This window comes from Coptis chinensis, chromosome 6 (assembly GCF_015680905.1).
Source record: "Coptis chinensis isolate HL-2020 chromosome 6, ASM1568090v1, whole genome shotgun sequence".
Taxonomy (NCBI): domain Eukaryota; kingdom Viridiplantae; phylum Streptophyta; class Magnoliopsida; order Ranunculales; family Ranunculaceae; genus Coptis; species Coptis chinensis.
In genome coordinates, this window is record NC_141461.1 from 48953961 (window position 1) to 49082674 (window position 128714).

The 128714-nt window shown below is 37.7% G+C and overlaps 3 protein-coding genes and 1 long non-coding RNA gene across 6 annotated transcripts; 3 read left to right on the forward strand and 1 right to left on the reverse strand.

The window, feature by feature from the left end:
• Positions 1–11311: 11311 nt before the first annotated feature.
• On the forward strand, positions 11312–30140 carry LOC147493372 (oligomeric golgi complex subunit-like protein). The gene is made up of 12 exons (XM_086569166.1): positions 11312–11824; positions 11898–12065; positions 14311–14647; positions 14780–14941; positions 15155–15254; positions 15365–15577; positions 15672–15780; positions 16450–16650; positions 28394–28498; positions 29279–29404; positions 29507–29641; positions 29734–30140. Exons 1-12 carry the CDS (start codon positions 11366–11368, stop codon positions 29845–29847), a joined length of 2229 nt encoding a protein of 742 aa, XP_086425292.1. The 5' UTR covers positions 11312–11365; the 3' UTR covers positions 29848–30140.
• A 203-nt stretch (positions 30141–30343) lies between these two features.
• On the reverse strand, positions 30344–116466 carry LOC147493373 (alanine--tRNA ligase-like). Its single transcript, XM_086567842.1, is given in 8 exon segments — positions 30344–30551; positions 30554–31103; positions 33118–33427; positions 33503–34226; positions 34271–34525; positions 42059–42419; positions 42422–42648; positions 116319–116466. Coding segments are annotated over 8 exon segments (2715 nt in total). The 3' UTR covers positions 30344–30411.
• LOC147493374 (uncharacterized) lies at positions 48415–51457 on the forward strand. The gene is made up of 6 exons (XM_086565286.1): positions 48415–48875; positions 49798–49876; positions 49989–50700; positions 50816–50905; positions 51014–51112; positions 51213–51457. Exons 1-6 carry the CDS (start codon positions 48415–48417, stop codon positions 51314–51316), a joined length of 1545 nt encoding a protein of 514 aa, XP_086421412.1. The 3' UTR covers positions 51317–51457.
• LOC147493375 (uncharacterized) lies at positions 102387–111229 on the forward strand. Of its 3 annotated transcripts, XR_015200102.1 has the most exons (6): positions 102411–102506; positions 102603–102646; positions 103178–103327; positions 103453–103570; positions 109136–109197; positions 110547–111229. It is a non-coding gene; the product is annotated as an uncharacterized LOC147493375 (long non-coding RNA). The 3 variants fall into 3 exon arrangements; XR_015200101.1 differs by lacking the exon at positions 102603–102646 and having other exon boundaries at positions 102387–102506; XR_015200103.1 differs by lacking the exons at positions 102411–102506; positions 102603–102646 and adding an exon at positions 102954–103082.
• Positions 116467–128714: the final 12248 nt, after the last annotated feature.

Below are 128714 nucleotides of genomic sequence, written 5' to 3' on the forward strand. Positions count from 1 at the left end.
TTGAAGTTAACCCCTTATAGTGGCAAATAGATAATTGTATACAGCTGTACTAACGTTGATGTATGATTCAGGGTCATGATGGTGATCTCGTATCGACTAAAGCACTCAGCCAAATGTTTAGATTGAAAGTATATCTTAAAGCTCAAATATACAGTAATAGCAAAAGATAGTATAACAGTATAAGTAACCTTTGCTACGAGTATACGCACTCATTGTTTGGCTTCCTGACGCCATGAACCAACATGAGATGAACTTCGGATTATGACAATCGCTTCAGGATATCTGTTGAATTTTCCCACACCTTAAACAGAGAATAAATAAGGGTTATACTGACATACTCCCTAGGAATTCCCTCCTAAATTGACAGTCAGAAGTAGTCAACTAACAGTGGCCGTCACTTGACTAGTCAAGGATCGTGAATTGTCCAAAATACCTTTTTTCTGTGAAAAGACCAAACTACCCCTACTTATTGGACACTGTTGTGACACGTGTCCTCATCTCCTGTTTCAATCTAACGGTTGAAATTAGACACATTGTTGGAGTCAAATAGAGAGTTTTCTCAAATAGCAAACCTAGCCGCTGAGTAACTTTGTCTTCCTCCTCCAGTTATGACGAGTTAAATCGAGTAACTGTTAAATAAATGACTTCAATTCAATTCTATTCAGTGTATTTTTTTATTCATCCCAAAACATGGGTTTATATACAAGTTAATTTCTTGTCTACCAAGACACACTATTCTAAATACATAATATTCTAAATATATCCTAAATATATTGTTTCCTATTTAGAATATATATACAACTTTCTACACTCTCCTTCAAGTTGATGCATAGATGTCAATCATGCCCAACTTGTCAACTGAGCTGTCGAACACTTTTTTAGATACACCTTTAGTAAGAACATCAGCTAATTGCTCCTCTGAGGTTACGAAAGGAAAGTGAATAACCTTCTTGTCAAGAATTTCTTTAATAAAATGACGATCAACCTCCACATGCTTTGTTCGATCATACTGAACTGGATTATGTGCAATTTGAATGGCGGCTTGATTACCATAATGTAAATCTATAAGCTTTTGAAGCTTGAAGCCCAATTCCTTCAAGACATTACGGATCCACAACAATTCACATACTCCATGTGCCATACCTCGAAATTCAACTTCTGCACTCGATCTGACCACAACTTTCTGCTTCTTACTACGCCAAGTTACAAGATTTCCACCGACAAAAGTAAAATATCGTGATGTAGAACGTCTATCAGTTTTATCACCAGCCCAATCTGCATCTGTGTGTCCAACAATGTCCAATACATCATTCTTTCCAAACAGTAAACCTTTGCTAGGTGCCTTCTTCATATACTTCAAGATACGTAAGACTGCATCCATTTGTTCTTCACTCGGACAATGCATAAACTGACTAACCACACTCACAGCATAAGCAATATTAGGTCTAGTATGAGAGAGATAAATTAACCTTCCTACAAGGCACTGATACCTTCTTTTATCAATAGGAACTTGGTCAGGATGAATGGCGAGTCCATGATTCATCTCAATGGGTGTCTCCATCGGTTTGCAATCCAACATCCCTATTTCAGCAAGCAAATCAAGGACATACTTCCCCTGTGAGAGTGAAATCCCCTTTTTAGACCTTGCAACTTTAATACACATAAAATACTTCAGTTGTCCTAGATCCTTCATTTCAAATTCTTTCGACAAATACTTCTACAATTCATTTATTTCCTTCGGATCATCCTCTGTAACGATCATGTCATCAACATACACAATTAGAGCTGTAATCTTACCATCCTTGTGTTTGATAAACAAGATATGGTCAGAATTGTTCTGTTTGTACTCAAAAGCTCTCATGGATTTTGTAAATCTTCCAAACCAAGCTCTTGGAGAGTGTTTCAGGCTATACAAAGACTTCTTCAGTTTACACACCTTCCCAACATATTTGGGATGGTTCTTCACACCTGGAGGCATATCCATGTATACTTATTCCTCCAAATTCCCATTTAGGAATACATTCTTCACATCAAGCTGGTGCAAGGGCCAATCTTTATTTGTTGCAAGCGAAATTAAAATTCGGACCGTATTGATCTTCGCCACAGGTGCTAAAGTCTCCTCATAATAATTCCATAACGTTGTGTGTATCCCTTGACAACCAATCTTGCCTTATATCTATCAATAGTTCCATCTGTATTAAGTTTCACGGTAAACACCCAACGACATCCAATAGTTTTCACTCCAACAGGCATAAACACCCAATGACATCCAACAATCTTCATTCCAACAGGCATATCAACTACCTCCCATATTACATTCTTTTGAAGGACTTCCAATTCTTCATTAATTGGTTTCTTCCATTTTGGATCTTTCAAAGCATCATGCACGTTACTAGGAATAGATACAGTAGATAATTGATTTATAATAAGTGCATGTGATTCAGAAAGCCTATGGTTAGACATAAAGTTAGTTATAGGATATTTAGCATTGGCTTTAATGTCTGGTTCATATTGTTTCTTAGGAACTCCCTTACTAGCTCTTTGTGATTTTCTAGGTTCAAGACTTTCTAACCCAACAGATCATAGGAACTCCCTTACTAGCTCTTTGTGATTAAAGGTTATAGGTGGTACTTGAGGCGGATCATTCTGACCGAGATCTTCAGTTGTTGATGTAGAAGGAAATGTCGTGTGCTACAATTTCAGATACATCTTGATCATGTGCTTCTGTCTGATCGCTGGGAACCAAATGGTTGATTGTCTGCTTATGATTATTCTCTCCTGCTACAGGATCAATTTCTGCTGCAGGAAGATCAAATCGTTATTCCAAGTGTTCCAATTCTTCAAAGACATCAAAGTTGTCAATAGACCAAGGATTCCCTTCACCGCCACTCTCCCCTGAAGGGAAGACTGGGAAACTCCCCTAAGTAATACGGGTCTGATTCATGGAATGAGACATCAAGAGATATATGCATTTTGTCAGTAATTGGATCATAACACCTATACCCTTTTTGAAACTCTGCATAACCCACAAAAATACACGTCTTCGCACGAGGATCAAGTTTACTTCATTCTGGTTTTGGGATATGGACATAAGCTGTACATCTAAACACCTGAGGCTCCAAGTTAGGCATAGATGGGATGGACAAAAGTGTATGGAGTTTCTGATAAGGATTCTGGAACGCAATTACCCGTGAGGGAGTACGGTTGATAACATATGCTGCTGATTTCACTGCTTCACCCCAATAGGATCGAGGTACATTCATGCCAAACAAGGAAGCACGAACAACTTCCAACAACTGCCTGTTCTTCCATTCTGCTAAACCATTTTGTTGGGGGGTACCAGAATTGGAGGTTTGATGACGAATTCCAATTGATCAACAAAATTCAGACATGAAGCCATTTACAAATTCTCCACCATTATCAGATTGAAAGATCCTGATAGATTGTTGATACTGCGACGCCACCATTTTGTAAAAATCAATAAACATCCCATATACATCACTTTTGTTTTTCAATAATGACACCCAAGTCATGCGAGTGCAATCATCAATAAAAGTTACATAATATCGAGTTCTATAAAATGAAGAAACTTTTGCAGGACCCCAAACATCAGAGTGAATTTTCATAAAAGGAACAGGACATCTATTAATACTTGGTGAATATGAAATACGGTGGCTCTTGGCCAGTTCACAAATGTCACAATGAAACTCAGAATCACTAACAACTGAAAATAAATGAGGTTGCAATTTCTTAAGATAACTAAAAGATAGATACCTAAACGACGATGCCATAACCACACAACTTCTTTTGTATTCTCGCCCTATTTACCTGATTAGCTTGCCCTAGAATTTTTTTCTGTTTCTCTCCAGTTTCTGTCAAATCCAGATAGTACAGTTTCCCCCTTCTAACACCATAACCAAGGACCCGTCGAGTCAGAATGTCCTGAAAAATACAAAAAGATGGATAGAACGTCACAATACATGCAAGTGTTAGAATAATTTGACAAACAAACAATAGGTTATAAACAAGAGATGGAACAACTAAAATAGATTCAAGAGTGAAGGTATCATATAACACAATAAAACCTTCTTCGTAGAACTTTCTCCGCTAACCGGAGTTGGAGTACCATCAGCAGTAGAAATAGCGTTTTAAGGTGAATCTCTAAGACTTTCCACAAGGCTAGGGTCATTTGTCATATGGTCAGATGCACCTGAATCATTATCCATGTACTATTCGAAATATAACCTTACCATTCATACCTGATTGCGCTACATTAGCCGAAGCATTGTCTGGATGTCTATTCATAGCATTAGCAATGGTGGCCTTGCTTATATTCTTTCGTGGCCTCCTTGCAAAGTCCCACCAATCAGGATAGTCAATCACTACATAACATCTCTCCTTGCTATGACCCAATTCTCCACAAACACTGCACCTTTTATATGCGTAAGAATTTGATTTACCTTTAGGGTGGCGTGAAGGACCAGAAAAATCGGGAGGAGTAATTGTCTTGCTATGAACAGCAGAGCGCCCCATAACCTGTTTCTCAGATTGTACCTTACGAATGTAAGCATAGCTTTGCTCCAAGGAAAATTTAGGTTCCTTGCGAAGGATCTCTCCACGCACCTGATCATACTCCGAATCTAGTCCACGCAAAAATATATGAACACGCAATCTGGACATTGTGGACATTTCATGGACTACATCGATATCTATAACATTATTATTCTAGGAGGTCACCCTTTGATCAATCTCCTGGAATATGGTCACAAATTCGTTGTAATAGGTAGGAATAGGTCTCCCATTCTGCTTCGCTTCAAAACATTTCGTATTCAATTCAAAGATTCAAGTTTCATCAGTGTCATCATAGAAAGTCTTCTCCACAGCCTCCCAAATGTCTTTTGCAGTAGAAAGACGAATATATTGGTTCATAAGAGAAGTCTCCATGGAATCAATAAGCCAACTTTTCACCTTTTCATTATCTGTTGCCCAAACTTCATATTCTGGAGAATTCATATGTGGCTCAACCTTTGCGCCAGTCAAATAACCAATCTTTCCCCTTGCTCCAATACGCATCCGCATGAGAGGAGCCTATATGGTATAGTTGGACTCATCATCTAATGAAATAGTTTTTGGAAACGCCGAGTTGTCTTGTGGGGTGTAGTGGTGATGAATGACTTGTGAGGATGATTGATTTTCTGGCACAATTGAATTTTCGGTAGCTATTGCAAAAATTTGTTGTAGAAAAAAAAATTGGTATGAGATTTAGGTTTGGGAAAAAGTTTGATATTTTGGTTTGAGATTCAAGGATTCAAGGATTCAAGGATGGTTTGATTTCAATGGTTGTAGTACACAGCAGATTCAAGATTCAATAAGAAAAAACAAGTTCAAATGATCGAACATGCTCTGATACCATGTTAAATAAAAGACTTCAATTCAATTCTATTCAGTGTATTTTTTTATTCATCCCAAAACATGGGTTTATATACTAGTTTCTTGTCTACCAAGACACACTATTCTAAATACATAATATTCGTCTTCCTCCTCTAGTTATGATAAGTTAACCCAAATCAACTTTCCAAATTTCAAAAACGTTTTATGTCAATGATGATATATTATATGTATCATCTTGACATACACGATATTATAATGAATTGTATGTAGCATCCTAACCAGAAATTCCAGTAACAATGGTGCAAACCAAGACATAATGGTGTTCAACAGGATGATACTTTTTGTGTATCATCCTGACATACTTCCACTATGCCATTTTAACCCATTTCTCAACAGAGAAAGTGAACTGAAAGCATATAAAAGTGAACTGAAAACATATAAGGGTAAAGCTAAGTGCACTAAAAGCGCGTAGCACTAAAAAGTTTACATGCTTCAGATTGTCACGTTCCATATATATACTAAAAGCTTACAGACAAATATGAACTGACACATATAAACGTTCAACTTGCACAAATAACATTCAAAATAACTTGTCTTATATCTGAAAACCCAAAATAGCATAACCAAAATAACTTGCATCAGAAATTCAAAATAACACAACAAAGCACTAACAAAAACCATATTATCACTTTCCAAGGTCCTTAACAGCTTTGAACTTATGTCGTGGTCCTGCAGTAGCTAGAGGTGGTGCTTTAACCCTTGTTTTAGTGAAAGTAATACCTCCAACTTTAGCCATACTTTCTCCAAAGCCTCCAATAGCTTGAGTGTTTCTTTTTGGTGGTGGTGGTGGCTTAAATGTCAAGTTAGCTGCTGCTGCGATCAATCCCATCGATGTCTTGTTATTTTCCTTTTTTTGTTTTTCCAAGAAATCACGAAATGTGTGTCGATGATGGGGGACCTGTTGTAAACAAGAAATTGATATAAGTGCAGTATGTATGTGTGCTTAACTAGGGTACCATGTAAAATATGTATACAAGAATACCTTGAATTAATGTTTTTGATTTGGGTTCTTGCTTCCCAAAAGTTACAGTTGATGGTTTTGTAAGTTGTACAGTGGGTTCTTTGGCCTTTAAATACTTAGTTTGAGAAACTGAAGTTGATACTTCACTTGATGCAACAACTTTGCCTCTAGTCATGGGCTTTTTACCAGTTGATGTCAAAGCCACAACTTTAGTTGCTTGTGAAGGTGCTGCAACTTGAGTTGCTAATTAATAAGGGTGCTGCCACTTGAGTTGCTGATGCTAATGAGGGTGCTGCTTGGCAGTCATTTTTCTTACCTGTACTGTATATACAAGTATCAATTTTCAACTAGTTAAACACTTAGACTCTTTGAGTGTGCTTAACTAATTAAGCAAATCATTTGTTTTACCTTTTGCCCTTACCATTTTTCTTTGCAGGTAGACCTTCGCAAGTCTTTGCATTGTGTCTCTCAACTTTGCATTTACTACATTTTCTCTTCTTCTTGTTCGGTTTCAAACACTCTTCTTCTATTCCAAACTCTTCAAATTCCAAACTATCCTCAAATTCCAAACTATCTTTATTTCTAGTAAGTGGCAAGAGAGTCTGGGTAATTACTTTGCATTACCTGATCACATATCATTATATCATATGAATTTGTGTGTGTGTAATAACTAATATGTGTGTGTGTGACATATACATGAACATAAACTAAGTTGAAGTATATACCTTATCACATAGCATAGAAACCAAGTTGTAACTTTCACAATAATCACCATGAATTTGTGTTAAACATTTGATCCTTGCATGCCAAGCAGTCCAGTAGTAGCTTATGGAAACATGGTGTGTGTGTGTCTTACTTGATATATTATATTATGTGGGGTTGTTGACTTGTATTGCACCTTCATATGGTCTTCCATTACTATTGACACCCAATTGGCATCTGCCTTACTATTTTTATGATCTGTATCAACTAGCTGAACATGTGTGCACATTGAATAGTGTATTCAACTTCATTGTGAACCCATCATCATTGCGCCTCCAATAAGCTAACCATGGATATCCTATGCATTTACATACAACTCTAATCCTATAAGACTCATCTTTAATTAAAAATGCTTCAAATCTGTTCCGTATGCAATAAGTCTTAATGTCATGTTGTAGAACAGTAATGGTTGGTCACTCCATGCATACCAAGCTTCAACTCAACTACTTCAGTCCTTGACATCTCCATATCTGGTTATACACATTAGAACTTTCAGCTTCAAAGTGGTAATATGTTTCACTTGATGGTATCTCAAACTCCCTCTCATCTTCAGATAAGTGCGTGATGTGGTAACCCTATTCAGGGTCAAGACCATCAATAGTTGCCTCTTGCCTTTCCCACTTGAATTGTAGGGTCTGTTGGTACAACCAATGGAACTCTCCCTCTCTCAAGATCATCATCCAACTCATCCTCAAAACCAGTCGCCTTAAGTCTAGCCAATTCTGCCCAGAAGTTTTCCTCATCTTCATCAATGATAACACTTTTTCCCTTGTCTTCAGAAGTCAACTTCTTACCTTTCTGATGCTTTCTTTTAATTTGTTTTGGTTTGGACGACACCTTCGTAGGTTCTTTTTAGCTTTCTTCACATTTCTTTTTATCTCCAAAAGTGTGATATCATCTCCCTCTTAAGCTTGGGATGGTTGAGAAAGTGCATTTGGTACCGATGTAGAAATTCTAGGAGTCATAACTGAAAAGTCATCAACAACACCGAGATCTAAGTCAACATATATACGACAACAACCATCTTTGCTAGGAACCAACAAACTCCACATCTGTAACAGTTCACCATCAGTATTTACATACACCAATTTACCATTTGTAATGTAGGACAATTGCAAGCCAACATCCACTTCTACTAATTTAAGTATGTCTTTTGTGAAATTCATCATGTTCAACTCATCACCATCAACCTCACGCATCATAAGTGAATCCCACTCAGATTCGTAATGAGAATGACACACTTATTTTGTATCAGGTGGTGGTTTAAAGTTTCCCCCAATATAAATAATCAAATCTTTTTTGTCAAATAACACCATCCTGCACAAACATGGATAAATTACTTGAGATGTAGGAACATATATGAAGTCATCGTTCCTATATAAGCTTAAAAACCCTTACTGCTTCAACTAATTTTAAAAATCCAATTTTTTAAAGAACGAGACAAATTATGTATAAATCCCTCTCATTATTTTATAACAAATTAAAAAAGTAGTGACATTGATAGAGATTGAAGGTACCTTTAAATTGAAGATTAAATATAGTGATGATGTCCACGATATGAAGGATCCACACAACAACTTCCAACACCACCAGATCTACACTTTAGACGCTCAAAACAACAATCAAAAGTGAAGATTACTTAGAAAGGTCTCATTTTTATCTTAGTGCATAACATTGGCAACACAACACCATACTTAGTTGATTCTTCCCGCTTAAAACCACCAAATACTCATACAAGAGCAAGCTTTGATTGGACGTAAACTGCATGTCGAATTTCGACCGTTAGATTGAAGTAGGAGATGAGGACTCGTGTCATAACAGTGTCCAATAAGTAGGGGTAGTATGGTCTTTTCACATAAAAAGGGTATTTAGGATAATTCACGATCATTGACTAGTCAAATGATGACCACTGTTAGTTGACTACTTCTGACTGTCAATTTGGGGGGGGGGGGGGGGTGTGGGGTGAGGGGTGGGGGGATTCCTAATTTGAGTTATAATGGGGGTAATCCTAATTGCACCTACTGGTGGGGGGTACCCAATAAATAAATGTGCTATGCGGATAACAAAAATCTCAAGAAAGATGCTATAATATATTATGATTTATGAAATCGCTTCCACACGTACTCGAGGTTAGCATTACCCACAGAATGACCCTTCTAGTATGTTAGAAATGGATGGCCAAGCTCACGGAAACATCCAACTACAATTGACACTTAAACCAATTTCACAAAACAACTAAAACTGGGAATCTTACTCACTGAACATCGAAATCTTGAAAAAAATACATAAAACCTGAACTGTACATACCAATTAATGATGAAGTCACCATTGTATACCAAGAAGAAGAAATATGCCAACAAGCTAGTACTCCATCAGAGTATAATACACATTATGTCCCCCTTTCAATTAAGCCTTCACTAGACCAAAAACAACATTAGGTTAAGCCCTAGGTTAAGTGGAAGGGGAACGACTTTCTAACCACTTAGCTACTAGCGCATGTTGTTATTTGTTGAGATGCTTAGTATATATTTTATAATAGTTATCAACTAATTTTCCACAATTTCAAACCATATAGTATAGCTTTAATGTTTTTGAATAGACCATCAAAGTTAGCCTAAAAAAATGATTTCAATTCTCAATGAACTTGAACTGATGTGACGAGTAACATTAACCATAGTACAAAATATCATGATATGGGTGTTTATCGATACTCAATTTCTTGATATGTATTGTGAATATATCCCTCTCTTTGGGGATATTTTATATTGTTTGATATGCAAATACCGTGGATATATCAACAAATATCATAGATATTGTGGATATTTCTTGATATATAACGATGTATTATTTATATATATTTGAAATATATTAGTAAATATTAAATAAAATTGTTATCAAAACAAAATATCGTCAAATATCTCCAAATATGGCAATATATCATAAAATATTATAAATATCATCAAAATATCATCGATATTTGTAGTTGTATATATTTCTAAACTTATTGCAATATTTATATATATTTTGTTGAAATCTTGATATTTATCGTGATATTTTGTACTATGACATTAACCATTCTCAAAATTTCGTGAGTCGAAAGAAGACTCTTCTAAGGGTGGGTGCAATGGCTCCCCATTCCCTCAAAAGTGGAGAAGTGACGGTGGTTTTTGCCCCTTATCTCCATAATACACTCCATATATAGATAGTAATATTGAGGAATAGAGAGTGCATTCTACGCGAGTTGAAATGACATGGTTTGTAAAAACCCAAACGGCGCCATTTGAAGTGGCGTGGAATATATATATATATATATATATATATATATATATATATATATATATATATATTTTAATCTCCATATATATATATATATATATTTAGATAAACTAAACCTCCCTATATATATATATATATGGGGTGGGTTCCGTTCTACAACACTTTTTATACAAGTTCCCACGGACCCTTCAAAATGTTTTAAGAGCTAATTTTTTGTAGATAAGATGTTCTCACCATGGATATAATCTCCACAAAAAATTGGGTCCTTTGAACATTTCTAAGTTTGCCAAAAAAAAAATTACAAAATCGATAATGATAAAAATTATAGGTTGAGAACAAATTCATTTATGAGTTTTCAAATGAGTTGAATTTTTGTGGAGATGATCTCCATGGTGTGGAGATCATATCTACAAGGAATCAAGGCTTAATTCATATTTTCAAAAGATATTGTATAAAACGTTGTATATATATATATATATTAATTCCGCGCCGGTCGAAGTAGCGTAAAATAGTCCGAACCATTGGACACCAAAATTGACTCCCCATCTTCAAAACACTATTTTTTTGTGGAATGGAGCACCATTAGACTCAGCCTAATTAGTTAGAATGAAAGATAGAAACATGACCTGACAGTCTGACACGGCATGAATCCAATGCCGGTGAGGCGGTGAGAAGCTTTTTCATTACATTTTCAAATATGACCATACCAAAAGAAGTGTTCGCACAAGCCCAGCCCAGGTTTGCTGAATAAAGCCCGGCCCAAATCCCTGAGTGTAAAGTACACATCTTTTGGGCCATATTATAGTCCATGGGCTATAGGCCCATTAACAGCTTCCTACATATACATAACTCGTCGTCTTCCGAAAAAAACATTTCACAAGATCTCAAACTTGAAGAAAAACAGAAAAACCAAAAATGGTGACAGCGGAATTAATTTCCCAACGATCAAATACAATAGACATATTCGGAGACCCAATAGACACACACCCATTATGGTTCAAACCCGAATCATTCCTCTCCCAAAATTTCGATTCCGAAACATACATTCAAGACTTACGTTCTTTCGTCCCATTCGATAATCTCAGATCTGAACTCAATTCCCATTTAATATCACTTAAATCTGAACTTATTGAATTGATTAATCGTGACTACGCTGATTTTGTTAACTTGAGTACTAAATTAGTTGACGTGGATGGCTCTGTTTTGAGAATGAGAGCTCCTTTGTTGGAATTGAGGGAGAAGATTATGGAGTTTAGGAATAGTTTGGAGGAGTCACTTAAAGGGTTGAAGAATCGATTGAGGGAAAGGAACGAGGCGGCAAATGCTAGGGAAGTTCTTGAGACACTTCTTGATACTTTCCATGTTGTTTCCAAGGTATGAATTTTTGTTTTTTTATGAAGATGTCCCTTTGTTTTATTTAATGAATTTTAGTTGTGTGTGTTTTTAGGTGGAGAAGCTTATTAAGGAATTACCTAGTGTGCCTAGTGATTGGTCTGTTGAAAAGAATGGTAATGGATTGGAGATGGGGAATAATTTGCGGGAGACACAGAGTATGTTGTTGGAGAGAATTGCTAGTGAGATGAATCGGTTGAAGTTCTACATTGCTAATGCACAGGTCGGTATTGCTTTTAGGTTTGTTGTTAGTTATTTAGTTTTTGTTATTGGTAGTTGTTAAATATGAATGTAGGAAAGATTATAATATGGGGATGGTCTATAGTGTAGTTTCTGTACTTTTGTAATTGGTAAACTCGTTAAGTGATTTCAAATTTAGTGGATAATACGTCAATCAGTATGTTCATGAAATTAGCGTAAAACGAGAGAGAGAGAGAGAGAGAGAGAGAGAGATACAATCTCACTTGAGAATAACTCAATTTGAACTAATTTCAACAAGACAAGTAACACAAGTAGTCGTATAGATATGAGATATCAACTTCAGAGTTGAGAAGCAAAGATTCTATTATTATCTGAAGGAAAGGTGACTACTAGACCTTTTTTTTTTTCAAAAAATTGTTGTTATTTGAATATAGCAAACAGAACTTACTTTCTTGTCCAAGTCTTGAAGCTGCAAGCAATTGTCTTTGGGGTTGTCTCTGGAGGTATCTATAGATTTTATTCTTGACATTCACTGCCCTGACATTGCATTCATTATTGAGGTTTGTAAGTAAGTTTCTGGGTTTTGTGTGCACACCTTGAAAAGCAAGACCATATCTGTTAAGATATCCGTAGAATGTGGAGGTTGAATTACTTATTTCCTTGGGATGCTCTGCTTTATAGCAAGCTAGTTGATTGGGAACTTTCTGTGGTCATGTTGGATCCCACTTTCTTGAGTTGCATGTTTGGAGGACAAGGCTTCAATCCAAGGACAAATTTTCTTTGGGTTGTTGGTTCGCAGCCTCGGAGGAACATGGAAAACTGTGTTTTGAGGATGAATTACACTTTCCTTACAGACTGCTTGCTTGTTGACTTCACCTAATATTCTTTGGCGGCATCTAAAAGCGGTGGAAGTCACCTTTGTTTGTCCTTCACAAAGACAGAGAGAGGAAAAGCGAGAGGGGAAGAAAGTAATGGAAGAGTCTGAAAACAAGGAAAGCCTTTAGAGGTAACAATTTTCTTCAACTCCAAGCATTTTATACGTTTGTGGGTTCATCATGGACAGTTCTTAAGAGGAACTTTGTTTTAGGAGTTCTTCTTTGATTCTGAGCTGTTATTGGGTTGTGAAATGGTAGAGTAGCTTTGGTTGAAGGTGTTTTCGGAACTAACAACATAGATCTGGTATTGGTGGATGGGCTCTTAAATGTAATTGAAAGGTGTTTGATGGCTGTATTTGTTTATTGAGTGATCGATTGATAATTTGATGTTGTAGATGTTTGTATTGGTCAGTCTTTTTGTCTTTTTGTCTTGCTTCTTGATTGGTTAACTTCCTCCTCTCAACACAAGAGCTTCTACCTCAATTGGTTGTGTACTCCTCTCCTCATGGGAAGTTGCAAGTTCGAATCCCACCAAGTGTTGGTTGAGATTTCTTTCTTGTGTAATTATGTGATGGGCCTTTGGGCCAGATGAGTCTTCAGGCTAGTGACAAGGGTGCTGCTATGATCGGTGGATCAAGGATTGAAAACAAGTCTTTGGACAAAGTGGAGGCGGTTGGGTCTACTCAAAATGGCGAATCGGCGAGAGCCTTCGGGCTAGGTTCTCTTTGGGGTTGATGAGCCTTCGGGCAATGTAAGCCTTCGGGCTAGTGTCCTTCCGGGTTGATGAGCCTTCGGGCAATGTAAGCCTTCAGGCTAGGGTCCTTCGATGCAACCGGCGTGGGTCTGCCTTAACCCTCTAAATATTTATAAAAAAAAAAAAAAAAAAAAAAAAAAAATCCTCCTCTCACCTTGTAGTGCTTGCCTATAAAAAATTATAAATACTTCTTATTGAGACTAGTAAAAAATTAGAAAAATAAAAGTAATATGAGAAAATTAATAAGAATGAATAAAAAAATTAATGAGAAGATGAAAGGCAGAAGTAGTATAGCACAAGTTCTGGAATATCAAAACCGAATTGTGCACTATATGATTTTGAAAGAACCCTTAATAAGAAAGAAAAACATGTGAAGATGAAAGGCAGAAGTATAGGACAAGTTCTGGAATATCAAAACCGAATTGTCCACTATTTGATTTTGGAAGAACATCGTGAAAGGCTTTTTTAATTTAAAAAAGAAGACTAATGGATTTTTTGATAGAAGTGACCACGTTAATCGGTAATCTAGTTCCATGTTAAACATTTTTTTATGTTATTCAATAAAGGACTCAATGACTTCAATCAATTGTTTTGACTTATGCTCTTTATGCTTACTCTTTTGTGTGATGGCGGTACAGAACCTTCCTTTTATTGAGAACATGGAGAAAAGGATTCAGAGTGCCAGTCTATTGTTGGACGCTAGCTTGGGACATTGTTTTATTGATGGTCTGGAACATCGAGATGACAATGCGATTTACAATTGCTTGCGGGCATATGCTGCTATAGACAACACCAGCGGTGCGGAAGAAATTTTCCGAACTACTGTGGTCTCCCCATTGATTGAGAAAATAATTCCCCACAGCTCTTCACAGGTCGTTTCTGGGGCATTGGAAGATGAGCTTGAGGGGGATTATCAACGAATAATGGATTGTGTCAGGAGGGACTGTAGATTTTTATTGGAGATTTCTTCCTCAGGTATAGGCATATAAGTACCTTCTTTTCAGAGATTGGTTTCAGGCACAGTTAGGCTTGGTTTTGCCTTTCACTTCGCGGTTACTCGTTCCTTGAATTTTTTACATGTTTGTGACATTTGGAAACAATTTTCAGAAAATTCAGGTCTGCATGTATTTGACTTCCTCGCAAATTCGATACTTAAAGAGGTTCTTTTGGCTGTCCAAAAAGGAAAGCCAGGGGCATTCTCTCCAGGAAGACCTACAAAGTTTCTCAAAAATTACAAATCCAGCATAGCTTTCTTGGGTTACCTTGAAGGTAATGACCACCCCTGTGGTTTATATGTATATTTATCAGTTTATCACTTGAAAGTGACCTGGACCTGTTAAAACTTAAAACACTCCTGTTTTTGGATCTCAAGTCAAACTACTTCTCTTATGCATCTTCAAGTATTTTATGTAATTACTGAGCCAAAAAAAAAAAGTATTTTATGTAATTCATCTTAATTGTAACTTCCAATCGTCATGCAAGGCTACTGTTCATCCAGATCTGCGGTTTCTAAATTTCGGATGGGAGCGGTGTACCTTGAGTTCATGAAACAATGGAATCTTGGGGTTTATTTCTCATTGAGGTATTCAACTGAACTCTTGGATTGTCTCTGCTTTAATAGAAATATAGAATAGGAGTTTTTGAGTTTGGAAGTTTATGATTTGGGCTATAGATATCAGTTCAATACATCAGGTTTCAGGAAATAGCTGGAACTTTGGATTCTGCGCTTATGGAGAATGCTCTTAACCGAAATCATAACCCGGCTAATAATGGAATTTCTCTCGAGTTAACTCTGAGGCAAAGTAATACACTTTTGGAGAGCTTAAGATCTTGCTGGAGAGAAGATGTTCTAGTTTTTTCTTGCTCGGACAAGTTCCTTCGTTTATCTTTGCAGCTTCTTTCGAGGTCAGGCTGCCTCAGACCTCAATCATTTGCTGTATACTTTAAACCATTCGACTGACTTCTAAACTTTGTATTTGTTGTCTGTGTGCATCGTTAGGTATTCAACTTGGCTGTCTTCTGGACTACGTGCTCGCAGAATGGATCACACAGGAACCAACCCCGGTACTCAGTGGGCTATTTCTGCAGTCCCAGAAGATTTTATATATGTATGCACTGTTTCCTCATTCCCGTTTCCCCACTACAAATTGTATCGGTTGTTCAATATATATATGCTATGCACACTGTTTCCCGTGTCTTTTTTTAAAAAAGAACAAAAACAAAAAAATAAAGATAAAAGAGGTGAAACTGTGAAAGTTGTTTTTTTCAGTTCTCCTGTCATACCTATTTTAAGTAATTTTTTTTTTAAATTTCATGTCTATGCATCAAGAGATATTGATCTCCCGTTGTTGGAATCTATGCATATGAAAGTTTGAACTCCCTATGCTGGTTTCTGTTGGCTGATAATCTGTTTCTTTTATCGTTTATCATAATAAAGTTATGTTACAAATTGTCTGTGGAATAGCAACTGTTGAACCCTTCTTATCAATTTTATGTCCTTTATATTATTCAATTTGGGTTTGTTACTTTATTTGAGTTCATATTCTCGGCTTCATTGGTAACTCAGTGTCAGAGGGATTTAGTTTCCATGTCGCAATCAAACCCCCGCTAAAGTTGTCACTTGTTGAAGAACATACTAGAAAAATTGTGAGCATATTACTTCTTCTGCTTGTCAGAGGAATTTGTTATTGTTGTTTGGTACAGTAGTTAACTTGCGTTTGCAGCTATTAGACACATGATTTTGATCCATGACCTGTCAATGTTATCTATTTCATCAGGTTCTGCATGATATTTATTGTTTGGTTACTGAGCTTCATGGTCCCTACCTCGAAAGTGTACTTCAACTTCTTTCTTCATGCCCCAGTGAAGCTCTCGATCTAGTAAAGCAGAGCATTTTGCAGGGTGGAAAGTGTTTGAAAGATGTAGTACCTCAATTAATGAAGACAATGACAGAATCTCTTGTTGAGAAATCTGTTGAGGTAAGCTGCCTCTTTTGTTGAAGGATAATGCATTTGTTGTTTTTGAAAGTATGGTGTGTGCATGCATGGAGAGGATTTGTAAATGGAATAGAATATTTTAAACTTCTCTATTTCCTCCTTCGTTCAATTCTTACGTATGAACAAGGAAAAAATATAAAGAATAAGAGGCATGCGATAGATACATGCCTTCCACTAGCAACACGCAACTTCTCGCGTTGAGATTGTAAAATGTCCTTTGTTGTGAGAATCCCAATGGAAAATATGTGTGCTTTTTTTTAGTAAGACACATGTATGCAACTCAAAGTGAGGGTGCGGTCGGTTAAGATATAAAGAAAGGGGGGATTGCCTAGTGTGTTCATTGGGCATTTCTTCTTGCCTTTCAGTATTGATAGAATATAACAATGGAAAATAAACATACTCACCATCTTTAGTGCTCTTAATGTTTTTCTTTTATTCTCTTTATGCTTTTCCTTGGGGCTTTAGGGGATTTTGATGGTGTGAGTGTAAAGGTAATCATGCTCTTTGGTCTTGGGGTCTTTACCTTCTTGCTGAAGTTCCAACTGTTGATGTATTATATTAATATTAACTCTTACTGATGTAAAAGAAGAATGAATAATCGTTTCTAATGTATCTTTGTTGCGGAAGCAAGAACAATAAATACACAATGTATAAAAATACCCAAAACTAGGGTTTAATGAATAAAAATGAATTCTCTTAATTCAATAATAATAATCAAGTCTGAAAATCTTAAGGTTTACATCTGCTTATATAGAGAACTAGTTAACAAATTCTAATCATAATAGAACTTGGGAAACTAAAATAGAAGCTAGTCTAATTTTAATTAACTAAGGATTTAAAATAGAAATAGAAAAAAGATAAACTCTAGCTGTAGCATTATGCATGTGCACAATGCATGTGCTGTGCACATGATAATCTATTGCGTCCTCGCATCAATCCCCCCAGCTTGAGAAGAGCTCGTCCTTGAGATTAAGTCCTTGTACTTCTGGTAGAAAGTAGGATCCATGAGTTGAAATCAAACATCGAAATCCATGAATTTTTCGAGAATGGGCCGGTCACACCACTTCACCAAATAACGATCATAAGTACCCTGGCGAGTCGTAGTAGTAGAAATATCAATGACAGTTTCAATCCGATCTGTAGCAGTAGCAGAAACAACACTATGATCTACATGTAGGGGAATAGGTGGAATACTATCGCCAACAAAAGGAGTGAGATCCGCTACATTATGAGTGCGAGCCATACGCATCTCAGGAGGGAGGTCCAATTCATAAGCATTTTCTCCATGACGGGCGACAATGGGAAATGGGCCAAATCGTCGCATCATTAACTTGTGAGATGAAGGCCGACGTTCTTTTCTCAAATAAACCATCACCAAATCACCAACCTCGAAAGTCATCAAGCGTTTGTGTTTGTCTGCATTAGTCTTGTACATGGCATAAGATTTCTCTAAACGCTTCTTGACATCCTCATGAATAAGGTGAAACCGGGAAGCAAATTTCTCTGCAGATGCACAAACAGGAACAGTTGAAGGAATAAGAGCAAGATCAAGAACAGTAAGAGGAGTCATGCCAGTTACAATCATGAAAGGAGAAAGGCCTGTAGAACGGTTGACAGAGTTATTATAAGGAAACTGCTTGTGCTAGAACAAACTCCCAAGATTTGGGATTATCATCAATCAAACACTTCAATAGGTCACCCAAACTATGATTTACAACCTCGGTCGCCCATCGATCGTGGGTGGAAAGTCAGAGAAAATTGGAGCTTACTCTTAAAAAGCTTCCATAATGTTTTCCAAAAATAGCTAGTAAACTTGACATCTCTGTCAGAAGTGATAGTTCGAGGTAAACCATGCAAACGAACTATCTCATAGAAGTATAAATGAGCAACCTGTGCAGCATCTGCAGTACGAGTGCAGGGAATGAAATGAGCCATCTTGGAGAAACGATCCACAACCACAAAAATAGAGTCCTTTCCGTGTGTAAAACGTGGTAAACCCAACACAAAATTCATGGAGACATCAACCCAAGATTTGTCGGGAATAGGAAGTGGAGTATACAAACCAGCATTAGTGTGCTTACCTTTTATTTGTCGGCATACATAACATCATTTCAATAAACCGGTTAATATCTCTACGCATAGTAGGCCAAAAGTACTTCTCCCTGATAGAGGCAATGGTCTTTATGATCCCAAAGTGACCACTCAACCCCCCAGCATGCATTTCAATCATAATCTGATCACGGAGGGAAGAAACGGGAATACAAAGCTGTGAACCCCGAAATATGAAACCATCATGGAGAAAAAATTCACCAGATACACCATGATGTACTAAACAGTCGGCATGAATAGGACTAAAATAGGCATATTGAGCATATAAGTCGCGTAACTCATCAAAACCAAACAAAAGGTACGGAGAGTAACCAAAAGATGCGAACGACGACTCAAAGCATCAGCAACTCGATTATCTTTTCCAGCCTAAAACTGTAAGTGGAAAGTATATTTCTGCAAGAAAGAGTTCTACTTGATTTGTCAAGTATTGACATCCTTCTGAGTATTAAGATAACGAAGAGCTTCATGGTCAGACTTTATGAGGAATTCATGATGAATAAGATAATGATACCAATGTCGTACAGCTTGGACAACTGCATAGTACTCCAAGTCATATGTAGAATAATTCAATTTAGCACCAGTAAATTTCTCACTATAGAAAGCAACCGGCTTGCCATTTTGGCTCAAAACAGCATCAATGCCGTACTTACAAGCATCACATGTTACCTCAAAGAGTTTAATGAAATTTGGCAAAACTAAAACAGGAGCAGAAGTCATCTTCTTCTTAATCAAGTCAAATGCTGCATTAGCTTCAAGAGTCCATTTGAAAGCTTTCTCATACGTCAAAACAGTTAAAGGAGCCATAATACTACTGAAATTATGAATGAACCTTCTATAGAAAGAAGCTAAACCATGAAAACTACTGAACACGAAGTCATCGTAGAGGAACAGGGCCACTCAATAATAGCCAGGACTTTGGAATCATCAACACGAATACCATCGGCAGAAACCACGAAACCCAAAAATACTACAGGGTCAACCATGAAAGAACATTTCTTAAGTTGTAAATAAAGCTTCTCAGTACGCAAAACACCCAAAAGAATTTCAATATGCTTGATATGTTCAGACTCAGAAAAACTGTAAATCAAAATATCATCTAAGTAGACAACACAAAATTTATTCAGATAAGGCTTTAAAACCTGAGTCATAAGACGCATGAAGGTAGAAGGAGCATTAGAAAGACCAAAGGGCATGACCAACCACTCATATAAACCGTCTTTTGTTTTAAAGGCAGTTTTCCATTCATCTCCAAGGCAGATATGAATGTGATGAAATCCAGATCGCAAATCAAGCTTGGAAAACACCTTAGCACCATGCAATGAATCAAGTATATCCTCAAGGCGTGGAATGGGAAAACGATATTTCACAGTGATTTTGTTAATAGCCCTGCTATCAACACACATCCTCCAACTCCCATCTTTCTTAGGAGTAAGTAAAGCTGGCACAACAACAAGGGGACATACTCTCTCTGACAAATCCTTTAGCTAATAACTCAGTAATTTGCCTCTGTAACTCGGCGTGTTCAGAAGGAGCCATGCGATAATGTGGTAAGTAGCATGTTGGATATCTCGTAAAAGGGGCAATCCTCCATTAGCAGGCTCAGTACAAACATCAGAATATGAATCTAGCATTGGTTGTAACACAGCTGGTATAGTAGTAGGGTTTGCAAGAAATGACGTAGTAAGAGCAAGAAGCATACCGCGAATGGCGTCCGCCCGCTAGAAAACACAGTTGAAATTTGGTGGTGGGTGGGTGAGAAGGAAGGCGAAATGGAGTCAGTGGTGCCAAAACAATTTTTTCGCCACCAGAAGTGAAAGTATAAGTGTTCTCACGCCCATTATGAGTAACAAAGAGATCATACTGCCAGGGATGACCAAGTAACAAGTGGCATGCGTCCATGGGTGCAACAGAACACCAAACATCATCCTTATATTTAGGACCAATGGAGAACAAAACTAGACAATGGCGAGTAACCTTGACTGTGGCACCATCCTGTAACCAAGAAATAGTGTAAGGTTTAGGATGTGGCTCATCCTTGAGTTCGGCTTGTCCACCATATCTTTAGAAACAATATTATCACTTTGGAACATTTGTCAATGATAACATTACACAACATGCCATTCGAAGTCACGGTGAAGTCACGGAAGAAGATATTATGACGAAGCCATGACGTAGGATCATACTTAATAACTGGAGTAACTAAAGAACGGCGAACAATCAATTGGGGACAACCGGAATCTGCATAAGTTAAAAAGCCATCAATCTCAGTGACGTCTTCTTCCTGATGGGTGAGATTTTCTTTATCCTGTGTTAAACCCACGCGTTTGCGTTTAGGACAGTCACTACGAACATGTCCAATTTCCTTACACTCATAGCATGTGATTGGACCCATTTTGGTAAGAGGAGGTTTGGATGACGAAGGAACATGGGTAGAAGTGGCACTAGCAGTAGCTGAAGGGGATGAGCGTAGCAGATCTTCAGCTTTGAGAGCATATTTAATAATATCGGACATATCATAAACATCTTTGAAAGCTAATGCCTCACCGAAGTGGTTTTCGTGAACCCATTCAAATAGCGCCCAATTTTTGATCGATGGATTCGGACAAATCAGCCCGTGTGCACAACAAAAAGAAACTCCTCAAGATATACCCGACCACACTTTGAAGCCGTTGTTTCAAGTTTTGGAGGTCAGTCGGCCAAATTCATGACTATCGGGATGACATGTCTCATGGGCGGAGGTAACATAAGGCACAAAGGGAGAGAGAGCATAGGATCCAAATCCGCGAAAACATTAAAGGGGCGTGGACTCGAGAGAGACATAGTGGCAAGGAGGGTTGATTGACTCAAGAAGATGCAAGATAGTGAAACCGGGTCGGTGTGTACAATATCGGTCCGCGATAAGTAATGCGAGAGGTGGACAGTTAGAGAAAAAGAGAGCGATTACGAGAGAAAAGAAGGAGATGAGAATAAGAGGGGTGGTTACGAGAGAGAGAGAGGAAAAGAGAGATGGGAAGAGAGAGAGGAGAGAAGGAAGAGAGAACTACTGGCAAGATTAACTTGATCCCGGGAGAGAGTAAGTGAGTGAAAGCCCCAAAGCGGGTTCAAACCCGAAATGGTTCATTAAGAGAGAGAGTCTCATCTTCGAGAAGAGACAGAGGAGATTGGAGGTGTGAGGTTAAAAGGTACGAACAGGGTTCACACAATGGCGCCGTTTGTGGGGAACGATTATGATCTTTCCTTCACATTCTGAGATGAACGAAAAAAGAGACCAGCTACAAAGAGAGCTATTTTTCCTATTCCGCTCAAGATCCCATTCCTCAAACTTCTGCAGAACACGTAAAACAGACCTTTTTATCTTTTGTTCTTCCTCTCCTCGACTCACTCACTAAAACAGAGAGACGAGTGTGACAGCTCACTCCTAATGACTGCAAAACTTCTTCTTCTTCTTAACTCAGTTATGTTTAATTTCACTGTGTTTTGTTTGATATGTTTGGAAACAAAAATGAGATTTTTTCTGTTTGTGGAGTGAATCGAAATATTAGGAAGATGGGAATTTGTTTGACTTTTGGTGGGAATGTTTACTTACGGCCCGGCGGACTATGTTACGGAGGAGTTAAGGGTGGATAGTGAAAATTTGTTGGAGGAGTTGATTATTCCTTGAGGGGAGGCTCACAAGCGAGAACCGGTGAGAAAGCAAACACAAAGTTTGATAGGAGGTTCGGATCCTAAAAGAAAGCCATTTCATAGCCGATACCTTTGTGAAACCATGGTCTTGAGTGGTTATCGATGAGTCCCAAATTTGTATTGATGAACCGGCATTCATGATCAAAGGCTTCGGATTGTAGCAGCTCACGAAAGTGATTTTGCAAAGCGAGCAAGTTCTCTAGAAATGGGTGCGTAATATATTTGGTACCATACGCATCTTGTAGTCATCTGGAACAAAATGGCAAATACTTGCCATGCACATTGAGACACGAGGAAGATGGTACCCGAATTCAGATATTGAGAAGGCACACCTACCTACTTTGTTAGCTATCTCCATGTCCATCACACTTTGGTGCGTGGATGTCCGATTTAAGATCCTTCCGGTTGGTGTTGAATCGAGAAAGACATTGGAGCTCGAAAGCACTTATTTTTGTGAAGCATTCTTGTGAAGAACTTTTGTGATGTCGAATGCCAACTACTCGCAATTAGTGTTGCATGCATGAGTACACGAGTGAGCTGCCTACTAAAGAAAGTAGTATGTACACGGGAAAAGGTAACTCATCCCCATTTTGGGCTCGGACTACGGTGAAAGTGGAGAAGCCCATGCCATCCAATAATTTGCATATTTGTAACAATTGGAAGAGTGATTGTGCTAAGATAATGAAAGGGACCAAGAGTCCACCTCGCGACCGCCGTCCGGGAGAGATTATGTTTGGAGTCTTGTTTACTATTTAGAAGTTCTATATTAGTGGTGGTGAATCAGCGTATCGGCTTATTTGATCGATATTGGTGTTTGCGAAATTCTACTTGTATTTTCAACTTTCTTCAAACTTTCCAAAGATGTGCAACTCTTCCATTTTGCATCACCGCGAATGAGGTCACCGCAGGAAGAAGCTCCACTTGATGTGTAACGTAAATGATGGTCTTGTTTCTGAGAATTCCCAGCAGGCATTCCTCAAATAGTTGGGTGCCTGTATGAGCATCAACCGCACTGAAAGGGTCATCAAGGAGATAAATATCAGCGTCCTGGTACACTGCGCGCGTGATTTCTGCTTATCTTTCCAAGAACAAGGGAAACCTTAAGAGAAGCTTTTACATGGTCATTCCTGACCGTATCTTTCGGCCAGTTTTTTCATTCTTGCACATCTGGCAACGATTGTAGGAAGTAAAGCAGCAATTTCAGCTTCTTACTCAATTATCCACCAGTGTCGAGCACTTAGGTGGTGTTAAGATAGTTCATACATCGAGTCAGATACATGGACGAATGTACATACCTGAGGCGAACTGGATTATGATAGCATTCTGCCTTGCTGTTGTTATATGGAACAGATAGAGGTCAACTTGATTACCATGATAGTGTTGATAGTGTCTACCCTACTTTCGAAATAAGCTTTACTCCCGGCAAGAATTGATTGCCGAAAGTATGCATTGTTTCGAGGCAAAGGAACAAGGAGATCCGAGTTTGAGACTAAGATCGTGATTGGAGCGTCCGAATCTGAATAGTAAGATAATTACGAGGAGATATGCGAGACACACCGCGCTGCGGTAATGCTTGGTTTATTTTACCGTCATGTTCATAATAGATAGGCAGTAGTGACTCGGCCGTCGACTAGAGTTACAGGGGGGCAAAGCAAGCCTTGTCCCCGTCTTGGAAGTAGAGATGTATATCGGGACAAATTGGGGTTGTCCCCAAACCTCGTGGTACTCATGAACCTAGTCGCTCTAGGGAGTGTCGCGGACCATGAATGAGAAACGTGGTTGTACACACTTGAGGTAAGGCAGATTGTACACCGTTTGGAACATATGATCGCCGTTATCTTTGCATGCAAATCATTATCTTTGAATTAATGTTCCTCGTTAAAACTCACGTATTATTTGTGCAATACTTTCGAACATGAAAGTTCGAGTTTCTGAGAGAAAGAAAAAGACTTGCGATGCACCGTGGAACCGAAAGCGGAGTTTGATGATATTGGGAGATGGATCCATCTCACCTCATTTACTACCTTATTTGCCTACACTATATTGTCGTCAAAAAGTTTACTGTCTCCATTAAATGTGTATTGCATGATATAACATTGAGTAAGACCAGAGTCGAGCCCCGTACTAGCTATACGGGGAATCTTGGAGTCTTTGTTTAGTTTTTCAATTAAAAGAGAGGAAGCTTGCTTTTACATATTGCTAAGTGAGCCGAGGAATGATAGTTTGGGTTGAATGTTATATCAATGAAATAGAGAGCATACTTCTTCCAGTTGTTTCATGAGTATTGGGATATGAACGAAAATAACTTGGGGGCAAATTGAGTTGCCCCATCAGGCTTCCTGATTGACCAAAAAAGTGGGGGGATGAGCCCCCTTCGGACTAGATGTCCGAATCAAACTTGGGGCAAACCGAGGCGCCTCCATCAGGCTTCACTGGTGACCAAAGGTGGGGGGGGATGAGCCCTTCGTGGACCGATGTCCGAATCAAGCTTTGGGGCAAAATGAGCGCCTATAAGCCGAGGCGAGGGGGATGAAACCTTCGTGGATCGCAGGTGTCGAATCAAGCTTTGGGCAAAATGATGACGCCTATAAGCCGAGAGCGGGGGATGAGCCTTTCGTGGGTGTAGTGTCCAAATCAAGCTTGGGGCAAAAAATGCCTACGCCTATAAGAGCCGGGGGATGAGCCCCGTGGACCCGTGGATCCTTAGGGCAAAATGAGCCTGTCCGAATCAAGCTTCGGGGCAAAATGATCAAGCTTGGGCAAAAAGCCTATAAGCCGAGGGAGGGGATGAGCCCGCCGTGGGGATGAGCTTGGGGCAAAATGAGCCGCCTATAAGCCCGAGCCGGGGGATGAGCCCCGTGGTCCCGGATGTCCGAATCAAGCTTGGGGCAAAATGAGCGATAAGCCAAAGAGGGGGGGAAGCGAACATGTCCGTGGAGAATGGGATCGAATCAAGCTTGGGGCAAAATGAGACCCTTGAGACCGGATATATTGTTGAGCTCTACAAAAGAGAAATGGGGGATGAGGCCCTTTGAGGATGTGATATCGAGTTCCATGAATCAACCTTCGTGGACAAAAAATGAAGGGATCCGACCCCTTAAGATATTCTAATGAGTTCTATGTAACGAGAACCGATTGATTGAGACACTTTGCGAGAGATGATGATTGATTGTGAAGGTGAGGGCCAAGGGAAAAAGGCGAACTAGAGTAAGGAATCGCGAATCAATTAAGTGAGGATATCTGGGACCCGGGGCGTGGTTGAGGGAGGGGCATCTCAGATCGGCCAAATTCATGACTATGGATCCGGATGTAACATGGACGGAGGTAACATAAGGCACAAGGGAGAGAGCATAGGATCCAGTCCGCGAAACATTAAAGGGACGTGGACTCCAGAAAGACATAGTGGCAAGGAGGGGTTCAGTGACTCAAGAAGATGCAAGATAGTGAAACCGGGGTCAGGTGTACAATATCCAGTCCGCGATAAGTAATGCGAGAGGTGGACAGTTAGAGAAAAGGAGAGCGGTTACGAGAGAAAAGAAGGAGATGAGAATAAGAGGGGCGGTTACGAGAGAGAGAGGAAAAGAGAGATGGGAAGAGAGAGAGGAGAGAAGGAGGAGAGAACTACGGCGGCACAGCTTGATCCCCCGGAGAGTCGGGGGTACGTAGGCAGCCCTAAACGGGTTCAGCTGAAAGGTTCACAAGAGAGAGAGTCTCATCTTCGAGAAGAGACAGAGGAGATTGGAGGTGTGAGGTTAAAAGGTACGAACAGGGTTCACACAGAGGCGCATGAATAAATCCCTTTCATAGTCATGAGGAATAAATTCTTTTTTCAACTCTCGGCGCATCTTATCCCATGTAGTAATCTTATTGTAACACAATTTAGCATGAGTCAATTGAAGTTCATCCCACCAAACAAGTGCATAGCCCATTAATTTAGTCGCAACTAATTTAACACACTTAGGATCCTCAAAATTTTTATAATAAAAAACTTTTTCAATCTTATTTAACCAGTCGACAAAAGCATCAGGCTGTAATTTTCCATTAAATTCAGGCACGTCTAATTTAATATCACCCATCTGATTCTTATCTAAAATGCGCAATAAACGATTAGTATCAAAATTACCTGGGAGGTGCTGAAAATTTCGATTTCTCCGATTTCTCCTATTGCGACGAGGTGGTGATGGACTAGATGAGAAGTCTGAAGGATCAGGTGGATCAAAATCAGGAGCAATGTGGTGGGGCTGTCGTCGATTTCGTTGTGGAGAACTTGGTGGTGAAGCTCGTTGACCACGGGCTATGGTAGCACCCTGGTGGCGTCTCAAATTCTGGTGGGCGTGACCATGAGGATTGGGCCTAAAAGCACGTTGTGCTCGGCCTTGGGCCTGGTCTGGATAAGCCCACAGTTGGAAATTAGGTGCAAAATTAGAACCTGGTCCAGTGCTAGTAGCATATTGGGCTTGGTCAGTAGAAGCCCAATTTGGGGTTTCAATCTCACGAACAGACATAGAAGGAAGAGGTCTTTTTCCCCGACGAACTGGCTGTGGAAGACGATCTACCTTTGGAGGAAAAGCTTGATCTGTGAGGTAAGCTTGCTGATTTTCTTGGCGACCTCCTTGATTGCGCTGATGGTGGTGGTTGCCAACTTAATTTGGAGGAACCAAATTCGGAACTTGGCGGTGGTGAGTTCTTAGATTTTCTCCTTCTCCTTCAAAATCAAGATTTTTGTTGTTGTAAGTGTTGTGATTTCTCTTTTTAACTCCGTGGGTGTGGTAGGGAGTTTGAATTCCATGAATTGGAGATGGTGGGTTTGATATGCTGCGATTGTGGGGGTCTACAGCAGACACCCATTAAACAATACGATGTTCCGTATCGCTAGAAACTGGGGGTGAATGTGGTCTAGAAGGTGCGTGGCTACGTTGGCGAGGTGTTGGAGGGTCGCGTACATCGACATCGGAACTGGAACTATGCAAACTGTGATCACTAGGGGCATCGTCTTCATCCCTTGGCACGAGTTGTTCTTCAACAGTTGCACGCCGATAATTCGATAACGAAGTGCGAGTTGCGACAACATCTCCTTAATCTCTCGCAATTCCATCTTGCTACCTTGTAGTGCTTCTTCTACATGATGTAGTCGTGTATTTACTGCTGGTGGTCGTTCGCGTCCTCTTTGTTGAGTGTTCATGATGAGCAAACCAGGAAAAACCTGAAAATTTGATACCAATTTGATGTATCTTTGTCGCGGAAGCAAAAGAGCAATAGATACACAATGTATAAAAATACCCAAAACTAGGATTTAATGAATAAAAACGAATTCTCTTAATTCAATAATAATAATCAAGTTTGAAAATCTTAAATTTTACATCTGCTTATATAGAGAACTAGTTAACAAATCCTAATCATAATAGAACTTGGGAAACTAAAATAGAAGCTAGTCTAATTCTAATTAACTAAGGATTTAAAATAGAAATAGAATAAAAGATAAACTTTAGCTGTAGCATTATGCATGTGCTGTGCACATGATAATCTATTGCGTCCTCGCATCAGTTTCTGTACTAAAAAATTAGATTAGATTTGCAATGATCTCCTAACTGTTTTGAACATCTACACCAAAATTAAGTCCAATACAAAATTTCTACCCCCATTAAACATTGTTAACAAATTAAATAATTGTAGATCGTCATTTTTACCGACTACTTTTTGTGTGGTTAGAAATCTTGGAATAATCCAACTTTTGTGGAGATGATATATGTAGTGAGGAGATCATGTCTAGCAAAAGTCTAAATTGTAAGTGCATCAACGATCATGAATTTTGTTTACGTGTATTCCTGTGTCCCCGGAACTCCTTTATAAGAAAAGATTATATTTGTATCTGTATGCGGTATTTGTTTCAGCAATAGCACCCTACTTCATCTTTGATCATTGTTGATTGTAGGACTTACGGCAATTGAAGGGAATAGGTACAACCTATAGGATGACTAACAGACCTATTCCTGTAAGGCATTCACCTTATGTATCTGGGATTCTGCGTCCCGTCCAGGTATGCATCCATTCTACACTAAGTTAGGTATAATGTTATGATTTCAGTCTAATATCGACCTTTTTAAAGATCCCTTGTCAAGTCTCTTGGTTTCCAGCTTTAGATATAAAATGATCCTTTTTGTTTGAATTACTTAAACCCCCTCTTGGAATTGTATCTTACAAGTTACAATATAGGGGCGGCAGCAATTTACCTTTGGCTCTGTTTTAAAGTTGGAACTGCTCTGTCTACTTGTCTTCCTCGAGACCCCTCCTTCAATTGTAACTAGTCTCAACAACCAACTTTGTGTTCCTATCCTTTTCATTTTTGCCGTTCTGTCAGAAAGATAGTAGCGTTCCGTCTGTTAAGATTTAGTGGCCGAGAACTGTTGGTTTCAGGTTTTGGAGTTTTGGAATTTGATATCCACCTTACAGACGAAAAAATTATGTATGTTCCAAGTAAGTGGTAATAATTTAAACAATCCAAGGGCTGTAGCTTGGAGATGACAACCTGGGATGGGTGAAAGAGTGTGTTTTGGCAAAATCAAACAATTGGCATGACAGGAGTCATGTGATATCACAAGTAACGATCTATTGAATTCATGTCATTGCATGTATGCCATTGTGCTACACAGCTACGGTCTTCAATCATTCGACATCTGATAAATTTAACAATGGTCCTTACCATAACAATCAGTTAAAAATCTGTGTGGTTTCTGATTTTCATGTGCTGCCCTTGATTAAAACCTTTAATCGTTTGCCAATAACTTTTGACAAACACTGGCATTGCCTCACTGCACAGGCTTTTCTTGAAGGAGAGCGAGCTACCACTTATTTGACTAGAGAAGCTAGAAATGAACTGCTCTTAAGTGTGGCAGAAGAGATTACCAATCGTTACTATGAACAGGCGTTTGACCTTGTTAATAACGTGAGTATGCAACTGCTAAAGCATACAAATTCAACAAGTCTTGTAATCTTTCTTATAATATATGTTGTCTTGTAATGAGAATTGTTTAATATTCTTGATCAGTCTAGGAAAACAGAGTTTTCACTCCAGAAACTACGGCAGACTGCCCAAAGACAAAGAGGCGCGAATCCTGATGTTTATGACAATAATGTTTCAGACGCCGATAAGATTTCTATGCAGTTATTCCTTGATATTCAGGTATACGTGTTTGTGTACTCAATAAATTTACTCCTGGCATATGCATAGAGAAGCTCATATGGTTTTTGCTACCTCTTGAACAATTTCGGCAGGAATTTCAGCGCAACCTTGCTGCTCTTGGTGTTACAGCTGCTAATATTCCAACATATCGTTCATTTTGGAAGTTGGTTGCCCCTCCGGACAGGCAGAATGAGATTAACTTATAGTGTTTGATTATCAACCAAACCACTGAACAGATGCGGCATCATTTACCAGTCATGGATTTCTTCATTTTACCATTGATATTAGCCTTAGTGTGATTTCTGTATAATTTGATAAATTTTGTTTACACTTATTATCAAGATCAACTGACGATTTGAAAAGGTAATATCGAAGTCATTAACTGTACAACTAAATGTGACCCGTCAATTTTTCAATATAGGTGGATAAACTCATTCCTAGAAAACTATGAACATTTAGAAACATTAATGTTTCTATTATACGATTGTAAATTTGGTTAGTTTTCTTTGTACCAGCAAGAGAGATGCAGAAGGATTTATATATAGATATAAGTGAGCAATAAAGAAAAGTGAACAATTCGTTACCCTGATGAAAGTGATTTTATTTTAGCAGAAAACTGAAAGGCAGATTGTCATTATTCGATCTGATACATCTTGATGAGTTTGGTTGAGTACACAACTTTGGTTCACTGCTCCATTTCTACATCGAGACAACTTTGGTCGAGTACACAATTTGAATGCATCTGCAGCAGATCAAATCTAACAGACTTGTCAGCTCTCAAGTCTCAACATCAGCGAGGCCATTTCTGTAGCCACATCAATGGCTTCTTTTAAATGTGATGCAGCTGTTCCCTGGCCTTGAGCAAAACCATTCTTTCCTTCACCACATCTCCCTTTGATCATTCTCAGATCAACCACTCTGACACCTCTAAGCCCTTCTTCTGATCATTCTCTGGAACACCGGCATATACCACGGCCTTGTTAGTTGCTTTATCTGCACTGAATACCATAATTGGCATTTTCTTCTGTTCCACGACTTTCAGGACAGCTTCACGAACTGCTGTAGCGTCCAAACCAACATCAACAAGAGAGATGCAGAAGGATTTGTTATCTATAATAGCAATCTCTGCAATCTCTGTTGTGGCCTTGATAGCTTTCTTAATATTTTCTTTAGCTATCTCCTTTTGTTCTTTATTAACTTGATCCTGAAGTTCGGAGATCCGGGTTCGCAAATCAGTTTTCATCGATGTTGGTATAGCTGCTCGTTCTATACGAATTCTCAGGGAAGCTACTTTCTCCTCCAAAACACTCCCTTCTTCCTTGGACGCATCACTTATTTCCTGATCAAGTGAGCAGGCCAACTCCATGGCCTTCAATACGTGATCAGTTGTAACAGCAGTTATCCTTCGAGTGCCCTTAACAGTTCCTTCCTCAGATAGAAGAGCAAACGCTTTAGCTTCTCGTGTATATATATATATATATATATTATAGCTCTATCCTCTTCAATTGAGAAAGCGTTCTAGAGTGTCCACGTGTTATGACTAATTAAGAAAAAATAGGAGATAAAATAGAAAACAAATATTTTGTTATGAATCCATGGGCCTATATGGATGCCCACCATTGAGCCCATATGGAACACCTCCTTATATGTATTTATCCTGGTAATCCTTTGTCTTGGTGTTTATCCTGGTAATAATCCTTTATCTCGGTGTAATCCTTTATCTTGGTGTTTATCCTGGTAATCTTTTATCTTGGAAAAGAGGTTACCTAGTTGTATATAAAGGTAACCTCCTCCCATTCGCACTTACCTCAATGAATAAGAATTCTCTCTATCTCATTCTCTCAATGATTCAATACATGTTAAGTTAGTGTGGTGTTCTCTCTAAGTCGGTTTAGTTCTAACACGTTATCAGCACGATAGTCTCTAGCTTTGGATTAAAGTTACTTGAAAGATGTCAAACCTTACTAAACTCGATTTTCAAGCTCTTTCAATTAGAGGTGACAATTATTTATCATGGCAGTTGGATGCCAAGATCCATTTACAATCTAAACTTTGAAGAGATCATACGACAAGAGAGTCCGGATTTGATCTTTCAAAACTAGTGATCTGGTTCTCCGTGAGATCCTAGAGCCCAACAGCAAACTTGGACCTAACTGGGAAGGACCATACATCATCGATAAGGTTGGTCGAACTGGTTTTTACTACCTACGCACTGTTGAAGGTGACGTTCTTGTCAAACCATGGAACGGACAGCACCTTCACAAGTACTATCAGTAAACTGTTATTTCATGCTTTGTTATGCATACCATTAATAAAGTTCTTCACTTTGCAATCGAATATATCCCTTGCACGTTCTTTAATTTCCTCAATGGACTAAGCCTTTAGGGAATTATTTGCTCACTATCTGTTTAAGAATATTGTATGCCAATTTGCTTTGGAACCAGTGATACCGAGTAAGGGAAAGTCGAACTGTCAGTTCCTTTCCCAGCCCCATGCAGCTGGAATTGTATGTCAGTTCTTTTAAAATTGTAAATATCCTCAATGGGTTAAGCCTTTAGGGAATAAAACCACACTAACTGTTCAGTAAACTGTATGCCAGTTTGACTTGGAACAAGAGATAATGTTATTGAGAGCCTGAACTGTATGCCAGTTTCGGGCGCTCTCAAAACATCAAACGCAGGGGTTGCTAGGAAGATCTGGGTGGGATCTAGGTTCTAGCACACCATCATTGGCCTGGAACTACATTGGCATGATGGTGCTGAGGAAGACTCCTCCACTGCTATTCAGGCGATACCTTTTTTATTTTTTAAAAATAAATTGGACCTATTGTTAAAAAACACAGTGTTGTGCTTTTTTGCACCGAGTTGCTTTCACAAAGGCATATGCCTCTATGCGATCTAACTCTTAGTTACAGTTAAGTTGAAATGGCTCCCATGACATCCTGATCAGATTCTGGTTATGCCTCATCTTAATCTGTTTAGCCTACTAGGGTCACCTATTGTTGTTCCAAATAAACTTTGGGGTAGAGTATGCACAGTAATATATGTAATATAACATAAAATACTTCGAAATCATACATAAAATAAAAAAGCTACAGAGCTCAGTAAAGTAAATTGTATGTGAGCCCATGGCTCGATATTACAGGCCCATAGAATAATTGTTTTTGTGAATCATCAACTGAAAATCTTATAAAGTAGTGGTGAGTCAAACTTTGGTTCACCATCAGTGCTTGATGTTGCACCAGCGTCAGGAACTCATGCTTCACTCTTAGGAACAGACTATGTGGTTGGATTAACTGGAACGGTTAAAGGCTGAACATAACACTCACTTGGAACTGGCAGAAAAAGAAGTTGAATGGGAGGCATGTCATCATCGGTGTCTTCTTTAGAGGATGAGGAAGCATCAGGCATAAGTTCTTCTTGGATAGCTGAGATGCTGGTGTCTAGATTAGGAAACAAGATGAAAGGGTTGATCACTCGCCCCTGAGCATCCAATTGAGAGACATATCCAATAGCTTCAATAGCCTCATCAAACTTAACTTGCTTGGCAGCCTCGAACGACTCTTGAGAAACATCAAGTACTTTCAGAGCAAAGCGAACGACATTTTCAGCTGACTTCTTCCTCACCTCCTTCACCACTTGAGAATAGAACTCAGAGGTCTCTGCCAAGAGGTCACTAGTCTTCTTATCAGAGCAAAGACGTTTTTCTTTTAGAGCCCTCTCATAGCTTGACATGACTTCATTTGCATGGCCAATGGCTTGCCTAAGTCTCCTCATCTCAGTGTTCCTACGGTTGAGTTCCCCTTAGACTTGATCATGTTGTGCTTGCAGGGTAGTGAAGTGGGTGTGCAGTTCCAAGAACATCACTTTCCAAACGGCAGCATCAGTAGCTCTTTTTTGGGCTTTCTCCAGAGAGCTCCGAAGGTTGGAGATAGTATCTCTCATGTTCCTGAAGCCAGTATCAGATTTCTTCTCTTTCACCAAAAGCTGGTCAACCTGGATCTGCAGCTCAGCAGCTCTCTTCTCAGCAGTTTCTTTTGCCCAGGTCAGCTCACCAGTAGCCATGGCATCAGTGGATGCATCGTCGACGGCCGCAAAGATGGGTCTTTCATAGCCAAGAAATTGTTCACTAACTGGAGAAGAACATAGGATGTGTAAGTACCATAATGAGAGAAACCAAACATTGAACAGAGAAAAAAGTCTTACCTTGGCAAGGTGAACAACAAAGCGACAATAGGACAGGTCCAAGGTCCCAGCTATATTGGCTTCAGCCTTATCAACTGGAAGTCGCGCAGCTTCCAAAACTCCCAGCGCGATATCAACATCTTTAACAGAGTGCTTGTTGGTAACATGCAGTTTATTAGTTTGTCCCCAACGCCTCATCTCCACAATCATCTCCCTCTCAGCGGAATCTGGAGATCTTGGCGAATAGGAAATGTTTTCACTCACCCTCCTCCTATCACTGGATTGAGGAGGAGGGAAAGCAACAGTTACAATAGTGGTTTCGGCAATACCCTTCTCCTTGCGATTATCAAGGAGGTGAGAGTCAATGGTCAGATGGACATTATCACCAGTTTGTTCAGAACCTATAGAAGGAACTGGAACTGGTGGAGTACAACTACATTCTTACAAGACTTAACAGGTGGGGGAATAGTAGCAGGAATCTTAAAAGGTGTTTCTTCATTCACAATAAGAGGACAAAATCTCATTTTCTTACCGGATGGGGCAACAACAGAAGTAGAATTAGCTCTCTTCTGCTTATGACAATTGGACGCACGCACTTCCCTTTTAAAATTACTAGCAGCCAACAGTTCATGAGGCAGTTCAGGGCCTCTCCCACCAGTGATCACAAAATCATCACTGACAACAAGCTCTGGTGGGCAATCTTTGCGATTTCACGAGGTGACCCACGAACTCTTCTCCTTGCGGTTTCCTCCTCTTACGGTAACTAAGGAGGAATCATCCCGAATCGGAGGAGGAAGAAGTCCAAAGATCCCGATCCACGGGGGGAAGTATTGCGCCTGAATTCACATTATTTATCCCAAAAGGGGAAAAGCCAGGGACAAGTTGCAGCAGTTCTTCAGTAGACATGTTGAAGTATTCAAAAATACGGGTGAGATCAGGAACTATCACCCAAGGCATCTTTTGGTCCTTAAGGATTTTCTTGATAAACACCACCGTAGCAGCGTCAGTTACAGTTAATTGGTTCTAGGGAGAAGAGTCATCTAAGGAATAATAACAAAGAATTTCAGGCAAAAGACTCTTATATCAAGTTATAAAGTACCTAAGTAAGAAAACTTATTAGTTGGAGCATGAGTGTGTTTTCTGGGAACAAGAATTCCCACAGGCTCACCATCATCATCAGAAGGACGAACGTCCCACGCATCACCCAGCACATGGAGATGGTGGTCAGCCTAGCCTTCGTCACTCTGTTTTCCCTAAAAAAAGACGATTGGAGAGTTCTTGTATCTTGTCATGAGGTAGTAGAAGGATTGGTCTCAAATACGCCATACCTCATAAAAGTAACTGAACACCCAACGGTTGAGAGCAAATCCATGTCTCTTAGCGAGAAGGGCAGAGTACATCACAGTTTCTGTAAAACAGGGGTGCTGCCTGACCAAGAGCAAGATTAAAGTGAATCAGACATTCTCGTAGCAATGGGTGGAAGGGAAGAGTGAGTCTGGCCCTAAGTTGACCAATGGTGATGGGTGCCACCTCCTTGTAGGCCAACTCATCAGGCAACCTCCCCCACTCCAAGCTAACATCTTCAGGGATGTGAAATTTTGCACGAATCAGTTCCAGGGAGGAAAGATCTTTGAAGTTTACAAGTGACCAGTTGGGATTCATGGTCAAGAAAGATGAAAAGTTTCAAGCTTTGGTTAAACCCTAACGAGATATCAAAAGGTTCAGTATGCAGAAAAAAGTAGCAGAAGAGGTAATGCAAGTTCTTTCACCAGATCTCTTATATACAGATAAGATGGACAGTTAGGATGAACCCAAGCGGTGCATCTTTTCGGAATTGAACTGCTATCATTACCTTTTTTGGGAAACGACGTGTCTGTTCGAGCCATCTTTTCAACACCATAATTAGTTGGGTACGTTAGCAACAACAGTTTTAGAAAAAGGATTCTTGTGCCAAAAGCAGCGTCGCTTCAAGCGCCCACGTGCTAGGTGGCACGAGAGGGGGCATCTGTAGGGGGATTTCTCGTCATTGAATAGATGACACGTGTATGGAAAATAACCTAAGACTATAGATGTTCAGAATGAGACGAGGACCATCGAATTAGTTCTATGAGTACGTAATCTCGTGCGTAGCACGAGTGTTTAGTGAACATGTGCCAGGCACATGGCTGACCGCCTTCCAGCATAACAGTTACCCAGTCGTTAGGAACTGATGTAGTTAGTTCCTGAACAGAAGGGAAATGAAGATGGCGATCTTTGATGATAATGAAGGAATCGTGAAGACATATCTTAGGAGTTTATTTTTAGATATAATCTTCCCATACACGATAGGACATTATGATAAGCAAGGAAACTTACCTAGGACTTCCATAAAGAGAATTTCTAATAGGAAGATAGAGTCCAAAGATGGAAGGGAACTTACAAGCGGTGAAGACAGCTCTAACCCTAGGACTCTCAAAGCTCTTCCTATATAAGCCATAGGGATTTCGTTCTTAGGAACTACGCAAGATAGGGTTTGATTCTCCATAAAAAACAAGGAGATATGTAGGCAGCTGTCAGACGGTTCAACCCTGAACTCACAATCATCTCATCCCATCTCCATTCATTCAAAGGTTCCAATATCACAAGGCACAGAGAAAGATCAGGGAAAACTCTAAAAATCCCCTACAACATGGTTGTGCGAAAGTTGGATTTGGATAAGGATCCATTTCGACTAAAGGAAGAACATGAGGAAGTTCTTGGTCTTGAAAATACCCTACTTGAGTGATATTGAAGCATTTATGTATCTAGCATAATACGTGCAGAAGATCAAACATTGCATTTTCTATTAGTTTCTTATCAAGATATAATTGTGCACATACACTTAGACACTGGAATGATGTCAAACACATATTGAGATATTTTTATGGAATAACTGGTATAAAACTATTTTATTCTTATGGTTCCACTAATGACTATGATCTAGTTGGTTATGTAGTCTTTAGTTATCCATCTAACCCTTAGAAGGGTCACTCTCAAACAGGTTAAATTTTTATTAATAAATATGCAGCTATGTCTTGGCAATCGACAAAGCAAGATCCAACAATAGCTTCTTTAAATCGTGAAGATTTCACTACCAAGCCATGTAAAGACTTGTTTTTATCAGGGGGTAATAGAACATGGGGAGCATCCTGAAGAATGTATCCCAAGACATATGCACTGCACTATTTTTCCTTATCTAGGTTCTATCCCACTGGGTTTCCTTAGTAAAGGTTTTGATGAGGCAGTATAAAGCAAGTCACAATAATTCTGAGTAATGTTGTACTCTTTTTCCTTCGCTTTGGTTTTTTCCCTCTGGGTTTTCCTTAGCAAGGTTTTAATGAGGCAACTGTCATTGGATAGTTATAGAGCATCCAGAAGAATGTTACAAAAGATGCATCCACCAAAATTTCCACAAGAGTGGTGGACATCCAAGGGGGAGTGTTATGAAATCCGTGGGCCTATATGGATGCCCACCATTGAGCCCATATAGGGCACCTCCTTATATGTATTTATCCTGGTAATTCTTTGTATTGGAGTTTATCTTGGTAATGCTTTATCTTGGTGTTTATCCTGGTAATCCTTTATTTTGGTGTAATCCTTTATCTTGGTGTAATCCTTTATCTTGGTGTTTATCCTGGTAATCTTTTATCTTGGAAAGGAGGTTACCTAGTTGTATATAAAGGTAACCTCCTCCCAGACTTACCTCAATGAATAAGAATTCTCTCTATCTCATTCTCTCAATGATTCAACACATGTTAAGTTAGTGTAGTGTTCTCTCTAAGTCGGTTTAATTCTAACATATTTATCTTTATCATATATATTATAGTTATACCCTCATAGTTGTAGCTTTCTTGAGAAAGCCACAACTTTCCACTCTTTCTGTCATGAGTGATCCACATCCCAAGTATCTACTTTGCTTGACCCAAATCTTTCATCTTAAAGGACTTACTCAAGTCTTTCTTCAGTTTGGATATTTTGTTGATGTTCGGGCCAACTATCAACATATCATCCACATACAACATGAGCACTATGAAATCCCAGTCTGGAAATTTATGAAGAAACACACAATGATCGGAAGCAGACTTCTTGTATCCTTGCTTCGCCATAAAGAAATCAAACTTTATGTATCACTGTCTCGGTGCTTGCTTCAACCCATACAAGCTCTTTATCAGCTTGCATACTAGGTGCTCTTTGCCTTTGACCTCAAACCCCTCTGGCTGGTCTATATAGACATCTTCTTCAAGGTCTCCACGAAGAAAAGCTGTCTTAACATCTAGCTGCTCAACCTTTAGGTTCATACTTATGGTCATACCCAATACCACCCTGATAGAAGTCATCATAACTACAAGAGAGAAAATTTCATCAAAGTTAATACCTTTCTTTTGACCGAATCCCTTCACAATAAGGCGAGCTTTGTGACTTGGGTGTGGATTATTCTCCTCATGCTTGACTTTGTAGATTCACTTATTCTTGAGAATTTTTCTTCCTTTCAGTTTCTCAACTAACTCATAAGTGTGATTCTTATGCAAAGAATTCATCTCATCATGCATGGTCTTCAACCACTTCTCTTTGTCTGTACCTTCAAGAGCCTCTTGATAGTACATAGGTTCTCCACCATCAGATAGTAAAATATATGAATATGGTGGATACTTGGTTGAAGCTTATCTCTCTTTGTCAGACCTCCTTACCCCATCTGCTTGTGGCTCAGGAAGATGCACTTCTGCTTGCTCAGGTGGTGGTTCATGTACTTAATCTGCATCTTCAATATCAATAGGTTCTATCCCATCATGAGCAATAGGATCATCATCATGAGTTTCAATCCTATGGTTCTCTGCATTCTCAATGCCTTCTGCACGTTCCACAGTAGAAACTTCTGGTTCTAAATCAACAAGATCATTAATGAAAGCTTGTAGCTTCTCACCCTCCTTGAAATCTGCTATGGTTTGGTCTTCCAAGAATACAACATCTCGACTTCAGATTACCTTCTTGTTAATCAGATCATAGAGTTTGTAGCCAAACTTCTCATCCCCATAACCCAGAAAAATGCATTGCTTTGCTTTGTCATCAAGCTTGGATCTCTTATCCTTCGGAATATGCACAAATGCCCTGCACCCAAATACCCTCAAGTATCCATAATCAACATCTCAGCCTGACCATACTCTCTCTGGATAATCACTATTTAGAGGCTTCGACGGCGATAGGTTGATCACATGTACGGCTGTGCGCATTGCTTTTACCCAGTAGCTTCTATGTAGCTTAGAGTGAGACAGCATGCATCTCATCCTCTCTACAATGGTATGATTCATCCTCTCGGTTATACTATTTTGCTGCAGAGTTTTGGGAATGGTCTGCTCATGACGAATTCCATGACTTTGGCAATACTCTTCAAACATCCCAATGTACTCACCCCCATTATCTGAGCGAATACACTTCAAAAGCTTCCCTGTTTCTCTTTCCACCATGCTATGAAATTTCTCAAACATGCCAAGTACTTCAACCTTGGTCTTCAAACTATATGCCCATACCTTTCTTGATGCATCATCAATGAAGGTCACGAAGTATAAAGCTCCCCCGTGGGACTTTATTTTTATAGGACCACATAAGCTAGTATGAACTAGCTCAAGAACATTGCCCTTTCTGTGAGACGGGAATATTTGGAAAGCACCTTGTGTTGCTTTCCTACGAAACAATGAGTACATCTATTTAAATGTGTACCTTTGATGTCTGGCAAGGCCTTTTGCTTGGCAAGAACTTCCATCTCTTTTTCGCCTATATAACACAATCTCTTGTGCCACAGTTCGGAGGAAGCTTTTTCTTCTGCCGCATTTATTTCTGCTTTACACAAACTAGCATGTGTCTTGTAAAGAGAGCAAGTTTTCTTCCCTTTGGCTGCTACAATGGAACCTCTGCTCAGTTTTCATACCCCGTTACCAAACAAGTTTAGAAAACCATCATCATCTAACTTCCCAATGGAAATTAGGCTTAGCCGAATGTCAGGGACATGTCTTACATCCTTGAGTGTCAAGGTGTATCCGACATTGGTTTCTATATGAACATCTGCAATGCCTGCAATCTTCGAGACTCCACGGTTGCCCATTTTCACTACACCATATTCACCACAGCTGTAGGTAGTAAATAATCCCTTGTGCGGTGTGACGTGATAGGATGCACCTGTATCAATCACCCACTCTGTATCCTGGCATGAGGTACTAAGACATCACTCACCACAATCTGACACAATTCCCACTAGACCATCATCGACTAGTGCAATAGTATCTCTGCCTAAGTTTCCGTTCCTCTTTACCATGTCTTCATGTACACAATTATTCTTCTCATCCCTCTTCAGTGTTTTGCACTCATACTTGAAGTGACCCTTGGTGGCACAGTAGTAACATTGCTTCTCTGCCTTAGGAGTTCTAGCTTCACCCCTAGATTTGCTTCTGTCATCACCTCTAGAATGAGATGGCTTTCTGCTCCTTTCTCTCCCCTATTTCTCTATGACAAGGATCTCTGAGTGAGAGGAGCTGCTTCTTGAACTCCTAGTCTCCTCATTCAACAAAGACGTGGTAGCCACCTCCATGGAAATGATTCCATCCTTAGCTGATTCGTGTTGAGAAATTGCTAACGTCTCCCAACTTTCAGGTAGAGAGTTTAATAGAAACAAAGCCTCCTTGGTTCTGTCTCAACATGCTTAAAGCGATAGAGAGGAAAAGAGATAGATTCACTTTTATATCCTTCTCTCATGCTTACAGAGAAGTGAACCGAGCTGCGGACTATCTAGCTTCTCTTCATGACGCATCTAGTTTTGTTGTACATTTTGTTCCCCCTTTAGATCATAGATTACAATGTATTGTAAATGATGACGCAAGTGGACAAATCTATGTACGAAACAGTTAAATCAATGCAGGTGAGGGTCTGCCTAACCCTAGCTTAATTTGGGGAAAAAAAAAGCCTCAACTTTGTCTCCCATATTAATCTTCATCAAATGCAACTGATTGATGGTATTCTGCACTTCATTAAGATGCTCAGACATTAAAGAACCTTCTTGGTACATCGTGTTGGCAAACTTCTTAACGCGCATCACTTTGTTTCCGCCTGACTTCCTCTCATAGAGGTCTTCAAATTTCTTCCACAAGCCAAAAGCTGTAGTCTCTTAGGATACATGGTGAAAGACACTATCATCAATCTACTGTCGAATGTACCCAATTGCTTTTCTGTCAAGCTTGCTCCACTCAGCCGCAGTAATCGATTCCGGTTTTTCTCTTCCATTCTCAATAGGTTGTGCAAAGTCCTTGCAATAAAGCAAGTCTTCCATCTTAGCTTTCCAAATGGTGTAGTTATTTCTATTCAAACTAGTCATGCGAGTGTTCACGGAATGGTCCATCTCTACAAGTTATTTTCAACTCAAACCTCCTCTGAGGAATTTGTTCAAACACCTTCTGGGCTAGGTTTAGATAACACCCTAGGTTAATCTAACCTGGCTCTAATACCACTTATTGGGGTTAATACCAATACCAATCGAATTTCACTACACAGATAACTTGTACTAGGACCAACAACAATCACCAGACAACAATCTAAATATCAACTACAACCTAGCTAACATGCCCAACTCTCTTAACAACTATTAACAACAGATAATAATGTAAAGAGAAGAACAAGCATACCACAACACAAAGATATACCGTGATTCGGCCAATGGTGCTTACTTCCACAAGAGCTAATCCTTTTATAAAGTGAGAAGGAAGATTACAGTCGCTCCTTTTAGTCTCTCACCTTACTAGATCACTCCTCTCTCTTTACAGGCTTGTCTCTCTGTAAATGTTATCTCTCAATCTTGATTGCTTTCAAGATTGGGTTTTCTCTCTCTTGTATTGCCTTGGTTCGTGTTAGGTTTTCCAAAACCTTGTTTTAGGTTTATATACCAAAAAACATAATCCGAGGTTACTGTAGCGAATTAGAAACAACACACATAGGCATGGTCACGAGTGTGCCCTTGTCAAGGCAAAATCGAGCGCGCGCGCACCCTATGATTTTTCCTCGAACAAAAAATCCAGTAACATGAGGGCGGGCGCGCTTTGTGCTTAGGCCAATTTGAGCGCATGTGCGCTCAGCCTTTTCCACGCAAACATTACTGATTTTCCTTCTCTTCCTCATGTGAGGGATAACTCCAACATCACTTGTGCGCGCTCTGCCTTTTCCACGCAAACACTACTGATTTTCCTTCTCTTCCTCATGTGAAGGATAACTCCAACATCACTTTCCTTATTGAACTGAACAAATACAAGATTCCATATTTCAATGCACATGGGATCATTGTTGTTGACCAACGAAGAAGCATCCCGACCACCAATTCTATCAAAGTGTATTTCTGTGCATGGTCCACATGGACAAGTATAACCCATCTCCCAGAAATTATCCTTACAACCAAAAGGCAGTACACGTTCGGGTGGCAAAAAATGTAGCCATATACCCTTGGCCTCATCATCAGCGGCAAGGCTTGATGTCTTGTCACCACCAAAATAGGAGGCATAAATCTTATCTGCAAGTAGTTTATATACCTGTGTGAGAAGCTCCGATCCAATGCCCATGCAATTGCCTCCTTTTTAAAGTAATCACCAAAGGACCAGTTTCCAAGCATCTCAAAGAAGGTATGATGATAAGTATCTTTCCCCACATCATCTAAATCATTGTGTTTCCCACCAGCCCGAATGCACTTTTGGGTATTGCACGCACAGGTTAGTTTACTCAAGGCAGTGTTGGGATCAGTAGTGCCTACAAAGATTGGCTTGAACTGGTTCATACCTGTAAGAAACCACAATTTTTATTCTAAACGTTAAGCCACATGCAACAAGTATTAGAAATAAATGGCACGGTGGTAAGCCATAGATGAACAATAAAAAATACTCGAACGCTAAGTGAAAACCAATACAAGCACAAGGATATGATATCACATTTGACATCAAAACTTGCATATAAATAGCATTATATATATCAACCAAGCTAAAATTTATTAGAAAGATAAAACTTTTGCATGATATATGATAAATTAGAGAGAGAGATTTGAGAATATTTACTTGATTGATTTCTAATGAGATTGCAATGGTTTATATAGAGATTACAAGTTCCTAAAATAGGAACAAACACAAATGGTGCGAGTTTGTACAAACACAAACGGTGGATTTCTAAACAGGATGCGAGGCGCGGGCGAGCTCTAATTGTACTTGAATAGAGCGCGTGCGCACTCTGCACTCTGACATGCAGAACAACTTCTAATACTCCCCTTCAAGTTGGAGGGTGAATGTCAAAAACTCCCAACTTGCAAATTAATCTCAAAAAGGTATCCTTGCTGAGAGGTTTAGTGAAGGCATCAGCCACCTGGTCTAAGGATGGAATGAATGTATGAGATAGTAACTTCGCCTGTATCTTGTCGCGTAAAAAATGACAGTCCAATTCGATGTGCTTCATTCGTTCATGAAAAATTGGATTTTGAGAGAGATGGAGAGCAGCCTGATTGTCGTAGAACATGTTCATTGGAGAAGGATGAGAGATGCTTAAGTCATGTAGAAGATACTTCAACCATTGAAATTCACACGCAAGGGTAGCCATGGAATGATATTTAGTTTCAGCAGAAGAACGTGATACAGTGCTTTGTTTCTTTGTTTTCCAGGATATAGGGCTAGAACCAAGAAAAGTGCAATAACCACTAGTAGAATAATGAGTGACAGAGCAGCCAGCCCTATCAGAGTCACATAAACCAGAGATGTGTAAAGAACTATTAGTGGATAAGAGAATCCCTTTGTTGATCGAACCTTTAAGGTAGCAGAGTATACGATGAGCAGCATCTAGATGTGGAGTCCGTGGGGATTGCATGAAACGGCTGAGATAATTAACATAATAAGTGATATCTGGACTTGTAACTGTGAGATATAAGAGATGCCCAATCAAGTGACGATAGACAGTAGGATCTTGAAGTAATGTGCCATTATCGGTATGGAGGTTGATGTTTTGTTCCATAGGGAACTCAGAAATACGACCACCAATGGTACCACAATCAGACAGAATGTCCAAAAGACATTTTGCTGTGTAAGAAATAATCCTTCTTTGGAACGAGCCACCTCAATACCCAAGAAATATTTTAGACGTCCCAAGTCCTTGATATAGAATTTTGCTTCTAAAAAATGCTTCAAGTTCTGAATGAGAGATGGATTGTTGCCTGTGATCAGAATGTCGTCCACATAAACAAGAACAAATATAGAATTAGAACCACAAATATTAGTGAATAGAGAATAATTAGACTTAGACTGAGTGAAGCCGTCAGTGATAAGAGTGGTAAATAGTTTGGCAAACCATTTCCGAGAAGCCTGCTTGAGTCCATATAAAGACTTATTGAGGCGACAAATCCTGTGCTCCTCCTGTTTGGCGAATCTAGGAGGTAAGGTCATATAGACAGTTTCATCCAAATTGCCTTGGAGAAAGGCATTGTGGACATCTAGCTGATGAAGGGACCAATGTTTGATAGCAGTAATGGAGAGAAGTAATCGAACAGTGACTAATTTAGCAACGGGTGCAAAAGTGTCATGATAGTCTTGGCATTCAATTTGATTGTAACCCTTGGCAACAAGATGAGCTTTGTAACGTTCAATAGAACCATCTGAATGATATTTAATCTTGAAAACCCATTTACAACCAATAGGCTTATGATGAGAAGATAACGGAACAAGAGTCCATGTATTATTATGCTCCAAAGCTGCAATTTCAGCAGCCATAGTAGCTCTCCATTATGGAATTTTGATAGCTTGAGAAAAAGATGTAGGAACAACTGAAGAAGACACTTTAGACAAAAAAGCTTTATGACAAGTAGAAAAATTAGTGTCAGAAACATAGAAAGCCATTTGATATGGAGTGGAAGACCGTGTTATCTTAGAGTCTGATTGTATGAGGTTGACCAAACGAGGGACTGTAGGTGCCTTGGTGAGAGTAAGACAGTGATAATCTTTGATGAGAAGTGGTGGGGGGTTTTACACTCTAGTAGATCGAGGTGAGGTAGGAGGGTTGGGGTGTAATGGCTGAGGGAGTTCCAAAATTGCTGGTGTCGGAGCTGTCGGAGTTGGAAGATTGTTAGGAGGGAGGGCACGTGCGCGCTCTGTCTACTGGAGTTACAAGAGGGAGGGCGTGGGCGCACTCTATCTACTGGAATTACAGGAGAGGATTGAATGTTGAAAGTTTCATTGTCTAGAATGGGTAAAGGATAAACTGGTAGATGTGATGGTGGGGAAGAGAAATGTTGATAGGGGAATACATTCTCATGGAAAATCATGTCACGGGAAGTTTAAATTTTCTTGGAAGATAAATCATAAATGCGATATCCTTTATGAGCATAAGGACAACCAATGAAGATGCTAGGTTTCCCGCGGTGATCAAACTTATTTTTAATGGAAGTGTTGTGAGCAAAACATAAACAACCAAAAACACAAAGATGGGCAAGAGTGGGAGGTGTTGTAAACAAAATCTCATAAGGTGATTTGCCATTTAGCAAGGTGCTAGGAATTTTGTTAATGAGATAGCCTGCGGTGAGAATGCATTCACCCCAGAAGGATAATGGGAGATGAGCTTGAAAACGTAATGTTTGTGCAACCTTGAGTAAGTGACGATGTTTTCTTTCAACAATAACGTTTTGTTGGGGAGTAGCAACGCAACTACGTTAGTGGATAACCCCATGTTTGGAAAAAAATTGTTGCATGTTATGGGATATAAATTCGGATCCATTGTTGGATCGAAGGACTTGGATTTCATGAAAATGGTCATCAATGTTGTTGTGACTAGATATGAGCGAATGTATTATAGAATGAAATTGAGTATGAACCATGGCAAAAAAGGGTTGTAAATGGATGGCAGTTTCAGATTTGACAGTCATAAGATAAATCCATGTAGCACGACTAAAATCATCGACAATAGTTAAGAAAAAATGAGCATTGGAATAGGATGGTAAATGAAAAGGACCCCAAATGTCACAATGAATCATTTGGAAAAGTCTAATAGTTTTTATTGAACTATGAGAAAAAGATAAACGTGTTTGCTTAGCTTGCGGACATACATTGCAAGTAGCATTATTGGAACTAGAAATGAAAGGAAACTGCTTAGCTAAAATCTGCAAAGGCGTGGAAGAGAGATGTCCTAAGTGATAAAGCCATAAATTATTGGTGGTGGAGTTGTGGGATGAGAAAACGGAAGCTAGTTAGAGATGATAGAGTCCCCTATTAAGCCATCCCAATCCAATCTTCTTCTTCGATAACTGGTCCTGCACTACTAGAAAAAAAACACATAGATAGCTTTTGTTTAATAACTTATGTAAAAAAGCGCTATAAAAAAAAATTAAGATTGCATGTGTAAGTGTTACGCTATCATTTTTATTGAATGGTTCCCGGTTCAATTGCGTTTCTTTCCTACAAACGCAATCCTTTTTTTACACGTGGGAAGGCCGGGACGTTAAGTTGGAACATGATAAAATGATAAAATTGAATATAACTCTAGTTACGAATAAACGATGAAATTCAACCGCAAGTAAAACTATAATTTATATGAAGACAGTTCTTTATCAAAGATTTATACTCTCGAATCTATCAAAATAGAGTGGAGTAAAAGATTCGTTCTACTCCTAGTTCTTTAGCATTCAAAGTTTTCTATAATTGCGAATCTATCCAAAGTCTAATGAGAGTAATGATGGGATTATACTACGATGTGAATTCTAAGAACAAGATACTAACTATAATGATTCAACTACGAAATGCTACGAAATACTAAGGTTTGAATATAGAATAAGAATTAGGGGGGAATTGAATCCACCTTGAATCCAACTTAATAAACTAGCATAGATTGTTGTAATCCAATTCTTATGTTCTTACGATAAGAATTGGTTGTTCTAATCCCTACTTATACATGGCATCTCTACTAATTCATAACTAGCATGTGAGGAAGTCCAACCCATTCTCATGGCAAATCAATGACCTTCTAGAGTGGAATAGATTCTTACAACGATTCTACACTACACAATCAAGTTTTCATCAATGCTTCATCAAACCCCTCTAATGGAGGTTTAGCCTTGATTCATCAAACTATCATTTCCATATGAAATTGAATAAGACATAATATAAAGATTCTAACTTTATTAAATTCAACTAAACAATAATTGAAATCTAAATTAACAACTAAGAAATCATTAATAAACAAGAATTGAAATTAGATCTAAACAATTTTAAATAACAAAATCAAAATTATCAAAAACTAACTATTTTATTTATCTAATGAATGATAAATAATAATTCCAATAACTAATCTAAAACAAGGAATGAAACTAATTAATGGAATGAAAACTAATTAATTAACTAATTCAAAACTCAAAACTAGATCTAAAATATTCTCTAATGACTATCTTCTATCCTAAGCTAATTGATACTTAAGAGCTAAGTCTTGTGTGTGGAAATGGAGGAGACCAGATCCACATTTTCGTGCATGGGCTGAGGGTCCATGTTTTGGGGCGGAAAATCGAGCCCAAAGCTTAATTTCTTCAGTCCACAGGGCTATTTTCAGCTGGCTTTGACTTTGATAGGCTTTTCATCCACTTTTGCTTCTCTGATTGGGTCAAGGTTTAGACCATTGAAAAACTCTTTCCGAGCCATTCGTTTTGACTTAAGGTACGCCCAATTCCGAGGCCTGAGTCCAAAGATACGGTCTTCGAAAGTTCTACTGACTTTTGTGTGCTGTTTCTGCCCGCGTTGACTCTGACTTTTCAACTTCTGACCAGGATTTACAAAGGCTTTTTCTCCTTAAATCTTGGCCTTTAATCACAGAACTTCTTAGCAACCAACCCTTGGTCCTTTATATCGCCAAAGTGGCACATTTCTGTACATAATTGACTTCAATGCCTGAAATACATAAAAGCACGTAATTAGCATTAACTCTTATTTATTACTCGCATAATTGGTCTAAAAGTATTATTGTTAATGGGTTAAAACTACAGTTTTGGGCTCTTATCAGAACACGTATACACAACCAACAAAGATATATATAATGAGCATGTCTTCAGTGCGCGTGATGTATGGCTACGCACAATTCCTGACCACATATTTTCCAACCCGTAACCGGTAGCCGAAGTGCCCACCTAAGGGTAGCGTTGGCATTTCACATATTTTCATTCATCCCCAATTTATCGTATTTTCTATTCTTCTCAATTAGATTGCGCGCCCAAATCTTCTCACCCCTTTCACCTCTTCTTAAATTCATGGTCAATCATTTACTTCTTTCACTCTCTAAAGTTTACAAAGAAGGAAGTAGAGCAAAAAAGAGTGACAAAGAACCAACAACACTACACGGCTTGAATACGTTCAACATTGAGGTTAGTTTTATCATCCAACTGAAGTCGATTTAATCTTTCCTCTTCTCTTTAAGGTACATTAGAATTTTTCATATTTAGGTCGCTTTGTACTAAAAAAAGTTTTCTTTATTTAGGTAGGCTTCCTATGAATTTAATCGAATAAGGCTCGATGATGACGAAGAGTTTCTTAGAAGTCTATGTTTCAAAGTTTTAGGTATGATGAAAGTGATTCTCCGGATGTGGAATCAACTGTTTCCCTGATGGAGAATGAAAATATTGACAGTAGTGATAGCGATGCTGAAGAGTCTGATACATATAGGGCTTATATAGAAGACAAAGCAACATTTTTATCTATGCAGTTCAAGACCTCGGACGAGGCCTACACTATTTATAATGAGTATGCCAAATCAGTTGGCTTCAGTGTTTGTAAGGATGTTTATAGAATTCATCCAAATGGAGTTGCTATTAAGCGGAGATTTGTGTGTTCATCCCAAGGTCAACGACATGCAGATAAACTCCAATCGATGACACCCAAAAGAACACCCAGACAGGCCACTAGGTTCAATTGTAAAGCCTGCATTGTTGTTGTTTTTGATTCTAAAGCAAAGTTTTGGACTGTGAAAGAGTTTATTGGGGAACACACACATCCAATTGTACGGTATCCGAGTTCAATGTTTCTTCGGTCACATAGAAATGTGAGTCGAGAAGCGTTGGAATTTGCTACGTGCCTAAATGATGTCGGGTTGTTAAGAAATGCCAAGTGATGGGTCACTATGCACATATAGTTTGGAGGTTTCCTTAATGTTGGTTTTACTTAAAAAGACTTGTATAACAAAATGGGAAAAGAGAGGAGAAGTTGTCGTATTGATGGCGACGCCAACACACCGCTTGCCAACTTAGAGGACAAGGTGAAGTTAGATCCTTTATTTCATTACAACTATGAGTTAAAATGCGAGTGGGCAGTTGGTTGGGCTGGGCTTTTGGGCGGATTCCACCTCCCACTGGATTATCAGAGCTTTGGTGATGTGTTGTTGTTTGATTCAACGCATGTGAGCAATCGATTACCCGGATCTGATGTCGTTCAGTTTTGGTTTTGGAATCAACAACCACCTACGCACTATAGTTTTTGGTTTTGCTCGATCATAAGTGAGTGAGTGCTAATTTACACTTATAAGTGGGTATTGAAATCATTTATTGACGCGAATGTGTGGTGAACACCCTAAATCAGTCATTACCGATGGTGACGCAAATGATTCAGAAGCTTTGAAATCTATTCTTCCAGATTCGAACACCTACCGCGGCTTTTGGCACGATTGAAAAATTGCATCACCAATGTCAAAATCCCTGGATTTGCAACAGAGTTCAACTCTATTATGTTTATGAAATGTTCTCGGGAGAGTTCAAGAAAGGTGGAGACGACTAGTAGAAAAATACGAAGTTAGTCATAACACATGGGTGATGAAGGTACGTAAGAAACGGGCGAAAGGGCAGAATCAGATCTTCATGGTGAGTTCTTTGGCGGTTGTAGAAGCAACCAACGTTATGAAGTCTATTAACTCGTTATAAGACATCATGTTAAGCCGGGATGCACTGTTTGAGCTATTTGGGAAAATGGAATTGGCAGTTGCAAATATCCGTCACCGAGAGCACGAAGAAGAGGTAAGGACCGCAACGAAGCCTTTCATTGGTAGCCACTTGATTGAATATGCAAAAGCGGCGTAATCCATCAATACTCGAAGCTGCTTTTCTTGCTTTTATGAAGCGATTACAGGAGGAATCGATGTACACCGTAGAAGATAAACGGATGTGGGTGACAATATTCGCGGTATACACCATCACCGCCATCCAAACAGTAAAAAAGACGAGTGTGGAATACAACCTTTTAGAGCAGGATGCTAGATGTTCATGTGGGCTATTTCAATCGTTTGGATTTCCATGTAGACATATCATTTCAGTTTACAAACACGAGGACCTTCGTGAAATACCCCAGAGCTGTTTTTTAAGGAGATGGACACGAGTTGCTAAATCTGTCATTCCAAATAACGATCCAAGTTTTTCTTCGCAGGCTGCTTCCATTATTCGTCACAGTGAGCTTATAGGGAAATGCAAGAAGATATGTTTGTGGGCCTCTCAAACAGCCAAAAACAGTGAAGTTTTTAAATCCATGTTATCATCTTTTTCTAGAGCTTTTGAAGGCAGTGCACAAGTTCCCTTTGAAATGCCTTATATTCCACCAGAAAGTGGTACAATGGATGGCATTCCGTCTTCTAAAGGCACCGCCGAGGTAGAGATGCCTTTCACCCCACCTAAAACCGCCCATCGTCCATTTGTTAATGATCCACCACACGTAAAATCGAAGGGTAGGCCGCATAAACGTAGTAGATTGAAAGGTCAGAATGAGACAAGAAAAAAGAAGTGTGGCCACTGTGGTATCGTCGGGCACACAAGGCCCACATGTCCACTTTTGCATCCAAACGATGGGGGTAAGTTTCTTATACCGTTGCCATATTTCACTTGTCTGTTAACATTAAATAGTTACAAAAGTTTGTTGATTCTGATTTGTATTCGTCAATATCTTTCTTGTGGTGCACTTTTTAGGTCCAAGTGCTAAGCGCAACTATGTCGAGCGTGCTGCAGGAGTTGCCGATGTGAGTGAGGATGATGACGGGTTAAATAGAGATACTGGATGTAAGTGATAATTTTGCGCGTTATCTTCTTTTTATAAACGCAAGAAAATGTTTCTTGTTTGTTATTTTCATGGGGTTCAAAGTAATGTTGCTTGTTTGGTGGGCGTAGTGGAAGTTGGTAATGAAGCAGGAGGATCTCGAAAGACCAAGCAATGTAGCAAGTGTCGATCTACGGAGCACACAAAGTGTAGGTGTCCTGATTTGGAAGGTATGACACAATTTTTACCGACGTAATTTTTCTAGTAGGGAGTAAACTAAACTTAGATTGTACCATTAGAGTGACTATTTTTCTCCTGTTGAACTTATAGCGTTTCCCGTGGATGAGGTTGGGAGGAAGGTTTCGGAGAAATTCAATGTTGGAAAGTTTTATAGTGACGACGGGAGAGTCTTTTTCCGTATTACGGATGGTTGACGTTAGGAAAGAGGAGTACAATGCTGCTAAGCTTTAGAGCAGTTGTTGCTAATCTTCTAACAAGATTTTTGTAAGCATTTTTGTAATATCGCACAATGGTGAAGATTTCAAGATTGGCTTCTAAATTATTTTGTAGCGGTATCTATGGTGTTATTTTTTTATTTTCTTTGGTTTAATCAATGAAATAGAGCAATATTCTATAATGCTATATTGACAAGCATTGTTTGTATATTCTGTTGTTTCTTATTGTTGGGATGTTGGGGTTGTCCCTCACCATGAGACAAGACCATCAGCAGACATATGTCAGTTCATAAATGGATCTGTTCGTTCTTACAGCGCCGAACAGAGGAATATGCCATAAACAGTAACATAACATTCTGGTATGACAAATATAGTGTCATATCTATCTGTGATTGTAGTATACTACCAAACGTATATATATTATAAATAGTGACATAACATTCGAGTATGACATATATAGTGTCATATCTATCAGTGAGTATCTAAAATTATATGACATAACTCCTAGGAGGTCGGAAGATCTAAAATTATTGTGAATATACTTGCTGGTTCCTCCTCGTAATGATGAGGACTTGCTGGATTAGTACTAATTACAGAATGAGATTAAGAAACCAATTCTTGATTGTAATGCGCGGGGAGAAAGGGACTATGAACATCTCATTATTCATAGCTACCTAACTATGAACAATTCTACTTTCGGTATGTTTTCAGATAATCAGACGCATTATGAACAATCAATGTTCATAGTCATGAGCTATGAATATTCTTTGTTCATACCACAATTCGACTATGAACAATGATTGTTCATAGTTCGTAGCTATGAACAAATGATTGTTCATAGTTCGGTAGCTATGAACACTCAATGCTATGAACAATGAGTGTTGAGCTATGAACAATGAGTGTTCATACCACAATTGACTATGAACAATGATTGTTCATAGTCGTGAGCTATGAACATTCTTTGTTCATACCACAATTGACTATGAACATACGTAAGGTTGGAGCTTTGCAGAGGAATATGTCATATGTTAACATAACATTCTAGTATGACAAATATAGTGTTATATCTATCTCGTGATTCTTATGTTATACTACCAAACTAATATATTATAAAAACTGACATAACATTCGAAAGTATGACATATGACATATATAGTGTCACATAACATTTGAGTATGACATATAGTATCATATATATCGTTGATCGTAGAACTTATGACATACTAAATCAGATAAAACTCATACTAGCATATATTATAAAAAAAAAGTAACATAATATTCGAAAGTATGACATATATCTAATTGTGATTGCTACGCTTTATGAGACCCAACGATAAAACTCTTATTGACATAGCTTATAAAAGGTGACATAACATTTGAGTATGACATATAGTCATATATATCGATTGATTGTAGCTTTATGACATACTACTACCAAACGATAAAACTCTTATTGACATACTATCCTCTTAAACAATTGTTTTATTGTACCATCCATAAAGTATGATATACTTTTTGTTTATAGAACATGATATACCATAAAGTATGATATACTACATCCTATATGACATTTTTTATAACATATATCCATGCTTTTACAATGCAATACCGGTAGTAGGTCACGACTGTGACTCTATGAAATATTAACTTATGAGTAATACTCGCCACACCCCGATTGTCTCTACACACGGCAAATTTATTCCAAAAAACTGGGTGTCTCTCTCTCTCTCCACACCCCATTTTTGTTAATATGACCATTATAACCTTAAATAACTCTTAACTCTCTCCACACCCCATTTTTGTTAATATGACCATTATAACCTTAAATAACTCTCTCCACACCCCATTGTAATTCAAACGAGCTCTTCACCGCATTTTACTACTCCACCTAACACTCCTACCACTCATGCTCTCAAAATTTCTCCCCCCTCCTGTTGTTCTCTTTAGGTTAGTCTTGAGTCACCCACAAAATTGTTGTTATTCCCACCAAATTTTCACTTTAAGAATGGACTCATGTGCTGGAAGCAACGTTCAAGATAAATTCTCCCGCCAAAATCAAAATGATAACTTTGATTAGTGTTAAAAGTGACATGGAGTCAGCTTTAACACTACCGCAATCAAATTATTATTCGATGATGAACTTTACAACAATGTTGAAATTAGCTATCCCGATATGACCGAATCATTTACAACAATTGAGGTAATAATGTAATTTGAAAGCTTGTATTTTTTATTTATTTTATCAATAACTTAGCAAAAAACAATTTTTGTCAATAGTATCTAAGATCAAGGGTTTACGCAGGTCTTCAAGATCGCCACTCGTTGATCCGATGGTGTTCGACAGTTGGTATGATCGTTGGAGTTGTGGTAGTGATATCAAGGTCTGATAATTTGGGACTTGGGGCTAAGACCTAGAGTTTTCTTGAGTTGCGAAAAGGAGTGGAAAATTTAGACCATCCGTAAAGTGAAAAAAAATATTGAACAAAAACCAAAGAATATAGGCAATCCAGTTCAAGAAATGTGGTCATCCATTTGTGTTGAAAGGGGAATTACTTAAATGAAGGTGGATGGATACCGAAAGTGTTATGTGTGGAACTCATAATCATACTATTGGGGAGCATCTTATTGGTCGCGGCATTCGGCCGGAAGGTTAAAAGTCAAGAAAAATTGATTGTTCAGATTTGTCTTTGAGTGGTGTTAAACCGCGTGGAAATTTTACCCTCTTGAAACAGAGAGATGACAATAATTTGTCAAACAAAAGCACTTTATACAATTATCGTCACAAGAATCAGTTGGTTCGGTTGAGTGGAAGAAACCAAATGCAAGAATTTCTAAGAAATTTAGAAGAATTTGGGTACACAGAGTTTCATAGGGATAATCCAAAGAATGTGAATGTAGAGATTTGTTGTTTGCACATCCCCAATCAATTCATTTGGCAAAGTGTTTTCCCGAGGTCATTGTCATGGATTGCACGTACAAGACGAATGTCTTCAAGATGCCATTGTTTGAAGTTGTTGGGTTCACATCCACGATGAAGACATTCTGTATTGCTTTTGGGTATTTGGAGATTGAGAAAGAAGGTTCTTACCTATGGGTTTTGAAGAGGTTGATGATATTCGACTACAAAGCTACTTCTCGTAAAGATAATTACGACCGATTGTGAGTTGGCACTTATGAATGCGATAGCTATAGTGTTTCTGAAGTCGCACACTTCTTTGTGTCGAAGTTCACATCGAGGAACATCGAGACAAAGGCCAAAAAAAAACATTTGAGAAATTTGTTGAGTATGAACAATTTATGTTTATGTTCAAACAGTGATAACAAACTCGTGATTGAAGTTGAGTACTTGGAACACCTACGTTGTTTTAAACTTGAGCACGGAGATCATTATGGTGTTGTGGAATACATAGAAGACCGCTGGCTTTCAAAGTACAAAGAAAGGTTTGTCTCGGCTTGATAGATCTCCATATGCATTTTGGTACTTTCGAAAGCAAGAACGAATTGAAAGTATGCATTCCTCTTTGAAGAGGCATTTGGCGCTCTAGCAATAATGGTAACTTTCATTTAAACTTTAATTTGATTAATAATCTCCTCGACAAACCAAGTGACGTAAATTGAAAGTTCTTTTAATAGAGCTTGAATCTCTCGGGATCATCGTTACAAACAAAACACATATGTGCAACTTAGAGGGTACATTTCTAGAGATGCATTGGATTTGATAGCAAAAGAGCTAATAAGGTCCGTTAGAGTTGGGACAGATGAAATTCGTTGTCGTTGGTTTACAAGAGTATGTATGGGCTTCCTTGTGCGCATGAGTTATGTGAAATTGTTCTAATTGGTAGGGAAGCATCCCCTTATCTTTGATACACCCTAGGTGGAGACAACTTTTAGTAGCACTGATTGATCTTCCTAATGGGTCCTTTGATATTCAGCCCGAGCTTGCAACAGATTTAGAAGAAGTTTCACGCGCCTCGATGATGAACAAAAGGTTTTGATGCTGAAAAAGTGTGTAGAACTAGGTGATCCAAAGGCAACTTTCAGAGAGCCTCGGTCAACACCAATGTGAGGAGGGGTAGGCCACCGGAATAAAAATTGGTGTGAAGACTTGTAAAGATAAAAGGGACACAAAGAGAGAGCCTTCAGCTTTCGAGTATGCACAAACAGTTGAGGAACAAATTGAACTCAAGAAAGCAAGAATAGTAAAGCCAAGAAGTTGGTACCATGCAAAAGAAAACCAAGAAGAACTCATATTCAAGTGTTTGTAGATTTACTTGAAATTGGGTCTAAATGGGATGATGGGCTATTTGACTTAAATCCATTGATACGGAGACTTCATTGTGGATTGGCAAGATGTTGAACCGAATGGACATTGTGGATTTAGATTTAGCCGATTGCACGATGCTTAGGGTCTAATGGAGGTGATGCATGGATTTATGTGAGGGCTCTTATGTTGACAGAGTTGATTTCCCATGAGGCAGATTATACTTCAATGATGGGTGGAGAAGAACGAAAAAAGAAGTTTATCAAGACAAATCTACGATGTACAGTTCCATATAATGATGAACCCCAAAGAATGGTTTGAACTTCCTTCAATGGGATTTTTAGCCGCTAATACTTTTTTTCAGTGTGTCCTTGTCGCCATTGGAGAGAAAGAATGTATGTCATACTTTCCTTTGTGGATCGCTTCCCCGATCCAACTCGTGGTCCGTGATAGCGCAATAGGCCACATCGAGGAGGCACACATTTTGTGAAACTCGCGGCTTGAAGATGATAGTCCTATTCCGCCACTTGCTCCGTGGTGGGAGTCATTTGCATGGACGTAAGCTTGGGATCGGGCAACTATAATGGAACCAAGGATCGCGGAAGTGGTATAAAAGGGTTCCAAAAATGTTATGGATTTAGACCTTTCAGAACTATCCTTGTATCGATGTGTTTTTTTGGCTTTAATATCTATTTTGTGTATGTGTATATACCGCCATAAATTGCGTAATGTATTAGAATATGTCGAAATGGTATTAACTAGTTTTTTTGTTATGCTCTGTAAATAGCATTAAAATGCAAGAATATGGTAAGTGCTTTGTCGGTTTAAGGTAGGAACCAAAGGCGATCGAGCTTCAGTGAGTGAGCTTTATCACTTGTGTTGTGACAAAAGAACACCACCTGCCTTTACAAAGACAAAGTGAACGAGGGACTGATGGGTTCTAGAACAAGCTATCTTAATCGTGAATAAGAATTCGTGGATTGGCTTAACTAGCAAGGATATTCCCCGCCATACAAGAAATGCAAAGAGATTTTTTTTTTCTCTTGTAAACATAAGTCGAGTATGTTTATGATGCTCGCAGTTGTACTCTGAATCCTCGCTTTTATAGCTAATTTTGGCACTTGTTTGAACTTGCATTAATTTAGTGAATTGGCAATGGAACGAAAGCAACCCGTGAGTCCAATACACATCTTAATCTCTCGACAAATGTTTCTTAATCACGCTTTTGCACAAACTTTTGTTTTTCAAACATTCTCTTATATTTTTTATAAAGTTTGGGATATCATATGTAGCAATGACTTCATGGAGATTACAATTATCATTAAACCCTAACTATCAATGTTCTAAACCGCCTATTTTAAACATGCCTCCACTAAACACGGAGGAGGATCAAGCACCCAAACCCTAAAAAGAAAAAAAAACGGTGCCACCAATCCCATTGTTGACAACTCCTCCACTAGAAATTTCATTGCCAACCATCGAGGCTTAGAGTAGGTTCATCTCTTTCATTTTGATTTAGTTATGACATTTTTCATGCTTGTCGAAAGTGAGCGGAGTTTAACGATCTTGCGCGTATGGGGTATGGACAAAACCAAGTTGGTTGGTTTTCGCCTCGCCCTCAACTTCTCTCTCATTTTTCTTTTGCCCCCCAATACCCTTTCTCCTTCACCCAACTCTCTCTCCCTCCCCAGAAATTCGCCACTCCCCACCGCCATGCAAGATACTAGTTGAATGTTCTTAGAATTTGTTGTTCTCTGCCAAAATTTTATAACCGGTCAAAATATATTTTATAATTTTATCTTATCTTCACTCTCTTATCTTATCTTCAATGCTACTCTATTGTCCTCCATACTACATAGTGGACTTTAAGTGTTCATACTCCTAGTGGCTCAAACAGGGGGTATCTCAAATTGACCCATGAACATTCAGTGTTCATATAATTCTAGTGGACTATGAACACCGAATGTTCATACTTTTGTTGGACTATGAACATTCAGTGTTCATACCATTGAATTATGAACAGTGAATGTTCATACTTTTGTTGGACTATGAACAATGAATGTTCATACTCTTTGTCGGACTATGAACAACTAATGTTCATACTCTTTGTTGGATGCCTTTTATACATTGTCGTGATATAAAACTTTTTGTTGTTATATAGTGTTGTGCATAGCTTATTCAAGGTCGCCCATATAATGTCGTGATATAAGCTCTCATGAGTAGTATATGACACTATAATAACCGCCATACTTATATGTTATGTCACTTCTTACAAAATCGACGGGTCGGTATGTCACTTACTTTAAGTGACATACTTTCGCAAGGTAAAACTCCAATCGTTGACATCTCACTACATATGTCGATGCTTCCACAATGCCATTTCTAGTTGCATATATTTGGCATAAAGTATGATATACTTTCTGTTTATAAAACTATCCTTAATTCTTATGTACCGGTAGTAGACCACGACTCAGACTCTATGAAATTTTGCATAACATACTATACTATGTATGTTAATTAAAAGCATATTTACAATTATTTTTACATAATACATTCGCATCGCTATTGGTATGTACTTTGTTATGTATGACGGTATGCTATGATATTTTCCATGACATACTATATACTATGTATGTTATTTATAATCACATACATCGTTATTTTTACATAGTACCTTCGTAGAAGGTGTTACTTATGACATACTTTCTTGGCTATGGACTATTCGATGACATACTATCATCAACATAATGATATAGACAATTATTTGTTTATACTAATTTTAGTGAAGCCGCTTTTAATGACATACTTTACTACGCATGAGCTAGGATTTTGGTGAACACGGTTTACCCGCCGGTAAAGTTGCACCTGTTTTTAGTGGGGAAGAAGTGGGTTAGCATTACAAATAAGGATTGCTGGAACCATCATTATGGTTTGACTAGAAAGATGCCTAAAGAAGGTGATGCAACCGCCGCGGCTTAAATATTTTATGCGTAAGAGTGCCGAGAATCCCCAGCTTTTACTACGCTTATTGATCTAGATCAAAATGGGACTGCAAAGAACTTTTTCTCGGGTTGATGGGAGGTCTCGAAAAGAAAAGATGAGTATTTCGGGATGTTGTCTCTTTTGATACCACATAACGCATTTAATGCATACTCTATGCCTTTTGCCCCTTTTATCGAGTCAATCAAAGATGCAGTCGATTCAGTTATTTGGTTGCGCTACCGTTACTTGATGAGACGTAAGATACATTCATATGGTTGTTTAAGGCCCGGCTTGCAGCCATGGGTGGTCAGGCGCCAACCGCAATCATCACTTTACCGTGATAGAGCCGATGATCGCAGCCATTGCAAAAGTGTTCCCCGATACTCGCCATCGCTATCTATCTTTTGGCATATTATGCAGAAATTTCAAGAGAAGCTATCCTTTACTAAAATTGAGACACCGGTAAACTCCGACTGAATAACACTATTTCTCTCCTCGATTTTTTTTTTTTGCTAAAGGGTAATTGTATGTATTAGATAGCAAAGAAAAAAAGATACATTTTGTGAGGGCCCCGGTAGACCACTCCAACATACATTTCCTAAATTTTTAAGAAATAAATCTGAAATAAGTAGAGTGTTGATTCTCTAACCTATAAACAAAATTGGGTCTATTCTCCCACCATTGCTTCCGCCTTTGCTGTGGTCTCTCCTCGTTAAGATTGCTGGTTTTGAAAGAAGATGGTGTACAATAATAGAGAAGAATGAGTTGTCCGCAAATCCTTGGTTGACGTAAATGTATAATATGCGGAGAAATGGGTTCCTTTGTTATCTCGCTGACACATTTTTTGCCGGGTATGCATAATGACGGGAGGAGTGAATCGATGAATTCTCGCTACACCAATTCGTAAATTCGAAAGCACTATGCTGATGGAGTTTGTACATGGTAATGAGAGATCTTTGGCTTTGATTGCTAGGAATGAAAGAGATGCCGACACCGCGACCGAAAGCATAGTTCACTTAATTGTGGCTAAAGATGCTTTCCTCCTTATGCATGCCGCTAAGGTCTATAATGATTAATGCATTCAATATATTTAAGGAGCAATTAGAGAAGGCAAAGATGGAGTACAAAATTGATGGGGACGAGATTGTCAACAATGGAACCGAAGCTACATGGTGAAATTCAGAGACCCGCAGAAGAAGTCCGCTTTGGAAAGTGAGTTTCAATAGAGGAACCTTAGAGGGAGACCGTGGAATGTAAGTATTTTCAGTTTATGGGGTTACTTTGTGGTCACATGTTAAAGATTTTTCAAGCTATTTAAATCGAAGAGATTCCAAGGCATTTTCTTTTGAAGCGTGGATGCAAAAAAGGCAAACACGATAGAGCGGAGTTTCATAATCGATTAGTGGTCGGCCATGAAAACCATGAACTTTTGAGAGTGGCTCATTGTATCAAGGTTGCTTCTCAAGGGGCTTACGACGCGGGAGTAGTGTTGAGGCTTATTCATATTTTATAGAAAAGATGGATGAAATGGCTAAGCATGTCTCAACGTTGAATATAGCTTCGAAACTAAGGAGACTAAGATAATGAAGTTGAAGAGTCTTTCTTTGATACCCTCACAAAGGTTATGATTGTGATATTAATGTTTAATTTGATATAGGTTTAGTGTTTAATGTTATTTGATTTATTATAATGTTTAATTTGATATAAAATATATATATATATATATATATATAAAATATATATATATATATATATATTTTGATATATTTTCCAAATCTTTATTTCAGATATTGATTTTGAATCCCAACATTTCTCAAACAAAAGGGAGGAAGAAGAAAGCAGAGAGATGGAAATCCCCCCAAGAGAAATAGCCCTAAACAATCCAGAAGAATGTGTAGAAACCGTGGGAAAATAAGACTCGAGAAATTGTCCAAGAGAAAAATAAGACGAATTTGTGAAATGTAAGTATTTTGGTTGCTAGGTTGCTTGGTTTGTAGGTTAATACATAATCTATGATATGTTAGAAGGGTGCACATGCTTTGTGCATTTTGGTATTTTTTTGACCCTCTACTTGATATATGAAAGTGATTATGCTGTGGTTGTTCATACCTATTTGGGGTATGAACAATCACTGTTCAAACCCCAATATGAGCTATGAACACTCATTGTTCATATCTTAACATGACCTATGAACACTCATTGTTCATGTGAACAACCATTGATGATGCATTAGCCAATGCATATGTCATTGAACTTGGCATATGTGATGCAAGAAGAAAGTTGCCAATGCATATGTCAATGAATGCATATGTCAATGAACCGAAAAGCGGGCAACAAAGTCGGAAAGACATGGACGCCGCCATATTTGATCGTAAACGCCAAAATAAGCATAACCCATCGCTTTTTGTGGGCACCACCCTCTCGGCCTTAAATCCATCGCTTAGGCATTCAAAATCACGCTTTTGCCGCTTTTAGGAAAGTTTTGTTTTTGCTATATCTTTGATAGGAGAGTCCGCTTTTTATTTGGCCACTGTGTTAGTTATATTTTGATTAGTAGTTTCTTAATATGTGGTTATCCCAAAACTTTCCATTTTTGAAAATTTTCAAGTTTTGTGGTAATCGTGGTATTTCGCCTATATAAAGGCCGGTAGTCCAGATTAGAGTTTTCAGTTTTGGTTTTGAGTTAATCATATTAAGAGTTACCACAATTGGACTATGAACAGTGATATTAAGAGTTAATCATATTATGAGCTATGAACATTCTTTGTTCATATCACAATTGACTATGAAAAAGTGATTGATCATAGTTCGAGTGTGACGAAAGTATTACTCTTATTTATAAGCCCATATAAACTACAAACAATTAAGATCTAACAATTAATTATCCTCTTAATTATTATCGCCCATTAATTATTTTACATAATACATTCGCATTGGTATGTAGGTATGTAGATACTATGTATGTTCTTTATAATCACATATAACGCTATGAAACATAGTACCTTCGAAGGTGTTACTTATGACATACTTTCTTGATGACTATTCGATGACATACTATCATGTATGTCAAACAAAATGATATATATACATTTGCATTGTCTATACTAATTTTTAGTGAATTTTAATCACATACTTTACTACGATAATGCTTTGTGAGTTTTGAGATTTTATGCCCCTTGGAGCCTTGGAGGAATGAATGTTGCACGCCAATGAATGGTAACGAAGTTAGGAAAATTTTCTAGTAGGGTGGAGTCCAATACAATAGCTAACACAATAGCATTTTGATAGTGATGGATAAATATGATGATCTATTTTGGATGATACTTAGGCACCTAGCTTTTTCGGATAAGTGTGTAACTTCTAACTTATAAATAACTATAAATAATTCCAAAATATAGTATTTGGTTGAATATGGATTTTGTTAGTTGGTTCAAATTTTCGCTTCATATGATTCTTAGGAAATTCAAGAAAAAAGAGGAAACCAAAAAGAGAAGCAATGAAATCTCATGTAATGGCATCTAAGAGAGAGAGAGAGAGAGAGAGAGAGAAAATGAGATGAGAGAGAGAGAGAGAGAGAGAGAGTTAGATATGACATTTTCAGAGAGAGAGTTTTCCATTTTGTGAGAGTTAGAGAAAACTTTTAGATGGTTTCTTTGAGAGGTCTTTTGAGAGAGAACATAACAACAAGAAGTACCAAATCCAAAATAAATTTAACTTCATTAAGTCATGAGTATCTCCCAATAATTACATAGTCATAAAACCAAAGCACCTAATGAGTAATCAAATCCTCATGAAATTATCCTTAACAAAATTGACATTTTCAAAGAACATGGACAAAATGGATCATCACTTTGTTTGTCCCCACATTCTAAAATCTAAAGTATTTTGTTTATTTTACGGACCCCAATTTTTGTGTTGGGCAGATTCACAAAAAACTATTATTATTAGTGTGCCATTGGTCTCAAAAAATCAAAAAAAAAACAATTATTACAAGTATGCCATTGGTCCCAAAAAGTTGAATTCAAAAACCCCAAACTTAAACGACCCGCTAGGTCGCTTTGGGATTCAAGACAAACGACTTGCCCAAGTCGCTTGGGACTTAGTACAAACGACTTGGCCAAGTCGCTTTGAGATTTAGTTGCCGTCAAGTCGCTTGACTAAGTCCCAAACGGTGTGGCCAAGTCGCTTTTGAGACTTAGTCCAAAACGACGAGTCGTTTGACTAAGTCCCAAACGATTGGCTACTTACACTTGGGCTTTGGGACTTAGTCCAAAGAATCCGCCACACCGGGGTCAAGAACCCAAAAATAGAAACTTTAAATTTTTCAAAGTTCAAATCCCAAACGACATGGCCATACCGTCTCGGATCGAGTCCAAAACGATGTGGCCATGTTGTTTGGGATTTGGACTTAGAAAAAAAAAATGGCCACACCGTTTGGGACTTAGAAAAATCCCCAACGATATGGCCACACCGCTTGGACTAAGTCTCTGACGATATGGCCACACCATTTGGACTTAGTCCAAAACGATGTGGCCATGTCATTTGGGATTTGAACTTTGAAAAAAATATAAAGTTCTGTTTTTGGGCTCTTTAACCGGTGTGGTCGGTCGCTTGGACTAAGTCCCAAACGGTGTGGTCAAGTCGCTTTGGGACTTAGTCCAAACCCACTCTAGCCGGTCGTTTAAGTTTGGGGGTTTCAATTCAATTTTTGGGGACCAATGGCATACTTGTAATAATTGTTTTTTTTAGATTTTTGAAACCAATGGCACACTTGTAATAATTGTTTTTTGTGGGGAGTCTGCCCAACACAAATTGGGGTCCCAAGTCATCTAAATGGGACTCATAAACAACCAAAGCAACTAATGATCCTAACAAAATATACATTTTCAGCACCATATACAATGGATAATCACATTAGCATCCAAGATCCACATTCTAAATTTATAGGCAAAAACTAACTAAAGCAACCAATGACCCCCTAAAAAGATATGCGCTTCAAAGAACAAACACAAAATGGATCACCACTTTAGTTCCCACATTCCAAATCATTTTTGGCTAGATGATATAGCAACCATTCCCTACGCTCTCCAAAATTTTAACACCATGAACACCCTTGCTTTTTGTCATCATCAAGGAGCTCTAAAGCTTTAATGAAAGTAATGCTATCTAGGTCGCACATTTTCTAATTCAAGAATGATCTTTGCTTCTTCTCAGATGTTCAACACTAGAACCAAGAATTTGTTTCTTCATATTACTTAATTTTCAGAAATCGCAACAGTTTCCATGCCATGAATTGCCTCTTCCATACCCCTCCAGTGATTTTTTCAGAGTTTCCTAGCATTGATTGATTGATTGCTTGATCGCTATTGATCGATTCCTCTTAGCATTAGTTGATGGACTTGAACATTGTTCATCACCTTTTGCCTTCGCTCTAAATAAAAGACATATTTATTTTAATCGATCGCTTGATAACCTTAATACCCGACAAGAGTACGACATAGAAAAATGACGCCAACAATACATGTGTTTACCAAGTTACCAACTAAGTCTGTGTATAGTTCATTTATCCTATTCATAATCCATAAACCAAAATGACAACTGAAAAGGACTGACCATTTTGATCCTTACCATGGCCCAAAGCAGCCTAATTCTTCATCTACTAAGTTGATCATCACTGATTTGGGGAGGAGTCACAGTTGGTCCTCGCTTCAGCTCGGGGTCTCTTGTCATTCTATCCGATATATTGATTCAAGAAGAATCTGCTACTCGCATCTAGACTGCCTAGAACGACGATGATACGCATGATACGCTGATTTCTTTCTTGAAAGTTCGCACCATTTCCACTTCGATTTGTCCGAGCCATATTAAACCCGAAATAAAAAGTTTTTATAACTCTCTCGAGGTACCAATCAACCACCCTACCTCTACTAAAGATCGGTAAGAATCGCTACGCTTGAAGAGTTTAGTAGTGAGTAGGTGTAATCGGTCGGGATTAATTGATGATTTTTCATAACACTACATTTCTTTACAAATAATTATTAAATATATTTAACTTTGAAATACCAACATAATGAAGCCAATTAAGAACCCAATCAATCAATAAACAATTAAAACACTCAATCAACTAAAATAAATATGATTAAAGTGTAGAACTTTACGTAATCGAGGGTTGGTCGAATCAGCAAAATGTTGAGTTCAATGTTTAACATTGAAATAGTGAACACAATTACTGGCTTAATCGGGCCTAATCGGCCCGAAAGTACTTGGGGAGTTTTTTGAGCCCGACAGATCGGGATTAAATTGTTAGTCGGTCGGCTAAGCAAATGAAGTAGAAGAGTACTCACCGACACTGGGAGTACTCAACGATTTAATAGCCCGCACTAAAGCTCTATAAAGATGTACAAATGCTCCAAAATAAAATGATTTCCAAAATGATATATTACTTAAGTTTGGTGACGGGTGGAGATCGAGAGAGAGAGGAGGAAATTTCAGTGATTTCAGGGAAGGAAATTTTTGCTAAATTATCACGGTCGAGGGCTGGTGGGGAAATCTGCGCTGGTTAATGGAAGAAAATTTACCCGAATTTTTGATTCTTGATTTAATCCCGTGAGTTCGAAGATCTAAAATTATTGTGAATATACCGCCGGTTCCTCCTCGTAGGATGAGGACTTGCCCGATTAGTACCAATGGCAAAGACGATGAAGCCTCACCTCCACTACTTAACCCTAACATCTTCATCACTCAAAGTTCTCTCAATCCACTCGATCAACATAAACTTCCCCACTCAAACTATCACCGGTCATTGACATTGCAAAATAAAAAAGAAGAAGAAAGATCAAATTTTTATTAAAAGCACGACTGATAGCAAAGGATGGAAAAATTTCTTTTCTTTCTAGCTACCGCCTTTCCTTTGATTGAAGAATGAAGGGACTAAAACCTTTCACAAAACGAAAAGGCAAAAACCCTTACCCGCACAAACCTCAAAACCGACAAAACCTTTCGTGATTCCCATGACAAAGAATGATAACTCGCCCACAAACCCGTCCAACACACGGTTCCAAAAACTTTATTTTGGCTTTATTTTAGGCTAAATCCATCGCGGCGCGAGATGTATCGCGGCGCCTCACATCCGGGCCACTCACACAACAAGGGTGAGCGGTATTGCATCAATGGCATCGTGATCTATGGTCTCTAAGATGTATCGCGGCGCAGGATGAGGGGCTTTGATCAAGATTTCGCGGATGCAATACACACACAACCCCCGTGGATGAGTGGCCCAGATGTGAGGGCATGCACTCATACATCTCGCAAGATAGTAGATTTAGCCCTAAAATAAAGGGAGCTTGTGTAAGTACTCCGCTCTACACCCAAGACACGGTCCACACATCAGTCGGTTCCACCCGCCAGACTAAGTCATCGTGTCGTTGTCCCCTAAACACCAAACCCGCATAATTGATTAGGCTATTTCATTATGACGCTATTTGATTAGGACTGCTACAAACAAACAAATTGATTATGTTCTCATTTAATTGCAGATAACCGCATTACATTGGCGATAACGGCTACATTGTTTATTTAAAGAACAAGCATAAGAAACCGTAATCGATAATAAACTAGAAAGATTGATGTCCGACATGAATGGGAGAATGGAGTGATTGCCGATGGTTGGGATTCTTTTGACAAATAACAACTTCTCTTCACTCAAATCGCATCTAAGGATACCGCCGCTGCATTCAAAACCGCAATATTTTTTTGTGGGAAGGTCAACTAAAAAATGGGTGACGGTAATGTAGTGAATAGTGAATACAATTTGTCCAACTAATACGCCCTCGGTTCACTCCACAAACCTGTTGTCGTGAATCATGTAAAACCCTAAATTCTAATTTCTCAAGAGCATTGTTCTCCTCACCCTTAACCCGAACATAATAGCAATAGTACCATTAAACTAAAACAGTTTGTAACGACTTTGGTGGGGATTTAGTCCGGTAGCCCAATCCTCGGCCCAAGATTCGAGGGCAATGTTAAATACCAATATGCCTTCCTCATAAAGAGACCAGTGAAGATATATTTTGCAGCCACCGCTGGTCGCTCCCCGACGATGCTCATCATAAAATGCCAAGTCCAAGTCGCTCAACCTTTCCATTCCAAACTTTTGGGAATCAAACAATTCAACATACTTGATGCAGATAGCTTCGCTTTTATCTGCTCGGGTAGGCCTTACAGAGTTGAATTTGGGATCCGACAAATTAAAACATAATGGTTCCATTGAATTCACCAACATTCCATGGATTTTATAAAGAATCTAACCCTAGGAGTATGATTTGATACTCATGACATACTTTCTTGATATGACTATTCATATGACATACTATCATGTATGTCAAACATATTGATATAGACAATTATTTTATATACTAATTTTTAGTGAAGCCGCTTTTAATGGCATACTTTACTACGATAATGCTTTGTGAGTTTTGAGTGTTAATGAAGTGAGCTAGGATTTTGCAGCTTCCATGGAGCCTTGAGGAATGAATGTTGCACACACACATAATGAATGGTACGAAGTTAGAAAAATTTTCTAGTAGGGTGGAGTCCAATAGCTACACAATAGCATTTTGATAGTGATGGACAAATATGATGATCTATTTTAGATGATACTTAGGCACCAAGCTTTTGATAAGTGTGTAACTTCGAACATAAATAATTCCAAAATATAGTATTTGGTTGAATATGGATTTTGTTAGTTGGTTCAAATTTTCGCTTCATATGATTCTTAGGAAATTCAAGAAAATAGTGGAACTAAAAAAGAGAAGCAATGAAATCCCAAGTAATGGCATCTAATCTCGAGTCCAAGTAAACAATTAGTAGTTAATCTTACTTATCGATTTTGTTTACAATCATTATCTCACTGCTTTTATTGCTCTACCTATCACTAGTCTGCAACGCTTTGCAACATATTAATTCTTGAACATGAACTAAGTAAAATACTTTACTCCGTGTAACTAATTGAAGTCATAACCATGGAAATTCTCGCTTCTGAAGAGTCTTGAGCTAGACCTAATGCCCTAGTAGGTCTACGGTTTAGCTTAATCAACATTTAGAAGAACATATGAAATGTGCATGTTTAGAATCAATAGTAAGAGCTCACCAACACCGATGCAAAGACAATAGTGTTAAGGTATTACAAATCTAAAGGCTACATTCTATTGACTTGTTCAATAACCCTAGAAACCTAATACAAATATATACATACCCCAAATATATGCCCCCGCAGCTTGATTACAATACCCTTACAGAATGACCTAAATATCCTTATTATCGAACAAAGGTAATGCAAGGAAAGATGCAAGCAATAAGCATTTCAAGTTTTTTCCGATTCCATAGAGATGGAGGTAATCAAGACAATGCTATGATGCAAAGAACACTCGGCAAGCAATTAAATTACGCTGAGAGCTGTAAATGGGAAAGGCTTAGTCAAATGCAAAGTGTTAAGAGATCCGACCTCTTATTTTCTTATAGTTAACTAAAAGTGCAAGAAATTGAGCACCACAAAGAAGCTCCAACAGCTTGTTTAAGAAGTGTGAATGCAGTAAATGTAATGTTTTTGTTCTTTTTGTTATGAAAAGGTTAGGGTTCAGTGGCTTACCCAAACCCTGATTCAATGAGTTGTATCCCAAGACAGTCTTTTTCCACAATACATCAGAGGGCTTTCATTCAGTGGAGAGTAGAGTACAAAATTGCATCCCTGTGCATACTCAAATACATTACAAATTGAAAAAGAGATGAACGATATGGAAGATAATCGATGAATATATGGAAAACCAATAATATTCTCATTTTTTTCTTTCTCCTTCACCCATCTCTCCCTCCCCCCAAGATCACCCAATTCTCTCTCTCTCTCTCTCAGGCCACTCCCCCACCGCCAATCGTGATTTATAAGCAATATTGAGTATTTGATAGTTTAGTACGCATGACAATAGAGCATTAAAGCTTATTGTTTTTAATACCCATTTTCTACCAATGTAGAATCACTTGCCTTTAGTTAGAGCTATACCAAGCAAAAGCCCTGACCTAGCATTGTTCCCAAAACACTATCCTCCAATATCATCAATTTACCTTTTAAGTCCTGTTTGAAACCCTAACTACTCTAGTAAGTTAGCCACATATCCCAAAATGATGGGTATGAGATACTAGGAACTGCCCAAGGATAAAAAAAAAAGAAAAGAAAAAAGGTAACTTAAGTTAAAGAGAATGTACATCAAAATCAAGAAATTTAGATACAATTCAAACAAATGGGGATATTATATCCAACCATAATTGGGTCAACCATCCCGTGTCCGTCTCCCAATTGTCTGCCTCCCACATTCTTTTCTTTTCTCTCAAAAGAGACAACTCACTAACAAGACAAGTAAACAAACCTAATCTCACCTTCACAAACTTGAGACGTGGCTATATGCAATGCAACACATCCCCGCACCTAGTATAAAATGTTTGGTGCGAGAGTGGTATTGTATCCCCGACATGGATATAACACCATGACATAACCCGATGTGTACCAACCGTCAACATATGGGGATTGGGTCACCAGTAGCAATGAAATCACATAACATGGAACAATCTATTTATTTTCCATGACTCTTAAGCCTAAGCAATTTATGCATCATTTATATAGAAAAAGTTATCGTGGTCCCCTTTGGGGCATACCGGTTGTGGAACGCACTGCGGGTGACTCGATGACGCGAAGTCCTCCCAACAAGCCAAGTTGCCACCCACAAGGCCACAACACAAAAGATAACACAAGTGCGAAAAGCTTTGTAACAAAACTAAACACCATCGCTTCATCGGTGGTGCCATTTACACAAGTTAATATATATAACAAACTTAAAGAAACTACAAATTGTCCAAAATACATGATGAACAACAACAAAATTATACACTCCACTGTAATATTTAATGTAGTCCTACTCTAATTACGAGAAGTATGGTCGGACATAGAATGAACACCTAAGTGTAAACACACTAAGCAAAACATAGATGACCAAGTGAAGTAGTCCTAGTCCAGATCGGACTCGGTCCCCGCATATATATACATTTTTTTTAATTATTGGCTAAATATTGTAGATATTTTTAGTACCCTACGCTGGTTGCATATTTATTTTGCTATGTATACTTTGGACAAATTTATCTAGTTTTTTTGAATTTAAACCTTTGTACCATATATGTAGAATGTATATGACATGATTTGGTCGATGGTGAATTTTAACTAACTTAAATACCGACACATTTTAATATAGCTATACATTTTCTTTACCATGGGTTGCAAGTGAATAAGTATTTGGTTCTACTATCTTGAGGCCTCGTTTCTTGTGGAGTGAATAGGTCCGCTCCAGCACAATGCTCCAAAGTGGGACGCTTTGAGGACGCATTTAAAACCAACCAAACTCCCTTTGTCCCGCAGAACCCCCAAAGCCTAGATCGCTCGTCTCGCTTCACTTGAAAATACGCCCAATTTACTCAAGAAACAAGACTTTTTTTCGCTTCTATTATTTTTAGAGTTTTATGAAATTGAAACACCCCCATAATTTCAAACTAAATAAAATCATTGTGAAGTAAACACCCTTGAACCAACTAAAATTATAAACAAAGATGAAGATACTAATTTCAAACAAATAAGATAAAAATAAAGTATCTTCAAACCAAGCAAAACCGAACAAGATCGATATATTAAATTCACATCAATAACTAACAAAATATAAAACATCCTCGTAAAACATACCTTTGAAGCAAGAAAATCAAAGGTAATCAATGCAAGCAAAATCTAAGCAAATGTAAAACTAAAACCATAAATTAAGAGAGAGATGAAAACAATTTGTTAACAATTAATGGAGAGATGAGTGGAGTATTCTACTTTACCCTAGCTAGTTTAGAATATCGCACAAACAAGCAGTTAGAAAAGAGTGTGTACTAGCCAAGTGAGGCAAAGTGAGGGAGAGAGAGGAGAAGGGAGGTTTTGTTTCATATATGAGCCGCATTGAATATTATGGGATATTGAGGTTTCCAAAAGGATTCAAAATAATGATAGAGCGGGATTTTTGGTTTCCAAATTTCGCCAAATTTTCGGGTTGCTTTGGTTTCCTCTTTTCAAAAATTTTGAAATTTGCATTGACCAGTATGACCCTATGAAATTTGAGTATCAGAAGTCAGAACCGATGGAAATTTGACTAAATTTCGTCAACCTTACCCGATTTGGGTCAAAGTCAGAACTGGTTTTTTGACCGGATCAGGTTAGACCACTAGTTCAAATAAAACCAGAGCAGTTCTTTGTTAGAGAAAAATCGCGCGCCATTAGTTTTGGTACAGCCCGCACACAGCACATCGTAGATTTAGCGATATGATTATATAACCTGTAATTATAATGGCTCAATTATAATTGAGGCAACTAAAGGAAGTATTTGGTTGAATCAACACGGCCAGGTTAATTGAAAACTCCAAAGTTAAACACGTTTTTTAACATTTGAACAACCGAAGTTGACCGGGTTCACCAGCTCATAACTTGAATCGGGCAGCTCAAACTTCAAACCATAGTACAAAATATCATGATATGAGTGTTTATCGATACTCAATTTCTTGATATGTATCGTGGATATATCCCCATCTTTGGGGACATTTTACATTGTTTGATGGGAGGGGTTCAAGGTACATATCTTATCTTAACACTTAAACAAACTCAAAATTGTTAGGGCATTTATAAGTTTTGGATTAGGCTAATTTTTGTGGATATGATTTTCTAACTATTTTAAACATTGTCACAAATATTTAAAAAAATATATATATTACAAACTTGCTAAATACAATATCAACAATGGTGAAAATGAACGGTCTACAATTAGCCAAATTTTGTAAATTGTTAACTACATTAAACAAGTTTTGAATTTTTGGATTTTTTTATTATTTGTGAGAATGTTTAGAATAGTTAGGAGATCATATCAACAAAAAATTAGCCTAATTCAAAACTTATAAATGCCCTAACGATTTTGAGTTTGTTTACGTGTTAAGCTAAAATATGTCCCTAGAACCCTCCCTTGTTTGATATGCAAATATCGTAGATATATCTAAAGCAATCTACTATCTATATACTAAAGCAGAGACCTATTGTATTTTCTATCCTACAATCCCACGTACATGGGATCTCTTTGGAAGGTTTGAGTATATTTCCAATTCTTATATTTAGAGAGTTTGAGTGTATTTCCAATTCTTATCTATTTGATTAAATAAAAAAAAATACTAGATAATATGTGATTTGTAGAAGGTAATTTCCTATTACGAATCAAACACTTTTAGTGTTCCAATTCTTATATATTTGATCAAATAAAAAAAATACTATAAATTAGGTGATTTGTAGAAACTAATTCCCTATTACAAATCATACAATTTTAATGTCTATGATAAAGCACTGACATATTTTGAATATATCCTTAACATGGCCTCAAAACATAGTTATTATACAAAAAATAACATCACAAAATAACAGCAAAACAATAATGACAAATATTTTAAAATATGTATTCTAAATGAAACTAACGCCAAAAAACAATTAATGGGGAATCAAAAACTGATGCAAATGTATCGAACTAACCTCAAATAATATTTAACAATAAATTGAAATCGATGCAAATGCAAGCATTAAACTAATCTTAAAAAGTAATTAATATAAAATCGAATATGGATACAACTACATTAAACTAACCTCAAAGAATAATTAATATGAAATCAAAACTTGATGGAAATACATCAAACTAACATGAAAAAAAATAATTGTTGGAAAATCTAAAATTGATGCAAATGCATTGAGCTAATCGCTAACCCTCAAGATTAAATTAACGGAAATCGAAACTGGTTGCAACCGCATTGAACTAACCTCAAAGAAAAATTAATTATAAATTGGAAACATATAATGCAAATGTGTGGAACTAATCTTATAAAATAAGAGTTAGTCTTCGCTAGCTAACATGCCAGTATGGTATGCATGCAAAGATGGGCCTTTGATCAAGATTTTTGATGAAATACACCCACCCTCCGGTGGTGTGATCGAGTGGCCCAGATGTATCACAAGACGATACAGACCATAGATTTAGCCATAAAATAATTAACGGAAATCAGAAACCGGATGCAAATCAGACCAACTAATCTAAAAAAATACACTGGATGCAAAACCTCAAGAAGTAATTAATGGGAAATCGGAAACTGGTTGCAAATTAATTGAACTAACCTCAAACAATAACTAACCTCAAATAATAATTTACATTTATTGAATTTGATTAATACAATAGTTATCCGATGCAAATGCATGGAACTCGACCTCAAGAACAATTAACATGAAATTGAAAATTGATGCAAATGTATTAAACTAACAAAAAAAAAGAATAATTAACGAGAAATCATAAATTTGATGCAACCGCATTGAACCGCTCTCAAAAAATAAATAACGGAATTGAAATTGATGCAACCGCATTGAACTAACATCAAAATATAAATAACGGAAAATCAGAAAACTGGATGCAAATACATTGAACTAACCTCAAAACATAGTTGGGTTATATGTTGTGGGAATATCTCGATAAGTATAGTTTTGCATTTAAAATGGTGTTTATCTTATCTCTTCCCGATGATGATTGGGATATCCTTGCTATTCAAGTAGCTTCAATATATATGAATGAACTCACTTTATTAGGTAATCTCACAAAACTTCAATCAAACTTCTATTATTAAACAACAAAATGAAGTTGAGGGTTTTATCAAAGGTGAGTTTTTTTTTTTTTAATGGAGAGTGAGATTTTCACGCTATAAGAAATTTGGTTGAGTAATCAATATAATATTAATATATAATAGTTATGCATATTTGCAAATATTTTTTAGAATAATTAATATAACAACAACCCGCTTGTAGATAATATTTGAAGATTCCACATAGCGAGCCATGCATAATTTAAAGAATAATTAACGGAAAATCGGGAACTGGATAATCTTCGATGATCCCACATAGTAAATTAAGCATAATTTAATTTTTATGTCATGTTTGCAAGGGCATGCACTACAAATGGATTAGTAGAAGTTGGTATTACACACCACATTGATAATTATAAGAAAATCGAAACTCGATTCAAATACATAACTAAGCTCAAAGAGTAATTAACGGAAATCGAAACTTTATGCAAATGCAATAAACTAAACTCAAAAAATAATTAACTAGAAATCGAAACGGATGCAATTGCATTAAACTAACGCCGAGAATAACTAACGGAAATCATAAATTGATGCAAATCCTTGAAAAATATTTAACGGAAATCGAAACGGTATGCAAATACATCAAACAAACTTCAAATAATAATTAATGGAAACCGAAATTGATACAAATGTATTAAACTTAACTCAAAAAATAATTAATAGAAAATTAAAACCGAATGCAACTGCATTGAACTAACCTCATAGAATAATTAGTGGGGAATCAGAAACTAAATGCAAATGCATTTAAATAACCTCAAAGAATAGTTAACGGGAAATCAAAAACCGGATATAATTGTATCGAACTAACCTCAAATCATAAATAATCAGAAACTAGATGCAGATCTATTGAACTAACCTTAAAAAGTTGAGCATGTCTTTAGTGATGCAGTCGTATGGGCCTTTGATCAAGATTTTTTGATTGCAATACACAACCCGCTACTGTATGAGTGGCTCTGATGTGATGGCACACCATACATCACGCCAAACCATAGATTTCCTAAAAAAAGTTATTAACGGAAATCGAAAACTGATCCAAATGCAATGAACTAATCTCAAAGACTAATTAACGAAACATTGAAAAATGGATGAAACTGCATTGAACTAACCTAAATGAATAATTAACGGAAATTATAAATTTGATGTAACTACATTGAACTAACCTCAAAAAATAATTAACGGGAAATCGGAAACTTGATGCAAATGCATTAAAGTAACCTCAAAGAACAATTAACATTAAATCGAAATTGATGCAACCGCATTGAACTAGCCTCAAAGAATAATTAACGAAAATAAAAAACCGGATGCAATCAGATTTAAACTAAAAATCAGAGATTAACTAACGGAAATCAAAAATTGATGCAAATGCATTGAAATAACCTCAAAAAATAGTTAACTAGAAATCGAAGTCGGATGTAACCGTGATCGCGATGACCTCAAAACATAAATGTCCACCTTTTTAGCCTTCTCACGGAGTAATTAAGAACCCAAAATGAAAGTGAGTTTATGTAAAGCCCGTGATTTAAAATGGCTAAATCTATTGTGCGCTGAGATGTATGGTGCCTACATCCGGGGGCTCACAATACACAGGTGAGGGTGTATTGCATCAAAGAAGTACCGATCCAAATAAAATAAAAAGAGAGGGGAGATAAAGCTTGTTTATAAATAACATACATAGTATAGTATGTCATGGAAAATATCATAGATACCACATACATAACAAAGTACATACCCAACGCAAAGATTTAATGTATTATGTAAAATAATTGTAAATATGTTTTAATTAACATACATAGTATAGTATGTTATGCAAAATTTCATAGAGTACAGAGTACGGGTCTACTACCTAAGCACATAAGAATTAAGGATAGTTTTATAAAATGTAAAGTATATCATACTTTATACCCTCAAATATATGCAACTAGAAATGGCATTGTGGAAGCATGCGACATATGTAGTGAGATGTCAACGATTGGAGTTTTTACCTTGCGAAAGTATGTCACTTAAAAAGTAAGTGACATACCGACCCGTCGATTTTGTAAGAAGTGAGATAACATATAAGTATGGCGGTTATAGTGTCATATCTACTCGCAGAGCTTATATCTGACATTATATGGGCGATCAATAAGCTTATGCACAACACTATATAACAAAGAAAAGTTTATATACCACGAATGTATAAGTTGTCCAACAAGAGTATGAACATTCATTTGTTCATAGTCCGACAAGAGTATGAACATTCATTGTTCATAGTCCAACAAGAGTATGAACATTCACTTTGCTCATAATTCAATGGTATGAACACCAATGTTCATAGTCCAACAAAATATGAACATTAGGTGTTCATAGTCCACTAGGAGTATATGAACACCGAATGAATGTTCATGGGTCAATTTGAGATACCCCCGCTTTGAGCCACTAGGAGTATGAACACTTAAAGTCTACTATGTAGTATGGAGGACAATAGAGTAGCATTGAAGATAAGATAAGAGAGTGAAGATAAGATAAAGGGTATAAAATATATTTTGACCCGGTTATAAAATTTTGAGCGGATAACAACAAATTCTAAGAACATTCAACTAGTATCTTTTGCATGGCAGTGGGGAGCGGAGCTGCTGGGAGAGAGAGAGGTGAAGGAGAAAAGGTATTGGGGCTTAAGAAAAATGAGAGAGAAGTTGAGGACAGAGGGGCGAAACCAACCAACTTGGTTTTGTCCAAGATACCCCCCCCTAAGATCGTTTCGGCTCCGCCTCTTTCGACAAGCATGAAAAATGTCATAACTAAATCAAAATGAAAGAGAGATGAACCTACTCTAAGCCTCGATGGTTGGCAATGAAATTTCTAGTGGAGGAGTTGTCAACAATGGGAATTGGTGGCACTTCGTTACATTTTCTTTTTGGGTTTGGGTGCTTGATCCTCCTCGTGGTTCGTGGAGGCATGTTTAAAATGATGGTTTAGAACATTGATAGTTAGGGTTTAATGATAATTGTAATCTCCATGAAGTCATTGCTACATATGATATCCCAAACTTTTAAATGTTATAAGAGAATGTTTGAAAACAAAAGTTTGTGCAAAACGTGATTAAGAAACATTTGTCGAGATTAAGATGTGTATTGGACTCACGGGTTGCTTTCGTTCCATTGCCAATTCACTAAATTAATGCAAGTTCAAACAAGTGCCAAAATTAGCTATAAAAACAGGATTGATTCAGAGTAATCTGCAGAGCATCATAAACATACTCGACTTATGTTTACAAGAGAAAAAAATCTCTTTGCATTTATTGTATGGCAGAATATCCTTGCTAGTTCGCCATCCGAATTCTTATTACGAATTAAGATAGCTTGTTCTAGAACCCATCCCTCGCTCCTTTGATAAACGGTGTTCTTTTGTCACAACACAAGTGATAAAGCTCACCTACGAGCTTTCGATCGCCTTTGGTTCCTACCTTAAACCGACAAAGCACTTACCATATTCTTGCATTTTAATGCTATTTCAGAGCACTTAAAAAAACTAGTTAATACCATTTTTGACATATTCTAATACATTACGCAATTTATGACGGTATATACACATACACAAAATAGATATTAAAGCCAAAAAACCTCACATTACAAGGATAGTTACGAAAGGTCTAAATCCATAACATTTTTGGAACCCTTTTATACCACTTCATGATCCTTGGTTCCATTATAGTTGCCCAATCCCAAACTTACGTCCATGCAAATGACTCCCACCTGGAGCAAGTGGCGGAATAGGACTATCATCTTCAAGCACCGCGAGTTTCACAAAATGTGTGCCTCCTCCAATGTGGCCTATCACGCTTATCCGGACACGAAGTTGGATCGGGAGAAGCGATCCACAAAGGAAAGTATGACATACATTCTTTCTCTCCAATGGCGACAAGGACACAATGAAAAGTATTAGCGGCTAAAAATCCCATTGAAGGAAGTTCAAACCATTCTTTGGGGTTCATCATTATATGGAACTGTACATCATAGATTTGTCTTGATCGCTTCTTTTTCGTTCTTCTCCACCCATCATTCAAGTATAATCTGCCTCATGGGAAATCAACTCTGTCAACATAAGAGCCTCACAAGTAATCCATGCATCACCTCCATCGGACTTCAAGCATCGTGCAATCGCGTTAAATCCATAATGTCCATTGGTTCAACATCTTGCCAATCCACAATGAAGTCTCGTATCAATGGATTTAAGTCACGTAGCCCATCATCCCATTTAGACCCAATTTTAGGTAAATCTACAAACACTTGAATATGAGTTCTTCTTGGTTTTCTTTTGCATGGTACCAACTTCTTGGCTTTACTATTCTTGCTTTCTTGAGTTACAATTTGTTCCTGTTGTTTTGTGCATACCGAAAAGCTGAAGGCTCTCTCTTTGTGTCCCTTTTATCTTTACAAGTCTTCACACCAATTTTTATTCCAGGTGGCCTACCCCTCACATTGGTGTTGACCCGAGGCTCTCGCCTGAAAGTTGCCTTTGGATCACCTAGTTCTACACACTTTTTCAGCATCAAAACCTTTTGTTCATCCCGAGCGATGAAACTTCTTCTGAATCTGCAAGCTCGGGCTGAATATCAAAGGACCCATTAGGAAGATCAATCGTGAGTGCTACTAAAATTTATCTCCACCTAGGGTGTATCAAAGATAAGGGATGCTTCCCTACCAATTAGAACAATTTCACATAACTCATGCGCCACAAGGAAGCCCATACATACTCTTGTAAACTTCTGGCGACAAGCGAATTTCATCTGTCCCAACTCTAGCGGGACCTTATTAGCTCTTTTGCTATCAAATCCAATGCATCTCTAGAAATGTACCCTCTAAGTTGCACATATGTGTTTTGTTTGTAACGATGATCCCAGAGATTCAAGCTCCTATTAAAAGAACTTTCAATTTCTGTCACTTGGTTTGTTAGGAGATTATTAATCAAATTAAAGTTTCAGCCGAAGTTACCATTATTGCTAGAACGCAAATGCCTCTTCAAAGAGGAATGCATACTTTCAATTCGTTCTTGCTCAAGTACCAAAATGCATATGGAGATCTATCCAAGCCGAGACAAACCTTTCTTTGTACTCGAAAGCCAGCGGTCTTCTATGTATTCCACAACACCATAATGATCTCCATTACTCAAGTTTAAAACAACGTAGGTGTTCCAAGTACTCAACCAAAGATCAGTGTTATCAATCTGTTTTGAACATAAACATAAATTGTTCATACTCAACAAATTTCTCAAATGTTTTTGGCCTTTGTCTCGATGTTCCTCGATGTGAACTCGACACAAAGTGTGCGACTTCGAGGAAACACTATAGATATCGCATTCATAAGTGTCAACTCACAATCGATCGTAATTATCTTTCTGAAGTAGCTTTGTAGTCCAGGAATATCACGCAACCTCTTCAAAACCCATAGGTAAGAACCTTCTTTCTCAATCTCCAAATACCCAAAAGCAATACGAATGTCTTCATCGTGGATGTGAACCCAACAACTTCAAACAATGGCATCTTGAAGACATTCGTCTTGTAATGCAATCCATGACAATGACCTCGGAAAACACTTTGCCAAATGAATTGATTGGGGATGTGCAAACAACAAATCTCTACATTCACATTCTTTGGATTATCCCTATGAAACTCGTGTACCCAAATTCTTCTAAATTTCTTAGAAATTCTTGCATTTGGTTTCTTCCACTCAACCGAACCAACTGATTCTTGTGGACGATAATTGTATAAAGTGCTTTTATTTGACAAATTATTGTCATCTCTCTCGTTTCAAAGGGGTAAAATTTCCACGCGGTTTAACACCACTCAAAGACAAATCTGAACAATCAATTTTTCTTGACTTTTAACCTTCCACGAATGCGACCAATAAGATGCTCCCCAATAGTATGATTATGAGTTCCACACATAACACTTTCAATTACCTATCCACCTTCGTTTAAGTAATTCCCCTTTCAACACAAATGGAATGACCACATTTCTTTTGGATTGCCTATATTCTTTGGTTTTTTGTTCAATATTTTCGGCTTTCTACGGATGGTCTAAATTTTCCCTCCTTTCGCGAACTCAAGAAAACTCTAGGTCTTCAAGTCCCGAATTATCAGACCTTGATATCACAAGCACAACTCATCATACCAACCTGTCGAACACCATCGGATCAACGAGTGACGATCTTGAAGACTGCGTAAACCCTTGATCTTAGATACTATTGAGCGAAAATTGTTTTTGCTAAGTTATTGATAAAATAAATAAAAAATACAAGCATTCAAATTACATTATTACCTCAATTGTTGTAAATGATTCGGTCATATCGGGATAGCTAATTTCAACATTGTTGTAAAGTTCATCATCGGAATAATAATTTGATTGGCAGTAGTGTTAAAAGTTTGACTCCATGTCACTTTTAACACTAATCAAAGTTATCATTTTGATTTTGGCGGGAGAATTTATCTTGAAGCGTTGCTTCCAAAGACATGAGTCCATTCTTAAAGTGAAAATTTGGTGGGAATAACAACAATTTTGTGGGTGACTCAAGACTAACCTAAGAGAACAACAGGGGGGGGAGAAATTTCAGAGAGCATGAGTGGTAAGAGTGTTCGTGGAGTAGTAAGTACGATTGAAGAGCTCGTTTGAATTACAATGGGGTGTGGAGAGAGTTATTTAAGGTTATAATGGTCATATTAACAAAAATGGGGTGTGGAGAGAGAGAGAGCGGCACCGGGTTTTTTGGAATAAATTTGCGTGTGTAGAGAGACAATCGGGTGACGAGTATTACTCATAAGTTAATATTTCATAGAGTACAGATGCGTGACCTACTACCGGTATTGCATTGTAAAAAGCATGGATATATGTTATAAAAATGTCATATAGGATGTAGTATATCGTACTCATGTTCTATAAACGAAAAGTATATCATACTTTATGGATGGTACAATAAAACAATTGTTTAAGATGATAGTATGTCAATAAGAGTTTTATACGTTTGGTAGTAGTATGTCAAAAAGCTTACAATCAGCGATATATATGACTATATGTCATACTCAAATGTTATGTCACCTTTTATAAGCTATGTCAATAAGAGTTTTATCGTTGGGTCTCATAAAAAGTAGCAATCACAATTAGATATATGTCATACTCGAATATTATGTTACTTTTTATAATATATGCTAGTATGAGTTTCATACAGTTGGTAGGATGTCATAAGTTCTACGATCACTGATATATATGATATTATATGTCATACTCAAATGTTATGTGATACTATATATGTCATACTTGAATGTTATGTCAGTTTTTATAATATATTCGTTTGGTAGTATAACATAAGAATCACAGATAGATATAACACTATATTTGTCATACTAGAATGTTATGTTAACATATGACATATTCTCCTCGCAAGTAGCTCCAACCTTACATTTATGTTCATAGTCGATTGTGGTATGAACAAAGAATGTTCATAGCTCACGACTATGAACAATCATTGTTCATAGTCAATTGTGGTATGAACACTCATTATTCATAGCTCAACACTCATTGTTCATAGTATTGAGTGTTCATAGCTACCTGAACTATGAACAATCACGTTCATAGCTACCGAACTATGAACAATCATTGTTCATAGTCGAATTGTTGGTATGAACAAAGAATATTCATAGCTCATGACTATGAACATTGATTGTTCATAAAATGCGTCTGATATCTAAAACATACCGGAAAGTAGAATTGTTCATAGTTCGATAGCTATGAATAATGAGATGTTCATAGTCCCCTTTCTCCCCGCACTACAATCAAGAATTGGTTTCTTAATCTCATTCTTGTAATTAGTACTAATCGTGCAAGTCCTCATCATCACGAGGAGGAACCAGCAGGTATATTCACAATAATTTTAGATCTTCCGACCTCCTAGGAGTTATGTCATATAATTTTAGATACTCACTGATAGATATTGATAAGAGTCCAAAACTGTAGTTTTAACCCTTTAACAGTTATACTTTTGGACCAATTATGTGAGTAATAATTAAGAGTTAACACTGATTACGTGTTTTTATGCATTTCAGGCTTCAAAGTCCATTATGTGCAGAAATATGCCACTTTAGTGAGATAAAGGAGAAAAGGTCGATTACTAAGGAGTTCCGTGATTAAAGGCCAAGATTCAAGAAGATAAAGCCTTCCTAAAGCCCGGTCAAAAGCTGAAAAGTCGACACGGGCTGAAACAAAGACACAAGTCGTGAGAACTTCCAAAAGTCGTATCTTTGGACTCGGACCACCGAATTGGGCCTACCTTATGTCAAAACGACCGGCTCGGAAAGAGCTTTCCAATGGTCTAAGACTTGACCCAATTAGAGGAGCGGAAGTGGATGAAAAGTCTGTGGAAGCCAACTGCAGCTGAAGAGGCCTTTTTGGACTAAAAGAATTAGGTTTTGGGCCTGATTCTCTGGCCCAAAACATGGCTCCAAGCCCATGCACGATTTTTGGATCTGAAAGTATAAAACAAAAGTTTAGCTCTTTGTTAATAGTAGCTAGTTAGACCTAAATTAATATAGATAATTCTAGATCTGTTTTCATTAATTAAATTAAGCTTTAGTTCCATTTTCAATTCTTGTTTTAGATTAAGTTTTTGAATCATTGTTCTTGATTGATTAGATAAATAAAATAGTTGTTTTCTCAATTTCGAATTGTGTTATTTCAATTTATAGATCTGATTTTAATTCTTGTTGATTATCATTCCGTAGTTTAAATAGATTGAACCATTGTTAGTTAATTTAGTTAAGTTAGAATTTGAATATGATGTGTAGTTATAATGAAATGGGAAATGATGGTTTCATGACTCAAGGTTAAAACCTCCATTAGAGGGGTTGATGAAGCCTTGATGGAAACTTAGTGGTATAGTGTAGAAACATTGTAGAATCTATTCCAATCTAGAAGGTCGTGATTCGCCATGAGAATGGGTGGACAACCTCACATGCTAGTTAGTACTCGGTAGAAATGCCATGAACACTAGGGATTAGAACTTCGAATTTTCTTGCCGAAGAACGAGCGTACAAGAATCTATGTTAGGCTATTAAGTTGGATTCGAGGTGGATTCAATTCCCTCTAATCCTTTATCTAGATTCAAGCACAATCTTATTTCCATAGCATTAAGTAGTTAAAATCAAGTAATCAAATTCAGTAAGTATCGTAGCATATCACCTTCGTTAAAGCTCTCATTGACTTAAGACCGACTAATTAGATTAGTAAACATTCCATGCTAGAGCACTAGGAGTGAAGCGAACTTTTCTACTCCACTATATCTCATAGGATTGAGAGTAAAGAAAACTTTGATAAATATAAGCATCATAAGATTAGTTTAGTTTACTTTACGTTTTTGAGTTCATCGTTCAAATAGTAGGTAGACTATTCAATTTTATTTTTTATCAAATGCATTTCTTGCCATCTTAGTAGCACTTTAGCATTGTTTTCATAGTAGAATTAGTCATTTTTAAGTCCCATTAAACCCACCCACCCTTGTTTGATTCATACTGTGGTTATTCGTTTCAGCGTTGAAAAATTCGGAAAAATTACGCGGGCGATCGGCCTATAAGGAGCGCACTTGCGCCCTATAGTCTGGACTTTGAGCGCGACCCGCCCTCTTCCTGAGCATGACCCACCCTCACTTACTGGACTTCGAGTGCGACCGCCCTCTTACCAAGCGCGACCCGCGCTCACGTGCTGGACTAGGAGCGTGACCGCGCCCTCTCCGAGTGCACCTGCGCCCTAAGCAAAATTTTATGGATTTCTCTCAGTTTGTTTGAACTTCGATTTTTAAGTTTTTCAGTGTTCTAACTTGTTATTTTACATGAACACGCATAAACAAGACGCTATTCATAAGCGAAACAAGGACGCTTTCAGGGTATTCCTTTCTTCCATACCTCGCAGATCTCCGGTTAGAGGTTCATACTAATATATCAAGATTGTTTGGGTTGTTTTTCGTGTTTAGACTTAGACTTGCATGAGATTAAGGTCCGGGGAGAAAAACCGAACTTAATTAACCGATCAACAAACAAACATATCGAGTATACCAATCATAACACCTCTAACTACTATTCCACCAACCATACCGACATAATGGGTGAAGAAAGAGAGACTCCTCTCTCCGACTTCTACAAAGCTTTGGCGATAGCCCTAAATCTTGCATCGTTCAAGCGGACCAATTGGGGATTTTGGAATCCCCAAACATATTTAATTTGTTACCCGTTTTCCATGGTTTAGGCCATGAAAAACCTTACCAACACATGTGTAGGATTGAACAAGTCCTTACAACATTCCATCATCCTACGGTTGATGCGGAACAAATTAAACCGGGGGTATTTCCCTTCACCTTACCGATAAGGCAAAGATCTTGGTTAAGCGCCCAAGCGCCTAACTCTGTGGACTCGTGGGCTAAACTTGTTCACTATTTATGGAACATTTTTACCCACCCCTAAAGACGGATGAAATGCTTTCCAAGATTCATTTCTTCCGACAGAACCCTCATGAATCATTTTCTGAAGCTTGGAATCGTTTCACCGATATGCTAATAGAGTGTCCACACCATAACCTAGCAAAAGACACGTTAGTTCGTGCCTTTTTCAAAGGACTTCAACATCACCATAAAGAAGTCCTTGACATAATGAATGGGGGTAGTTTCCTAAGTAAAGGAGCCTCAGAGGCTTATAAATTTTTAGAAGAACAAACTAAACGCAATAACAATTGGGGGAGTGATGATATCCCCCGCTCTGCTAGTTCTTCTTCAACAGTTAAGGCCGCCGGTATGTTTGAGATGATACCCGACCCAGAACTTAAAAATTTAATCGAATCTCTAACTAAAAAGTAGAGGCTATTTCTATTCAACAAAAGCCTATTCCGTCATGAATGTCAACTCCAACCCATGTAATTTCTGTTTGAGTCCCGAAAGCACCTTGACTCCTATTGTCCTCGCTATGAACAATAACAATTAGAGCAAGATAATGTTTGCTCCATTAATAACTATCCTATTCCTAATGCCCCATGGAGACAACATCCCAACTTTAGTTGGCGAAACAATCAACAAGTTACAACTCCGGTGGTTTAATAACCAAAATGTTAGGCAAACAAACAACTATAATCAAGCTCCACCTAGGCAAGGACGGGGGACAAGGTCGTGGAAATTATAATAATTATAATAACCAAAGCGCAACCACGACAAGGTGTAGCACAAGGTCAGAATAATTATAATAATTATAATACCAATAGAGGTATCGTTCTAGTTAACAATAGTAACTATCAAAACCCACCCATAAATAATCAACGTGAGATAGTTCTAGTCGCACCACTGTGACTACTACACCTACACAATCGGACCGTGATCGGCGCCTTTATACGGGTTACCCAACAACTTTTCCAATCAATGACTCAATCAAACCAACGAGATATTACAATCCATAAATCGGGCATACTGACAGGTTAGCCCAAGAGAAAGCCCAACCAAAAGGCGTGTTTGCGGAAAGCGATACCAAACCCTAAAACAACAAACACAGCCTTTGAGGTAAGCGGTAATACTAGTATGCGGAAACGACAATAGTAGGTGACTGAATGCCATCACCACTCTCCTCACGAAAGGTGGTTGATAACAAAGTAACTATGCCTATAGTTACCCCATGATTCTACACTACGGATATCGAACTAGATACTTTGAAATAGAAACTGAAGAACCTACCCTTTGTAGAGGTACCGGTTAAACCACAACCTAAGAAACAGAAAGCCAAGGTTACACATCAAGTCGAGCCATACGCTAAATATAGAGAAAAAACCACCATTCCTTAAAAATTAGCCATGCTAAACGGGGATACCAACTTCGAGGAGATTAGGAACGTTTTCAAAAATCTAACGATAAACCTTCCTTTTCTCGAAGCTATTTAAAAGCTACCTAATCACGCTAAGTTTCTTAAAGAGTTGTGCACTACTAGGCGTAAGACCAACATACCTAAAGCGCCTTTTTAACTGAACAATTCCCAACTTTATCCGAAAAATAATGGAATTGTTAAGTACAAGGACCCCGGTCGTCCCTATTGTAAAATGCACCTTAGGAGATTCCCACACGACGACGCTTTATTAGACACGGGGCGAAGTGTTAACTTACTCCCGTATTACTTGTATAAACAAATAGGTTCACAGAAATGCAACCTACAAAAATAACGTTGCAATTAGCGGACAGTCTATTAAGTATCCTAAGGGTGTAGTGGAAAATGTGCTTGTTAAGGTTCAGATTTCTACTATCCTGGCGGATTTTGTTATCCTCGATACGAAAGTCGCTAATGACTCAGATCGATCATCTTAGAAGCCCTTTTAGCAACCGCCAACACACTTATTAATTGCCGCGATGGTAAGATGTCCTTATCTTTTGGCCATCTCACGGTTGAGGTAAATGTTTTAAAATGATGAAACAGTTACGATTCGCGTCTATAGATGGGGAGGTTAGCATGATCGAGAGAGCTTAGCTCAAGATTATTTTAACAACACGTTTCCGAAAATAATATGTACAAATTCCTTTCTTTTGGAAAGTCGATTTTGTAAATGACTCCTACTTAGAGGAAGTCAACACCATCCTTGAGTCCACACCAATTGTAGACACTTCGGTTGCTCTACATAATGAGTATGAAGACTTGCTACCTAAGTAAGTATTCATTATGCAAAATGAGGACCCCGACGAAACATCTATTGATTTTCCTCCCACCCTAGTGCTTAAACCCCTTTCCCCAGAGTTAAAATATATACAACTTGATCCGGATGGTAATCATCCGGTAATTATATCTTCTCTGTTATCTAAGGATGAAGAGACACGTTTAACCCGGGTGATTAGGGAACATCGGTCTGCGATTGGTTGGTCCCTAGCTGACATTAAGGGAATTAACCCTAATGTTTGCACTCATCGTATCCATTTGGAGGATAACGCGAAGACTTCTCGCGAATCTCAGCGTCGCTTGAACCCTGCCATGAAAGAGGTGGTTAGGGAAGAAGTCTTACGATTACTCGATGCAGGTATCATATACCCCATCTCTGATAGCGAATGGGTAAGCCCCATTCATGTAGTTCCTAAAAAATCAGGAGTTACCATGGTTCGTAACGGAAAAGGTGACTATGTTGTCACACAAGGTCCTATGAAATGGAGGATCTGTATTGATTACAGATGTTTAAATGCTATGACACGAAAGGATCACTTTCCTTTACCAATTATAGATCAAATGCTCGAACGCCTAGCTGGTCATGCTTTTTATTGTTTTCTGGATGGCTACTCAGGCTATTTTCAGATTATTATTGATATTGATGACCAAGAAAAGACTACCTTCATATGTCCCTTTGGAACGTATGCCTATAAACGAATGCCTTTATGGAAGTTTTCATGGATGATTTTTCTATCTATGGAGACTCCTTCACAGACTGTTTGTCTAACCTGTCTAAGGTTTTGACAAGGTGTGAAGAAAAGAGCCTCGTTTTAAACTGGGAAAAGTGTCATTTCATGGTGAAAAAGGGCATAGTACTAGGTCACATTGTATCTAGTGATGGCATCAAAGTAGATAAGGCCAAACTAGATAAGATAGTGACTCTACCTAAACCACGGACTATCCGTGATATTAGAGCCTTTCTAGGCCATGCAGGTTTTTATAGGCGATTTATTAAAGACTTCTCGAAAATAGCTAGGCCTTTAACTAATCTGCTTTTGAAAGATGCAATCTTTGATTTTAATTTTAACTGTAAGCAAGCTTTTGAAACTTTAAAAGCTGCCCTAACCTCTGCACCAATTATCTGACCTCCGATTGGTCTAAACCTTTCGAACTCATGTGTGATGCTAGTGATTATGCGGTTGGTGCGATCTTTGGGACAAAAACTAGATAATAAGTCCACTGTCATTTATTATGATAGTAAAACATTAAACGATGCTTAACTAAATTATTCAACTACAGAAAAGAATTCTTAGCCGTCATTTATGCTTTAGATAAGTTTTGTCCTTATTTGGTTGGTTCTAAAACTTTAGTTTACACGGACCATCGCAGACCTTTTAAGTACCTTCTTGCAAAGAAGGATGCTAAGCATAGATTAATCCGATGGATCCTTCTCCGCAAGAGTTCACATTAGAAATAAAGGACAAAGAAGGGTCGAAAACGAAGTTGCCGACCACTTATCTAGACTCACAAACGACGATCGATCGATTCGAGTCCATACTGGGACTCTTTTCCGATGAGCATCGTATGCCATTTTTTAGCACCATGGTATCTTTGACATTGTAAATTATCTAGCGGCTAATGTTATGCCTTATAATTGGTCAAGGAATGAACTTAAAAAGTTTTTGGCCAAAGTTAAGTTATACTACTTGGGATGAGCCCTACCTTTTTAAGTATCATGCGGATCGATTATTCGTCGTTGTATTCCCGGTGGGAATATAATGAAGTTCTATCGTTTCTGCCATGACAAAGAGTGTGGTGGACATTTTAGTGGGATGAAAACAGCCGCTAAAGTTCTGCAATGTGGATTTTATTGGCCTACCCTTTTTAAGGATGCCCAAGTGCATTGCAAGGCGTGTATCGTTGCCAATAACTCGGGCGAATTACAAAACGTAATATGATGCCATTAAATCCAATCTTGATCGTAGAAATTTTTCGGCGTTTGGGGCATTGATTTCATGGGTCCTTTCCGGTTTCCCACGGTTTCATTTATATTCTAGTTGCCGTGGACTACGTGTCAAAATGGATAGAGGCCCTAGCTTGCCGTAGCAATGACCATAAGACCGTTGTATTTTTATCAAAGAATATATTTTCTCGTCGGTTTGGCATTCCTAAAGCCATCATTAGTGATGGTGGAACACATTTTGCAAATGAGTTGTTGCATCCCTAGTGAAAAAGTATGGAGTTACACACAAAGTAGCAACTCCTTATCATCCACAAACTAGCGGACAAGTAGAAGTTTCTAATAGGAAATCAAAAAGATTTTAGAAACAATGTAAACCCCGATAGGAAAGATCGGTCAAAGCGTCTATCGGATGCCTTATGGGCGATAAGAACTGCTTTCAAAACTCCTATAGGTATGTCTCCTTTTAGACTTGTATTTGGGAAACCATGTCATTTGCCCATTAAATTAGAGCACCGTGCTCGTGGGCTATAAAAGCCTTAACTTCAATATTGATGAGGCAGGTGTCAAACGAAGTTGCAATTGAATGAGCTTGAAGAAATCCGTAGCGATTCGACGATCTCGAAGGATTATAAAGCTAACATGAAACATGTTCATGATAAGCATATCTTGCGAAAAGAGTTTGTGGTCGGTCAAAAGGTTTTGCTTTACAACTCCCCGCCTACATGTTTTCCCGTGCAAACTAAAACCCGTTGGTCCGCCCTTTTCTAGTTTCTTGAAGTCACCCTTACGGGGCAATCACCTTGGTAAATCCAAATGACAACAGTACCTTTCAAGTTAATGGTCAACGGTTAAAACATTTTCACGAAACTTCGTCCCACGATGTAGAGGAAGTCCTTTTACACGGGACCACATCTATGAGGATCGACCCTTGTCATTTGGTGTACTTACTTTCATTTCCATATACTAATAAGTACACCATTCAGGTAACCGGGCCCTCCCTATGGAGTGTGTGGCTGTAAGTATCGGATCCTAAGTCCACAGTTCACATAATTCACGTTTTCCACTTTTGCATGTTTTCTCGGTTTTTGAGTCATGTTCCTCTATGGAGTGAATTATGTATTTATTGTTTTTCGTGTTTCTTATAATAAACAAATAAAATTAAAATTAAAATTCTTAAAATCATAGAAATAGCAATCCAACAAGTCTTGGGAATCTGACTTTAAACGACCCACGTTGTAAACAAATTTTGTGTTTAAAAATTTGTTTGGGGGTGGGTAGTCGATCTTTCCATCAGGATTGCTCGAACTTTCCATTGGTTTTGTTTAGGCCCATTAGTTCAATTGGGTTGACGTAATCAAAACTTAGATTTCCTTCGTTCGCATAACTTACGTCACACACGCACTTCGAGGCATTCTTCCACCCTCTTATACGTCACCCATGGTTGGAATTGAGTGTTTTATGGATCATTGGATTGGAAATTATCTACTGATCATTTCCATAACTCATTTGCCAAAATCGGACCAGTAACGAAGCGGCAAATTGAGTTTGAAATTGCGCGAAAAATTGGAAAATTTCGCAATTCAAACTGGGCTTGGGCCCAAACCGCACGCACGTTGCGCGTCTCCTTCCTTCCCAACCCACACGCACAGTGTTTCCACTTCAACCCCAAACCGCCGGTTACAAGTTTGGAAACCAAAATAAAAAATAAATAAATAAATAAGTATAGAGAGAGGGAAGAAAACCTAACTACACCTACAACAAGGAAATCAAATCCACCTTAAATCTTCTCTAAACAATCATCACCACCAACCCAACTTCGAAAAACACCCACCAATTACAGTTCCACCACCACCAACGCCATTTTAGTAGTTTTCTTCAAACTCGCCTCCCCCACAGTCTACAAACCATTAGTAGTCTAAGAAATTTCAATGGCGCTACGACGTAGAATTTTGCCGGAAAACGCGTTTGCTTCCGGGAGTTTCAGCGCCATTTTATGACGCTGGAGATGTTCAAGAGACATTGGAACGGATGTGGTACTCAAACCGAGGAGTTCTATCACTATGATTTGGTAGAACAGTTTTATAAAAAGCGAGAATTGGAAGGGATAGGATTTTCATAAAGTTAGGAGGAACGCGGAGAAGTAACGCGATAGTTGTTATTTGAATCTGTTAGGAATTACGCTTTGAAAGCAACCTAGTAACGACAATTCGGGAACCCCAATTATCTTGGAGTTCCCGCTTTGATGAAGGATACTTGTCGTGGAGGGTGAATACAATCCGACATCCCATTCGTCCGCCGGACCACCACGAGAACCAATCAACCGGGTCAGTAGCTTAGTGGATTGGTAGGAACGCCCCTCGGGAAAGACAAAGTCGATATCGGCCCGCAATGCAATATGCATGTTCTCGGATTTTGCAAACAAAGAAGTATAATTTCTGCATCCTTGATTTAATGTTTAATGTGATTCGAGGAGTGGGGAAGAGTTTAGCCCTCTTCCCGTATTGATCACTAAGATCATGCTCTCCTTTAGAGTCGCCGCAAAGATCTGCTCCTATTAAGATCAAATTGCATTCTAATGCAAGTATCTATACGGATTGCATCCAAGAGACTTGGCCGTTGTATGAAGAAAAATGGATGAGTTCGGAGGATGAAAGGGAAGATATGACATGGATGGATGAAGATGCATTAAAGAAGTGTAATTCTAATGTAGAACGATGCAAGTGTTGCAAACCGCCTTGATGCGTTTATGGTATTTGTGGAGATATCCAAATAGGCGGATAGTAGTTCAAAAGAAGCAAGGGAACCTTCGGAGGAGATTTGAAATGCTCGAAGGGTTACGGACGATATCTTGTATAACATGGAGACTATCCACCAAAGCAACAACAAACCCGGTATGCGCGATTACTCGAAACGAGATGGAAGCCCAACGCTTGTTCCGAATAGAGATCTACGACGATGCCACCCGTGGAGGACTCTGTTTCACCGAGTCCGACAGGGCATAAACGTCGTCGCCGCGACAGATGGTTCAAGCCATTCTCCATCCCATAGCCAATCTCCATCTCAAGGTCCATCATCATCACAAAACTAGGTGTTCACCCGGTTGGAGTTATTTGTTATTTCATATTTCGTTTTATTAGAAGGATTTTAATTGAAGAGTTAAATTTAAATAGTAATGTGTTTATTTAATGTTGTTTGGATTTATATTTTATTTTGTTTTTAATATAATTGGTTATTTTTGAGTCTTTGCTTGTTTTATCATTTATCCCACCTTCCCGACTTGTTTGGGGGTGGAAATATTTAGACCGAGCATAAGTCGTTATATGATCATATATATGTTACGTTGTCTTGGAGGAAAGGTTGATAATTTGGCCGATATCGGCATATCTATGACTTGTGTGGTGGTAGCATGAAATCTAGGAGAGTTTAGAAGTTACTATTCTAAATCCAGTATGAAAGATACCGGGATTTTTAGGAAATCATGAAAAATGGCTTGTTTCCGTTTTAGGTTTTGGGAATTTTCCTATTTCCGGAAATTGCCTTCAAACAAATAGGGAACTTCCCGATTCGTTTTGGAAGCTCATAACCTATTTAAACTCCCTTCTTTCTACACTAACAAACCACAATACATTCCACCATCATCCCGCACCATCCACTCCAAGTTTTACTTTCTTTTTCATCTAAACTCCGGTTCGGTTTACGGTACGGCGCTGCTTTGTCGAGGCGCCGCTGCTTTACTTTTTTTTGAAGAATTTTTGTCGAGCCCATAATCGCCTCCTACTACTGGACCTGGACCGTTTGAGCGACCCCCTCATACTAAGCGCGACCCGCGCCATAACACTATAATCGCATTTACACAAGAGCGACCACCGCTCTACAGCCTGGTTTCATACCAGTTTTCGTGGAACGCGGAAATTTCCAATTTCAGACGGTCATTCCAGGATTTTTGGTGGAACTGTTCAAAGAGTTATTGTGATGACATCTCCTATAGTCATACTGAACAGTCTTTTCGAAGATGTGTTGGGCACCGAGACCTATGGACACTGGTTCCGACACAGGATCCTGCAGTTAGGATGGCGTCATCTACTGGTAAGTGATGACGAGTCATATTCACCACAACTTAGTTTGCTTCATGATCCTGTGGTCCTTGTTAGTTCCTTTTTTAGAAAAAAAAAGTAGGTATCGATAGTTTTTTATCCTTCTATTCCTCTTTTCTTTCCTATTTCGGTAAAATCCTCGCTCCGTTCTGAGTTAGTTCGAGTAGGAAAGGTAGTTTCTTCTTGGCTTGTTTTGTTATTAAGCTTTTCGGGGGTTTCCTTATGGCTGGTCTCGGGTCGGTTGTTGAAGGTCCTTCGGACATGGGAGGACGGGGCTCTGGAGAGCTTTGTTCTCATCCTGGTACAAGTTCACGAAAACTTCTCACGAGAAGGTATGAGACTCATCAGTGGATGGAATAGCGAAGTTCCAAAGCAAACATAGTAGAGCAAGGTGTCTCTTTGTGGAGTGAATATGTGGTTGGGTTTTTTTTTAGAAAAACGGCTACCTTTCCCAATGGTTAAGGCGCTCTAGCTCGACGGTGGAAGGTTAAAGGCAGTTACTCAATATCCACGGATCGTGAGCTCTTCTACTTCAAGTTTAATCGGGGAAGAAGACGAAAACAGGTTTTGGAAGCGGACCGATATTTATAGCGGGCAAGCTATTTGTGATTCGTCAATGGTCTCGTGAAGTCGAAGCTCAAAAGACCAAGATAACGAAAGTATCCCAATTTGGGTAAAACTTATGGATCTGCCTAAAGAATTGTGGACAAATTTGAAGGGTTGGGATATATAGCTAGCTTAATTGGGGAACCCTTACGAACGGTGATGAGGCCACCATTGAAAGAACTAGGTTGATGTTTGCAAAGATCGTGTTGTGGTTCCTATAGACTATGAATATAAGAGCTCGATTCAAGTGAAAATGGGAGATGAAGAAGTAGACATAAAACTTGAATATCCCTGGGTACCTCTGTCATGCTCTAGGTGTCATATGTTTGGGCATAAGCTTTCAAGTCGTCCCTCCCGGCCAAAATAAGTTTGGCGTGTTAAGCTCGTAGAACTGCATGGGGAAAATACATGAGGAAGTACATGAGGAAGTTCAAGAGGGGAGGATACTCTTCATGGGGGCTCTAACTATGCGAGAATGTGAGGATGAAGCGGGCGAGGAGAACAGCGAGGGGAAATGGATTGAGCATAGTAAACTATGTCACAATTTCAAAAAGGAAGGAACAGGAAGTTCTATGCAAGCGACCCGACAAGTAGCCGTGGTACGACGGTTTTAGAAGGGATAGTATGGCTCCAAACCAGAGTGGACTAGAACTAGTGATCCATCAAGAGTCTCCCAACCTGGTCTTGTCGGCTCCAACAGAAAAACACGGAAATTAGCCAAAAGGAACAGTTTCTAAAGGAACAAAATGCGTTTGGTGTTGGCAACCCGGTGTGAAGAGATTGAGGGCGATATTTACGAAGGAAATCTGTTGAATTCTTCACGGATCATGAGCGGTTAAGGAATATGTGGTGAAAGCTAAAACAAGGGCTCGAGAAAAGAGCGAGAAACAAAGGGAGGAAAACAAAGAGGATGAAGGTATAGCTCGGGGTAAGTATGATCAAGTAGCTAAGAGGAAGAAAAAGGGAGACCAAAGGGGTCAAAAGAATAAACATTAAGTAAAATGATTAAGATCGGTACATGGAATATCAGGGGTCTAAACGAAATAAAAAAAGCTAAGGAAGTTAATAAATTCATTGGAAGAATAATCTTTGCTTGTTGGTGCTTCGGAAACGAAAGTTAAGGAAGGGAAGAGGAAAAATATTAGCGATATATGTGCCCGAATTGGCATTTTGAGAGTAATTATAATCAAGCAATCTTGGGGGTAGAATATGGATTCTTTGGAACCCAAATTTTGTGGGCGTGAGTAAGATTCATGAGTCATTTCGGTTTGTACAACTGCGGGGTGACTATTCGTCCCTACCTCGCCAAGTTTCTCGTCCACGTTCATCTATGCGAGTAATAATAGCCGAGGAGAGATTAGGTGCGTGGCGGGATTTGCGGCAGCCTTCACAATAGCTTTTGGGACCTTGGTGTGTGCAGGAGATTTTAATAATGTGCTCTTTTCTCATGAGAGGATAGGGGAGCGAGTTCATCCGCGAGAAACAATTCCTTTTAGGGATTTGTTTAGTTGATCTGAGATTGATGGATTTGAAAGCATCGGGGTGTTATTTTACGTGGACTAACTATGGAGTAGGAGTAAATAGGAAATGGTCTAAGATCGACAGGGGTTCTTACCAACATCCTCACGGTCGCCGTTGTTTGTACATGCCTCAATTTGAATTCCTTCCAGAAGGAATTTCGGATCACTCTCCCATGATAGTCTGCTTTGGCGATGCTGAAAAAGGGAGAGTTCCTTTCCGATTTTGCAACTCATGGGCCCTCCATGACAGTTTCAAAGAGTTGGTGCAACAAGTTTGGGATATAGAGGTGTCGGGCGGTTGTCTATATAAACCGGTCAAAAATTGAAGATTCTTAAGTCCAAACTGCGAGGTTGGGCAAGAGTGCATATGTCCGATATTCATATAAAACCGAGGCAGCAAGAGCGAGCTTCACGGTTTGAGAATGAGCTACAAAGGGCCCCCACGGATCTCCGGTTATCACGAAAAGGAAAGAAAAGCTAGAGAACTCTCATGTAAACCGATTGATATGGAGTATATGGAACTTAAGGCTAAAGTTGAAAATGATTGGCTAGATTACGGGGATAAAGGAAATGCATTTTTCTATCAAGCAATAAAAGAAAGAAGGAACCGTAACTTTGTGTGGGATGTTTCAGATTTGAGCGGGTTAAACATGAAGGTGTAGCACAAGTGTCTAATGCATTCATCGGTTTCTTTTCGGGATCTTTTGGGAGTTGAGGCTCGGCTCGACGACGAGTTCGGGTTGTTATTAGAGGACATACCGGTTAGGGGGTGTGGATGGATCTCGGTACAAGCGTAAAAGCCGCCGTAAGAGGTAACAAATGGGGAAATTACTCGAGCTTTATTTGATATGGAGGATTTTAAATCCCCTGGGCACGATGGCTATCTGGCGTTTTTCTTCAAAGAATCATGGGATATAGTGGGAGAAGATTTCCTAAGAGCGATCAAAGGAAGTGTTGATCAAAAAATATTCATAAAGGCACTAATGCAACATTTCTATGTCTGGTTCCTAAAAAGCCTATTGTATCACAGGTTGATGAATTTCGCCCGATTGCATGCTGCAATATTACGTATAAATGCATTGCAAAGGTCCTCAGTAATAGGATGAAGCCTTATATGGAACAGTTGATAGCACTTAATCAGTCAGCTTTCGTTCCTGGAAGATGCATACAGGATAATCTGCTATTGGCTCATGAATTGCCCAGAGGATACAACAGAAAGCATGGGCCGCAGAGATGTACTATCAAAGTTGATATCCAAAAAGCTTATGACACAGTTAGCTGGGAAGCGCCACAGTGGTGCTCAAACGATTGATTCCCCGAAAAGTTTATTGGTTGGCTAGTTATATGCTTCTCCTCTCCAAGTTATTCTGTCCTTGTCAATGGTGCTCCGTATGGATACTTCGAAGGGAAACGAGGGTTAAGGCAAGGTGATCCTCTATCTCCGTATTTGTTTGTTCTGGTAATGGAACTATTAGGAGGTCTGCTGGAAAAAGGGCTTCGATTGAAAAGCATCAAACCTCATTCCAGATGTAAGAGACTTGCAATAACTCATTTGAGTTTTGGTGATGATGTGCTACTTTTCTGTAAAGGGGAAGCCGGATCTATATTGGCTGTCAAGTCGGCAATCAATGAGTTCTCTTCTCTTACAGGACTACAGATAAATACTCTGAAGACGTCCATACTCACTGGTAGTATGACATATGATGATGGGCTTGCTCTTGCGGACATGTTGGGGGTACAGCTGGTCACTCCTCCCATAAAATATCTGGGGCTGCCGCTCACTTCTGCAAGAATCAGCACCAAGGATTGCTTGCCTCTGATCGAAAAAATCACTATGAGAATGTCCAACTGGAAGAACAGGTCTTTATCTTACGCGGGAAGATTACAGGTGAGCTGATACAGTCTACCCTATCCTCGTTTCATATATATTGGGCTAAGACTTTTATTATTCCCGTTGGTGTCTTGGACAAGGTAGCAAAACTCAGAATAGATTTCGTGGTGCGGAGGTTTGGTGCGCGTGAAGATGCATAAAGCAAGTCATGCAACTTTGAGGTTGCAGAAAGAGGAAGGTGGACTAAGTATTATTGATCCTAGGGTATGGAACAAAGCAGCATACTGTGGGTTGGTCTTCAAGGTTGCTACTAAGGATGATACTCTGTGGACTAAGTGGACTTGGGCATACCACATTCGACAGAAACATTTCTGGACTATGAAGATTCCGTCGGATTGCTCATGGGTGTGGAGAAGTATACTGAAACACAGAAAGATTGTTCGGAAATACATTAGATGCTTGATTGCTGACGGAGAAGGTACAAGTTTGTGGCACGATCCTTGGATTGCCTCGATGTCGCTAATCCACAATGCACAAGCTAGAAATATCATCCATTAACCGGATGATGCAAAATTCGATTGGTGATTCTGAACGGCACTTGGAACGAAAAGGTACTCAACTTGCCCGAAGGTGAGCTGAAATCAAAATCTTATTGACTCCCATCAATGTCAATATGGCACTGAGGATTTGGTCGTGTGGACTGCTACAAGTTCAGGTAGGTTCTCCACTAAGTCACCTTACATGTCAATCAAGAAGATGAGAGAAAAGGTGGGTTGGTATAAACCGGTGTGGGGCAAATATAATGTGCGCGAAACATTCTTTCATCACCGCAACTATTTGCGGGATGTCCGGCTACTCAAGATCGGTGATTCATAGAAAAATCCTATCTCACTCAGAGTGTTGCTTGTGTGACGACAAACTTCCAAAAAATTCAAGCATCTCTACTTCAATAATGCGTTCACAAAAAGATTTGGGCTGTGGTAAAAGAGAAACTTTTGGGAGTGGTGCGAGAATCTACCGCAGAGTGGCGGTTTCATTTGCATTCGACAAGAGCTTAACTTCGATATCAAGTGAGATAATAAGGGTGATAATTTGTGCAACGATTATGCGGGATTTGGAATGAGAGGAATAGCAGGAGGTTCGGGGATAGAGCACACTCTGCAGAGTCGATAAGCGCCTACATTATGGAGAGGATGAAAACCTACCGCGGCGAATAATCAAGTTCACCGATGACTCTTCTCCAAATGACAAAGGAATCTGATTGCGAAACTTGGGATTGAGATCACTATAAGCGCAAAGCGAGTGGACCGAAAGCAAGTTCATGGACAAAACCACCTATTTGGGTTCGTCAAGGTGAATCGGATGGGATTGATCAAGAAAGCTACCGGGCTATGGTGGTATCTTGAGGAACCATGAGGGGACTCCTATTCTCTTATACATGGGCCAAGTGAACTTAAGATCGGTGATAACCCAAGAGCTAAAAGGAATTGAGGCGGGTCTTCGGCAGCTCTAGGTGTTAATTGTAAAAAGATTCGAGGTAGAATCCGATTCACTAAGGGCGTCCAAGTTATAAACGAGAAAGGAGATAAGCCCTTGGAACTGTCTAGATACAGTGGAAGGCATCTGGAGGCTAATGAACCAGTGTGAGTCGATTAGTGTGTCTCATGTGTATAGGGAATAGAACAGAGCGGTAGATTTGATGGCTAAGTCTAGTACAACTTGGGATGGAACTATAAATCCTGGAGTAACGGTTGTAAGTATCCCTCCTCTTATGTATGAGCTTAATGTTATAGTTGAGGAAGATGCTATAGGTAAGTTGTACCAAAGAGTTTGATCAATACAGGTTGGGGTCAGCCAAAACCTCATAAATGTTTCAAAAAAAATATATATATTCACCACAACTTACTGCTTATTTCTATGACCACGTTAAATTCTATTGTAATCAGGATGGAGATCAAGAATTCTCCGTCGTAGTCGATGACACGACACATGAATTCAATAAAATTTGGTCGCCTTTAGTTTTAGGAATACCAATACCGATCCTGTTCACACATGGGCATATATGGTGATAATGCATATCTTTATGATTATACATATTTCCATGATTATTATGGGGAGGGTATTTCGAGTAATGGACCGGGGCGATATAGCATTGCCCTTGGTAGCCTTTCCTTAAACGTAGGCACCACCATGTTATTTATCATGATGAATATTTTGGGGAATGGCAATTCACTACGCAAACAAGATCTTTCTTTGGTGACATTTTCCTCGCTTTAAAAAGGACGCCGCCACTATGACATTCCCCGAAGTTTTGGTCACTAGTCTTAAGAGAGCCCAAACCATGAGGCATAAGTATCTTCTTATGCCCTGTGTTGGTAAGCCGCGATCACGCGTAGTTGTTTACCGTGATTACGTGCACAATTCACAGATTGGAAAAGGGTTGAAGTCATGAGACCCACCATAGGTGGTTCGCTCATTCGAATAATGACTTAATTTTGGGATGGCGAGTCAGCCTCATTTGGTCGCCCGTACATCCCATCAGACATAATAACACTTAACAGGTTAGCATTAGTAGATGATAAATGGCGGCAAGCTTGGCAAGTTATAATGGACTGGCAGGATGCGAAGGAACCTCATATCTTTAATGAGGAGGAGGATGCTTAAGCGGGGAGATAAGGTAAGTTTTTAGTTTTTTTTAGTGTCTGCTTATATCCCAAGCAATTTCATTTTTGTTAACCCCATAACGGGTGGAACTCGTATAGAGTTGCGTCAGTTTATTTCCTATAGTAGTACGTTCTAACTTTGTTTTGCAGATGTTCCCCGAATTTCACACGCTTCAATGGTATTTTTCCTACCCTCTTTATTTACAATACTTTGAGGACAAAGCATGATTCTTGTTTGGGGGCATAGAAACACGTGTAATTGAGGCATCTGTTAGGATATAAATATGTATAATATGCATTTGTTTTCTAGTTAAAACATTTAAAAAAAAAAAAAAAAATATAAATAAATAAGTTATGCTATACACTTAGGAATATTGGTATTGTTTTCTTTCTCCATGCTCTTAACAATCTAGAAGTCTCAATGAAGCTTTTGCATCGGAATAATTGCTAGAACTTAGGTTAATATATAGGTAATAATCTTTGCATCTATCTATAAATATATTACATGAGTATCTATGATTGTTATGATGAAGTTTCAAATCTAGGCTAGAGTACTTATTCTACAAATCCTGTGAGAATATAGCCTAAAAGCCTTATATGAAATAGAAACATTTGAGAAATGACACAAGGAAGAAGTAAAATCCGGATAGAGATATCACACGTCCACTTGCTTGATCACTATGCCATATCCTAAGCGAGAATTTAGGCCCTCTTTGGATCGATATAGCGAGAAATTCAAACCTATGAATTATTTTCCGCTAGTAAGCCCCTCGAGCCTTTCTTTAGCCTTCCATAAACCACAATTCCTTTACCCATTTACAAAACAAAAACAAAATAGAAAAAATAAATCAACCTACCCAATTTAGAATAAGTCCGAGAATAGAATGAGTGAAGAAAGAAGAAGAGAAAACCCGTGTAAAAAAAAAATTAGTTAGTTGCTTCGAAAAGAAGTTTCCATCCAAGGAAAAGAAAAAATATATATATAGAAATAAATAAAAACTCAAAAAATAGAATAAAAAAGGGAGTCAAAAAGCCAAAGAAAAGAAAAAAAAAATATGGCTAAGGATGGAAACAAAGTATAGAAACAAAAGAAAATAACAAGGTTTTTCTAAGTTACATAATATGAAGACTCTATTATCTCGGACTTGTCCTTTTGAATATCCATTTCCTTCCTTCTTAAACCATCTCCTAATCCCATGAATACCTAATAAAGACATCTAGCCAATTAAGAATAGGTTAGTGTGATAGTAAGTGGCAGATGTGTTTGATCGACCCGGCTTCCTTGTTGTCATTGAGATTAAGGTAAAGTGTGCCCACTCGCATTAATCGGAGTAAATAAACTTGAGTGGAAAAATCGAGTGGTTTTTTGTCTTGACATTTATGTGAGGACCTACTTAAGGATGCTATTCCGAAGTTTTCGAAAACGAACCGCTAGGCATTTCATAGTATTACTCATAATATATATATTTGTATCATAGATGATTGATTATTATGCATATATTAGCTTAGGTTTTGACTTAGTTATTCTTATTCATTTGCTAGTGAGATGTATAGATAGTTGGGACATGAATGAGGAAACAATAGTTTTATTTCTTAGTCGTTGTAGTATAGTTGAAGTTTGTGAGTACCTTCATCGAAAACTCTCACGCAGGCTATAACTTCGTCAACTAGGGAATTCCTAGTGGTTTAAGGCCTTATTGCATAGATTGATCAATGCAATCGCGACTCAAATAAACAAGAGTAGATAGAACTCCATTTTTGGTCACTTATTTTAATTTCTCATCTTTGCTTGAGGACAAGCAAAATGCTGTTTGGGGTGGTTTGATAAGAGCCCAAACTGTAGTTTTAACTTTTTAGTTATACTTTTGGACCAATTATGTGAGTAATAATTAAGAGTTAACACCGATTACGTGTTTTTATGCATTTCGGGCTTCAAAGTCCATTATGTGCGAAATGTGCCACTTTAGTGAGATAAAGGAGAAAAGGTCGGTTACTAAGGAGTTCCGTGATTAAAGACCAAGATTCAAGAAGATAAAGCCTTCCTAAAGCCCGGTCGTCCAAAAGCAAAAGTCGACACGGGTGAAATAAAGACACAAGTCAGTAGAACTTCCGAAAGCCGTATCTTTGGACTCAGACTTCGGAATTGGGCCTACCTTATGTCAAAACAACCGGCTCGGAAAGAGCTTTCCAATGGTCTAAGCCTTGACCCAATCAGAGAAGCAGAAGTAGACGAAAAGTCTGTGGAAGCCAACTGCAGTTGAAGAGGCCTTTTTGGACTGAAAGAATTGGGTTTTGGGCCTGATTCTCTGGCCCAAAACATGGCTCCAAGCCCATGCACGATTTTTGGATCTGAAAGTATAAAAACAAAAGTTTAGCTCTTTGTTAATAGTAGCTAGTTAGACCTAAATTAATATAGATAATTCTAGATCTGTTTTCATTAATTAAATTAAGCTTTAGTTCCATTTTCAATTCTTGTTTTAGATTAAGTCTTTGAATCATTGTTCTTGATTAATTAGATAAATAAAATAGTTGTTTTCTCAATTTCGAATTGTGTTATTTCAATTTATAGATCTGATTTTAATTCTTGTTGATTATCATTCCGTAGTTTAAATAAATTGAACTATTGTTAGTTAATTTAGTTAAGTTAGAATTTGAATATGATGTGTAGTTATAATGAAATAGGAAATGATGGTTTGATGACTCAAGGCTAAAACCTCCATTAGAGGGGTTGATGAAGCCTTGATGAAAACTTAGTGGTATAGTGTAGAAACATTGTAGAATCTATTCCAATCTAGAAGGTCGTTGATTCGCCATGAGAATGGGTGGATGACCTCACATGCTAGTTAGTACTTTCGGTAGAAATGCCATGAACACTAGGGATTAGAACTCGAATTTCTTGCCGTAAGTTAACGTAAGAATCGAGATACAAGAATCTATGTTAGGCTATTAAGTTGGATTCGAGGTGGATTCAATTCCCTCTAATTCTTTTATCTAGATTCAACCACAATCATATTTTCATAGCATTAAGTAGTTAAAATCAAGTAATCAAATTGAGAAAGTATCGTGAAGATATCACTTTCGTAAAAGCTCTCATTGACTTAAGACCAACTAATTAGATTAGTAAACATTCCATGCTAGAGCACTAGGAGTGGAACGAACTTTCTACTCCACTATATCTCATAGGATTGAGAGTAGAGAAAACTTTGATAAATATAAGCATCATAAGATTAGTTTAGTTTACTTACGTTTTGAGTTCATCGTTCAAATAGTAGGTAGACTATTCAATTTTATCCTTTTATCAGATATGACACTATATATGTCATACTCGAATGTTATGTTACTTTTTATAATATATGTCAATTATAGTTTTATACGTTCGGTACCAACAATCACAGATAGATATGACACTATATATGTCTTACTCGAATGTTATCTCACTTTTTATATGACTGATAATGTTATCTCATATATGACACTATATATGTCATATTAGCACTGGAATCTCTATATATATCATACTTGAATGTTATGTAATTTTTGTTACTTTTTGGTTGGATTAAGTTGTTGACCCGGAATAGTAGTTTATGTGACTTTTTTGTTGCATTGACTTGTTCACCCGGGTGTGTGGCTAGAAAACGCGCGCACCATTAGTTTTAGTACATCTCGCGCACGGTAGATTTAGCGATATATAATAACAACTCAAAAAAAGAAATAAATCTCTTGTAGAAACAGAAACAAAGGAGGAGGTTTGACGACCTAGCTGCCAAGGTCGTTTTCTGCTACACGAATGGTAAGTATCTTCGTCTCCCTCTTCTCTGTTCCAGCTTAATTTCGTTTTCTTCTTTGTCTTCCTCTTCATTTCTCTTTTTATTTCTTCTTGTATAAGTTGGTTCGGATTTCTAATCAAATCAGAGTCCGTACAAGTTCAAGGTACGCCTCAACCTTCAAAAAACTTAGATTTACTATCAGATATAATCTCTTTCATGACCAATTATAGGTTCTGATTATTGGAGGAAGAGAACCCATTAATTTTTCTTTGGTAATTAACCCATTCATTCACTTTGAAGTTTAACTATTTTTTTTTTCGAAATTTAAGTGCATTTAGGCTTATGTTGGAAGTGGTGGAATTATTTGAGAAAATAATCTATGTAAAGAGAACAAGGTGTGTGGTGACTCTAGTTTTCAATCAATTCAACTCATTGAAACCACTGGAATTCCATTTATGATAAAAGCTTTGACCTTGCATATCTAGTTAACTGTTAGTTTTGTAACTTTTCCACCAAGGGTTTTTGTTGGGCATTCTATATATAAAGGAAAAATAGCTTTAATTATTGAACCCAAAGCTCCTGAGTTCTCTTCTTTGGATGTAAGTTTGTGGTACTTCTAGTATTATTACATGATTAAATTTGTTTGGAATGGTTTATTTTTGTATGATGTGTGAATGGTTCATTATGGGTGCAGTCGGGTGCGTATAAGTTATCGAAAAAGGGATTAGTGCTTTTTCAGTTTGCTCCTGCTTCTGGGGTCAGGCAGTATGTGATGTGAGGATACATGATGATTACAGAAGCTTCAACTATGGATGAACATCAGTATGATTGGAGCAGAAAACAGGTGAGCTTTGTTTATGTTGAATGCCACACACTCACAAGTATTTTATGTGGATCTACTTTGGTGCATATCTTTTCCCCTAATGTTTGTAAGATTTTTCACCATATATTTTCCATTTTCGATTACAGGTGATTTTGTCTACACAGTTGCTTCTCAGTCACCAACTAAACATTTTGTTATACATGCACGGAAGGCATTGCTCAATGGCATAAGTCCTGCTGCAAATCGAAAAGTTCCTCCCTTGAAGTAAGTATATTTGTTGTCCCGTTTGTCAATTAAGCTTTCGACTTTTAAAAGAAATGAAACGTCTGGCTATATAGGGATAGGGATATAGTTAAGAAAACGAGTACAAATAGTATATTGGGGGATCAAAGGATATCTCCCCTGCATGCAAGAGTATTAGGGACTTAAGGAGATTAACTATTTTCTTACAAATGATTTTACTATTAATAAATACCATCTGCCATGTTTAGTGAATGAGTAAATCTAGAGCCAAGAGATTGCAACTTGGGATACTGGTTTAGGTTTTACTCTATTGACAATTGACATAGCCTATCATTTGGATGCATTGATACGAGTACTTTTTTTTTTTTTTTTTTTTTTTTTTGAAACAGCTAGGGGTTAGGCAGACCCCAACCTGTATAAGCTTAAACTCTTTGATACATCATACCTCTTGCATCCTCCTCCACTATTACAAAAAGCTCATAGACAAGTGGAGGAGTGTTAAAAACAGTACCTAGCCTCACACCAGGATATATACAATCCTTTACTGTACTAGACTTGGCCAGCCAATCAGCTACTCTATTCATCTCCTTGTATACATGGGTTACCACCACTGTCTCAAAGAGACGCATGCTTTTCCTAATGGACTCTACTAGGTCCCAACAATACCAAGGACAGTCCTCCTTTCGATTAATCACATTTACTGCTCGCAAAGAGTCCGACTCCAGCATGATCCTTTTACAGTTCATGTAGCAAGCTGCTAGCAGCCCTGCTTCGATCCCTTTTAACTCCTGTATAATCACTGACCTGAGGTTGGTATTTCCCATGAACACGATCAAAGGTGCTCCCTCATGGTTTCTCAGCACTCCCCCATATCCTGCTCCAGCAGCATTCACAGCTCCATCTGAGTTAATCTTTGTCGTGCCAGCTGGTGGCTTTACCCACTGTCCTTGTATCGGCTTTTTCTGCTTAACCAAGAGTTCAATCCCAAGAGCACTCATCATGTTTTTAGTTTCCGCAGAATCGTCAGCTTCTTTTATCACCCTTTGTAAGTAAATTCTCATCCTGTTTACTATATCTCTGCTGATCGCTTCATCCGTGTGGGTCTTGCTTTTAAACTTTCGGCAGTTTCTTTCATTCCAGATCCCATAAACCGTAGCGCAGATCAGTGTCCGAATTATCTCACTGGCGGTAGAGTTTGATCGAGTAATTCTCAGGAGACGATACCATTCAAGATTTGACTCTTGCACTACAGCGCCTAGTCCCAGCCTTGTTTTCACCGCAGCCCATACCTTTTGGGAGAATTCGCAGTCAAAGAACAGGTGCTTTGAGTTTTCAGCTTGGTTTCCACAGAGGCAGCACCTAGATTGAGTGATAATCTTCCTGTGGATCAACCGATCTTGTGTAGCCAAGCACCCTGCAAAGAGTTGCCACGCAATGAAGGAGTGCTTCGGTACTGTATACTTCCCCCAGACCAGTTTGTACCACGCAACTCTTTGTCTCATATGTTTTAGAGCCACATACGCAGATTTGGTGGAGAACTTACCATTGCTAGCTGGGCTCCAGACTACCACATCCTTTTCAAGATTTACATTGATAGAGGTCTGCAGTATACTCGTCTTTAGTTCACTGTCTTGAAGGAGACTAACCAGCCCATTCCATTCGCCATTTGTAATAAGGAGGCTCACCTTTGCATCATCAGGCACCTGGAGCATATTTCTAGCTTGAGAATTATGGATCAGTAGCTTAGACGAAATCCACGGATCATGCCACAGACTTGTATCTTCACCATTTGCGATCAAGCACTTTATATATTTCCGTGCAATCTTCACGGTTTTGAGGATACTACGCTGCCGGACCACCAGCAATCTGTGGAATCTTCATAGACCGTAAAATGTTTGTTTCCAATGTGATATTTCCACGTCCATTTTGTCCACAAAGTCTCTTCTTTACTCACCACCTTGAACACAAGCCCACAGTAAGCTGCTCTATTCCACACTCTAGGGTCAATGATGCTCAACCCACCCTCCTTTTTATGCAACCTCAGAGTTGCATGACTTGCTTTATGCATTTTTGCTTGCATCGAGACTCCACTCCATAAAAACCTGTTACATATCTTAGCCACTTTGTCAAGCACACTCACTGGGAGAATGAACGTCTTAGCCCAATAGATGTGAAAAGACGAAAAGAATTGATCAGATGAGTGCAATGCCTCGCAGATAGGGCAAGGCTCTATTATTCCAATTTGACATTCTAACGGTGGAGTCTTTCAATCGGTGGAAGACAATCCTTTACATTGATTTTCGTTTGTGAGAGGCGTGCCTAAGTACTTGATAGGGGAGCAACTAAATCAATACCCAAGAACCCCGCTAGAGCTACTCCATCATCTTTTGACATGCTTCCGATGGGATAGATGTTTTCATGATGTTAACGGTGCCCCGAAAAGAGCTGAAAATTGATCAATATAGTCTTTGACCGCTAGGATAGATGCGCTTCCCTTTTACGTAAGAGGAGAACATCATCGCAAAACTCAAATGAGTTATAGCAAGCCTTTTGCATCTTGAGTGAAGGCTGAAAGATTTGGAGGAGAGGCCTTGCTTTAACAGACCACCCAGAAGTTCCATGATCAGCACAAAGAGATAGGGGGACAGAGGGTCGCCTTGCCTTAACCCTCTTTTTCCTTCAAAGAATCCATATGGGCTTCCATTGATCAAGATAGAGAAGAGAGGGGACGTGAAGCTCATAGAAAGCCAAGTTATAAACTTTGGAGGAAACTTGAACTTTTTAAGTACAAGGAGCATGGATTCCCAACTAACAGTATCGTAAGCTTTCTGGATATCTACTTTGATAGTACATCTCTTTGGTCCATGCTTTTCGCGATATCCTCCGAGGAGCTCATGCGGAGAAGAAGGTTATCTTGTATTGCCCGGGGACAAAGGCCGACTAATTAAGCTCAATCCACTGATCCATATGAGGCTTCATCCTGTTACTAAGAACCTTGGCAATACACTTGTAAGTGACATTACAACATGCTATAGGCCTATATTCATCAACCTTGGATACAATAGGTTTCTTTGGAATTAAACAAAGGAAAGTGGCATTTGTACCTTTATGTACTCTGTTGATCCCGAAAATGGGTATGGCATTTAAGAAGTCACCTCCCACTATATCCCATGAATGCTTGAAGAAAAAGTCGTATACCCATCCGCCCCGGAGCTTTTGAATCCTCCATAGAGAAAAAGAGCTTTCTTGATCTCCTCATCGGTTATGCCTTGAGAGTATCTCAAAGAGTCCTTTGATCAATAACTTCCCAATCGGTATCCCATCCAACATCTCTTGAGCAAAGCGGCTTGAGAAGAGACTCCAATCACTCTTTATAAAAGGATATGAAAGCATTTGAGACTTGAGCAACTCCTTCATGCTTTACCCCATTCATGTCCTAAAACATCCGGATGTTGTTTCTATTCTTCCTTTCTTTGATAGCCCGATGAAAGAATGCATTTCCTTTGTTCCAAGCATAGTCGAGCCGGTCATTTATGCGCCTTCGCTTTCAATTCCATATACTCCATCTCAATAAGATTACATAAGCGTTCTCGGCTCCCTTTTCCTTTACACATTTGGTCATCCAATTGGGTTCAATGCAGACTCTTTTTGTATACAATGCAAATCAGCCCTTGCCTCTTTTTTGATGTGTATATCGGACATGTACTTCCTTGCCCATCCACGCAATCTATTTTTGAGTAACTTCGGCTTTGACACTAATATATACATCGGGCTTCCGACTACCTCGATTACCCACTTCTTCAAGACACCTCGCCTTTGAAATCCTTGTGAAGAGCCCAAGAATTTAGAATCTGAATGGAATTCTGCCCCTTTCCAAGTCCACAAGATGCACCAACATGGGAGAGTGATCGAGATACGGAGAGAGAGGAATTCAGTCGCTGAGCAAAAGCACAAGTCCACTCAATATTTACAAGCACCCTATCAATCTTTGACCACTTTCTATTAGCTCCAGTACCATAATTTGTCCACGTATAATAACAACCGGAAGCTTTCTGATCAAACAGCCCTGAGTCGGTTAGACAATCCCCAAAAGGTTCTGTTTCCCGAACCTGCACTACTGCCCCAATCCTTTCATGAGAGTATAACACATTATTAAAATCACCAAGCACACACCAAGGAGTAGTGATACTTCTGTGAAGCTGTTTTATATCCATCCATAGCCCTAACTTGTCCTGACTACCATTACTTGCATAGATAACGGTGGAGAAGAACCAGGCTTGATTGTTAAGCACTGTCACCTTAACATGTATAAACTGAGAAGTTTCATGTAGCTTGTTCACTGACACTAAGCTTGGATCCCATAATATCCAAATTCTTCCATTCGGATTGCACCCATAATTGTTTTCAAATCTCCAGCTGGGTGCACACACTCTACTGATCCCTACACTCTTTGCCTCCTTTACCTTTGTTTCCAATAGACCAAAAAGGCAAATCTTATTCTTCAAAATAAACTTGTTTATTTCTGCCGCTTTTTTGAGGTCATTAATACCTCTTATGTTCCAAGTGCAGAGCTTTACCATTGCTAACTTTATCGTTTTTTGTTTCCTGACCCCTTAGGTCTACCCTTTTTCTTCTCACTGAACTGTCCTTCCTTGATCTGACCTTTTTTGTTAGCTTCACAAACCAATGCATTCTCCTCAGCCCTCTTCTGAGCACGAGTTTTGGCTTTCGCTACTACTTCCTTAGGCATCACATGATCACTGAAGTACTCAACTAGCATACCCTCAGAAATATCATCCTCAATCTCTTCCTCACTATCAGCAAGCACCTGAAAGGCATTCTGTTCTCTTAAGTAAACCTCTTTTGTATTCTCACCATTTTCCTGGCTCTGTATGGGCATCTTTTTAACATTTTCACTCAGCTGTGTGCCACCCCTAACCTCCTCATACTCGTGTCCCCGAACAGCTCGAGGGTTAGAGTTAGGTTCCGGTATCAACCACTGCAAGGCCTGCCCCTCTGGCAAAGCTGACGGGACATATTGTACTATATCAAGGCCCAGATTTCCTCCCTCCATATGCTCACCATCCTCACATTCATCATAGTTTGAACCTCCATCAGTGGTGGTATCTTCCTGTCTAGTTCTATCCTCCTTACTGCGTATCATCTTGCATGCATATTTCACAACTTAGTAAGAGCGATTGTATTGTTTTTACCCTAATAATAGTAGCTATTTATCTGAAGCTATTGAATAGCTATATGGTGTATGAAGTGCTTTGTTATTTACTTGTTTATGCTTGAGTGAATTTCTTCTAGGAAGTTAATGATGCTTGGCTTAGATGCCTTGTTATATGCTTGCTTTAGCTCCATGATGTCAGAGTTTAGATGGTTGGATTGAACCCATCATTTTCTTGATTCCTTATTTTGTTCAACTTTATTCCCTACAATTACATTGATGGAAGGGGTTTTTTGCTTAGCTCGATACCTCTTATCTTTTTTTTTTTTTTTTTTTTCATTGGTTGAGACTTGAGAGTATCTCTTTCTTTTGTTTAACTAGATCTAGCTGGTATCCGCGCTTTCTTTGTGTAGGTCAATGCAACAAGAAGACAAGGAGCTCACGGGGTGATGGTTGGACTAGCAGCTTACAATAAGTATGAAACTTCATGATATGCCTGCAACACATTAATCTGGAGTTGAAACTGTTACTACACATCTATTTAAATTATCGTACAACATACCATACAAATGGCAGTAAATCAAACTCTCTGATTGAAAAATTAGAAGTTAACTTTTTATAATCTTTAACATGTATTCCCACTAGGCCACTAAGTCTTTTTTTACAAGTAAACGACCCCCTGTATCAATTGCCCAATCAAGATTACCACAGCCAAATCCTAATTTTTATTGTTTATACCCTTCTAGCTAAAATGCAAGTTTGAGTATGTACTGATGCTTAAATTGACCAAGGGAAGGATAAATTTAAGGGGTCTTGATTGGCTTGGCGCCTTGGCCTAGAATGACATCAATGGGTCTATAATGCAACAATGATTACTTCCAACCCTGTGCAATTACATGTATGACTATCTGCCACATGCAACACCATGCCACCATGTATTCCATCACAGTCAAAGTGGCAATAGCAGATGGCAGTTAGTAGCATCACATCTGCTGTTTTGCTGTAACAATTTTGCAGTAATTGTTTTCCTTCTTGTTTCACATAATGAGTTTTATAGAAAAGGGAGGGGAGTTGTTGCAGATATATACATGTAGGCATGTTAGACTTAGAGTTTAATTAGAAGATTTGGTTTTTGAAGGTTTTAATCAAGAGTTTGTTTGGTTATCGAAGGTTAAATCTGTTCTTGGGTTTGAAGGTTTGGACGGTGTCAAAGAGTCAATTTTTTTTTTTATGTATAGATTTGTCTATAAATGAGTATTTTAAGTGTGTATTGAAAGCTTGGATAATAAAGATTATCGTTTTGTGTAAGGATAATATTTTCTTTTAATGCTTTTAGGTATATTATTTCTCTGTTGTATTTTTTTTTTTGTAATCCTATATATATTATAATATGGTGATGGTCGTGTATTGTCTTGAGTTTGCTTTGCTCATTAGGTTTAAGGTGTGTTTGTTTGTAGAGAACTTTTTCCTGGTAAACCCACCATTTTTTTTATTGAAGAATCTTCATATGGTAGAAAGCTTAGAAGGAATATCACCACCTTTAAGAGCTTTCATGAAGAATTTCCCCATAAAATTTTTTTCATGGCCTCCCTATGTAAATGATCGCATTAAAATTGATGAGGGTGGTAAGAATTCCCTTGGATGCTCTTGATTGCCAGCACAGTTTTTTCTTTTCCTTGAAAGAATGACAATGATGTTCCAACTTCTTTGAAAGAATGACATTGATACTGAATTTTATTAGAATATTCAACGCTACATGTGTGCTTTTATACTTTTTCTCTGTTCTGTAGTCATTTTACTAACTAGACGTGGGTTGTGATGCAGGAATTTATTGTAGACACATCGATAAAATGTCCCGAGGAAGTTGTCATGAGGCAACATATGCAGAAAGACTTGTATGAGCTTCTACAATGATTGCATCCTAGAGAGAGTTGGGTGCTGGTTCTGCGATTTGGTTTGTGGGATGATCAATGTAAGTCTCTCCAGGAGATTGCAAAGATTTTTAAATGTACCAAAGAGTGGATAAGGAAGATAGAGAAATCCGCTTTGACAAAGTTAAGGAGAGAAGAAGTGCAGAGGAACTTGAGTCAGTACATAAACTTACAGCTTTAATAGTAATCAAGAAGGTCCCAAAAGAATTGGTGATTTTCGTATCCTCTTTTCGACTTAAAGTGAGTTCCAGCAATTGAAAGATAGAAGGCAAATATAATGTTCTTTGGAATGATCAAACTTGAATGGCTTTCTGAATGACTTTCTCATGCCAAGGCTTCCTTATAGATTCTTGTTTATGCTGGGAGAAAGTTTTATGTTGTTCTGTTTGAGCACTTGCTGATTGTACCAAATATGAACTTCAGCCCAGCAAATCTTCTCGAGTGTAATTTCAAATCTGTATCTCTTTAATTTGAAACCTTGGCCAGCAGACTCTGTGGCAAATAGTCCAATGCTATTAGAGACCCAACAGTCCACGCATCGATATCTTTTAGTTCGAAACCCTTTGCTTACATGACTACCACATTGGTATCTTTTGCTTAGTTATATATATATATATATATATTTTCTTTTGAATTTTTCAAGGTTTGTTTGGCACTTGGGTTTTTTAGTTCAATAATGACTTGCTTGTTCGAGTCCTGCACCTGCTTCGGGATCTGCTTGTTGATTGTAGGTACTCTTGATGTAAACATAGGCAGGCACAAATCGAATGTTAACTCGAGTCAGGCCCTAACCCATTCTGATCCAGGAAAAAGCTGCTAAACTTCAGCAAAAGCAACTACCGATTATCCTTCAGTAGTATACGCCATAACTGAATCTCTTACTGCTTTTCACCGAATTCACTCCCAAAAGGCAAGTGACTACGTACAAACATTATACAATAGCTGATTTGATATTTGTTGTATTGTCTTGATAGTGTACTTGAATTGACAATCTTAATATATCTTTGTAGGGTGAAAGTCAAAATATTGTGACTGAGCAAGTGATACAGTCAACTATTGCTCCAATTACTTCACTTTCGTAGGTATTTTTTTTTTAGAATTCTAAAGCAAAGTACTGTAAATCTTGATTAGTGGACTAACCAATGGTTCTGTTTTTAGAACATACCACCCATGGTAGCCTATAATTAGAACATACCACCCATGGTAGCCTCCCACAGGGCAGCAGCTTTAAGCAACGGACACTGAATTTGCTGCCTTTTCTAATTGCTTATTGCTTATTGTCGGTAGTAGAAATCAGGTATGACTCGAAATTTACTTTCGGTACATTCCCATGTGCCTTTAGAGAAAGGGTATTGATGTTCAATGTTTTCACAATCACCTTTACATACACAACACCTAGAAGCTAGATGTGCATGCTATTTTCTTGTTCAAATCTTTTTAGGTAGCTGGCACTTGGGGTACAAGCTCCAACTTCCATGTTTTTCCTCATTTAAGACTTCTGCAAATGAGCATATGGATTTGGAACTGCAACTTGTATCATATGCGAATCTTTACTTGGTTGCCATATATTCTAACTATTAGTATTGGTCTGGTGATCCCGAAGGTTAGTTATTTGGTCTTGTGGATTCTTCTTTCAACTTTTATTTTTTATATTATGTGAGTGTTATTTCACTACAAGAAAAAAACCTTTTAATAGATTTTGTTTAATTGCACTTGGAACCAAGCATTATTGTTTTGTTTGGTTGACCTGATTGGGCATTCTTGCTGTTGACATAGTTGCCTCTTACAGTCTTTCCTTGCTACTTAACCAAGACCAACCATTTGATCCTTTGCATTATAGGACAGTCTTGTTTCTTAAGACTAAATCTGCTAGTTATGTTTTCTTTTTGTTGATTATTTCCATGTTGATGTCCAATGGATTCGTTTGTTGGTGATTGAAATCAGACTACTTTTTCTTTTATTGTCATGCGTTATTGTTGAATTCTGCACCTTATTCATCGTTCGAGCAAGTTGATTATTTTTCACTTTATGTGTGGTGCTTGGTGCTCTTGCAAAATTTGGCATATTAATTACAAAATGGAAGAGTGAAAGATGATTATCCTTTAAAGCATCCTAAGGGTAAATAGAATAAGGTGATAGTAGATGGTGCTACTGTGTTACTGTTGCTTCTTGCTGCCATTATTGTTTATGTTTGGAATTTGAATCATCATTTGTTTTTAGTATTAATATTTGCTTCAAAAGATTCTACTGCTTGTGTGGCTAACTATTTGTGCGAGCTATATAAGTTCATTTTAACAGTGCTATTTAATCACAATTTACACCTCTTTTTGTCCCCTTAATTCATTTCAGGATTCATCGGTTGAAGCTCTGTTGTGTAGGTGTTAAAGTGTTATTTGCACGTTTTGTACAAGGTATCATGGCCTGATTATTTTAGACTGATGTTTTATTCTCCTTAGTTTTATTACCAAATTCGTTAGGAACTCTTGACTAGGGGTGAACTTTACATGAGTATATTCTTTATATTGGAAGGCAGTGGTTATTACATCAATTCAGTTATGTTGTTCCCATTGATAATTAGAAATTGAACTTTTTGTTGTTGGTCTGTTCAATACAGATTAATTAATCTTTTGTGCAAGATAATTCCACGACAAATAAAAGCAGAAAAATCAGCTGTAGTAATTAGGAGAACTGTTGAAGAACTTATCACCAAAGTGCAAAGAGATTGTCATAAGGGTGAGCAGATTGACGGGGAAGATTACACCAATGATGCAGATCCAAGCTAGTATACTTCGCTTCTTGCTTGCTAGTAGAGAAGAGGTTGGTCTCCTCAATTATTTTTGAACTAATGTTTCCTATTCTATGTTATTGTAGAATTTTTTCTATATAATTATCATTATCTCAACTTTGATGATTTTCTTTAAAAACAATTATGCAAGTTTTAGGTTAAGATTGTTGCAAGTGAATTCATGTCAAATTTGTGATAATTGGTTTTTATCTTGACTCTAGTCTAACACGTGACTACGCAAGTTTTTTTTTTTTTTTACATATATGTCTATTTGCTTTGTGCATGCAGTTTCATGCAATAATATAATGGATGTTTGTTTATGTTATAAGAGTGATATTTGAAGAAATGTGCCCATTTAAATTCCTCGTGCAAGAGTCAACATTTGGTTTCATGTTAATGGAAGAGAGGTCAGTACCTATTTAAGCATTAGATAAATCTCAACTCCTAGTAATTTCAACCACATTTGGTTCCACAAGGACTCAGGTTGTGGATACCTTTTTCATATATCCTGTTGACCTTGTTAATATATTTGAACGTGATTGTTTTTAGTAATTAAATATTGTTATTAATATCTATAGTTCATTAGTCATGTAGAGATACCATTGAACTAGTGTGTTTGGTTATAACTTTTCGTTGCTTATGAATTTATTAGGCTAACTCTTGCCTTTCTTCTAGTAGTTAGTCAATTTGTGTTAGTGATAGAATGGATCTATAAGCTCAAAATGGCAAGAGCGCTCAAATAATTGAGAGGTTGATGGTTCGAATCCATCTGGATCCGATTGCATTTTTATTTTTCAGTGTATATTTGCACAGGTGGTTACATTTCAAATGTCTTAAAATAGTAATAACATTTTACAAAAAACGCTATTAAAACAGGGATAGCGCTAAAGAAAAACACTATTGAAATGCATAACACTTTCATAACAAACGTTATCGAAATTTTAATAGCGCTAAAATAAAATGCAATCATATTGATAGAATTTAGCATAAAATGCTATAAATATATTAACAACACTAACAAAAAATGCAATTAAATTAATAGCATTTACTAAAAAACGCTATCAATAAAATCATATCATCGTGTTTGATAGCGTTTTGCAAGTGCTATCAAGTAAAATTCATAGCGTTTTTGGGATACCATCTATGTACTTTTCTGTAGTAGTGCTGAAAAAGGCAAGAATCATTAGTGAACGTGACAGAGATAGGGTGAGATTTGACTAGTTCACTAATGGAAATCAAGTTAAAATGAAAAGTAGGAACAAATAGAATGTTGTCAAGATGCAATAGAGGAGAGAGAATAACATTACCAACATGAGTAATTAAATGGTCTGTTCCATCCGAAAGTTTAAGAGTAGAATGTGTTAAACAAGTATGATAATGAGAAAACAGATGTAATGATGAACAGACAAGATTGGTAGCACCAGAGTCAATGATCCATATGGTTTTAGAAAAACACGAGAGAGATATACCTATCAGGTTTGCTTGTGAAGTGGTACTACCTAAATCAAGCAAACTGAGAAGTTGGTTGTATTGTTATGTGGAGAAAACAGGAGAATTGGAGTTCGTAGCAACCGAATTGGCTTGAGCAGGCTTAGGGGGATAACTGTGCAATTTGTAACATGTACCAATATGATGTCCAATGCAGTTACATTGATTGCAGAATGGACGAGCACGGGCGCGCTCTGGTTGCCCTGTATCTAAGGGAACGCGAGCGCTCGAGGCTGTTGCGAACTAGTGTTGTGCTGCAGAGGTTTAGATGGGCCTGATTTCGAAGAAGAAGCCCAGTTGGTCTTTTGAAAGTGGGTAATCAGGGTAGCAGCGTCTGGAGCAGAAGGAAGAGAGAGTGCATGAATCTCTTGTTGCTTCTCTTCCTGTCTGATTAAAGACTAAATCTTGGACATACGAGGAAAATGATCCATTAAGAGAATTTGACTGCGAATGGATTGAAAACGAGCATCTAGGCCTTGCATGAATTTCATAGAATGACCGTCTTCAATATCTTTGGCAAAAATAGATGCATGACCACAAGTACAAGCAGGCATAGTAGACAAAGAACTTAATTCATCCCATAAATATTTAAGCAAAGTGAAGTAAACGGATACCAGACGATTGTCTTGTTTGAGAAGAGTGATGGAATCCTTCAGTTGAAAGACCTTGGGTGCATTAGTTTGTGAAAAGCGGTCACCTAGATCTTTCCAGATTTTGGATGCAGAGTCGGCATAGAGGATGCTTCCACGGATATCTATAGTAACATAATTGAGAATCCATGAAGCAACGAGGTCATCACATCGCGACTACTTGAATTTTTCTTTGGGACTAGTGGGAGGGGTGACAAAGCCATCGAAAAAACCAAACTTATTCTTTGCTCGAAAGGCTCTAGAGATAGATCGTAACCAAGTCGGATAATTGTCACTAGATAACAGAGGAGAGACAAGAATAGCCGTGGGACTATCTGAGTGGTGTACAAAGAAAGGATCATCGGAACCTGGAGGGGAGTCATTATTGGTGTTTGAGGCGTCGGCCATTGAAAATTGAGAGGAGGCAGAAGCTTAGAGTGGTTAGGGTTATGGTTTGGATCGGAATTAGGCTGATACCATGATAAATTAGAGAGAGAGAGATTTGAGAATATTTACATGATATATTGATTTATAATGAGATTATAATGGTTTATATAGAGATTACAAGTTCCTAAAATAAGTGTGAGTCTGTACAAACACAAACGGTGGATTTCTAAACAGGATGCGAGGCCTGGGTGCGCTCTAATTGTACTTGACATGCTAAACAACTTCTAATAATATATTACAACTAATAAACAATAAATTCACTCAATCAAATCACCAAATTTCAATAGAGAGACAGAAGAAGAAGAAAAAAATGAACCAGCATTAGCGAAGAAAAAAGTGGGATCATTAACAGGAACAACAGGACTAGATGTCCAATTAACATGATTCTTTGACTCGAAGTATTTAATAAAAGTGTCTCTCACTCTATTCGCTGTCCAATATTCAGCTTCCTTGTTTCCAGACATCTTGACGTCTCGATGATGGTTTTATTTGTTGGAGCTCGGAAAGACGATGTGAGATTTAATAGAGAAAACACGTTGGTATATTAGTGAAAAACATGCAAGAAATAGGCCTCTGCCTCTTGGTTTAGATACGATTAGTTCATGTAAACCCCTCCACTTCGCCCCCTGCCATAAAACCTCCCTATTTCTAATGCCTCGTGACATAAGCTCCCTATTTTTGAGATTATAAAAAAATCACAGTCTCTTTCTTATCTCTCAATCTCTTTCTATTCCTCTTTTACCCTTTGGAGAAAAAAATACCCATTTTCATTCCTTAGTTTCTCTCCTTCAATCAATTTTGATTTCCTTCGTTTCTCCTTCAATCAAATTTAGTTTTTAGAGGTTTAGTGGGTAAGTAGATTGAGTGGAATTTGTTTGATGAAATGTTTGTAGGAAATAAGTGGATGTTTACTTGATGTGAAGAGGTTAGTGAAACAGGAGATCTTAGGAGAGAATGATCGCTTTAATCTATTCAGAAGTGATGGGTAAAGAGAAACCAAAGCAAATACAGTGACAAAATTAGAGTTGAAATTGGCTGATGCCTTGACAAAATATATGTAAATCTATATTTACCTAATAACTTGACATATGCAAATACAAAATTACATATGAAAATAAAAATTCACACAATGTTTTTTTAAAAAAAAACCAAACATGACGGATGGACGACACAACATATGCAAATTCATATGTAAACTTCTCTGTCATTCTACTATGTAAATATAATTTTTTATATGTAAATATATTGTTGCATATGTATTCTACTATGCAAATTCATTTTTACACACTGTGTTTCTATGAAAATTTATTTTACACGGTGATTTTTCTGTAAAGTTATTTTGCTATGCAAAACTGGTTTTTCATAGATATGTGGAAGTCAGTTTTTTATTTTTGCATCTCGAAATCATGATTGGAACAATTTTTTTCAAATGATATCATCTTCAAATTGTTTTCAATCTCGAAATCGTAATAAAAAATTCGGATCTACAACCTTCCATGTCACATCTACTATTTTCCTCATTTAATTTTATCATGATATGATGTTAATCTTCTTTCATTTTGTATTATGTTCAAGTGATTTCAATGCAAGCAGAAAAAAACCAGAGTTCTTTGGTTGAAAAGAGAGAAAAGAAGAAGATAGTATGGGGGGTATTTTTGTCTTTGTGATATTTTTCTAAAAATAGGGGGGATTTGTGAGTTTGTTCGCATACGGAGAGCTTTAATAGACCGGTTTTTTTAGTAGGGAGATTAAACCCAAAACCTAGAAAACATGAACTGTTGAAGGACCAAAGTCACCAAACTATGTACAAACGTAAAAGATAACGTAATAAAGGAGAGGCTTTATTATTGATACTGAGTTGTAATGGGATGAATACACATTCGGGGCTGTATATATAGGTAATAGGTTCCTGCATTCTATTTTAAAACCTAATGAAACTACTTGCTGAACAAGTAAGACCGACTACATGAATTCCCTACAAAGAGATAACCGACTCAACCTTATTCTAGAATTTTCTAATCACTAAATTAGCTATTTTGACATTATTATTACTAGCTTTCGAACCCGTCCTACGAACGGGTGTCGTTATGATATATTTTTTTAAATATTTTAAAAAATATTTGTACGTATTAATGTTGAGTTATCTATGAGTAGAGAAATATCCATAGCATTTACTTAATTATTAAGATAAAGAATGACAAATAGGCTACTCTAAAATTTGGCAATGGGCATATAACATCAAATTAAACAAATAAGATGCAACCTAGTAATTGATGTGTGCCATTTGTTGCAATAAATTGTTCTTAATGACTCAAAACATGTGTGGTGAATAATAACCAATCATTTTAAGCATTTGAAAATTGATAGTGTGAGAGCATGTTGCAGTTGGGGAGCGTTGTTGCACTGGAAATAACATAGCAACAACGACATTCACATTGTGACGGGATATCACATGAATTCCAATTGTGAACTCCATGAATTTTTTTGAGATATTTTGTTTCTTCTTAGTAGGTCCAGTTCTGTGAAAATCATCATTTATAATTCGGCATTTCAAATATATCTCACTTATTATAATTTGTATTATGAAGTTAGATACTCCAAAGATTACAGGAAAAATACTACATTAGTTTTTTGCGTTCAAGTAATTATGCAGTAAAACAATAATTTTTTTATAGACAAAAAATAAGGCAATTGAATATCTGACATAGCCACTGAATAAGCTCTTCTTATGAATAATGAACTTGATCGACTGGTAAACTTCTGCAAATTGAGTTCTCAGCTTCCTAGCCTTCTTTGCATGATATGATTTAAGAAACAATGACTGAGTACTTCTTTTGAATTCTTGAGGTCATTTCCTATTTTTGTTTCCCCGAGCCACCGCATAATTGAAGATGTCGACTTCATCTACATCTGAATTCCTAATGTGGTATACCATAGTTCGATATTAAGGACTATTACTTCATTCTTTCTAATGCACAGAGCACTTTCTCAACTAGAGTGCTAATGTCAAAACACAAAATAGACGTGAAGGCATGAAGTAATCAACTACATAATTTTTCAACTTTAGTAAAGGAAAGAAACTATATATTTGAACCACATATTTGAGTTATAATGCACCTTATTAAGAAAAAAAATTAACATGCTTGTGGTAGTTGCTACATTGTGCAACATTTTGTGTTCTATTTAATTTACAAATTGAAGAATCCAATTTGCAATAGGAGGGAACATATTGAACGATTAATTAATCTTATGCTTTTAAAATGTAGGCAAACCTTAGCAAGAGGAGGAAGTGTTTTGTACTACAACATGCTTTGAAGGTAATCTTGATGTATGATGTATGTGAAGTAAGAATAATGAATACCTGGAAGAAGAAGAATAATTGGTGAGATTAGAATTAGAAGTGAAGAAAGAAACGGAAGCCCATTCATTCTATGATTGAATCTGATATTCTGTTAGTTGTTCCGCCAAATTTTTGAATGCGTTATCATCTTCTTCAAGTCTGTCTTTCCCATATGCCGCTTCATGACCAAAGGTCTGAAAGATAATTTGCATATCTTAAAAAGTTAGACAATACCCATTTCTAATCTCGCAAAAATAAAGACTACTTAACTTGGAACAATAATCACTTTGCCACACATAAAAAGCATTGGGCAAGATAAAGAAACCCACTTTTAATATAGAGAAATTAAGAGTACCCATTTTAGAGAAAAGAAAATTGGTTTGGATTGAAACGTGAGGAGATAAGAAGAAGTAGTACTTGTTGGTGAAGTGGTCCTTGTTCATTTCATTACTGAGACATGGTGTCTTAACTCTTAAGAGTGCATTTCTTAAACAGTATATAAGACTTGAAGTGTTGCGTGGAAAATTATAAGAAAATGCATGTAGGATGAAATTTGAATCACCATATCAAGAATGTGGCCTACCATTCGATGTGACATTGGAAGTCGTTCCACTCGATCTACCTCCGTATTAAACTTAGTTCGCAACGTAGAATTTAAAGTTCTAGCTTCATATATATTTGGGTTTTCTGCCAGGTGCCCAGGTTTCGAGGATTAGTTCTCAATGTGTCAAACACCTGCTTAGCCAGTTCATCCATTGGCTCTTTAATAATCTCATAGTATCCCTCAACTTTCCAAAGCAAGAAATCTGCGATAATTATTACTGAACTTTGACATTGAGGAAAAAAGAAAGAAAGTACAACCCTCTATAGGGTCAACCAGTACAACGAAGATCTCACATTTGTCTTTCCTGAAATTGAATACATCAAGTAGAACACTCTCATGAGCGAACTAATGGAAATTATCACTTCATAATTTTTAATAACATCAAAATTATCATGTTTGCTAAATCAAGTTGCATATATCTTTATTGCTAACCTTTTAAACAAAAGTGCCTTGAGGCCATTTGAGCAACCCAGCCACCATCTATCATGTTGATAACATTCTTCGTCAATGGCCTGCATTAGAATTCATACATCAAATTGCAACAAAGCAACAATTTCAGACTATGCACATCACATAGCTGAAACCACCCTCATTTAACTTCACGTTTCAAAGTATTTGAAGCCGAAAATCAGAACTAATGACTCATGATTACCATATCAACATATTATACCCACAAAACCCCAAGGCCATTGAATTCACTGTGTTAGATTTCATATTGGAAAATTCCATTGTAAATGATGTTCATAACTTAATATGTTCACCTGAGTCTAGCATCCCAGTAAATACATTGTCTCAAAACATGCAAACTAACTCAGTACCTAAAAATTCCTCATACTAAAGAGATTAAGAAACCACAATCCCATAATATAATATCATAATGCTTGGAGTATCCTATTGCTCAATTAATACTTGGTTAATTTTCCAATAGATATTTGCCTAGAGAAAAAAAATCTAGTAGCTTTCCTTTGTGCATTGTCCTAATTCAAAGATGGCTCATTCTTTAGAGCGCATTATGGTGGATGACCTGCAAATTGGGGTGATAAAAAGGTTACTAATTTTATGGGAACCATTACTTACATAGTTACATAATGTACATACAAATAAAATTCTAAAATATCAGTAAGTGAAACATAAGTGAGACGGCTAAGAAATTTGATAGCCAACGACCTTCAACATACTTCAAAATCTGATGTCTTAATGTACATTATCAAAATTCAAATATTTAACAATAAACAAATATCCATGTGTAGTTGTGGCTGATGTATGTTACAATTACTATAATTTTTAGGAAAGATTTCAGTTTACACTAAACAAAGTTAGGCAGCAAGGTTATGTAAAACAACATATCAATCAACTTCATTCCTTCTGACCCAATCCCTGTACTTTTAAATTCTAGTTCACTCCCTTCAAGTACCTATTGAGCTGGTGAACTCTTTAATTTTGTTGTGAATGCAATTGCAATGCTCTATGTTTAGGCCATTAGGCGGTGGACTGGTGGATGGTATGTAGTGGTGGTACTTGGTAGTGGTAGCGGGTAAAATATTGACACCCGTATACGCTTTGCTTAAGAATACATAACCCACGACCTTTTGAACATTTGTGATAGCAAGTTAGCAACACGCCTATTATATTAAAGAGGCCACTCAGAAAGAAAGTATATATAATCAAGTCTCATGCCTACGCCTACGCCTACGTACTTGATGCATTGGTATAGAATCCTTTAGAACAGATGAGGTTAAGCTTCAACCTATGATATTTGAGCTTGCTCCAGTCTTTCTCACTCTAAGATCCCATGGAATTTTATGATTTGTATAAGCATGTACTTTTTATAATCAAATTCCATCTAAGTTCTTTTAGCATTCCTGACTTGCATAAACAAAATGGTAACAAAAGTATGACCAATAAATGAAATGCAATGCCCTTATAGTTAATTCATGCACACAAAAAAAGGAGATCCAAGGATTTAGTACCACAACAACTATGCGCCTAAGATTATCCTTTCAATAGATATACTCTACTGAAATCTGTACAAATTAAGAATAGTTCCAATTGATGTAGTAAGACCTATTAGTTTCTCATTCATTGGCTATTGATATGTTACTTTTAGAGTATATATATAAGAACATAATTTGATGATAATGTTAGACCCATTCATATCTGTCAATTATTATAGGTATACATTACAAATCAATTATAGACTAGAAGCACAAAATTCTCTTTTCTACTAAGTATTGTACGTTGTAGACTATAAGAGGATATCATACTGTCGGGGACATTATTTACGTATTAGCTTACTATAAACAAATATGGGAACAATGAAGCTAAAGAAATTTAATTACTTTTAATAACTTTAGTTTTAGCATCAGTCTCAAATAGAGTTCTTAATTAATAAAGTCAACTTTGAAAATAACATTTAAAACTTCAAGCATACTGAAAAATTTAGTATGTGGGTCTTTTTGTATGTGGCCATGTGGGTCAAATAGTATGTCACCATGTGTTCACACAAATTATTTTTTTTTTGATAAAGTGTCCACACAAATTAATCATAATTAGTTTGAGAGTTTTAGTTTTAATAGGAAAGTAAATAAGGTAGAGTTTCATTGCTAGATTTTAAGGAAATGGAAAGAAAAATTAAACTAAAATATTGGGGGGGAAAAAATAGTTCGTGAGATTTTTCCCCTCTTCCTTATTTTCTCTCTTCCCGACTAATTTTCCATCCTTTTATTCTTTGTCTTAACAAAAATCTAGTGACTTAAAAAAATATAGTATATATTGAAGAGGAAATTAAAAAAAAAAAATCTCATTAGAAAGAGAACTTCCATTAAAATGTTTATATATTGTCCAAAATAAGAAAAATAAAACTTCAATACCCAACCAAAGAAAAAGAACAAGAAAAAAATGCAATGACAAAAAATTAGATAAATATTCTATTATCGATAATAACTATCATGTCCAAAATCGTGGGAGGCAATTCTTTTCACTTTGATCAAAATCATGCATTTTCTAAACAAACTAGATAAATGTCATATTTATTTTTTTTTTTTCTCAACATTTTACTTTCCTATTAAAGCTAAAACTCTCACTAACTATAGTTAATTTGTGTGGACACATGGCGACATACTATTTGACCCACATGCCCACATACAAAAAGGCCACATACTAAATTTTTTGTCAAGCATACTGTACCCATTATCAGCAAAGTTATTTGTCCATGCTTTTCATACACAATTATCCATTAATAACTCCGCCACACTATATAAGGCCAAGTACACAAAGAATATTCAAGAAGTTATGAACACAAAATATACCTCAAACCAAAAAGGAAGAGACTCGTAAAATGGTGAACATTTTCGTTAATTCATGAACATGCTTTTCATGTACCTGGGTGTGGGAATTTTTTTCAGAAGAAAGATGAAGAAGGGAATAAAGAAGGCAAAAATTATGCGCCTAAGAAGGCACAATGTCAAGGTCGACAACATGCAACAATCATGGATTCAAAAATGAATAAAAAGCCAAAACTTACCTAATTGTGCCTAAAAGAACACTTGAGCAGATCAATAAGAATTTGATGGTGTTTTCTACACTGAAAAGGGGTGGAATTCCACAAAAATTTAGGGAGTGGAAGAATTTAAATTCACAATAAGGGCTACGTATGGTTTTGTAAGGGTTCAAGATATATGGTTTAAAATTATTGGATACGGGTTTTTCTGGGCTCTACCTAAAATTCCATTTGTTTCTCCACTTTTTTTGTAATCCCCCTATGAAGTTCTTATTGACATCTCAAAGAAAGACTAATATCTCACCCTTCACCTTTTGGGGACTGATTGAGTCAGGTTTGCAATGTAAACTACAGGATTGCGCCAAGAAAGAAGGCATATCTTCCTCCTATTAAACGTGGACTCTTTTTAATATGGAAGTATACATTTTAATCTAATCAAATGGCTGATCGATACAACTCCCAAACAGAGCTCCAACGGTCCATAAATAGGCATAATGATCCATAACATAAATTGCATAATATGGAAGCACAGTTACTACGTCTAACTGACCTTTAAGCTCATCGGTGGTTTCCTCATCGCTTTTGGGATCATGATGACATGTTTTCCCAAATTATGTAAATCTTGTTTGTTGTGAGCTTGATGTCTACTATCAACAATACCTTAACCCTCTAAATATTTCGAAAAAAAAAATCTACTACTAAGAACCCGATGTATAATTTTTTAACACACAAATAAATGTGATACTTGAAGTTTAGATAAGTATGGTGTTTAAGAACGTTAGGTTGCTTTATGTTTATAAAACAATGATAAGAAATCCACTTCAAGTTACTCAGAAAGATGGTAATAACTAAAGATATTATCCAGTCGACTATTTCTACTGAGTGGATTGAATTGGTAACTGATAATATAATTAAATTAGATGTGGAAACAGTAGTTCTAACATGTTAAAATTATTTTAATTAAGTTATAATAATACTCTCAAATATCATGTGATAAACAGGAGTAATCGTGTTCTCTACTCTTGCTTGTACGTACTTGTAACGTATTTAGACTAACTAACTATTAACTAATAAGAGAGTAATATGAAATATGAAAACAGTAAATTTAATATTCTAAACAATGATTTAAAGTGATGAGAGGAGGATATAGAGAAGGTTAATCCACCACGCAATTCGATTGATCATTAGGTTGATTATCGAATTGCCAATTGATCCCTAGTGAACACCAAGTCCTCTCGGATCAAGGTTCCACTAGCATGAGAGTTTAGCTCTACCACAAAAATCTTTGATGGTGGCTCTAAACTCTAGTTCAACTCTTATGGTTTTTATCTCTAAACAACCATGAGAATCAAACTTGAAATTTTATTCTAAACAACAACCATTCTAATTAATCAATCATCCTCACATGACTTCATAAACCCCCTCTAATGGAGGTTTTACCCTTGTTTCATTGGATGTTCTAAACTAAAACAATAAGAGAAAGACATAATAAAGTAAAGAATAATTGAATAAACAAGCTTTTATTGAAAGGTTTCTAATGGAGGCTACAAACTAAACCTAATTCTAACCCTAAACTAAACTACAACTAAACTAAACTAATTATTAACTAAGGAGGGGAAGGAGTGAATAAGTTTAGTCTTAACTCTCTTTATATAGGAGAGAGTTAGGGTTACATTTTCATGCATGGGCGAAAAAGGGAGACTTTGGGCCTTTAAAGTGAGTCCAAAGTCCATTAGGTTAAGTCTTAAAGGGCAATTTCTATTAAAAATTACTTTAATACCCTTTTCATCTATCTTTACAGCTCTGATTGGGACAAGGTTAGGTCCATTGGAAAGCTTATTCTGAGCCGGTCGTTTTGACATAAAGTAGGCCCACTTCCAAAGCCCCAGTCCAAATATCCTTCCATTTGAAGTTTTGTTGACTTTTCTGTTCTTTTTCTACTCGAATTGACTTTAACTTCCCAGCTTTGACTGGGCTTGAAAAAAAAAGCTTTTCTTCATGATTCTTGGGCTTTAAACATAGAACTTCCTCTGCAATCATCTTGACTCGTTTTCCATGCAAAATGGCGTCTTTAAGTACAAAAACAGCTTCAAGACCTGGAATACACAAAAACACGTAAACTTTACTAACTCTTATTTATTATAAATATAATTGGCCTAAATAGAATATTATTAAGGGGTTTAAACTGCACTTTTGGGTGATTATCAGTAAGTATCTGATTAAGGTACATAATCCTTGTTCCTAGCATTGTAACTATAATCTTTAGTAACATGTTCAACACCTTGAATTCTAATTATATCAAAGATTCTATAGTAACCCTGTGAGACATGGTTAGTAGTACCGCCTTAGCAACTCTTGGTTGCTCATGTTGAGCAGAACATAAATTATTTTATTTCATATATAACCACCAAGAAACAATCAAAATGAAATATTCAATCCTTAACAATAAAAGCTATTCAATCCTTAAAATAATCCAGTCTAATCAAATAATGTGCTTGTAAAAAAACTATTACTAATATATTTTGATTTGACTATACTTTTAGTACAGCTAACGCGAGACGATTATTTGTCAAGATTAAAAAGCTGACAACATCATAACTTTTTATAAAAAAATGTACTTTGGCATATGTTCTTTTCAATTTTCCCTTATATTTAATTTTTATTTTTGTTTAAAATTAAAATTTTATTTTTTCGATAATAAATACGAATAATAAGTTGGAGCTATGCAGGTCTTTTGATATCGGATTAGCTGAAATCAGATGTTCAACGACTTTCCATAATTGATTTACAAAAAAATTATTTGAAAATGTGAGAGAATAGTCTTAAAGCAAAGTACCTTCGACATGGTCTGGTTGAATGCCTATACAAAAGACATGTCTTCGCGCTGTAGTAACCTTCAGGTCGATTACATCCATTTGATGATGGGAACTGTAGAAAAGGAAGCAATACATAATAGTTAAGCATGTAGGCTGAAAGAAAATGGCACGAACTGTGATTCTCTCTAGATCTAACTATTTTAGCTCCACGAAACTAAAAAAACAACAATACATCCTAGTCCAGCCTTATACAGAATTCTATCCCCAAATTATCTCACTATGAATGTCCAATTTTTAAAAGGAGTCAATTCCTAGCTCAAACTATCTCAGTAACCTAAAGTTGGCCTATCAACGTACCACTTCTAAGAATTTTATTTCTCATTATAAAAAATCTATTAAACATAAACATTTTTTTAATTTGTATCCAGAGAAGCAAATGACGAAATTGATTAGTCCATTGGGTTCTTAAGGCACAGAGCAAACTCCTATTAAAATATATGAAGTAGTTTGTTTCTTCGTTGCCCAACATTCTGCACTAATGAAAACATCATGCGTTCAAGCGCTTCCCCTAATGTTTCACTACATATTTTGTCCTGCTTGAACTTTTTCTTAAATCAGTTGGACTCTAAGTTATGCATTGTTCTTGCTGATTTAAAAGTCGTCTAAAAATGCAAACTCTCTTTTGCAATATTAAAAAAAAAAAACTTTTGGATCAAGCTTGGTCTTGTATCCCTTTATTGGGGTCTTAGACCAATGTCATGTGTGAGTCAATGGTTTGAGATTGGGCTCCAGTTCAACTATAAATAGTCACGGTGGTTGAACCAACTATTCCAGCATATTAGGAAATTACTAAAAAAAAATGACAAAGTGGCTACTGAGAAGTCCCAGTCTTGTGCAAACGACATATATCTGCCCAATGAAGATTGAGGCTTTGTGAACTTACCCAATTGTAGAATCCATCATAGAGTTAATAGCATCGCATTTGATATAGATGAAGAGTCCGAGTATAAACTTTTAAAAACAACTGAGCTACCACACCTGAAAAAAGAATCGAGAGTGAGAGCTTGTAACAAATGTCTAAGGTCATGAGGCTACCGTTAGCCATTAAAGAAAGTATTACATTGAGACTACAAATGTATTTGAACTCCTTAGTTGTCCAGTTGTCTATCACAAAAAGGATTTGAAAAGTCTATTGTAAGTGGTCTTATTAATGCCAAATAAAAACTCATAATGTAACAAAACCTTTTCCAAAGGAATACTTACTGGGATTTGTAAGTTAAGTAGATAGTGATCTAGAAACCATAATGAAATACTTGTGGAGAAAAAGCGAAATCAGTGTGACACATGATGGTCACTTGGCCATACACAATGGTGCAGAAGGAGAATGTCATCGGTACATAATGCGACTGAGTTGGTAATTGCTTTAAGAGTTCGATCTATGTGTGCCGAATTTAATATATGTTATCATATATAGTTGGTACTTGGTTCTCCTCCCTAGGCGCAACGTTCTCATATATTATCACAGTCAAGCCTAATAACTTGCAAAAAAGTAACATTCAATCCAGTAAATAATACAACCATTCATGTCGATGATATTTCCAAAGATATTTCCATACATTAAATTAAGCCAAAGATATTTCCATCAATACGAAAGCATATTGTTTCGTCTAATTAAAAAACAACCTTAGATTAATCTCAACCTAGTGCAAAAGTTATACGACCCTAATAGGAATATAAAGATGGCAATGCACATAGTATTTTTGAGATGTTCAGAAGCTTACCTAAGAGTCATTAGATGATTAAACCCCAAAATCAATGAGTGAACACATATGGTCAAAAAGAAAGCACAAAGTATCAATTAAAAGTAATATAAATATAGAGCAAATGGCATACCTACAACACACTGTACCATATTATATATATTCATAATATGATTAGCAGTGAGGCTCTCACATGATCAACCACCAACCGTGTGGTTAATTAAAGAATCATAGGAATAAACTATTCCAAGGTGAGTTAGCTGCAGCAAAAAATATTCATACATAAGAATATTAGATTGCCGCAATTCAAGAGTGATTATAAGGTAGTGAATATAATATTAATTTTCAATTTTAGCTTGGTACAAGACCAAATACATACTTTGTCATAGGTTTTAAATGACCTACATATATTACATCACAAATACAACTTTTTGCAGCAATGTAGCATATTCTTGGCATTGACGATATATATTAGATGGATGGTAAAACTTATACAATCTAACATTAACACAACACATTATAAATTACATATTACAATGTCATCACACACAAACACGTACTATGATTGGCATATGTATAGCTAACATTTCAATGCTTCACTCTCAAATAAGAATATAGATAAATAAAATATCGGCGCCTTTTAATAGTTCCCAAGGGGTTAAATCCCTTTCTCTAGGTTGTATAGTAGGTTAC

Bases quoted from the DNA above. Each gene is read 5' to 3' on its own strand.
- LOC147493372 (XM_086569166.1), top strand. From the start codon at position 11,366: ATGGTGACAGCGGAATTAATTTCCCAACGATCAAATACAATAGACATA. The intron at 16,651-28,393 runs GTAAGCTGCCTC...TGTTGATTGTAG, and splicing joins TTGTTGAGAAATCTGTTGAG to GACTTACGGCAATTGAAGGG. The intron at 29,642-29,733 runs GTATACGTGTTT...CAATTTCGGCAG, and splicing joins AGTTATTCCTTGATATTCAG to GAATTTCAGCGCAACCTTGC.
- LOC147493374 (XM_086565286.1), top strand. From the start codon at position 48,415: ATGTTTCAAAGTTTTAGGTATGATGAAAGTGATTCTCCGGATGTGGAA. The intron at 49,877-49,988 runs GTAAGGACCGCA...AAGCGATTACAG, and splicing joins ACCGAGAGCACGAAGAAGAG to GAGGAATCGATGTACACCGT. The intron at 50,906-51,013 runs GTAAGTGATAAT...TGGTGGGCGTAG, and splicing joins GTTAAATAGAGATACTGGAT to TGGAAGTTGGTAATGAAGCA.